Source organism: Delphinus delphis, chromosome 10 (genome assembly GCF_949987515.2).
Source record: "Delphinus delphis chromosome 10, mDelDel1.2, whole genome shotgun sequence".
Classification (NCBI taxonomy): Eukaryota; Metazoa; Chordata; class Mammalia; order Artiodactyla; family Delphinidae; genus Delphinus; species Delphinus delphis.
Window position 1 is genome coordinate 10,752,791 of NC_082692.2, and position 126,215 is coordinate 10,879,005.

The 126,215-nt window shown below is 45.4% G+C and overlaps 1 long non-coding RNA gene across 1 annotated transcript; it reads left to right on the forward strand.

The window, feature by feature from the left end:
- Window positions 1-15,592: 15,592 nt before the first annotated feature.
- LOC132431811 (uncharacterized) lies at window positions 15,593-120,259 on the forward strand. Its single transcript, XR_009520800.1, has 4 exons — window positions 15,593-15,874; window positions 17,930-18,120; window positions 116,802-116,901; window positions 120,127-120,259. It is a non-coding gene; the product is annotated as an uncharacterized lncRNA (long non-coding RNA).
- The last annotated feature ends 5,956 nt before the right edge of the window (window positions 120,260-126,215 follow it).

Below are 126,215 nucleotides of genomic sequence, written 5' to 3' on the forward strand. Positions count from 1 at the left end.
AGGAATGATTATTTAAAGGATGCAAGCATTTCCTCTTAAAGTGAGAGAGAAATGGAGGAACTTAAAATGCCCTCGTTTCTGCTCATGGGAAAGCATTTCGGGAGGGAGTGGCACTGAGCAGAAAGGAGGCTTTAGGGGAGGACCAAAGACTATTAGAGGCTTCATCTTGATTGTTTTGGGAATGCTTGTGAGCTATCGAAAAAGAGATGCTCAAGAAGAAAAAGCAAGAGTGGGAGACATAGACAGGTAAATGAGTCCTTCGATCAGTCTAGTGGTCCTCAAACTCCAACAGCATTAGAATCAGGTGGAGGCAGGAAGGTGACTATTCAGTGCATTTTCCCAGGACCTATTAAGACTGCAATGCGATCGGTCCAGGGCAGGCTTTGGGAATCTTCATTTTAAACATTCACCCTTGTGCTCATGATGTGAGTCCTCGGCAGCTCACACCTTGAGAAACACTACATTAGAGTGAGGGTAGTTTAGGAGGAAAGGGCGGAGAATCAAGAATCTCTGGAAAATTGCTAGTAGGCGCTCAGAATGCCTGGGGTGGGGTGGGGTTGCAAGAGTAGCAGCTGCTGAGAAAGCAGCCCTGTGTCTCACGAGGCCAGGTTGCAGTGCTCACGAGGGTCTGCAGAGCCCAGGGTGGACGTGAGGACAGTGTGGGACGCATGGGAGGGCCGGGAGTGGGATGCATGAGAAGGTAGCTCCGGACATGCGCCCTGTGATGTGCTGGATCATTTAATGGTTTGCAAATAATTTAACATCCCACCAGTCAGGGTTCCCAGGGTAACCTGTCTCCATTCCCATCACAGAGGAGCTGTGCTGTCCAATTGCTTACGGGCGGGGAGCCCACTGTACTTGGATACTCTGGCCAGAGCTTTGCTGGAAGAGACACCGAAGCAATTATGGCTTAAGAACTAACTGTAATTATTAATTATAATCCTAACAACAATTAAGACCGTGCATAATTCTTTCCGTGGACTGCCTTTTGCCTGCGGAGCTCATTTCTCAAACATCTCATTAGTCTTATAATAGTCGTTTTTGCTATATATTTTTCTTCCAAAGTCACTTTTCTGTTAAAAAAAACAAAACAAAACAAAAACTATATAGTAAGAAATATATTTCTTTTCAGCCAAGAGGTGGCAATGCTCAAGTTTTCTTTCTGGATCCAGGCTTATTTCCCTTTTTCTACTTAAATATTCCAAGTTTTTATTGTATTGAACTGAGATTTGGCTTCTCTTTTTTTTTTCAGGTAAAAGTAGCGAAATAAAAACACACTTGGAAACTCATAACATCATATGTTTAAGTGCCAGAATATAAGTTAAAATGGAATTCTTGATTTTTCCCACGGATAAAGTTCAGGAATACTAGCAAAGTTAAAAAAAAAAAAAAGAAAAGAAAGAAAGCCCAACATATTACCTCTGGGAAAAAATGAAACCCTGTGATACAGTAGGTTATACTTATGATTTTATTTAACAGTTTAATCTTTACACACAAACCCAAAACTACCTGAATGGAAGCTGGTTTCTTAAAAACAAAAGACGTGAATATTATAATAAGCGCGCTTAACACATCCCTGCTCATGAGACGGCATCTTTTCCAATGTTTAATTTAGCCTTCCCTAACATCAAGTAGGGGGCTTGAAGTCACTTTGCAGCTCCCAACTGCTGTGTTTCAATTGCTTCTGGAAGCACTGAGAGTCTCCGTTGCTGCTGCACATTCAGCTCTGGGCTGGGGAGAAAGCGGGGAGAAGTCATTTGCATCAGAAAACACTAGCTGTCTCTTCCCATTAGAAGAAACACTTGGTGTTTTAGTGCAAATTATTTTAAAAGGGCAGATAACTTATGGATGCAGAAAGGGTAATCCACAAAGATGTATGCAATTTTGTTCAGTTGGATGTCCTCAGGGCGAAAACATCAAGGATAACAAGTGTTCTAAATACAAACAGACACAATCATGAAATATGACACCTGTGATGAAAATACCCTTTTCAAGGGTCTCCTGCACTTAGGAGAGAAGCTGCCTTGTTAATATCAAGGCCCATCATTTCCTAGACCGAGGCAGGTTAAAGCAATGATATCTTTTCTTTCTTAACTGTATTCTGGGAAGGTTGTGAAATTCTGTGGCTTTAATCAGACAAGCCTAGAATCACCAAGCTGTTTAGTGAGGGTTATAGCTCAGGCTTTGTTTGGAGCAGATCAGGTTTTGAATCCCAGGTCTGATGCTTACACACTATCTTCTTTGAAGTCTAGGAAGCTTCATCTGCAAATGGGAAATTGAGTTGTTGCGAGATTTAAACACAACAAAACCAGAAACCCAGAGGTAAAGTGCTTAGTGTAGTGCCCGGCACAGAAAAAAAAAGTGTATTATGTGTGTTTTCCTTCCCTTAGTGCCTGCTTACGGAAGAGATATAAGAATGGAAAATCACTCGTATGTGATGGGAAGAGATTTTTATGGTTTCAAAGAAACTGCGCCAAAATATGTGGGTAGTTTTAGATAGCAAGGAGGAAATGGAATCTCACAACTGTCTAAGTTTGTGGATGGCACTGATGTAATAATTGTTCATTGCCAAGGCTTAGGCACACGTCCATTTATCTGAGTATAAGAATTAACAGCTATTGAGCACTTACTTGGTGTCAGGTGTCATTCTAAGTGTTTTACAGGCATTGTTTCATTTAATTTTCACAACATCTTCATGAATATGTACTAATGTTACCCCCATGGCACAGGTCAGAAAACACAGGAACAGAGAAGTTAAGTAACTTGTCCAAGGTCACACAGTTAGCAAGGAGTAGACCCAGAATTTTAATTCAGGCACGTATTACAGAGTCTACCCTCTTGGCCACTGTGCTGTGGGTTTTGTTTACTTACTTTTAAATCCCTCACAGCATCATACACAGTGCTTTGCACCTAGTAGGTACTGAATATTTAAATAAATATATTTATAGAAATAAGGTATAAATATTTATATAAATAATATATAGTATTTATATTTAAATATTTAAATAAGAGATTTGCTTGTGTGTGTGTGTGTGTGTGTGTGTGTGTGTGTGGTACGCGGGCCTCTCACTGTTGTGGCCTCTCCCGTTGCGGACCACAGGCTCCAGACGCGCAGGCTCAGCTGCCCTGGCTCATGGGCCCAGCCGCTCCGCGGCATGTGGAATGTTCCCGGTCCGGGGCACGAACCCGTGTCCCCTGCATCGGCAGGCGGACTCTCAACCACTGCGCCACCAAGGAAGCCCCAGAGATTTGCTTTTAAAGTAGGGGAGAATGAAAGGGTTGACTTGTTTTTATTGGCTTTTAGAAAAATAAAGTCCAGGAAACTGCCTAGCCAGATGACAGACGGCATCTTACCAAAGACCAACAGGATAACAATATTTATGCAGCCCTATGGGCAGTGAGCAAGTGACTGCACACTAGGTTTAATTCTTCAATTCAGACCCAGAAAAATAGCAGCAAATGCATGCTGAAAAAGAATCTCTCTCAACACTACCAGCAGAATGACCTAGAAGGTTAAGGTCAACGTAATCACTAAAATCTTGTGAAATTATCAAGTTTTAGTGGAAAGATCACAAGGTCTGGTTCTGACTACACCTTAATCAGACACCTAACTCCATCTCCTAACAGCTTCATGACCTTGGCTACATTATATGGCCTCCTGAGCCTTAGTTTGTCCAATTTGAAAAGGTGGGGGAGGTAACAAAAATAATACTTGCTCCACGCTTTCTCAGTTGAGATAAAATATATGAAGCCGTTGCGTTAATAATAAAACACTGGAGAAATATGCACTATCAAAGTAACACCAGCTACAGAAAAGCCCCACATATCCCTGGTGTAATGCAATGAAAACAAAATTTCCTAATCCTTAGGTAACTCCACTCTGTGTGGAAATTTAGAGACCCAAGCTCCATCTTGCGGCTTCTCCATCTCCATAAGTTTGCTGTGGAAAAAAAAGAGTGTGGGAAACTCCTACAGGAAATTTTTATGGACGAGTCCATGACCACACCCATGTGCAAGGGACCCTGGGAAATGTAGTCTAGCAGTGTGTCCAGGGACCAATGGAAATGGTTCTGGTAATCAGCTAGCAATTCCAGCCCCCAGCTTTTTACAAGGCTGTTGTAAGACTGAATGAGTTAAAGTATAGGAGAGGGCTTTGCCAACCATAGAACACCATAGAAATCGTACTAGAGCTGATGTCTGTACTACAGGTGTCCGAACACAGGAAAATGCCGAAGCATGAAAATTTAGAGCTCTCATCCATTTTTCTCCTGGATATACCAAGAACAGTTTGTTTAGGCACATGGTGTGTGGGGATGGTCCCACGAGGTGAGCAACTTCATGGCGATTCAGTGCCGGCAGGTAGCGTGGGCAGTAACGGGCAGATCATAAATGATTCTACCAGAGGGCATTTAATCTTGTGAGAAGCTCACAAACCTCAGAGAACCATGGTCATTGACTGCTGTGCAGCAGACTCATAGGATAAAGAGGTTGAGAGAGAAATTTGGAAAGAAAAGCATAGCAAGAGTCAACCAATGATACAGACAGTTCTTTGCGAGAGAGCTGTTGCCTCTCCTTTCCCTTCATCTATGATACCATAATACTGTCTGAAGGAATTCGCCATTCCACCATGTGCAGCCAACAAGGATTTCTCACTGCAGAAAAATTTCATATATTTTTCATTGTAACATGATTCTTTTTTGTTTGTTTAGGACATTTTTAAGGTAGCGAGTTTTCATTGAATATCCTAATTTTCCAGGAAAGGATCAGAAAATGACATATATTCATTTTGTTTCCATCCCTAAATATTTTGGTTTTTTAAAAACATAGTATTTTTGTTTCAAGGTAAACCCAGATATATTCAATGGAAGCAGAATGATGACAGATTTTTAATATAGTCTTTGGTAGATTCAACTGATATGTGTATATTATATAAAGTGTTTTCTAGGGCATATTCTTTTTAGCTCCTTTTTTTTTCTTGCCATGGTTTATGTCTCATATTGTGTGCCATTCTTTACCTAGTAAACCATCTTTTTTCAATTATTGTACTCTTTGGAGCTAATGGGTCTAAATTCTGGAAATAAAGTTAATAGAGAAATGGGTTATCAGAAGGACCTTCTGTGACTACTTGATCTAATATGGTACACCATCCTCACTCTGCTTCATTGCTGTATTTGTCTTCTTAGCCGAGTATATATTTATATGTTTACTGCTAGTCTATACAGTAAGTCTCCTACACACAAACGCGTTCTGTTCTGAGAGTGCGTTCGTAAGTCCAACTTGTTCGTAAGTCCAACAAAGTTAGCCTAGGTACCCAACTAACACAATCGGCTATATAGTACTGTCCTGTAATAGGTTTATAATACTTTTCACATAAATAATACATAAAAAACAAACGAACACAAAAAATTAAGAAAACGTTTTTAATCTTACAGTACAGTACCTTGAAAAGTACGGTAGTACAGTACAACAGCTGGCACACAGGGGCTGGCATCGAGTGAACAGGCAAGAAGAGTTACTGACCGGAGGAGGGAGAGGAGGTGGGAGACGGTAGAGCTGAAGGATCGTCAGCAGTAGGAGGCGGAGGGCAAGCTGCCATGTCACTCACGCCTGACACTGACGGCACAGGTTCTGGTTCCCTGCTGGAACCACATGCATGTTCGCATCTTTGAAAGTTCACAACTTGAAGGTTCGTATGTAGGGGACTTACTGTGTGTATGTGTGTGTATATATATATATAGATATATAATCTTCATGAGGGCGGCTTTGGATGTCTTTGCTCCCTTTATCCCTGGACCCTGGTCCCTGGTCCCTAGAATACTGCCTGGTACCTAGTAAATACTCAATAATATTGGCTAAGTATGTACACACGTGAAAATTAGGTCTTGGGCATTCTGGATCAATGATCTGCTGTATATTTTTTTCCTCTTAACACAGACATTTTTGTGGTTGAAATAAACAAAGGTATTCCTCAGAAAGTCTACACCAAGATATTGGTAATGTTAGGTAGTGAGAGGTAAATGGACTTGTACAACTATCTAAGTTTGTGGATGGCACTGATATAATAATTGTTCACAACCAAAGCTTCTGTATACCTGGTTCATTTGTCTACTTGAGTTAACAGCTATTGAGCACCAACGTGGTGACAGGTGCCATTCTAAGTGCTTTATGTGTTGTTTCATTTAATCCTCACAACACCTCCGTGAGAAAGTGTCTGAGAAAAATGACTTGACCCTGCCCAGCCACCTCCGTTTATGTTAGCACTGTTAAAACACAAAATTCAACTGAGTAAATTTGAAGGTCTAATTGTCTTCATGAGGAGATTCATGACAATGTACTGATCGCCTCCCATGTGCCTGACACTATGCTTTCACGTGGCAAGTCATTCACTTTTCACAATAGTCCTTTGAAGTATTGTTCCCACTTCTCAGATGAAGAAACTGGACCTCAGAATGTGTGATGTTTTCAAGGGAAACTGGCAGAGACTGGAGGAGCTCTGTCTGAAGGCCGTTGAGTGGAACTCTCTGTGACGTCCCTGCAGCCTCTTCCTGGGGGAGCACTGACCATGGGGTGTGGGGTTTCGGGGGTGGGTGAGGCAGTAGGAGCACCATTCAGGTTGGAATTTTCAAGCATTTGGAAATATTTCAAAGCTATCCCTCAGCCCAGAGCATTTCTCAGTATTGCTTCTTTGCCCTGTAAGCCCTTACCATCCTGCTCCCCTACTTGCACACATAGACACACACATAGCACTAGACACGCAGAGACACACAGACCCAGACACACACACACAAACGTGCACACACAGACCCAGACACACACACAACAGACCCAGACACACACACAGACACAGACACACATAGACACACACACATACAGACACATAGACACAGACACACACAGAGACAAGAGACACACACACACACAGACACAGACACACACACACATAGACATAGACACACACACATACAGACACGTAGACACAGACACACACAGACCCAGACACACACACAGACACAGACACATAGACATAGACACACACACACACACAGACACAAAGACACAGACACACACACAGACCCAGTCACACACAGATACACACACACAAACACACGCACACACGTGGCTCTTCCTTGCAAGCTCAGGCACTAGCCTCCTGATTCCTTGCTCACTCCCACCTCCGGTTTCTTCCCTGTTTTCTCCTTTGCCACTTGGAGAGAACACCTTCTGCAGCTTGTCCCCTGCTCGCCTGTCCCAGAAGCAAACACTTGTCTTTCTGAACATTTTCCAAGCACTTGGCTGTTAGTAATCACGAGACACGTTCTGAAAAGTTCCTGTTTCATAGGGACGTCATAGAGAAAGCCAGCCCTTCAAAAGGCCCTCCTGGCCTAGTCAGCATCCTCATTTCTTCCCTGCAGGGGAGGGCTGGCCTCTGAGTGACCAGGCTCTCAGAAGGAATGCTTTGTACGCAAGGGGCTAGAATCCCCTGGGAATGGGCTGGTGTAGCCTTCTCTCTCTTCCTTTTTATAGGGTGTCACTCTCAGAATCTTTCCAGGCTCCCACCAGCTCCAGGAGTAAGTGAGGCAGCTCTGACTGATGGAAAGACACCGTGAGTAGAGAAACAGTCACGAGAGGCGACAGAGAAAATGTCTGCAGCTGGGCCTGAAGGGGATTTCTCAGGAACCAGTCCGAACCCCCTCATTTATATTTAAATATAAAGTCTGCTCAGACAGAAAGAACAGTCTCATTTGAGCCTATTTGTCCGTATAGAAAAGCCTTACACACCAATGTGTAACATTCCGATGCTGGTAGAAACCACACCTGGGCTTGCTTCCTGGGTCTCTGGCCCCAGTTTCATGAGACGTGGCCTGTCATGGCCTGTAGGATAAGAGGAGACCACAGGCCCTGGAATCAGAAAAACATGCTGTAGTTTTCAGCTCCCCAGCCTAAGTAAGTAACTTTATCTCCAAAAGCCCCGATTTCCACATTCATAAAATAAGATAATGGTATCTCTCCAGGTTGTTGAAGATTAAAGAGGGTGATATGTACAAAGTACAAAGAGTGTAAATTCTTGACCCGTTTGCAGTGTCATTATTACAAACACACAGGGTAATATTAAAGTAACCAGCAGTCACAGGCAGAGAGGCGGCTAGGAACAATCCTGAAATTCCACATGAACACAAGATTGCTAGTGAACTTTGGGTAATTCCTCTTTTCCACTGAGGGCATGGATTTGTGGCATAGACCACAAATGTAGGAAGACCACAAATCCTGGTACTTTTTATGGAGCAGAAACAAAATTGACTCTAATCATCCTGACTCCAGTATTCAACTGGGGAGAAAAAGCTCGCTCTCTCTCCCCCCTCTTCATGTTCCAATCAGAGGCAAGTCCTAGAAGGTGAAAGAGAGTCACGGCCAGGCTGGACTAGCAACGCTGGGGGGATGACAGAGCCCTGCTGGAGGGTGGCTGCAGGGCACTCTGGCTGTAATGTAAAAATCCCTTCTCTTCCAGGCTAGGAACCCAAGGAAGGGGAGTCACGCACATGAACTGTAGGGAAGATGAGAACCTGCATTGCCTGTGAATCACCCACTGCAGACTCACTGGAACAGCCCTTCCCTCCTCCCAAAGGCTCCCCTTTCCCTGTGCCTGGAATCTGAGGCCTCTGATGTTTCCTTTGAAATAATGAGTATTTTCTCGGGTCAGCCCTTTTTGTTGTGGTTGCTTCCACTGCTACTGCTCTCTTATATCTCAACGTGGGCATTTCCTAGGGGTTTGGCTTTCTTGTGGGTGCACCTCTTGACCCAGAGCTCCTATCACAACAAAGGGAGGCATAAGAGCCCTGTAAGTAGCCTCTGTCGCCACTGGAATGGAAGATGGGTTTCTTCTCACTGAGGTATCATTCCTTATTAAACTCCTCACTTTGGCTGCATTTTTTTTTTAACTGTCCCTTCTCTTCATGAAAATATTCCTGATTCAGAGGACAATAAATAGGTCTACTCAATGTCACATCTCATAGAATCCCACTGCACCGATCTTCAATGTGTGCTCCAGGAATCCACCCAGGGAATTTCCAGGGAATTAGGCAGCAGCCTTTGCCGCGGGCTCTCTTTTATGTGCTTTTGCTTCCAGGGTCCCTGGCTCAGCCTCCAGTCCCCAGAGCCCCCTTTACCTTTCCTCCCCGTCTATCCAATGTTCTCACGCGGAAGAAACTCCCTGCTTTTGTTCGTGAGAATTGAGCAAAGACATAATTTTAGAGCTGGAAGGAATCTTAGAAAGATATCATCTAATTTTACTTCCTCACTGTACACGGAACTAGAGAGGTGAAGTAATTTGTCTGTAAGTTCACATCTAGTTAGGGGCAGAGCTAGAATCAATTCTCGGTCTCCTAACATCGAAATCAAGAGTTCTTTCCGCTGGAATATTCCCTCATTCCTCAAGGGGGATTCCCCAAATGGAAATGACCTCCTCAGGGAGCTGGTAGGGGGTTCATATAATTCACATGTGGTCAGCAAAATGTGGGGCAGTTTTTAAGCAACTAAAAATAGATTGGAAAAGAAGTACATCTTTGTCTGCAAAATTGAATTTATTGGAGGAAGTGTAATTTACATCCTCAATACAGATCAAGATTAATCTAATATAAACAAGTAAAGGAGAATTAGCTCTTCCACCGTTATTCTTGAGAATATGCATAGCTGCTTCCTCTTTCTTGATGATGAATGAGATTATTTTTTATTGTTTCTGACAGCCCCAGTATTTCAAGACAAAATGTGCCGTTTCTTGAGGTTGACATTGCTCAACTGATTATTTTCTACTTAATCCATTAAATACATGTTAATAAGTTGTGTACTTAAAAAATTATGCTTATCTTTTATGCATGATATTTTTCTGGTCTTAGGATAACTGGATTAACCCAAGAGGTCGTAAGGGGAAGGGAGCCCTGGTGGACCCCACTAGACAGTGAGTTTTTAAGAGCAGGGACTGTGTCTCATCCATCTCTGGATCGTGACTGCCCCTCCTTGTATACATTGCTAGTTTTCATTTGCAACATCATGGAAACCCAAACGTTCCCCAAGGCCTGTGGAGGCTCCATGGGATTGTTTTATTCCAGGGAATCTAAGTCTTTGGTCACGAGGCAGGTGGGGCCCTATTTGTCGTCTGACGGAGCACATAGACGTTTTGCAGGGTGTCCATGCAGGAGCAGTGACCCCAGGGGTGGGGGAACCAGAAACCAAATTGGGCAGCCCCGTCCCCCATTCTGGACACCCCAGCTTCCTGAGAAGGAGGGTTCTGCTGCTATTTCTTAGCTGTACTTGGCTACATACATGGCATCATGTTGGTTGCACACCCACCAGGAGATTTAGATGCCAGGCTTTGCCTAAGGGGGTGTGTGAGGGGAAGTGACAGGAAGGTCTTGGTCAGGCATCCCTGGGCTCCCCTTGTCGCTCCTGCCTTGGTCATTTCTGGGCAGTTGTGGCCTCATGGATTCTGAATGCTGGGGCATGCTCACCAGACAAAAGTTTACTCTCCTCTTCAATCCTCAGAGGGCTGGACGTGCTGTCCCCCCAGCACCTCCGGCTCCCCAGGTGATGTTTCCACCCTCTTCTGCCCCAGCAATCACTTATGGGTGCTTCTCTAAAGATGAGAGAGCGGTAACCAACGTAGAGGTGACCTCTCTTGGCAGCAACTCTCTTGAGGAAGTCGAGGTGAAATTCTGACATAAATTAAACATTAGGTGCCCTCCTTCCTGGGTGAACTCTAAGGCAGTTCAGTAATGTGAAACAGTTGATGCAATTTGGCATCTGGGAGAAAAGTAGGTTCAGATGCCGGATTTGTCACTTACTCATAGTGTGACCTTGGACAAGTTTCAAAACCTCTCTCAGCCCAGTTTCCTTATCTGAAAAATGGGGAAAATAATAATACATATATCATAGGGTTGTTACAAGGAATATCTGATAAAGAAGGCAAAGTGCTTGTCTCAGGAAACATTAACAATGATGAGAGCTGAGCTCTGTGATATGGAATATGACCCAGTTCAACCTCCCTCATCTTTTGGATAAACAAACCGGGGCTCAGAGATACGGGCTTATGTTCTGATTGCCGCACAGCTGGAGATAGTGAGAGTTAAGATGAGCTCTTGGCCTTGTGAAACTCGGTTCAGCGCTTTCCTACGTTGTACTTTGAGTCAAATTCGTAGTACGCCTCCCCCAAACTTTGAAAAAAAGATCAAGTGAAAAAAATATGTGTTTTTTGAAATATTTCCGGCAGAATCTTGTTTTATTCGTTGCTTACAACGGGGGATGACACCAGATGACTTGAAATTCTGTGCTTAATTGTTGACCAGCTGGAGGAGGCTAAAGCTGGGTGCCTGGAGATAACACGAGATGCAACGTACTGTTTCCTCCAGAACAAACAGTTAAGTATAGCAAGTCTCTGAGGCTGATGTTTTTATTTATTTTTACCTTAAATGTTTTGCCGTTCCAAGACCAACAAGGAGGTTTTTTTTGTTTGTTTCTTTTTGTTTTTTTTCAAAGCCATTACAGTGAAAGTCAAACTGTACCAATTTGTGTGGACTGTGAGATTAACCTAAAAGAGCTGCCTGTAGACAGGATCATGGGATTAGAGGTCACAAAGAAGGCAGATCACGTGCATCAGTTGGGTACCATATTGTTTACCGCTTGGGACAAAAATCCCCTCTGCTCCCACTTTTAGGCACAGCGTCATACCAATTACTCAGGTCCCAAGTTTACTTCTGATTCCAGCCTTAACAGACCAGTGCTGAGCCCATCAAGTTGTACTGCAGTCAATACACCTCCCTTCTAGAAGCAACTGGTCACAGTCATTTCCAACACAAAGCTGCTTGGGCCACCCTTTCTTCTTTTTATAGTCTGTTTCCAGACACTCGGTGACCCATAAAGTTAACTTATAACCAAGTCACAGCCATGACCAGAGCTGTTGTTCTTGTGTCCACCCCTGAGGTTCCCTGGCTTCCCAGGCAGGGCCTGTTGCCTTTTCCCAGGACGTGCATGCTTGGAGGCAATGAATCAGACTGCTTGCCTCCTGTGGGGTCCTTCCTCTTGGTCCAACCCCAGGTCCTGGATACTTAACCCAGACTGTTTCCTTGAAACATTCCCCAAACCCTGGGATTTTCTGGTTTGCCCTCATGAACGCCAATACTGCATTCAGTGCCTAGCAGGACCCTTATTAATGGAGACGTGGATCCCGCTTGGTGAGTTGAGGTCGAGGCACGTTGTGAGCTCCAGTCACCTGGGCGAACACAGCGGTGGTTCAGTGGATATTTCTAGCTCGATGTCCTGATGGTGTCATTTACAACCTAATTTGTCTTCTTTCCCACCCGCCTCCCCTTCCTCTCCAAATAGGGTGAGTATATATACTGAGGAGAGTGTGATGGAGAGACTTGGCCTGTAGGCAGGGTGGAATGTGAACGTTATTGAATTTAGAGAAACTCATTAGGGCATGGAATCCAGAAATGATCAGGAGCAATCCTATGATTACTAAGTCACCCAGCTTCTTAATTTTATTGATTTGGCTGGGTTAGTAAGTTTCCTAGACTTGACCAAGGGTGGGGAGTTAGTTAAATGCAAGGCCAGGGTTAGCACACACATCTTCTCACTCCCAGTCTGGGGTTCTTCTCATTACAGAATACTATGTCTCATCAAAATCTAATTTTGTTTTGTGACAGAAAGATTGGCTTCACAGATAGGAAGAGAGTAATGAAATGTATTTTGGTTTTAGTAAAGTTGGTGCCTATCTCCCACAACATATTAATTAATGAAGGAAGAAAATGGGGGTTAAATCTTATCATAGAAACACACGATATTGGAACGTTCTGATTTGTAGAATTTTAGGACTGGAAGGTACTTTAAACATAATCATCTAACACAGCAGGTTTCACACTGTGCTCAGTGGAATCCTAGGGTCCCACACAGGTGCCTCAAGGGCCTTCTAAGGATGGAGGAAGAAAGTATGTAGGACTCTGAGCCTTCTCCCTTAGGGCCACTAGAGCAAGCCTGTCTTCATCAGTTTTATATGTTGGGGTTTTAGGTTAGATTTTATCTCAAAAGGGGAATCCACTTCTAAAGAAAGTATGCAAACTTTAAATCTACTTCAAACCCCTCAATTTACAGATGAGAAAACCGAGGCCTCGAATCTTGACCCTGTGGAGTTGCAAAGCAAGAATCATCCCATTCTAGGGATGTGAGAACCAAGATTCAAAGCTTAAGAGATTTGTAGAGACATATGGATTTCATCAAGTGACAGAACCAGGGCTGGAACCAGGTAGAGATTTTTTTTATTCCGAGCCCATGACGTTTCCTATCGTGTCACATTGTTTAATAATATTGAACATGTGGGTGACCTAATTGCTCCATGATTCAAGAAGTCCCCCCAGGGCTTCCCTGGTGGCGCAGTGGTTGAGAGTCTGCCTGCCGATGCAGGGGACACGGGTTCATGCCCCGGTCCGGGAAGATCCCACATGCCGCGGAGCGGCTGGGCCCGTGAGCCATGGCCGCTGAGCCTGCGCGTCCGGAGCCTGTGCTCCGCAACGGGAGAGGCCACAACAGTGAGAGGCCCGTGTACCACACACAAAAAAAAGAAGTCCCCCCAAAGAATGTGGGGCTGAAACACAGGAGTTTGAGGGAGCAGAATAAGAGGAAGCCAACAGTCAGCTCGTGTGGGGGAGGGGACTGACTCCTGGACCATGGAAACGGGTGCATCCATCCTTACTTCCTTTCCTCATGAGTCTATTCCTTTATGCAAGTTCCTTGCTGCAGTGCTGCAGCCCCAGTACCTAAATGAAGGCCTGGCACTTAGAGCTCAATAAATATACGTTGAATCTTCTTGACACCTTCAAAACCCTTTCCTGGCCAAGGACTTGAGAGTATGATACATTAAAAAACCAAATACTGTATCAAATTTGCATAAATATAACCATCAAGTACAGTAGATTTATTTCCACACACAGTAATGCACAAGGCCTGTTCATTGAGTGAATCAATGAACTCACCTGGCAGCGTCGGACTAAAAGACGACCATATGACTCAGAGTGGATCTCCTTCTCAGAGCTGCCCTGGCAAATCCCCACAGGGCCTGGGCACCAGGCAAGGTTCCCAGTGGCAGCTGGCACCACTGATCTCTGTTCCTGACAGAGGGAAGTGCACATCCTGCCCGTAAGCTGCTGGGCAGATGTTCGACTGCCCTCTGGGGTAGCCTGACCCCGAATGAGCTTAAATAGAAACAAAACCTGGGATCAGAAAGTTCTTATTATATCTTACCCAAAGTGGTTAGCATTTGTAGTAGGTTATTAAAGAGTACTGTACAACATCTTTCCTTAAGTTATTTTAAGAATAGGAATGGCTAGATCCTGCAGGTTTTGAGATATTTTTGTCTCTACAATAACACTTTACAACAGTATCACAGTTTAGTCTTTCAACGTGCCTTGAGGCAGGGCAATGGATTAGATGCCCTCCTGAGGCCATCTACGCCCTGTATTCATTTCAGAGGAAGAAAACACGAGGTGAACTCCCAAACAACAAAAATGAAGTAAAAGAGCTTCCAGGAGAACATAATAAGGCAATGAGACAGAGACACACACACAGAGAAAGAGAAATGCCCTTATTGAGATCAAGTGTGTGCTTGACCATGAAACCAGAAGAGCGAGAATCTGATGGAAACCATGCTTGTCTCTGTTGGTCCTGGGCTCGCCCATGCTCTGGAACACACCTCTGACATTTTGTGTTATGGTCTTCTCTGCGTTTAGGGGTGGGCTAGTTTGTCGGCATGGTGGGATTACGGTAAAAGTCATTAGATGTACATTTGGATGTGGCTTTTCCATTTACAATAATTAAAACCAACTACTCAGCTGACATTTTCTTTTGACCCCATTCCCGACTTTCTTCTGCTTCGGCCTCTTGGGGCTAAGTCTTGGGTTCCGTGAGGGCTTCAAGACCGTGCGTGTCTTCCCTACCTGTTACAGGCAGGGCGAAGTTGCCAATAGGGACAGGGCACTGCCAGGAACCTCATTATTCTTTTTGTTTTAATCCCCTTATCTGGATCCAAGTGGCAATTTCAGCCCCAAGGCTTTGGCACGACAAGTGGCTGATGCAGGGGGTGCACCCGGACCCAGGCTCGGGGCGGGGTTTCTGCTGCTCTTCCTCTGCTTCCCACCTCACCGCCGCCCACCGCCCTCCAGGGTCACTGCTTTGAGTCCTACGAGTGGGAAAGTCCTATTTTAAAGATCTCTGCTATTTTCAGTGTCTCGCCTGCCCCTCCACCGCCAAGGGCTCCCCGCCCAAGAGGCGCACCCTTCTAGGAAGCCTTTTCGCGGCCCAAATCAGCCCCGGGGGCACGGAAGCCTCCACACCCGCCTGGCCTCTCCGGCGGCGGCGAACGCACGCACCACCTGACTCGTGCTCCCATTGGCTGCTGCCTGTTGCTAACCCACGTGACCGGCGCCGGCGCGCCCCGCCCCCGCGGGCTCCCGCGGCTCCGGCTCTGCGGCGCGTTCCTGCGGGCGCCGGACGCGCGGGGCTCCCAGCCGTCGCCCGCCCGCCCCGCCGACTGCAGCCTGCGCTCGGCGCTCGGCGCCCGGCGCCCGGGCGGACGGCGCCCACAAGGTGGCAGTGCCGCGCTGCTGGTGTCCTGGCCGGGTTCCGCGCGGGGCGCGCGGGGAGGCCGGAGCCCGCGCGTCCCTCCTGCAAAAGTTTTAATGAACATAGACCCACCCGGGCCTGGGGCGCTCCCAGGCCTGCTGGCCGCGCCGCTTCGATTTCGGAGTTCCTCTGGGAGAGTTGTACGCTTCGATGGCGTCTCTCTTTGTCCTCGACTCAGAGAATCAGGATTCGGAGCCTGTAATTGAAGCAGGTATATTGATGTTTTCAGCACTGTTTTTTTTGTTGTTTTTCGTTTTGTTTTAGAGCCCTTCTACTGGGAATTGATTCTGAAAGAGATATATTAACACAAACCTATCGACAATTATTCTGTCTCTCTTCTTGAGAGCCTCCCCCTCCAGAGAAGCAATCTGCAGCCTCCTTTTGGGGGGTAAAAGACCTATAGCACCACCGTTTCGTAGGATCCTTCCCTGCACCCGAGTCCTGGGATCCTAACCCGTTATGTGGAGGAGGACCCGGGGAACCTCCCGCCCCGCAGCTGTCCTGGGATGCCCTTAATTCCAGGCGCGCAGAGAGCAAATCTCCTCTGACCTCGTTTGACCCCGCTGCACGCCCGGCGTCCTCATTTACTGTGTGAGGGTTGGAGGGCCGACTTTTCTCTCTGCTCACTGGCATTTTTTCTCTGCCTTCACTTTTCTCCTTGGCTCGTGGCTGGTCTCACGTCCCCCACCGCAGTCCAACCCCACTGCACTCACACACAAAAACACACAAGCACGTGCTTGCCATTCCTTTTCGATTTTAAACAAAATGTTCTGAGGGTTCTCTGGGGCCACCCGACTCCGGGAAAGAGAAAGCTCAGAGGATGTGAGGGCAGGATGGTGACTTGGGGCACTTTCCTACAAGGGAGAAGGAGAAACACTCCTAGGCTTCCCATTGCCTACACCACCAAGCCCAAATTCCATTCCCTGGTAGTCAAGCCCTTCCCTTGGGCCCCCTAAGCTGCCCTCCAGGAAATTTCCCACAGTGCTTCTAGTCTGCTCCAACCTAGCATTTCATCCACCTGTGACAGGACGATAGAGGGGGACTCCTATGCACATGTGCTGGAGTTTCTGCTCAGACGCAAACACAGAACAATCTGTGTGCCCACTAACTGCCCCCCACGTTCTCCAGTGAGGTGCAGGCCATCTCTGTGGGATTGCTGGAGGGACAGTGCCACCCCTCAACTCCAGGCTGTGCGATGGGAGGCTAAGGACCCAGGTAAGGCCAGCAGGGAACATTTTATTAGAAAAATGTCGACCTGTTGTGCTTTCGCACCTACCTTAAGATAGGTGAGGAGGGCTCCAGAGAACCACCTGGAGACCTTGCAGGTGTCTCCTGGAGTCTGGGGGACATGGGGACCAAGGTGACCTCAGAGTAGAGAGAACCATTTGCAGTGGCTAGAGAAGGAGGTATTTGGACCAGACTGTCTTCCAAGAGCTGGCAAGGCACACATCACCAGCTAGTCTTCCTGTTGGCAAAGTGGACCTATTTCCCCAGGCAGGGCCGGGGCCACAGTGAGCAGTAGGAAGAAGGACCTGCGGGCAGGGTGGCCTGCCAACCGAGGCTGCCCATGGGAGGGAACATCCCACCATGGAAAAAAACCCACAGAAGGACCCCACGAGACAAAGAGCCAACATCTGAATGTCTGCCACCAACCCCTAATTACAGCTGAGGCTTCCCTGAAGGACTTTGTTCTTTGGGCCCTGAGAGACCTGAACCACCAGCCAGTGATTGGAGGATCCGAGAGGAAGAAACAAACACTGACTACGTTCCCCGACCCCCAACCACAAGTCCCCAAACCTAAGCCAGCTTCCAGCTGTTGGTAGAAGGAGAGAAGGGCTGATTTAAATGAAAGGGTCAGGTTTTTATGTTGATTGGACTAAACTTTTTAATATGGGGGACTAATAATACTGACAACAACACACATTTACATCATATTTAGTGTTTTACCTGTATTAACTCATTTAATCCTCAACAACAGCCTTGAGAGGTAGTCTTATTGTTCCCATTTCATAGATGAAGAGGTTGAGATCCGGAGAGGTTAAGTAAATAGTGCGAGGTCCACAGCTAGTAAATGGCAAAACCAGGATTTAAATGGAGATTTCAGAGTCTAGGTGTAGAATTAAAGTGCTTCTCCATCTCTGAATCTTTATTCGTGTTCTTAATCAAACCTCACCCGAATTCAAGGCCCACCTCTACCTGATATAGTCTGAGAACCCTCTTTGGTTGGGCCAGCTGAAGAGGCCTCCCTGCTCTGTCATGTTTTCAGGAGTCCGGCCATGGCTGCGGAGATGCCATCACCCTAAGGAAAGAGGGAGGCATCTTCTGAGGAATCGCCTTGAGAACCCGAGGCACGTCTGTTCATACCTTCAATCCTGACAAGCTATTTTTGAAGGCGAATATGATGTTTGGAACCATCTAGAAGTCATTTGGAGTCCAGTGAAAAAGCCAGCGATCAAGGTAAGAGAAACTCCTTTTGGTAAAAGGAAATAGGATACACTCTAACTGAAAGAGTCTGGTTTTCTTCTGTGGCTTGAAAACTGGATCTAAATGTTGGTTTTCTTCTGTGGCTTGAAAACTGGATCTAAATGTAATTCCAAATGAGAAAATTCTCCCAGGAGGTGAGTCCTGGCCGCCTTATTGGAGAGCGTGTCCTCCCAGGGATGCAGGCAGGGTAAAACTCATTTGGAAGTACACGTTGTTTTTCTAAATATGTACATTCTAATCATGCTCATCACCTTATCCTCAACTTTCATTTATATTCTTTCTGTATCTTTTACTTCTTTCTATTCCCTTTCACACCAAGTGTGTTACATGCAGAATGAGTACGTTAGGCTGACAAGGAGCCTTGTATGTTGGGGAAACTTTCTATTTGAGTAGAATTAAGAGGGGAGTCCTGGTCTGCACATGAGCTGGGGTGCAAAGTTGAAGGAAAGCGACAAGAGTGGAATAACTTGAGAAATACTTGTCTCCATCTCCTGGGGGCAGAGTTTATTTAATAAAATCATGGGAGATATAATTAGAAAGGGATGTCTTATGGGTAGATAGGTCTTTATCTTTTAGGCCAGTGGTTTTTAATTTTTATATTAGAGATTTTCTCCTGCTGCCTCCTATAAAGGCCCCACAAACAGAAATGCAATACAGGCATAACTCTTCCCCCTCCCCCCCCCGCCCCCGCTCTACACTTTATTACCCTTCTCAGGTGTTGTGTTTTTTACAAATTGAAGGTATGTGGCAATCCTACAAGCAAGGCTATCAGTGCCATTTTTCCAACAGCATTTGTTCACTCCATGTCTCTGTGTCATATTTTGGTAATTTTTGCAGTATTTCAAACGTTTTCATAATGATTGTATTTGTCATGGTGATCTGTGATCGGTGATCTTTGACACTGCTCTTGCAAAGATTACAACTCGCTGAAGGCTCAGATGATGGTTAGTATTTTTTAGCAATATGGTAATTTAAAATTAAGGTACATACGCTGCGTTTTTAGGCATAACGCTTTTGCACACTTAATAGACTACGGTAGTATAAACGTAACTTTTATATGCACTGGAAAACCAAAAAAATCCTGTGACTTGTTTTATTGCAAGATTCGCTTTATTGCAGTGGTTTGGAGCTGAACCCGTAATATCTCTGAGGTGTGCCTGTGTGTAGAACAGATAAAAGAGGTCTCTGGCCAGAGTTGTGGAGGCAGGGGCCTGCAGCTGGCTGCCTCACTGTGGTCTCTTGTGCACACACCCCAGGCACCTCTGAGGAATCCTAGGGCTCTTCCAAAGCAGTTTGAGCCACTGGTGTAGACAACGGGGGCAGAGGGGGGGGCTTGAAAGTTTGCACCAGCCCATCTCTGCGTCAGTGTAACCTCCAGCTTCCTGACAATTCCAGCCCTGCCCCTCACGTCTTCAGATTTGTCCTGTTCCCCAGAGTCTTACAGGACCACTATCCCTGAGGCATAACTTGCCTAACACCCATTCTCCTTTTTTCCTTGCTAATGGAAGCCAACTTTAATCTGGCGGCCATGTACTCAAGTGACACCCACCAATGGATCATGATTGGTCCAAGGGAGGACTTGGCCAAATCCAGCTGCTGACTCTTTTGATAAAATTTTATTGGAACACAGACACTCATTTGTCTACCCCCTGTCTACAGATGCTTTCATGCTTCAACAGCAGAATTGACTACTTGTGGCAGAGACCATATAGTTTGCAAAGACTAAATTATTTACTATCTGACACTTTACGGAAACAGTTTGTACGCAGCCATGGCAATCCCATTCTCCTTTGCCAGACGTATGCAGAAAAGTGGTCACCTTTGACCAAGGATATATAGTGTAAAGTCTGCTGGAAGCAACTGAAAAAGGTTTTCCTTCCTGATAAGAGAGCGGAATATGAGGAGAATGTTGTTTTTGTCCTTTTCCTTTCCATTCTATCACATGAAGATGTGATGTCTGGAGCTGTGGCAGCCATGATGAGCCTGATTCCCCAATGCTATCATTAAGTCACCAAACCTACCTTAGGACCATCTACTTTCAAACTTCTTGTTGAGCAAAGAATAAAAATCTCTGTGGTTGATGTAACTCTTCGTTAGGTTTTTGTTACTTGCTACTTATAGACTACTACTACTACTTATAGTCTACTACTTATAGACTAACTAAGGTATTTTGTTTAAAGCCTAACAGCAAAAGGCTGAGTGTTCTTGTGGAAGTTGTGCACTGGAGTGGTTTATAGCAAATCTAGTGGATACTAATAATGATAGCTTATAATTATTGAAAACTTCCAGCACGCCAGCCACTCTACCAAGTACTTTACCTTCATTTTCTCATTATCACAAAACCCTGTGGAGACACTTTTATCATTATCTCCTGTCTCCATTTTACAGATAAGGAAAGTGAGGCTTAGAGAAATTTAATGATTTGCCAAAAGTGACACAGTTAAGTGGCAAAGTTCAAATTTGCACCCAGCTCTGCTGACTTCAAAAGCCAAGCTCTTAACCATGACTTTACATGGCCACTTCTATCCACAGGCCTGAATTCAAATTCCAGCTCAGCTACTTGGCAGGCAAGTTACTTAATCTTCTTGAGCCTCAGTTTCTCCACAATAAGGGGATAATATGTTCCTTAAAGAGAGTGTTCCTGCCACAGTGCCCGAGACACGGTGTTTCACTGTATTTTCTCGCGTGCTCGTTTCTTTAGGGGTAAGTGGATGGCAGTCGGTGAGCTGGGAGAGTAACCAAGAGGTAGAAAAGAGAATAGCCAGGGAAGGGAAAAGACACACCAGTTCCTGGAAAATTAAAGGAGGCTGGCCTCAGGCCTGGACCGGGTTCTATGAGGAGCGGGAGAGGGGAGGGAGAGAAAGAAAACCAGGATACTCCCACCTCATGGCCACACCTTGTGTCTGACCAAGGACTTGGCGACCTTACAGTCAGCTGTGACCTGAGAGCACGTTCCAGCCCATTGTCCTGTCTCAGGGTGCTTTGAAAAATTGTAAGGAGCTAAACAAAGAAGAAATTCCTTGAGGTGTAGTAGGTATCGTTCCCCTTTGTGGAAAACTGAGCCACGGTGCAGGGCAAGCGTTCCTCAGCGCGGAGGTCATTGGCGGCTCCGGCCATTGGCACGTTGTTATCTTCCTTACTGTCCTGAGCTGCTTGCCCGTGAGGAACGGACCTCTGCAGACACTGAGGAAGGATCAGAGGTTCCCTTCTCGGTTCTCAGCTTTATTTTAGAGGTTTCCGCTCGGAGCATGACTGTACGGGTTTTTAATGGAAAAGAATAATCAAGACCAGTCCACTCAAAGAGCTTATGGAAAATATATGAAATTTAGAGTTTAAAAACCAGATTTAATTGTTAGGCCTATTTTTAAAAAGCGAGCAAAGGAAAGCAAGAAAAACGACCCCAGTGGCTTATTATGTAACACCAGATGTTTGGCAAAGAACAGAGCAGATGAGGGGGTGATGTTTTTGCTCTTCGTTAGGTTGCTTTGGCCTCGCTGTAGAGGCGGTGAGAGAGGCTTATATAAGAAGCTCGCTGGAGCGGCCTCGGCCATGCTCTCCGCTTGCCCTTCAAGAGACCCGTGAGCCTTCAGCTGCATTTTTAAGCTCCAATGGGGCGGATTCTTAATGAACACATTCCTGTGACCCAGCACGGGCTTGAGAAGCTTCTGGGAATCATCTAATGATGACTCCAGGTAGACAAAGCAGTGGGGGGAAGGTATTTTCCCTTCTCATTCAGGTGTCGTAGGCTCGGGGAGACCTAAAGTCGTTTCATCTTAAATGTACGGATCTAACGTAATATTAAAACGTGCCCGTGGGCTTTGAAAAAGTGACAGCTGCTCTTCAGTGTGATAGAGAGATGTCCACACTTCGGCTTGCTTTGTCTGTCAGCGTGGATGTTTGCTCTTGCCAGAAATGCCAGCGAAGGGCAGCAACACCGTCCTGCTAGAATGGGAAAACCAGGACCTGATTAGTAGACGCATTTGTTGAAAAAGCATTTTCGCTGCACACTAATCTCTACATATCCTGTGGGGAAATCCTCTCAATCCCATACCTGATAAATGAATCTGGGAAGTGAATAAACACTCTGGAAGTCTCTTACTGATACATAATTCCACGTGTTATGTGGGTTCCGCCAGCCTCTGAGCTGGGGCAGCCTGGTGTACCTTTCAGACTGACCTGGCACAAAGCTTGTCGAGGAGAAGATGTCTGTGCTTCCTCCCTGCCCAGCACTGAGCACTTGGCTTCAGCCTTTCACAGGAACCAAGGGGGTGTTCAGGGCTAATGCTGACATCCTGGATTACAGTTTTTATTGTCTGGTGCTTTTGTTGAACTTGAATACTCCACCAGGCGCTGTGTAATACTGCAGGTCAGAAACACCACGCTCTGTGTTCTTCTGGTTTTCCACTCAGGGCCAGGGTAGGGGGGTCCTGAAGCTGCTACAAAAATCCTTTTCAAAAGTTAGAACTGAGTCTGCGCCATTGAGTCTGCGGTCTCCCCACCCTCCTCCAGGGGTCTTGGAATGCTACTCCACAGTGGTTGTACATGACTATGTAATAGTGATTTTCCTGAAGGTTCTTGAGGGCACAGGCCATGCCTTTTCATCTTTGTAAAGATTGGTGCCTGGTGCGTCCATTAGTAATTAACTAGTTATCAGTAATTAATTAATGCTGAATGAATGAACTGCAGCCCTTGGTAAGTTTGTGGGCCCATGTATGTGAGACATTGCCAGAGAATGACAGTTAGGTCTTGTTAAATTAGGGATTTATTTAAAAGTGAATGAGGGAGATTTTCTGAAGTCCTTGATAGGACCTTCAAAGATGAAACAGTGTCTGCTGGCCAAATGTAGTAACAGGGCGACTGCACCAGCACCATCCCAAGGCATGTCTGTGTATCAGAAGGAGAACTGTACAAAGAGAGCGTCCTAGATGTACCCCCAGGTCTCTGGGCAGTACACATGCACGTGTCGAAAATACCTTTAGAAACCCCAGAGGACTCAGGTTCACTGCCTGCTATGTATAATCAGTCATACATGCGTGATGTTGAAACACGTTTCAAGATGCTACTGGTGAAAGAAGCAGACTATTTGTTTGATGTCTTATCAACAAAAGAGCTTTACTGTTTTTTACTGCTGCATAACAAATTACCTCTGAACTTAGGGATTTAAGACAGCAAACATTCCTCTTAGTTTCTGAGGGTCAGGATTCTGGGCTCGGCTTAGCTGGGTGGTCTGGCTCAGAGTCTCTCTTGAGGCTGCAGTCAGGATGCTACAGGGGCTGTATTCATCTGAAGGTTTGCTGGGGCTGGAAGATCTGAGTTCAAGATGGTGCTCTCACACGGCTGTGGGCGGGAGGCCTCAGTTCCTCCCTCTGTGGGTCTCTCCATAGGCTGCTTGAGTGTCCTCACGATGTGGCCATTTATTTCCCCCAGAGTGAGTGACCCAAGAGAAGGAACAGGGAGGACCTTGCAGTGCCTTTTATGATGTAGTCTCCAAAGTTACACGCCATCCCTTCTGCTTTATTCTATTCATTAGAAAATCCCTAAATCCAGCCAGTACCCCAGGGGAAGAGCATTAGCCTTCACTTCTTGAAGGGAGGTGCATCAAAGACTTTCTGAACATATTTAAAATCCATCACAGAGCTGTTGCTTTAATTCGACAGGTATATTTTGAGCAGTCGCTGGCCTTTCCATATGTGCATTTTAAATGTGTAAATCCTGCTTGGTCTGGAGGAAGTCCTCATCGAGTTGCCCACTGTGAGAAACAGGTTGTCTGAAAGTGAGGACCTGTGGTTCTGAGTGCTTGACCTCGTAACTTCCCTTTGAAACCATTTTTGTTTTCCCTGTCTGCAGCGTGCAGAGGCTTTTCACTGGAATCCGTTTGCGACCTCTTAAACAAGAGTAACAATGGCACTCACTGTTAGCCATGCTAAGAGTCCCACAAGTACTATTTCATTAAACCCTCTGTGAGCTAGATGTTCTTATCATCATCCCTGTTTTACCGATGGGGCCACAGAGGGCTGGCGTGATTTGTCTGAAGTCACCTAGCCAGTAAATGGTAACACTGGGATTTGAACCCAGGCAGTCTGGCTGCAGAGTCTGGGCTCTTACTTTCTCCACTGTGTTAGAGTGTCACCTCCTTCAGCTGGCCTCTGTCTCTCTCTCCACCCAAGACCCCTAAAGTTAAGTTTATTTGTATGTTGTGTAGCTTCTACTTTAAATGAGCCCATCTCAAAAACACTCCTGCCAAGTAGGAAGGGATCGGGTCTGGTATTTATTACCACCACCGAGTCCCCATTGAGACCTCCCCACCACCATAACTCATTCTGGGTTTGGGAAACCATTCCCTTTTCTTCCCCTTCGGGTCTGGGAGTAATAAGAGCTCCTACATTGCAGCAGGCAGAAAAATGAGTCCCTCACCCCACCCCAAGATGTCTGTCCTAATGCCTGGGACCTGTGCATGTGGCAGAAGGAACTTTGTGGTTGTAATTAAGTTGAGGATCTTGAGATGGGGAGATGATCCCAGATTATCCAGATGTGACCCATATACCAGGATCCGTATGCGTGAGAGTCAGAATTGGATGTGGATTTGAGGAAGCTATGCTGCTGGCTTTGAAGATGGAAAGAGGGGCCATGAGCCAGGGAAAGTGGGCAGCGTCCAGCAGCTGAAAAGGGCCAGGAAACAGATTCTCCCCTAGAGATTCCAGGAGTGCCAACACCTTGATTTTACCCAGTAAGAACCATTTCAGACCTCTGACTTCCAGAACTCTACGGTAATAAATTCGTGTTGTTTTACACTCTCCACTGCCCAGAAAAAAAATTCCATGGAGTTGCTGAAAATCCACCCTGCTGTTTTTACATAATACAATAACAGAGGAAGAAATTACAAAACGACATCTTATTAGAGATTATATAATTATATAAACTGAGCACATGCTTAAGTTCCAGGCTGTGGGATACAAGAAATTCACTGTGGGAACTTAGAAATTCATTCAGAAGAAAAGGCATATACACATCAAGCAAGCAGCAAATCTGTATTTAAGGGAGAGTGTGTTCAGGACCAATAGTGAGCCCTGGAGAAGTACGGAACCAGGTCGGGTCAAGGACGCTGGCGCAGCTGAGCACGTTCTGGAACTCTACAGTTATCATACCATGTCTAAAAGACCACGTAGGGACAAGAAAATAATCTTACTGATGGGCACTCTCAGACACACGGCGTTCTAGAAGGTATAAAACAGTTCTCTGCTTTTCCCATTGGTCACCCTTCAGTTGACTTAGAGCAGCCTCAGCTGAGTCCCCACTTTCTCTGCTCTCCCCGCGTTTCTTTTTTATGCCCCCAGTCTCTCCTCAGGGTCTGTGCCATCCTGCCAGTACCTAGAATGGTCCAGAGGTGGAGACGCTCCAAGCTCTATCTGGATGGACAGCGGGCATTCTTATACTCGCCGGTCCCCCACCGAGTATCTTTGCATTTGACGTAGGCTCGCCAGTCTTCAGAGATGAGCCTCCGTAAGATAACAGAGCTCTCTCTCTTTAATCACAGTCACCTCTCACAACCCAGGAGTGAGAGGGGGTGAGTGGGATGAGGACAGACAGGCAAGCAGATTGCAGGGTCCGATGGATTCTGCAGAAGGGCTGGGGTGTGAGTATGGGGGGAGGGGTTAAGAGCATTCCAGGCCTGGAGAAAGCATTTGCAGAGGCCAGGAGGGAGCAAAACACGGGCAGACGTGTGCTACAGAAGAAGGTGTAGATATATGTTCTTGGGGCAGAGTGTTCCTCTAGGGTAGATGGAAGAAAACTGCATGGGGCGAGAGTGACGAGATTGTGGTGTGCTGGGAAAGCTGTAGAGATGGGTGTATGTTTGGGAAGCCCTTCAAGGGAGTGACTGAATCATTCCATTTTCAGCCCTGTTTTGGACATTATTTACCTGTGGCTAAAGAAATGAGGGGTGGCTGCTGGGGGGAACCCTGGGGCCACACGTGGGAAAATTCCCACAGCTCCCTATGCCTCTTCCTGCAGAGCTCAGAGCGCTGCCCTGGATAGTCTGCTGCGGAAACCCTAAGAGTTATTGCCAGGCCTTGGAAATAATTAATACACGTACTAGTCAGAGTCACATCTCCGTGTACACAGGTATGTCCCAGGGTGGGCAGCCCTGCTATTTGTCGCATTTTCCGGGAGGCTGCCAGCAGCCCCGCGCGGGCTGTGATTCTCGCGGCTGATCGCGCAGGTGTCTGACCGCGTTAGCGTTGATCCCGGGCCTGGCTGTCGCATCGCACTCCCCCCAGGCAACATGTTTCTGTTTCTCTAGTATTTAGCGCTGAGTTCTGTGCTCTCCGCTCTGTGGATATCAAATATAAATGATTTCAAGCCTGGGCTTTGGGTGTGTGGAGACTGCCTTTTTCTAGGCGAGTATTTCATGAGGTCTTTTCTGACGTGCTGTTTCCACGCTGTTCCCCTCCAATACATCACGGCATTTCTTTGGTTCCCGATACTGATAAGGAAGAAGATTCTCTGTCTTGGTGGCAATATCTCATCCAGAATTTCTATCACTTTTGTAAGTGGGAAGAGGGATATTCACACCTACTATAAATATTCTAGGTCCTTACTCAAATGTTTTTTCACTTAGAGTAGAATTTGGTGTTCGAAGTTTCCTTCTTGGATTCCAGCCAGTGAGTTTTAGGGGATTACCCGAAGGATTTCATTATGAGACTGAGCCACTTACAGTTTGCTCCTATGGATAGGGGCTCATGTGACGTAATGTGGCTGCAGTGTAACTGAGAAATGAGAAAAGAACTTTGGGAGCCTGTCCCAGTTTATATTGCAGTGAGAGGGGAGAGCCTGCTAGGTAGGATTGGGTTCATTAGGTAAAATGGTTTACTGCTTAAATGGCGAATTTTCTCCTCTTTTGCTTCCTGTCCTGCCACGTGGTTTCCATAGCGAGACAACACCGGTGTCTATCTGAGAGCTTGGGTCCTGGAGTCAGATGACTGGGATTTGAAACTCAAGCGCAAGTTATTTAAATCGCAAAGCCTTGGTTTCGTAATCTGGAAAATGATCATCATCATAATAATAACAGCAACAATGACAACAATCATATCTAACTCAAAGGACTATTTTAAAAATTAAGTCACAGAATTCACATGAATCGTTTAGTATCTGGCACATAGCATAACAAGCAGTCAGAATGCTGTCTTTTGTTGTCAGTGATAGTAATATTTTTCTATTGTTTGTAATGAATTGGGAGGTTCAGAGTACACAAAATTGAGATAATGCCGATGATGGCAAAATTTTAGAAAAGAGTACAAGACTTCTGAAGTTTTGGATAATAATCAGGAATGAATTATTTGCTTAGTCTCTGACAGGCATTATCACTGTATTTCGCTGTAGAGAGATTTATTGCCAGCTCACAGAAGAAGCCCTTCCATTCTGTGGCTTGCATACACGTGGGCGTGTGTGTGTATATGTGTGTATGTGTGAGTGCATATGCATATTGCTTCATGGGATACCCCCGTGCAAAACGTAGAGACAAGCACTGTGGGCTGTAAAGGAGACCATCACAGACAAAAAGAGATTTCTCTTCTGTCCTTTCAAATGGACCACTGCCCACTGAAGCACCTTTTTCTTTTCTCTAAAGCCAAGTAAAGGCATTGGGGCCGATCGTCTTTCAGCAGCACTCTTTTTTCTTCTTCTGTTTGGATTTCTCTAAGCACGGTTCCCCAGGCGTCTGGAAAATTAAATGAAAGAAATAAAATAATTCATCTTTTTTTTCCCCCTTGGAGTGAGGACCTGCAGAAATAAAGGAAACCAAGATACTTATAATAGGATCCATGTAGGTGTTAGGGAACAAAGAGTGACAACAATCATATGGATGGCTTAAAATAGCTCCACTTCAGGGTGGACCTATTATGCAAGAGAAACTGTGCTGGTGGTAATTCCAGCCACTTAAAGGAAGATACGATCATCTTACAAAGGGAGATACTCACCACCACAAAAAGATTTGCTTTTTGGTGACAGATCTCTCATTTTGGTGACATAGACAGTACTAGACAGCAATATGGGGGAAAATTGAATTGGGAAGGGCCAGAAAAGGTGGAAAACAAAGAGAGGTATTAGTGATATTAATTGGAGCTAGCAACTCTGATTCATGAGGTGGTTTGCATCGGCATTTGGTCAGGCCTTTTCAGAGCAAGCGTGGTGGTAACCTGCGGGCAGGGTTTTGAGAAAACCTGAGCAAGGGTGGAGAGGGCTTCCCCGACCCTCTTCTCTGCTTTACTGTCTATCCTGAGAGCTGATAAGCATGTGAGCTGCTGAGAGCGTGATGTTCAGAATACCCTTCCTCAGGAGAGCCCCAACTATTCAGGCACGGTCTTTTATGCTTTGGAAAATCAAACAAGAGAAGGAGCAGGAAAGTTCTAAGAGGAAGAAACGGCAATTGCATAGTCTGTAACATAGGAAAGATTTATTCCAGAGCGTAGGCTAAAGGAGCAGCCCCCTCTGGGACACGTCAACCTCACGGCAGAGGGAAGGAGCAGTGGTGAGACCCTGTGTTAGCTTTGAAAGCTCCTGGCAGAGATGACACTGGCCACATTCATTCACATTTCATTGGCTAAAGGAAATCAAATGGTCAAGCCCAGCATTAGCAAGAGGAGAAGAATTATTGTTCTGCAGGAACTGGTCTGCGGAGAGGGGCACTGAATATTATAAACAAATAACACAATGGTAACAATGCCATGTTTTGCTCTCTCCATTTTTTTGAAACCGATTTCAAGGTGAAAATTCAGTAGCAGTCTTTTGTTACTAGACATGAAAACTTTCAGATACTGTAATTCAGGATATGATCCAATCCCTAAAACTTAGCATCACAAGCATTCTTTTGAAGGCTAACTTGTGAAAGTCTGAAATGTGCAGTGTGGAAGTGATTAAGCCCAATTCTACTAGAAGAAAAGAACATTTAATAAAACAGAGTTCTCAATTCCTCCTCTCATCTTGTACCATTCCCCAAACATTTGAGACCAACTGCTAGGAGGACTTCTATGCAGAGAAAAGAGAAAAAGAATCTTGTATTTCTTCCGTCAAGTTAGGGTGAAAGGGATGAAAAGAATATATTGGTAACATAATTTTAGTTAATGTTAGGTTCCATTTAAGAAAGTCTGTATCATGTGGTTAGCTGTGGAGTAGGAAGCTTTATTTTCACCAAGGAGGACAAAAATCCCAGTTTACATAAGCCCAGGAGAATATAAGGCAAACATCAAACATGTTACTTCTGGTAGAGGACCCACCCGTTCTTGCCTGGACTATTGCAGTGGCCCCAGCTGACCTCTTGTTTCTGCCCTGGCCCACGCTGACATCTTTTCTCCCCGCAGCAGTCAGAGTGGGTCTTCTAGAACTTAGAGTATATCATGTTCTGCTCAGAACCTGCACATAACCCTCTAAGGAGACTCCCAACTCACTCTGAACCGTATCCAAAGTTCTATCCATGGTCTGTGGGATCCTGCATGATGCAGCCTCCGACGGCCTTTATGACCTCATTTCCCACCACTCACCTCCCCCCTCACTCCACTGCAACCACACTGACCTCCTCGCTCTTCCTCTTCCTCTAACCTGCCAAGCCTCTGCTGTCTTAGAACCTTTGCACTGACTGTTCCTCTACCTGGGATACTCTTGACTTCAAAAATCCACATTCCATGGGGCTTCCCTGGTGGCGCAGTGGTTGAGAGTCCGCTTGCCGATGCAGGGGACACGGGTTCGTGCCCCGGTCCGGGAGGATCCCACATGCCATGGAGCAGCTGGGCCCGTGAGCCATGGCCGCTGAGCCTGCGCTCCGCAACAAGAGAGGCCACAACAGTGAGAGGCCCGCGTACCGCAAAGCAAAACAAAAAAATCCACATTCCAGATATGTTTGCTTTATTAGGAGGCCTTCCCTGACCGCTTTACCTAAAATAGCACCCAGACCTTCTCTGCCTACTTCTCCTGCTTTATTTTTCCTTCTTCGCGTGTGTCACTCCCTGACATCATATCCATGCTCATTCTCCACCTCCTTTTACTACATTATAATCGCCAAGGGAGTGGGGTCTTCATTTCACTCACTGTTTTATCCCTGGTACTAAGAACAGTGACTGGCACTTAGTAGGTGCTTAATAAAATTTGTTGGCTAAATGAAAGAAACTATTGCTATTATTCCTGATTTCATCAGATTAGTGTAAATACCAATGTGCCATTAATACAGAAACTGATAGAAATGTGTTTCCATGCATAGAAGCTTCATTCCCTGAAACGCTGATGAAAAACCCTACACATTCAATGTTTTAAAACAGAAGACCACAATCCCATAATTTTCTCTGCTTTTTGTTAATTTTCTTCAGCAAAGTCTCAGAGTTTAGAGTACTGGGAATCCTGCATAATGGACTAGATGAAAAGGTCATCAGATACATTTCCACATGAACGATGAACTGTCCTTTGTAAACTGAACATGGTGGATTATAGTTACAGCGGCAATGATGAGAGTAAAATGATAGCAAATCTCGGGGTGATGGGAAAACAAAAGCAAACACGGAGCCTCAATGGGCTGATAAGACGAGTATCAGGATGACTAAACAGAAGTATTGGGCTGGCCCAAAAGTTCGTTCGGGCTTTTCCGTAAGATGTTATGGAAAACTCCGAACGGAACGAACTTTTTGGCTAACCCAATACTAAACAAACCACCAGGCTCAGAACAGCCTGGTTTCTAGTCAGCCCACACGCTAGTGATCAGGACTTCTGTAATCTTGGAAAACCACGTCCCAAGTTCCCCTATTCTTCTGTTTCCATGCAGACAGCTGGGACCACCGTGATGACACGTAGTAAGTCCTTATGTACTCTTTGAAAGAATGCGTGATGGAAAGAGTGAGTTGGATTTTCTCTGGAGACTGAATGAACCCTCTGCAATGATGATGAGTGATTAAGATGCTTTAATGGTTGAGAGTGGAGGTGGCGGATTATGACCCCAGAGCCCGAAGCTTAGTGAAGTACCGCCCCAAAAGGGAGGCCTTGCCCAGCAGGACGAGTGTGGATTCTCAAAATTTGGCCTCAAGGAAGAGGAGATCCCAGGTCCCGCAGGCCTTTGTGGCCTTGCTTGCTAAGTTAGAACACACGCCTGCCAGCTTTATCCCTGGCTGGAGATGGTTGCCCAAGTCTGTATCACACCCATGAAGCACCTGCTTCTCCTCTAGCTGTGAGCTGATAAAAACATCTTCTTCAAAGGCCACCCAGGCTGCCAGGTTGGGAAGCTCGGTAGCTCAGGGAACCTGGACCCTGGCGATGGGCTGCAAGTTCATCACGGCCCTCATCCCTTTCAGAAAGCCCAGGGGCAAGGCGTTTGTTGTCAAAGGCAGAGAAAAGGAATTCACACATGTAAAATTTGTAACTAGCTCCAGGCAAGCAGTAGGTGCCCCACAGACATCATATTTTATTGTTGCCTTGGAAGAACCTTGCGCACTTGGGATCATCATCCTCATTTTAGAGGTGAAGGAGTCACCACTCAAGGCAACTGTCCCATCAGTCAGGACCTGCACGGGAAACTCAGACCCACTCAAAAGGCTTTAACAGAAGAGAGTTTGAGGAAGGGTGCCATTTACTGAGGCGCGAGCAGGGCTGCAGCAGGGGGCTAGGAACGGCAGCTCTGGGGATGAATGGCCGTGGGAAGCCATGACTGGTCCTCGGCCTGAAGGGCCAGAGGGGGTTGGTGCTGCCAGAGGCGGTGAGTTTGGGGGCAGTGGATGGGAGCTGGCCCTGTCCAGGTGTGCCATGCGGCCCCTCTGACCATGTCCTCACTGCCGAAGCAGGGAGACAGTGAGGGGAATGAATACTTCTGCTTCTCTGAATTCCTGTCCTGTCACCGCCCTTCATCCTCCCCCCCCTTCTCTCCCCTTCTCTCTCTCTCTCTCCCTCTCTCTTTCCCCTCCACTCTTCTTTCCTTCCATCCTTCCTCCCTCCCTTCCTCTGCCACAGACCCACCAGGCATTAGGACCTCACTAATTAAGACCGGAATCCCTCCCCGAGGTACTTACTGCAGCGTCAGGCTGTTAAGGAGTTTGTTCCATTAAGGACAGTCTGTGTTTTCAAGCCCTAAGCACAATGTACTTTGGAATTTTATTTTTTAAAAAGGCTCCATCTGTGAAGTCCTTGGAGATCCCCCAGGCAGGAGGGCAACCTAAGTTTACAGCCTTTTTCCTAGGGCCCTGCACATCTGAAGCTGCCCCCATTCAGCTGACCAAGCCCCAAGCTTTTGCTGCTGTGTTTGTTCATTTATTTTTAAATATATTTTCCACTATGCCTCAGACCAACAAGGACCTATGTCTTTCTGCTGTCTCGTTTTGAAGGCTCCTACACCTGAGAATTTTCTTGGGAAACTGGGGTGCCTGGGACCAAGCCCTGTGACCAGTGCCCCCTGTTTGGGCCAGGAAGACCCTCCCCACGTGGGAGCTGGGGGGCGTCCCGCCCCCGTCTGGGCTTCCCTGCTTCCTCATGCTGTGGACTGGGGCAAAGCACTGGTGCCTTCTCTGCGCCTCTATTTACAAAGTGGACATAATGACCCCTTTTCCTTTAAATGGGAGTGCCGGGGGAGGCTTTTGTGCAGTTTGAAAGGACTTGCAGCCCCCTGTTTGGCGAGCGGAGAGTGCAGGGCGCGCTGTGGTTCTCATTATTCACAGAGAGGCGCCTTCACTTAAGCTCGCCCTGCGCCCTCGCCGTCTTCCCTGGTGTTATTGACTAAAGTACTCTTCAAGAAGAATTTCTCCGAGGCTCCCATGTTGACATCCTACTAGTGTCTCGAGAGCCAGGCTTGCTAGCTGTTTAGCTGTTTGTCCCTTTGGATGAAGGCTGCCATTGCTCTGTTAAACACTCTCCATTCAACAGGAATAAGGAGGAGAGGGGGGAGCAGAGATCCAATAACTGCTCACAAAAACTAGGTGCTTCTCAGCGTCACCCCTGCTATCTCACCACCCCAGACTTCAGCCCTCGTACGCTTTGAGAAAATAAATCTGGAGCACGTATATCTGCTGCGAGGGGGATTGGGCTTTTCCGCAGGATGCGTTGGTGTGATAAGTGTTCTAGTGCTGGGTGGGGCACGATGCTGGACTAACTCATTGGCCGGGGTGGAGATGCTGGGTTGCAGTGACTCGGTCTCCCTCTCTTTCTCTCATCTTTCCAGCAAAAGCATTTGGTCTTGGGACTTTCCTTCTCTAACTCTCTGCCACTGTTTCCCCACATCAGTTCTTCTTGCCTTGTTGCCAGAGAAACCAGAAAAAGAAGGAAACTTGCTTATATGCTCTGTAGGGAGGAGGGACCACTGTTTGTATGCAGTGGAGCCTAGACTTCTGGGCAAGTATCTTTGCCTAGATATCAGGGCAAAACAAAGCAACAGCACCTTCTTCTGGCAGCTCTGGGGCATCCTTGGCAGGCAGCCCACGGAGGTGGAATGGGCACCCACTCAAGAATCAGAACTCACAGTTTCTTTAATCTGGACTTCATCTTGAGCAGCCTCGTGACTTTGGACAAGTCACTAAACATCTTCAGACCCAAATATCAAAGTCATATGATTTTTGTAAATAATTGGTTTAGCAAGTATGTGTTGAGTGCCTGTGTGCGGGGCACTGTGCAAATGCTAGGGCTGTCAGTCTTTGCTCTCAATATGTTTCTGGTCTATGGGAGAAATGGACCTGAAATAGGCAAAAACAATAGTGTTTGATGAGTGAGTACAGTGTGCTACCGTAGGGGTGAGAAGAAAGACGAGTCACAGGAGGGACACCCAACCCCATCTTGGGTATTTACGGAAGGCTGCCTGGAGGAGGCCACAACCAAAGAGAGAACTGACCAGTGGAATAAGTTGGCAGGGAAAGGGGTACAGAGACCCAAGAGGGCATCACCCATCAATTCAGAATGGCTGCAGAGGAGAGAGAGAGGAAGAGCAATCAGGGTAAGGGGTGTGGGCAGTGGTGGGGTTGATGGGCGCGTGCCTGGAGACTTAGGCAGGAACAATGCGGAGATGGTGTTAAGAGGTTCAAACATCATCCTGGGGTAATGAGGAGCTGTTGAATGCGTTTAAGTGAAGGGATGACAAAATCAGATTTGCGCTATAGGAAAGTCACTTGAGCTGCGGTGTGGAACTGAATCAGAGAGGGTGTGCTCGATATTTTCCATTTGCCTCTCCAGACCCGCTCGCTGCCTTTCTCCATCCTGCTCTGTGTCCCAGTAGGCTGACATTGTTTGGACTACAAGAGCAGGTTTCTCTGCCCTCTGATCTCCAGACAGGTTCAGCCCATAGGAGGCAGGAGCAGGAGATGGGAGGGTGGAAGGAGTTAGAAACTGGAGTGTCTGTTCCCCAGCTCCCTCCCTCCTATGGCCTCAGATTGGCGGGGGGTGTGTTCCCCTCCTGCAGCCCCGGACCCTGCCTGGCGGACCTTTCCCCCTGCGACTCTCTCTCTAGGTTATGTGTAGTAACAGCTGCCATTGGGTCCAGGCACCTAAGGTTCCCCTTGCTGCTAGCCCCAGGGGGCCTCTCCATCCTTTGTTGGTTTCTGTCAACCCTGCCAAGACCCTTTGTAAAAAGGGATTCTTCAAGGACCGCACTGGCAGTGTGCCATCTGCTGGGCCCCGGCCCCAATACAGGGGATTATGGCTGGAGCAGGGCAGTGTGAGGCCCTTGCATCCATCCAGGCCACTGTGACAGTGGGGAATGGCAGGGGGGAGTCAGTGGATCCCAAAGATACCTGCAAGATAAAAACAACAGGGCTTAGATATAGGGGTGAGGGAGGGAAAGCTGCGGTTGACCTCTAGGTCCTGGCTTCTAACTGGGAGGACGGTGGTGGTATTCACTGAGCTACCAGCAGGGTTGGGGTAGATAGGTTTGGGGTAGAAGGAGATACTAAGAGTCTTTGAAATAGAAATTCTCAATAGGCATTTGGGTATAAAAATCTATGGTTCAGAAGAGGAATCTGGGCTGGAGATTCATTAGCAGAGAGATGGTAAATGCTGTAAAAGAAAGTCTAGTGACCCAGGCAGACAGCATAGAGTGAGAAGAGAAGGAAAGGCGCCCTGAGGAAGAGACACTTGGAAGGGCTGGGCTGGTGCACTGCAGGCTGAGAGTCTACTGTCTGGGGCAACAGAAGCGGAGGTAGAAAGCTACAGAGACCCAGAAACCCTTCATCAGAGATTCTTCCAAGTGTCTGAAAGATGATGTGGTCAGCAGGCTCATTGTCCTGCCAAAGGTCTCGTCTCCGGCCAGAGACCTTTTCCTTTATTGAAGCCCCTTTCTTGGAGAGAAGGGGAAGCACAAGATAGTCTTTCGACTCCATATATATCGGTTGACTATTTAGTATACGTGAGTCTCAGAAACTCCTCTAAAACCAAGTGGCCTCTGGGAGCACATGATGTGCAGGGCCCATGTTTCCTATTAAAGTTGTGGTAAAATGAACATAACATAAAATTTACCACCATCATCATTTTTAAGGGTACAGTTTAGTGGTGTTAAGTGTGTTCACATTGTTGTATAACCAATCTCCAGGGCCCCTTTCATCTTGCAAAGCAGAAACTCTGTACCCACTAAACTATAACTCCCTCTCTCCGCAGCCCCTGGAAAGTACCATTCTACCTTCTGTCTCTATGAATTTGACTACAGGCAGACCTCAGAGATATTGTGGGTTTGGTTCTAGACTCCTGCAATAAAGCAAGTCACATGAACTTTTTGCTTTCCCGGTGCATATAAGAGTTATGTTTACACTATACTGTAGTCTGTTATGTATGCAATAGCATTATGTCTAAAAAGCCAACGTATACACCTTACTTTAAAAATACTTTATTGCTAAAAAATGCTAACCATCACTGAACCTTCAGTGATTTATAGTAGCAGCATCAAAGATCACTGATCACCAGAACAAATATAATAATGATAATGAAAAAGTTTGAAATTTTGTGAGAATTACCAAAATGTGACACAGAGAGCAAATGCTGTAGGGAAAATGTCACCAGTAGACTTGCTGGATGCAGGGTTGCCACAAACCTTCAACTTGCAAAGAAATACAATAAAGAGCAATAAAACAAGGTGTGCCTATATTCTAGGTACCTCCTATAAGTGGAATCATACAATACTTGTACTTTGTGACTGTCATATTTCACATAGCATAATGTCCCCAAAGTTCACTCCTGTCGTAGCATGTGGCAAAATTTCCTTCCTTTTTAAAGCTAAACAATGTTCCTTTGGATAGACCACATGTTGGTTTTTTATTCATCTGTCGATGGACACTTGGTTTGCTTCCACGTTTTGGTCATTGTGAATAACGCTGCTATGAACATGGGTGTAAATATCTGTTAGAGTTCCTGTTTTTAATTCTTTGGGGTTTGTCCCCAGAAATGAAGCATCAGAGGATTTTTTGCATTTAACAAAATACTAGGTTATCATAATGAAAGCTTAAATCTCAGTGATTGAAGAATAATAAGGAACGGGGGGAGGTTTATTGTGTTCTTAACTTACGCACCGTGCATCACTTCTTTTCCATCCTGTATTACTTGGCATCTCTGAAACCTCCAAGAGCCTTCCATGAGAGAATTCTGGAATCCTGGGGTATTCCTCTGGAATAATTGTCTCCTCATCCAGCCGTGTACTTCCTTGTTCGTTGCCTGCATCGGTGGCCACAGGGAGCTACTACTTGTGTGACTGTCGTGTTTCGTTAGCATAGTGTCAGGGTTCACGTGCACTGTGATGTGTCAGGATTTCCTTCCTTTTTAAGGTTGCACGTCCGTCTCCTATTGTACATCATAGAGCGTTTCTCAGTTCACGAAGGCCTTTCATACGCATTCTCCCTTTCACCCTCATTTCCCCCACATTGCAGCTGGGGAGCGGTTATTACTCCCGGGTTGCAGCTGAGGAAACAAGCTTTGCGGCATCGGGACCACACAGAAAGCCCAGGCCTGGGACCAGCACACTGGCTTTTGGTGTCTGGTCCATGGTGCTTTCCCTGGAGCACGGCTGCGTGTGCACAGCCCACTGGGCGTGCGCTGGGCAGAGCAGGCTCTGGAGAAGGCAAGGGGGCAGGAGACACCCTGTGAGAGAGAGCAGGTCCAGTGAGAAGTGGAGGCAAGGCCTGGAGTGGCGGAGGACCTGGTAGCAGGCCTCCTCTCTGTGTGGGCGGAGGCTCACTTTCCCTCTGGGACACAGGAAAGGGGATTTTCCAGGCCAGCCCCCGGAGCGGGGTGACCGGCCAGCCCTCACAAGGTGACTCCTCAAACTTAGCATCAGTGATTAGAGCAGGCAGGCAGGAGAGAGGGTGATGAAGTAGGGCTGTGATATATGCAACAGCGGCTGTGGGCGTGCCGCCTCGTGATGTTGTCACTGTTGTTAGAACTCCCTTTGATTTCAATAGCCGGGGCATAGAAGCAACCCAAATGTCCATCAGCAGAAGAATGGATAAAGAAGACGTGGTTCACATGCACAATGGAGTATTACTCAGCCACAAAAAGGAACAAAATGGTGCCATTTGCAGAGAGTGAATGGACCTAGAGACTGTCATACAGAGTGAAGCAAGTCAGAAAGAGAAAAACAAATATCGTATGATATCGCTTATATGTGGAATCTAGAAAAATGATACAGATGAACTTATTTGCAAGGCAGAAGTAGAGACACAGACGTAGAGAACAGATGTATGGATACCGGGGGAGGGGGAAGGGGTGGTGGGACGAACTGGGAGATTGTGATCGACATATATACACTACTATGTACAAAGCAGATAACTAATGAGAACCTGCTGTATAGCACAGGGAACTCTACTCAGTGCTCCGTGATGACCTAAATGGGAAGGAAATCCAGAAAAGAGGGGATATGTGTATATATATATAACTGATATGTATACATATAACTGATTCTGCTGTATAGTAGAAACTAACACAACATTGTAAAGCAACTATACTCTAATAAAAATTAATTTTAAAAAAGCCCCAAAAACAAACAAACAAAAAAACATGGTTCTCTTTGAACTGGAGAAAAAAAAGCTCCCTAAATAAAATGAGTGCACTGCTGTCCTCTGGGGGAGTTCTCATTGGGGTGTCATGCTGGGGTTGGTGGGGAGAATAATCGTCTCTCCCTTAGCGTTCACGTCCAGACCATCAGACCGTCCTGTGTAACTGTGTAAGAACAGACCTTTTGTGCTTGGAGAACACACACATCGTGAGCACTAGCCACTTTTTTGGATGCTCGTGGCCCTCAAGCTTATGAGCGGTAGCTCTTCTATCCCTGAAGCAGCTGAATAAACCCTGTGGCCAACATTTAAATCATAATCTCTGGGACCTGGGCTTAAGCCAGTGGAGGAAATGTGCAAGGGGTTGCTGCCTCTGGGTTCCCACTAGGAAACTGCTTCATATACTATGCTGCTTAATTTCCCATTCAGAGACTGTTCCAGAGCATTTGCTGTTTGTCATGGTTAGGAGGTGGGTTATCCCAGTTAATCATATATTCTAGTTAAAGGTGAGCTATTCTCATTCATGGAGCATGGCTTTTCAAAAGCATCAGAATGCTACAAAATACTCTGAACAGTAAATTACAAGGAACACAATCCAATCTATCTTTTAAAACACTGACGCTACTTCTATTTCCTCAGGAACATAATTATGAACCCCATGCACCAAAGAATTGGTAAAACAGGCAAGAGAATGCTGGGTAAACAGCTTCTAATGAACTTCCCAAGTCTTGATTCTGTCATATGTTAATTTTCTTAAAAGGACCTGAGTATGTTTGAAGGTGATTAAGATTCAATAAGCTAATAGAAGAGAATGACCTTAGAGGCAACTTAAACCATCTCTGCACCTAGCACAGAATGCCCCTCTCTAAACTTTCTGACAATTATTTTTTCCCGTTTGTTTTTAAAAAAACAAAACCCTGGTACCAAGGAGCTCACAACTGCATTCCATTTATGAATTTGCTATTAAAAAATCCCTTTGATTCTCGCCTCTGAAGCCATGGAGGCTAAGTCCCATCTCTCTGTTTTACAACTCTTCAGATGATTAGGACGTTCGTGTACCCCTTTCCCAGTTTCCTTTTAGCTAAGCCTGTCACCTCCATTTACTGCAAACTTCCTCAATGTTTGCAGATCATCCTTTGACTATTCACTTGTCTGGGGGGCTCGAGACAGAACTATGGGAGCAGATGTGGTGAGTCCAGCGCCAAATGCCGTGGGACTGTCCCCTCCCTCCTTCTGAGTTTTATACTTCCATGATCGTGCCCAGGAGCTCTGCCTCTCTCCATGGTCGTTCTCCCTGGGTTCAAATCCTGGCTCTGCCACTTACTACTTTGTGGCCCTGGGCAAGCAGATAACCTCTTTTTTTTTTTTTTTAAATATCGTTGCTTTACAATGTTGTGTTAGCTTCTGCTGTACAGCAACGTGAATCAGCTCTATGTGTACATATATCCCCTCCCTCGTGGACCTCCCTCCCACCCCTCATCCCACCCATCTAGGTCACCACGGAGCACCATATTACTTAGCCATATAAAGGAACAAAATTGGGTCATTTGTAGAGACGTGGATGGACCTAGAGTCTGTCATGCAGCGTGAAGTCAGAAAGAGAAAAACAAATATTGTATATTAACACATATATGTGGAATCTAGAAAAATGGTACAGATGATTCTACTTGCAGGGCAGGAATAGAGACGCGGGCATAGAGAAAGGACATGTGGACATGGGATTCTGGGGGAAGAGGGGGTGGGATGAATTGGGAGATTGGGATTGACATATATACACTACCAGGTGTAAAACAGGTAGCTTGTGGGAACCTGCAGACAACCTCTTTAATGCTATTAAAGGGAACACATTATAGTATCAACCTCATAGCCTCACAGGTTTATGGCAGTTGAGATCATGCATACATCATAAATACCTAGACCTGCAGCATAGTAAATACTCAATAAATGCATCTGCTTGGAGAGCAGTGACGGTGAACACAGATGGTGAAGTCTGAAGGTCGGGTTCACACGCCAGCTCAGGTTCACATTTTGACCCCATCACCTCTGACTGAACAGCCTTGGGAAAGTGGCTAAAACTCTGTGTGCCTCAATTTCCTTATATCCTTATTTCCTTATATCTCCTGCGAAAGGAGATTACATGTAAGGTGTTTATTACATGTAAGGTGCTTGTAACAGAGCCTGGAAAGTAAAACGGGCCATATAAATGAGAGCTATTATTATGATCACAGCTTGAAAAGACATCTTATCTTTAAAAGGAGTCACATCAGAGGCTGGCGCATGTAGGAGCCACGGGTACCAACATGCTGGGTCCCATAGCCCTCACCACCTGATGGTCTGTGTATCCACAGTTCTCACTACTTACATTTCTGTATCTCATACTACTCCCTTAGCAGATCATCTTGAAGACGGCAAGTGCTTCAAGAATTCCTGGTCTTTGCAACCACGTCTACCTTTCCTCTGAACTATCTGAAATCTGCTTTCCTAGTTTCTGGATAGTTTAACTACATAATTTCTCTCCAGACGTGGCTTGAGGATTGCCTATTCTGAAAACTGCTCAGATTCTTCTAGGTGGGATCAACCCCGCACCACACTATACATGCAGTATTCCAGAGGCAGGGCAGTGCTCACATGTGTACAATAGCCTTTACTCCCTGTGAGACTCGAAGGCCTTCAAGACAGGGCTGTGCTAATTGGTTTTTCTATATTTACTGGGTTCAGGCACATTTAGAGTAAAGCCCAACTTCTTCATGCCCTTGTCCTACTGCCAGTTGGCAAGGAAGTCTTCCCTTTTTAGAAGCACTTAGCAGAGGGTAGGTGCTTAAAAATGTTTCTGGAGTAATGATATGCTTAACCTGGTCCGGCAACCCCACCTGTGAGAAAAAGGACAACGTGGAGAAACTTGTTTAAACTGCGAAGTATTTCCAAATGCTTATTACCACTACTTCTAAAGCAGCAAAATTACTTTTCCAAGACCTTTTTTTCTATATCCCAATTGGCCTTTCTCTGAGGAAAAATCAGAATTAAGTCTGGAAGAGAAAACATCCTTCTTTATTTTTTCTATCTTGTTACAATTTAGAGATTCAATTATTTATTAAAATAAAATACAAACGTGTACTTTGTTTTTAATAAAATGAGACTTACACCAGACGTAGAGATCCTTGAGAGATTTCCATTTCTTCTATGTATTGCCTTTAGGCCAGTTTTATCACTAAGGAAAAACACTGAATTATTTCTTCCCATTGTCATACCTTCTGCCAATTCCCAGCTCCAGCTTCTCCACATGATTATTTTAGCCTGATTTTACCTGCAATGGAAATATTAAGCAAAGGCACCACAAACAAAATCAAAAGCAAACAATTGGGAAAAATATCTGCAGGGTGTATTATATAGACAAAATGTTAGTGTTATTAAGTTAGTAAGACAAAGACCAATCCCCAGTATAGAAATGGGCAAAAAATATGAACAGGCAATTCACAGAAGAAGAAATATGAATGTTGAATACGTATTTAAAGACTGCTTTACTTCACTAGTAATCAAAGAGGTTAAAATGTAAGATGTAATATATTTTTCACCTATCAGATTGACAAGATTGAAAAGAATGAAAATAACCAGTATTAGCATGGTGTTATAGTATGTAGTAACAGAACTCTCAAGAAATATTAAAGGGAAGCCTTATGGAGCAATTTAGCCGTGTTCATTGAGAACTTTAAAATACCCATACTGGGCTTCCCTGGTGGCGCAGTGTTTGAGAGTCCGCCTGCCGATGCAGGGGACATGGGTTTGTGCCCCGGTCCGGGAAGATCCCACATGCTGCGGAGCGGCTGGGCCCGTGAGCCATGGCCGCTGAGCCTGCGCGTCCAGAGCCTGTGCTCCGCAACAGGAGAGGCCGCAACAATGAGAGGCCCGTGTACCACAAAAAAACACAAACAATAAAATAAAGTAAAATAAAATACTCATACTGATCACGATAATCACTTTCGAAATGTATTCCAAAGGAATAAAACTGACAGTTGTACAGAGATGTATGTAGAAGGACAGCCATTGTAGTACTTTATAATAGCAAAGAAAAATCTGAAGCAACATAAATTTCCACCAAGAAGAGACTAGATAAATGAATGGTGGAACACCGACACAATAGAGCAGTGTGCACCCATTACAAAGGATGAGGGGGAGGTATGGGTCCCTGATATGCATTTAAGTAAATATGATATGTGTGGTATGGTATGATATAGTGTGATGCATCCTTATTTTATAAGAAGCATAGAAAAGATTAGCTGAAAATACATTTACTTTCTGTTTTATACATTTCTGTACCTTCTGGATATTTTAACATATGTGTATTTAACAAAAAGCGCTCGTACCTGAATCCTTGATGTATGCTGGGAATGATTTGGAGATTGGCAGATAGGGAGTAATATCCCCAAGTACTTTAAGTTTCAAAAGCTTTAGGGGAAGCTTAGGCCCACTACAGATGGGCCTAGGCCTTTATTCTTATTGGCACATGTGTCAAGGGGCTAAATCTCAGTACAGAACAGTGTCTGGGCATTCACGCAACAAGTGTTTTAGAATATAGTAAAAGGGGATTTTTTATTACCTCAAATCTACCTTGACCAATCAATCTTCTCTACCTCCCCCACCCCAACCATCAATCCTGTGTCTTTAATTTCCTTCCAGCCATCTCTTGGGCATCCCGCAAGACATGACATGGCAAAAACTTATCAAATTCCTCTCCAAACAAGGGATCCTTTCCCACTTATCTCTCCTGACATCCTTCTAATCCTCTTGGGCTTTGCTGGGGGCCACCTGCCACGTGTGGTCACAGAACGCTTGGAATGTGTTGCGGTATGCTGTAAGTGGAAAACACACACCAGATATGGAAGGTTTAGTATGAAAAACAAAACCACCCAGTAGGTAAAATATTAACTTTAAACGATGATATTGGGACTTATGGGGTTAAATTTAAAAATTCTCAAAATAGTAATATTATTTATTTCTTTTTTGCTCTTTTAATATAGCTCCTAGAAAATTTATAATTATATACGTAGATTGCATTACATTTCAATTGTATGAAACTACTCTAGGCTTTGCAATCCTGGAGTTATTCTTTATTGCTTGCTCTGTGGTTCCATACCAAATCTGTCAACAAGCCCTGGTACCCGGTCTCTTGGCCCTTCATCCTTCCCCTTCCTTTCCTGAATCCGGAGTCCAGACAAGCCCTCTCCCTGTAACAGCGCCCCCTGCATCCGCCGGCTTCCAGAGACTCTACTCCAGGCCTCATTCAGCTGCCAGTGAACAAACTTGATAACCTGAATAATGGGAGTTAACCTCGTTAAAATCCCCCCAGGGGGATTAAAAAGAAAACAAATAACAGAATAAACTCTGGGCATAACTGCTTGTCTAAGAAGAACTCTGATGTGCTAGAGACGAAATAACCAGCCACTCAATTTTATGTGCTGCCGTCAACATAAGCCAGCGCCTCCTGCCCACAAATGAAAGGCTCCTTGAGAGTGGAGCAGGAGGCCCTTGTCAAGCTCCAGAGGAAGAAGATGGAGTCCCTGACCTTCTAAACCACAAACAGATACACAGTTTCTTTTCAGTTTGGTTTTAGCTCAGTCTTCCCAGACACAGCCTTCGAGGGCCAGGCTTTCTTTTAAGAAGGCATTATGGATAACACACACGCATTTCTGGTCCTGGACTCTGAGCTTTGGGGATCATGAATTGACAAAAAAATTTTCTGGAAAATCCAGCCCCTTGTCCACCCAGAGGAAGAATCAGTGGTGAGAAAGTAAGAATGGAAATGGCCATGCAGTAGATTAGATCTTGGGGATGACTAGGAATGACTGAGATGAGGATTACTCAGTTCTTATTCTCTTCACGCATTTCTTGCCTATCCCAGGGCAGTAGCTGGCAGACGTGAGGGGCGCCTACCAGAAGCAGGCACACCTGGGCTTGGGCAGAGACTGGAGACCCCAGCCCAGGTCAGAGCACCTGCCCCCCAGCCAGCAGTGCTCCTCTCCTTCTGAGGTGCTGTCCAATTCTCCTGAGGCCCTTGGCCTGCCCCTCAGTGAAGGCTGAAAGCCACTCAGGACCTGTGCCAACCCCTGACCTCCAGCCACTTCAGAAAGAAAGGCAAGCCTCCTAACTGCGGCCACTGTTCTCTGTTGTGTCCCCGACTGATGATATAGAGTAACTAGATCTGTTCCACAGGTTATGAACCCAAACTGATATTATTTCCGTTTTGAAGCTCACACCTCATAAACGTGTCCTTCTGGCTGGTCCAACAGGCTAGGCTTGGAGAGCGAGGCTGTCGCCAGGACAGTAGCTCTTCTTTCCGACAGTAAACACCAAATGCAGTAAGGACCTCATGGAGCTCTAGAGGAGAAGGTGAAGGGATTCCCTTCGCTGCGTCACAAGTGTGGATTTCCTTCCACATACACACTGACGGGGACACTGCAGATTTCTTCAGGCGGGAAGTCAAGCAGAAACGGAGGCACACACCACCACCACCCCGGTTCATCTGTCCCATTTTTCTAGGTTCCACATATATGCGTGAATATAGGATATTGGGATTGACATATATACACGAATATGTATAAAATGGATAACTAATAAGAACCTGCTGTATAAAAAAATAAAATTTAAAAATTTAAGAAAAGAAATGGAGGCACAGGTCAGCCCGAGGGGGTGTGTGGTGATGAGGGAAGGATGTCCAGTGCTGGCCTTGGCGTTGCTAGCAGATTTCCAGGAGGCTTATATTTTGTACTTTTTCTCTTAAGCACCAGCTGGCAGTGCCAATTCCTCTCTCAAGGGCTGGCGCTGTGAGTCACTGCCCATCTGCCAGCAGTGAGAAGAAGGAGGGAAGCATCTCACAGAGCCCTGGCTGCCTGCCCCGATTTGCCGTGAAGATGGCATGAGGTTTGCGGTGGCCCCCGGTAGGACAAGCAGTCCCAGGCCTGCCTCACACTTGTCCCCTCCTGCCGCCCCTGACAAAGGACAATTCATCCTCTGTGATGGGTCCCTCTTGAGACTGGCTCGAACTCCTCAGGCTGATGCAAATGTATTTCAGATGACATTGGATTTGCACTGATTGTATCCCACTGACTATGGACCTGGTAGGCTTTTAGACTCTACTAGAATCAATCAGACCTGGAACTCTGGCTACTGAAGAATAAACAAATGCTTCTTCTAACAGAGTGGTTTTAAATCCATTTCCCAGATGAAGGAACGGCAGCTCAGAGAGAACGTTAACCAGAAGCCAAGTTATGCCGTCACAACAACCTCAAAATCTCAGTGGCTCAAGACACCAGCCTGCAGGTCTGAGTGGTTCTCCTGGGCAGTTGTCCTCCACGTGGTGACTCAGAGATCCAGCTGCTTGGATACTGTTGGATCTGTCATCTCAAAATGAGGCTTCAAATGTGCCCCAGCAGGGGCGGTGAGAGCCTGGCGTGTCTCAGAGGGGACTTTCACTGCCTCAGGCTGGGAAGCTACACATGTTACTTCTTGTCAGATGAAGCTGCTTAAGTGCTGGGGCTAGAAAATGTCATCTTCTTGTTGTTGGAACACGAGCAGAGGAGAGACATTGGTGAACACTGTCATGTCCGCCAGAGCGAGATCAGGGAACTCTCCCTATCCTTGTTCCATCTAGTATTTGTGCCCCCTTCTGCCTGCCTGTATAATTCTTCTCTCTCTTGCACACTGGCTTCCTTGAATTTTGTGGTCCATATGTTGAAAATGAGGAGACCAAGAGCACTCAATGTTAGTGGTGTGGATTCAGCCACCTGAAGCATCTGATCTCTCTCTCTCTCTCTCTAACCTCCCAGATTTCCCAGGGAGAGGACGAGTTGGCCCAGTTTGGGTTACTTGTCTTCTCTAGATACCTATGCCTGGGACAGAGGGGAGGAAGGCCATAGATAAGAATGTGGCAGTTCCTACTGCAACCTTGTAGATGGAACATAGGTAAAGGGTCACTAGAGATTGTTAAGTGACAGAATGAGGATTCTCACCCAAGTCTGTCTCCCTCTGAAGTTCTTTTACATTTACTACACACACAGCTTCCTGGATATATTAAAGGTCAAATAATTGGGAGAGCTAGTCCCTGTATATATAAAACCATGCATACTGCTGAAAACTCTGTATCTTCAGGCTTACTATGGCATGCATACATTAGTCTAGAACTAAAGGAAATAGTAATAGGTTTAACAGATTCTACAGTACTCTGAATGTGGTGTAGCCATCCCAATGCAATATGATAAAAATTATTTCTTTTCTCCTCAGGGGTCTAAGTATCCAGATCTACTCTCCAATCCAGTAGCCACTAGCCACGTGTACTTATTTGACTTTAAATTCATTAAAATTTAAATTTCAGTCCCTGAGTCACATGAGCCACATTTCAAGTGCTCAAGAGTCCCATGTGGCCCGTGGCCACCGTAGGACAGTTCAGATGTAGAATATTTCCATCACCGCAGCACATCCTGTGGGACAGCAGTGGTCTAGACCTCAAACTCAGGAGTCTCTATACAGAGGAAGCATATTCTGAGATACGGAAAAAAAAAATTAAAACATACTGGAATGAATCAAGAAGTTTCACACTAAAGCAAATAAGCTGTCTTAATAATAACAACTCGGCAGTGCTCTCGGTGGTCCCCTGGATCTGTCTCTTGCTTCAACAGTGTTTGGACAGAACAGACTCAGGGACGCCCTTTGCTCCAGACTCCAGCGATGAGTGGGGTAAAACCCAGGGTGCTATGGAAGCCGCCATTCTCATGGAGAAGGACCTGAACCAGGCCCTTTTCCATCTGCATGCCCTGGCTTCTGCCTGCACAGACCCCCACCTCTGAGACTTCCTGGAGAGCCACTTCCTAGATGAGGAGGTGAAACTCATCAAGAAGATGGGTCACCACCTGACCAACCTCCGCAGGCTGGCTGGTCCCCAGGCTAAGCTGAGCGAGTAGCTCTTTGAAAGACTCACCCTCAAGCATGACTAGGAGCCTCCAGAGCCCAGCGGCCTTTGAGGAGCCTCTCTGGTGTCAGGGCTTCTACCTGAAGCCCCTCTCTGCAGCTACTAGGCAGCTTCTTAACTACCCTGGAGCCCTCCCCCAAGCCTTGGATCAAATGGAAACAATAAAGCTTTTTGCAGCAAAAAAAATAGATAAATAAATAAATGAAAAATAAAAACTCAACTAAACCAACCTAGGACCCCAAAAGAATAGATGGCAGGAGAAGCAAAAGAAGAAATAGGATCTTACTGCCCATGATAGGAATGATTTGAACATAACAAAGTGAGGGTTAAGCCACATTAATTACCTTCATAAAAACTGGTGGCTTCATCGTAGATAAAGTCCCACCTCATTCCTCAGGAGTGAACCACACATGTAGGCTGCACAGTCTCCTGCAAAGGCAGTGTACCGTCTCTACAGCTCTTACGTGCGTTCACCCTCTTCCCTTTTTGCCTTTCTCCATCAACGCTTTCACCCTGACTGTACTTTCTGCTGCAAAACATTTACCCTCCTTCCACCCTCAACTTCCTTCAGCTTTTAAGCCAAGTCAGAGATCTAAATGTGATCCTTTTCCAAAGGGTGCCCTACCAGCCAAATAGCTGTGAAGGCAAGGCCAGATTGAAGGGTCCTGAAGGAGGAATGAGATAATTCCGCGTTGAATGTTGCCCTGAGAGATGCTTGTTTCCCTTTCATAGGACGCAGAGTTGAGTGTATATAGGGTACCAGTGAACATAGAAGGTAGAGTGTCAAAGTGTGGAATGAGAGTTAAAAGGTGTTAGTCAACCAGATCAAACCAAACCAATAGTTTCCATGTTCAAGCAAATTGAAAGCCATACTAGGTGAAAGAATACGTATCTAGAGCTGTTGATATACAAATGTGTCTTGTGAATTTCCAGGAGGATGTAATAATATGTCACATTCCTAAACTTATTTCACACCGGCTAGCTCCCTTTAGTTTGGCACGGTTTTGTCTCTAGATGCAACCCTCAGGCCTAAAGTAAGAAGGTTGATTTTCATGAGTGACTTAGCCCTGAAGGTGGTTTCAAAGGAATGCTTGTTCCAGAATATTTTGAGATTTGAGAGTATCATTGTAATAAGAATGTTCCCAGGTTGATCATGACGAGAAAGTCTAGTCTGAGCATCTGTTCTTTTGTAGTCAGCAACAAAAGTTGCTTTCTAGATACTTGGTATGTTTGGTTGACAGAAAAGTTTGGAAGTAAAGAAAACAAGGAAAAGAGAAAGAGAGATATAAAGTATGAAGCCACAGAGAGAAAAAACTAACTCTTAATCTGGACCACGCTTGACTTCAAGCATTTAAATTGTCATCTCTAATGATATGATGGATATCTCCTTTAGAGATTGAGTGACAGTTGTTAAGGGAATAGTATAAGAAGTGTTTAGCAATCCTCGGGGATGAGGTACTTATTTTTCCTAGCCAGATCTAGGCTGGCAAGGTTATAACTTTTTTTTCCAAACTGCTCCCTAATGCATGTGGTTTGGTCAGGTTGATCCATAGATAACATGGTAGTTGGCTGCTGGACGGCACATCTCAGTGCTTCATTTCCTTTTCAATCTTTCTTGGCTGCATTGCTTTTGATACAGTGGGAGGGCCTGTAATATTTCTGCATTCCTTTTTGGGATTGTGAATTGATTCTGATCAACAAGCCAAGTTATGCGGTTTTTGGCTCATTTGTCTCAAGAAATGTGGTAGGTGAAGAAAAACTCTGTAGTTACAATTTTTAATAGTTAAATATGTAATTCTAGAATGATATGGCTCAAAATTAAAAACACTCTACAATGAACAGCATTTGAGTGAAAACAGAAGCTACCACACAAAGGTACAACAGTTAGGAAATACCAGGTTTCAGTCATGTTGTATGAAGGCAGCTTCATGCTGTGTTGGAGTTAGCAAAATTGCCTAGAAGACCACACAGATCAGAACACAAGGAGATAAACAGCAAATAGCTGGCAGAAGTATTTGAAACCTAAATTTAAAAATAAAAATAGGTAATGAGATGAAAAAAAGCATTTGAAAAAATTCAACAGCCATTTGTAGATAAAAATCTCTTATCAAAAACAAAACAAAAACAAAACACTTCTTAAACCTGGAAAAGGGCAAAGACAAAAATTCTACTGCTAACTTAATACTTAATGAAGAACAATTGAACACATTCTATTTAAGATAAGAAATAGGACAAAAGCACCTGCTTTCATTGCTTGTATTCAACAGTGTCCTGAAGGTCCTAGCCACTGTAATAAGGCAAGAAAAAGAAACAAAAGGCATAAAGATTGGAAAAGAAGAAATGACTGGTTCTTAGATACAAATGTGACATGATTGTACACATAGAAAATCCTAAAAAATCTACAAAATAATGCTAGAAATAACAACTAAATATCAAATTTGCAACATATAGGTCAATTATATAAAAATCAATTTTATTTTAAATACTCATAGCAAACAAATTAAAATGAAATTTAAAAAATAATTTACAATAGCACCAACACATAAAATACTTGGGAATAGATTAAACAAAATTATAAAATAATGTTAAGGGATATTTAAGAAGACTTAAGTTATGAAGAGATATATCATATTCAAGGACTTTATTTCCTGAATCAGGAATTAAATATTGGGGTGGGATAGGGAGGGTGGGAGGGAGACACAAGAGTGAGGAGATATGGGGATATATGTATATGTATAGCTGATTCACTTTGTTATAAAGCAGAAACTAACACACCATTGTAAAGCAATTATACTCCAATAAAGATGTTAAAAAAAAGGATTAAATATTAAGAGGTCAGTTGTCTACACATAGATTCAGTGCATTCCCAGTCAAAATCCCAGAAGACTTTTTGTCTGATAGAAATTGACAAACTGGTTCTAAAATTTATATGTAAATGCAAATGACCTAGAATAGCCAAAAAACCCCAAAAACTTAAAAAAGAACAAAGTTGGAAGACTAATACCATCTGATTTCAAGATACAGTGCAAAGCTACAGTAATTAGGATATTGGCATTATAATAGAGAAATAGATCAATGGAGTACAGAAAAGAGACCCACACATATACAGCAAACTAATCTATGGTGTTAGAAATTAGAATAGTGGTTGTCTGAAGAGTAGGAAAATGGAAATTTCTTAGGTGATAAAAATATTCTGTATCTTGGTTGGGTGGGGGTTATACAGGTGTATAGTTTTGCCAAAACTCACTAATGCACACTTATGATCTGTACCTTTTACTATGTATAAAATGTACCTTTAAAAAAGAATAGCTGTTGACTCTAAACACATACTTTCTACCTCCTGCTTAAATACTTCATATTGGATTTTTGCTGTTGGTGCTGGTGGTGGTCTTGTGGCTTGAAAAGGAAATTCTGAAGAACAAACACCAAGTTGTATATAAAACTGAACATCCCCTTATGCAGAGGAATCACTTGTGCAAACCAATCTAGGTTTATCATGGGCACATCTCATAGTGCAGAGAGGGAGCACAGTGACCTGATAATTACACTGCCATCAGAGATAGTCAAGAACTAAGGCTTTGGGTTCAGGCAGATTTGGGTTTGAACCCTGGCTCCAGTGTTCCCTGGCCATTTGACTTTGGATAAATTACTGGGCTTCTTGTCCCCTTATTTCCTCACCTGTACATAAGTGGCATAATGCTTACCTCATAGAGTTATTAGGAGCCCGGATAGGAAAATACATGCAGATTGATAGCACATGTACTGTACACTGCTAACAACATTAAGAATAAAATGAGGGTTGCTTCTATATTAGATAATACACCAGAGAATTTTGGAATTTTACTTAGAAATTTGTCTGAAAGTTCCCAGAAACATTTCCTTCGATGCTTTTCCCACTAAATAAATAAGTTAGTTTATGATAAAGAAAAAGAAATGGGTCCCCTGGACTCACATCTCTCACCCTTCCAAAAGATGATTTTCACCTCCCACTCCCATCTTTATCTCCCATTCTCACCTTTATTCTTACCTCCCTAATAGAGGAGAGGTTCTCAGATTCCAATTTCACACAATCGAGATGCAACACTTTATTTATTTTACATATCATTGAGATCTGGGTTACTTCACGGTAGCTTCAGGCCTTCAATGGGAAAGCTTGGAACTTTAGCACCCACTCACCGAGCACGTGAAATGTGCCCATCTCAAGTGGTTTTGGGTGTCAGAGTCTGTGCCAATCTGATGATACTCAAGGTGCACAAATACAGCCAAAGAAGTTCCTACAAAGGAGATACACTTCCAGAACTTGAGTTGTATCCTGAACTATACTGTGTCCTCCTCTGACCCTCTCCCAGAGACAAGAGCTGGACAGCATTGTTTACTTACCACCTTTCACAGCTAAGGGATCTGTGTGACATTGCAAATGTTGCTTACCGTTGCAGATCTCAGTCGGACAGATCTGGGAATGGAGCTGCCTGGACCTTACAGCTCTCCCACATCACCCAGACCAGAGCCCAGCTGCCAGACTTTTCTCTTTACCTTGGTCCCAATTCGGGCCAGGTTCGGTGCATTGCTGGCCCAGTGCGGTGCACCTGTTACCCTGTGGCCTTCTTTAACTGTCTTCTCTGAATGACCACAGCACATCCTCTCTGGTCCTCTCATTGATGCATGTGCAGAACTGGTGCAAGTGTGAGAACTCTGAGGTCAAGCAGACCTGAGTTCAAGTCCTCCCTTTCTGACCGCATGACCTCGGGCCAGTGCAAACCTCTCAATCTCTGTTTCAATCCAATCAGTCTAATAACAGCACGTGTCTGTCTTCCTAAAGATTCAATGAGATAACATATGTAAAATGTTTATCAAAGGGCCTGGGACTTAATGCATGTCAGCTACTATACTTATTGTATTTACTAATTATAAGAATTCTTTGTATCGTTCTCCAATTTCTCCCTATAGGTAAAAACTTGGGTCCCCGTTTATGTGAGGGTGAAGGCAGTTTGCATATTCTTTTTATTTTTATATACCCCACTGTACCTCAGGTGGTAGGGGTTAGAAGCAGCGTCAATAACAGCTGAATGAGTGACTGTAGGTGACTTGGTTGGCTTCCTGATATGATACGACTTACTATGCTTTTCCACATACAGTTTATATGTCCACAATGAACAGGTGATCTGCCCTAATTGCTCTTACATTGCAATGCTCTTCCCCAAAAACCTTACTCTGGAGACACGTTCTCTTCCTGCAGATGAAATATTGATATGTATGGCTGGTTCATACTACACTTTTATTTTCTTTAAAAATGTGGCTTCTCAGTAAGCGCAGGTGAAACCCGGTGGGCTATTAGTTGCTTTTCTCCTTTCTGAAAGAGGACAAGGGATCGAGGCATTACTTAGCAGATTACAAAGATTTAAAAAAAAAAAAATCCTCCTAACTAGTTCACTTACAGTGTATTCGTTACAGTGAAAACGATGGCCATCGTCTCTGGAGGGAACACAGAGAATTGGGTGACACAAAGGTGCAGGCCAGCTGGATCAGTGCAAGAAGCGTCCTCAGGTGACCCGGGCTTTTTCATGAGAAAACAAGAGTGTCCTCACTCTTGAAAACAGCAGAAGGTGACATGATTCATGTCAGGTTATGAAATGACTTCAGCGGGTGCCTCAAGGGAGAGTCCCCTGGGCCTGCTGGTCGATAGTGATGCTTGTCCTGTGCAGGACCTCCTGTGAACCTGCTCAGGCACAAGGAGAAGGGCTCCTGTGAGCAGAGGTTGAGGTGGGCCACTGAGCCTGGGCATTGGCTTCCTGCTTCACCCCTGTCAAGACTAGAACAATGCCAATGACTCGACAGCCTTCAAGCCCAGCCAGCGCTGCTTGTAACCCTGAGGAGAGATGCTTAGAACCATTTTTGCGTGCTTTTCGGATCCTTTTGTAAGAGGCTGGCATGAGGGTGAGAGGACGGAGAGTTATAGCCACTTCTCTGCGGTCTCTTCCACATCTCGGGCCCTGAGGACATGCAAGAGACCAGGACAGAGATTCCCAAGATACAAATGGAACGTCAGGGAATTCCCAGAATCTGTTTTCTTCTGTCTGACCATTGCCCGTGTCTCGAAGACAGAATGGTTCCCGAGGACCTTTGTCTCGGGACAAAGGATTTCAGTTGTTACTTTTCACTTGAGCCTCTTGTTTTAGGTATGAAGCTAAATCAAAAAGTGAGCTATGCAAAAAAATATATAGTTTTTTAATTTCTTTTTTTTTTGTCTTTGGTAACAGTTTAATTTCTATTTTGAGCCCCCATTCAGCCAAGTGGTAAAACCCTGCCCTTAGCCAAACCAGGGTCCTCCTCCTCAAGGCTGCGTCCATTCTCTAAGAGGTGTGCAACGCTGAAGTTAGGGTCTGGGAGCAGAAGGGTCATCTTAGCCTGCGACTTCTCGTTTCTGGCCTCTGCTGAGATGCCCTTCTTCCTCATCCGTGTCTCTGCTGGGACTCCTTCGTATCTGATTACAAAACCTCTTAGTGTTCTCTCTCCCTCTGTCTGTCCCTCCCCCCCGCCCCCCTCCCCTCCCCTCCCCCCCGCCCCCTCCCCCTCCCCTCCCACCTCCCCCTCCCCTCCCTTCTCTCCCCCTCCCCCTCCCTTCTATCCCCCTCCCCCTCCCCTCTTCCCCCTCCCTCTCCCTTCCCACCTCCCTCTCCCTTCCCACCTCCTCCTCCCCCTCCCCTCTCTCCCCCCATCCCCTCCCCCTCTCCTTCTCTGTCTCTGCCACGTCTGCAACCACTCTTGAAAGCACAGAAAACACGTCACTGGCACAGTCCACACTGACGGAGGGCTTCTGAGATCTGTCCACCCACGTAGATACATTTCACAGACATTTCTTCTGCTCCTCACCTTGCCAGGCATGGTGGAATCAGGTGGAGGAAGAGGTGGGAATTGCTACAGCTCGTGGCTGGGGGCACAATCCTCTCTGGAACTCAGGGGTTCTGTCACTCCTTCCCTTTACTTTCTTACTTGACTGAGGGGAACTCAGGACCCAATAGCATCTCAGCTTTCTTTCCCTCCCTTTCAACTTTTCTCTTCCTCACGCCTCCAGCACAGAGAATCTTTATCTAGTGCCAGGGTGGGGAATCCTTGCTTTTCTATCATGTTTTTTTTTTTTTTTTTAAAAGAAGATGTTGGGGGTAGGAGTTTATTAATTTATTTTATTTATTTTTGCTGTGTTGGGTCTTCGTTTCTGTGCGAGGGCCTTCTCTAGTTGTGGCAAGCGGGGGCCACTCTTCATCGCGGTGCGCGGGCCTCTCACTATCGCGGCCTCTCTTGTTGTGGAGCACAGGCTCCAGATGCGCAGGCTCAGTAGCTGTGGCTCACGGGCCTAGTTGCTCCGCGGCATGTGGGATCCTCCCAGACCAGGGCTCGAACCCGCGTCCCCCGGATTCGCAGGCAGATTCTCAACCACTGCGCCACCAGGGAAGCCCCCTCTATCATGTATTTTTAATGCCCCAAGTCTTCAAGCTTGTATTGAGTTCTTCCTCTCTGTGGTCTGGTGCAGTACTGTCCTTGACTTGGATAAATGGGACCCCTGCCCCAGGCCCTGTGCCTCACGGAAACCTGCTCTTTGAAGTGTCTTCTTGAACCTTTCTAAATCCTCCTCTGGCCCCCAAAAGGTATATGGACCTCATTCCCATTTCTCTTCTGTGAAGCACTGTCTGACCCTTTTCTGAATGTGAGGGTCTACCAGATGCTGAGGGGCCCTAGATCTTGAACCTGTAGGATCGTCCAAGGGCACTAGTGCTGGCCTCTTTTCTAGAAGAGTAGTTTGGCGATAAGATCACTTCCACTGGATGGAGCAGTGATTCCTTGTCAGGATTGTAAGAGATTGGGCCACCATTCCAGTGCTACTGACAGGATCATTTGGAGTGACTTCAACTGTTTATACGGACAGTTCCCCACCCCCTGCAAAAATATCTGCCTGGCACCCCGAATACCCTAGGGGTGACTTTGTTTTTATATCTCTTTCCTTCACTCAGGCAGTAAGCATAAAATATCAAGTTAATTCTAGAATAGAGGGAATAGACACAGGGTAATAGAAAACATAGGGAAGAAGCACCTCAGCAAATCTACTGAAATATTATGCTGCCATTCTCATGAAAAGTAGCATAGTAGGTAGTCTGCACTGAGATTCAGGAGATGAGTTCTATTTTTAGTTCTAGTCCTGACTCTGCTACTAACTGTGGGATCTTGGGCAAGGCACTTCGCTTCTCTGGACCTATTTCTTCATCTTTGAAATGAGGTGACTGGGTGGATGGATGAGTGGATGGCTGGGTAGGTGGGTGGATGGGTGTGTGGATGGATAGATGGATGAGTGCATGGATGGATGAATGGGTGGGAGGGGGGGTCCAAGGATGGATGGATACATGGATGGTTGGATGAGTAGGTGAGGATGCCTGCCAGACAGACTGAAGAGACGGAGGAAGGAGAGCTGGTGGATGTCGGCTGTCCAGACACTCTAGCGCTATCTAGCTGCTTCAGATTTACCATTTTCCTGGTCATCTTGCCTGCCCCTGCTTTGTTTCAAGAGCGGTTTGGTGAGGTAGTTGAAAAGATTGCCCCAGAAGTCAGAAAACCTGAATTTTTCTTCTACAGTGTTTGTTGTGCACTGGCTGACCCTTGGGCAATTCAGAAACTCTGTCAATTTCCTAATCAGTAAAATGGAGTTAATGACACCTGTCCTGTCTGTCCTGCGTGGTTGTGTGAGAATCGAATATGATAATGGATGTGGAAGATGCTCTGCAGCCAGGAAGCCCTCATGCAAGGTCATGTTTTGTGAGGTATTTACTGGGACCGCTTTCCCCTCCTTACTCCCCTTCACAGCTGCCCATGGCACTCATACGTGGCTTACAGGAAACTGTTCCAGGGGATTTCACAGCTCCCGGAAGAAACAGAGTGACAGAAATCACAAGCTAAGGTTGTGGTGCCGTGTTGTGCTCATCACATCTCAGGGGAAAGGACTTTTTTGTTGTTTTTTTCTTTTTGTTAAGGCGCTGCAGCCAGAGGCGAGCCGTTATTCCAGGAAGAGTAAAAACCAGGGGTTATTCGCGTATGTGCGGTTATCCACCTGCACTAAACGAGGCAGTGGAGAATGTCCAGCGTTAGGCTGAGCCGACACCTAAGCGTTTGTGGGATAAATCAGCTTATCTACGACAGTGCTGAAAGGTGAAGGCTGAAGCCATCCTCTTGTTAAACATCCATATGCAGTTTGTAAGAGAACCGTCGCATCTCATCCCTTTACCCAGAGCCAGGCGCTCTTGGTCACTTCTTAATAATTCTTACTTTGTAACATCGTAAAATCTTAGCCTCCAAAGAAAGCTTTACGTGACCTAATCTGGCCTTCCGCTTAGTTTGATGGTTCTCAAAGCATCTCCTTGGACATGCAGCTTCAGAGCATCACCTGGGAACTCATTAGAAATGCAATTTCTTGGGCTCCCCCTCAGACTTAATGAATTAGCAGCTCTGGGGGTGGGACCCCAGTGATCTGCGAACAAGCCTTCCAAGTGATTCTGACGGACCTGAAATTTGAGAACCAAGGTCCTAATTCATTACTTCCCTAAACGGCATACCTGAAGGATGAGCCCTGTGGCCTCTACCTGAATATTTCTGGCTACAGGGAGCTCGCTGGTTCACAAAGCATTTGGTGAGAAGCCCTAACAGTTAGATATTTTCTCCTTGTAATGATGAGATAATTCTGACTTTTTGTCCCATCCACCTGCTGGCCTTGTCTCTATCTGCTAAATGCAATGCAGAGTTAGAGCTGACTGGAGATCGCTGGTAACTGGGCTAATTATTCACGTAGTAGGAGCCTGGGAAAGTGAGTACAAGAGGGTAAACTGGGAGGGGGGCCAGTGCTTCGAATTTTCTTTTCAGCCCGATAAAACAAAGATTAAGGGCTGTCCCCTGCATTTGTGAGATTATGATAAATATCGGTATTAATAACAATGGTGACAGTAATAATTACCCTTGGCTCTATTTGGATGCAGGTCAAGAAACCATCCAAATCAAATTACATGTAAAAAAATATGTGTGTTCCGTGCTGGGAACATTTTCAAAGATGAAGAAAAATTGTTGCTATGAAAAACGTTTCACCTTCTAGTGGGGTTAACTTCTCCTTTCCATTCAGAGGAAGCCGTAAAAGAAAAGAATCTCCCAGCAGGACAGAGGTATTTTATGGTGAGGTCCCAGCCCCCTCTGACTAAAGGTGTGTACAGTCATTGAGGCTGGAGGGGGAAATCGAGCCTTTGTGTGGTTGCCCCTAAACCTGGAGTGCTTTGAGTTAAATACACTTGTTTGACCAGATTTTGTTCGTGGTAGTGTTTTCTGTTTGTTTCTGGTGGGCACTTGGCAGAGGGGCCTGGGAGAGAGTGTGATATTCTCATAGTGGAATCCTCCGGAGGCAGGGAGGCTGGGAGGGTGGAGGCTCCTTGCCCGGAGGGTGAGGCCACTCTTGACAGCCTCACCTCCTCTTATCCAGTGTAGGTCTCTTCTTACTCCAGTGCCTCCTGTCTTTGGACTGAAAGCACTGCAGCTCTAAGCCCTTCCAGGACACTCTCACAAATGATTTTTCCTCCCCCCAGTTTGAGCCTGGAGAGTGTTTACTTCCTGTCAACCCCCAGGGACCTGCTGATTTTTCCCATTACTGCAAATTGCTGCTCTCAGTGCTTTGCATTTGTTATTAAGATGCAATCAGGGTTTCCTAACTGATTAACAGCCTCACCCTACAACCCCCCGACCCTCACACCTGACTTGGAGGCAACGACAGTGGAAAACAGGATCCCTTGGCTGCTGGGTGTCTGTTCTGTCGGGGGGCTCATGGGTTTGGGGGCAGGCAGCTGGCGGGAGCTGGCAGGACACCAGGGAGGGATGAAGAGGCTCCTCCGTGAATCCCGGGCGTGCCGGGAAGGAACTTGGTGCCTCTCAAGTCGCTGGGCATTGTGGTGGGTGTCGGGCCATGTGACAGGCCTCTGGGATGATGACGGCTGATGGCTGCTATGGGCTGCCCAATGAGGCGGAGGCGGCCTGAGCTGAGCCTTCCAGACCGGTAAACGCAGAGCGTCTCTTAAGGCTGAGTGGCAGGATGACGAGCACGCGGGTGATGGCCTGCCCAGAATCATATGCCGGTCAGCTGGTTCCGGAACTGCTCCCAGTGCTGCCACCCAGATGCCCCCCACCTCTGCTTCCCCACCCAAGCACCCCTTTTCCTTCCCCACCCACCACGTCAAACCCACTCAGCCCCTTCCTTGGTCCTGTCCGTGCTCAGAGCCAATGAAATGCACATAAACACTTGTCCAAACACATGCAGTGGCTTCTGAGCACATGTACAAAACCAACTCATGGTGCAAAGCTCGCTTTCTTAACAACATCTGTGACCCTTTCTCCACCCTCCTTGTACATGTGTGTTTTTTTTTTTAAGTGTCTCCATTTTCATCAAACAAGTGTCTTTGCCCTTGCCCTCACTGAAGTTTCATCGTTGCCTGATAAAAAAGAAAAGCCCTCGAAGATCAGAAATCTTATCGAATCCCTGAGAAGTGAAAGGGTGAGAGGATTGGGGGAGAAGCCCTGTGTCGCAGCTGTCACGGAGCGAAGCAAAACCTCCAAAACTTAATTACAGGGTGAGCAGAGCTAGAGTTCTTTATGCGCTGCTCGACGCAAGGCAGAGCTGCGTGGGCAATCTTGGGGCCGATGGGACACTGGTCCTGCATCACTTGGTTTTTCATTAGATCTACTGAATGTGTTTTGGGGAGAAACAGAGAGTAGAAGGTTAAGGGAAAAGATAGGGAGGAGGGATTTTTGTCCCACTTCTCGTGCCCAGACTTGAAAAGAGATGGACAACCCCAAGTTCAATCCCTGCTTGTTCCATTTACTGCCTCTGTTATCTGAGCCTGTGTTTCCCGCTCTAAAGTGAAGATAATAAATCTTCATCGGGTTGTCATGAGTCAAACACAAGGGGTTATATACAGAGTACATGGGGTTTACTTTTCTCTTTCTTTTTTCTTTTGTTTGGGGAAGTGGGTAGTTAAGGCAACATTTAAAAACATAAAATTATTATTGGCATCATTTAAAGACTAAGGTGAAATCTTAAGGTTCAGGTATTAAATTCCAGAGTTACATTATCTCATCCTCTCTATTCATTATATTACTTTTTCCTGCATACTGCTTAGACAACCCAAAGCTGACAAAGGCAAAGACTTGACCCAGGATCCTCCCTGACTGTTCAGGAAACCCTCCTGGACACAGCTTTCAAAGCAGGTTGAAGGGCCAAGGAAAGAGAGATCAGAATGGGCACTGTCTCTGGCACGAGGAGGCAGCTCCGAATATGTTTAAGGAGAAGGATAGAGGCTGTGAATCCCTTTCACGAATGTAGATTTAAAATTCTTAATTAAAATATTTGCAAGTCAAATCCAGTGATACATAAAAAGTAAACCTCAAAACCAATTTGGGTTAATTTCAGAAATCTAGGAATGGTTTAATAATCAAAAGACAGCAATTATAATTTAACACATTAATAGAATAAAGGAGGAATATAAATTGAATGTAGAATAAGATACACAATATAGAATGATAAAAATAGAATAAAGGAGATGTGGCCATCTCAATAGATGTAGAGGAAGCATTTGATAAAATTCAATATGCATTCTTGACAAAATTCTTAACTCATCAAAACAAACATAGAAGTCATTTCCTTAATCTGATAAAGGGCATCTACGAAAAAATCTACTGCAAATATCCTACAGGTAAAATAGTGAAAGCCATCCCTTGTGATTAGGAATGAGAAAAGATACCTGAATCACCTTTCTTCAATGTTGTACTAGAATGACTAGCAAGAAAAAAGAAATAAAAGCAACGAGGTTTCAAAAGGAAGATATAATATTACTGATATTTGTGGATGACATGACTATATATTTAGAAAAAGACAAAAGAATTAAAACTATTAGAATTATTAAGTAAATTCAGCAATGCCACTGAATACATCAGTATACAACAATCAATTTATTCCTACATACAGTATTTCCTCCTTATCTGCAGCAGATATGTTCCAAGACCCCCAGTGGATGCCTGAACCTCGGCTAGTACCAAACCGTATATAGACTATATTTTTTCCTGATACAGGTACTAATGAGATGGGTAGCATATACAGTGTGGATACACTGGACAAAGGGATGATTCAAGGTCCTGGGCAGGATGGAGAAGGTCCTGGGCAGGATGGAGAGGCACAGTGAGAGATTGCATCATGCTACGCAGAAGAGCACACAATTTAAAACTTATGAATTGTTTATTTCTGGAATTTACCATTTAATATTTTCAGAACATGGTTGACTGCAGGTTACTGAAACCACAGAAGTTAAACTTTGGTTATAAGGGAAGGACTATTGTACAAGCAACAATTGCAAAGGAAATAAAATCCATACCATTTACAAGAGAATCCCCCAAATGTATTAAACTATCTAGAATAAATACAATGAAAAATGTGCCAGAAAACATCATGAGAGAAATTAAATAAGGTCTAAATAAAGGAGGAATAGACTATATTCATGGATTAGAAGATTCAATATTGTAAAGAAGCCAACTGATCTAAATATTCAGGATTTAGGACGTTTGTGTTGCTTTTTTTCTTTTTGGGGAAAGCGACAGGCTGATGATAAAATTTATATGAAAATGCAAAGGATAATAGCCAAGTACTCCTTGAATGAGAAGAATAAAATTGCAGGGTTTATTAAGAGGTATTATAAAGCTGCAGCCAGTTAAGAGAGCTTATATTCATATAAAATAGAAACATCAAGCAGTGTGTCAGAAGAAAGTATTAAAAACAGACTCATTCATATAAATTCATACTTGATTTATGACAAAGTTAACACAGCAGTGCATTAGTTAAAAGATTTTTTTTTTCATAATGGTCTGAGTCAATTCGATATCTGTATGTCAAAATCTTGATTCCTCTCTTACACCGTATAAAAGACATCAGGAAAATTACAAATCTAAATGAGGAAGCTAAAATAATTCAGCTTCTAAAAGTGCAGACAGATGCCTGCAGGCGATTTGTAACACTAGTTCATCAGACACCCGGGTTCTAGCTCCTGCTTTAGGCCTCTGGGGACCCCTGCTACATGGTGTGTGAGTTAGAGATGCTTTAGGCTGCAAGTAACAGAAACACCTTAAACCCATAGGCCTTTGCTTTTTCACTTAAGAAATCTGGTGGGAGGTGGAGGCTGATGTTGGTTCAGCTGCTCAGGGAACAATGTGGTTTCTCTCTGTTCACTCTGACATCCTGAGTTGTTGACTTTTGTCCCCTCTCCTTGCCATCTTGAGGCTGTAAAATGGCTTTTGCAGCTCATAGCTTCAAAACCATGTACAGGGCAGAAACAAGGGGAAGAGATAGGAGAGCTTACTCTTTTCCCTTCCCTGTCTCCTATCAGAGGAAAGGCTTCCCATAACCTAACCCTCATCCTCAGCAAACTTCCTTGTGTCTCCTTGGCCAAGACCAAGTCACACTGGCACCGCTAGATACAAAGGACCCTGGAAAGTGAGTAGTAGTTGGTTCAGAATAGCTTTTGCATAGCCAACCAACAGTGGCAGAAGACAAGTCATTCAGAATGACAAACAGAAGCAGAGATGTTGTATAATCTACCTACAACTCTGAGTAATCAAGAGTTGGATTTACCTGTTTGTCTTTCTTTGGGGACAGAGGTGTACTTGACTAATCTTCTCCATGCAACCTTTGAAATTACTTGCTTGATTTTTCTGTGTTTGCGGTGAAAATGAGGTTTTTCCTTTGGTAAATATAATGATTTCCTAATAAAAGTGATAAATTATTTCATTGAGTGGTGACTCCAGACACCCCTCCCTGCTACTTGTTTGAACATCAGAGTCAGTTCCCCCAGTGTCATCCTGGACAGTTTGATGGAGGAAAGGAATGGGAAGCCTCTATTCAATCAAGTATCTGATTAACACAGGTGCGGTATGCAAATTGCTGACTTTCTAAAAATTCGAATACGATAAAAACATGCTTACAACCGTCCTTACAGTCTCTGTTCTCTTTCTCTAAATCTCTTAACATCTTCTCCCAACACTACCTGCTATGTGTGGTAGGATTTTCGAGACTGTTTATTTTCCCCTTCTTTTCTTCGCCCTAATTGCTCTCCCCCAGTCTTCTGTGCTTCTCTGCCACTCTTTGCTGACTGTCTAATGTGGGTGAAGCAATTCAGCTGAGAAAATGACAGGTTGCAAAATGTGTACACTAGTATTAAATCTAATCACAATACATGCCCTGATCTGGACATGGTACCTCCCCATGAACAATAGATACTTATTTATATATAAAGTGTTTTTACGACCTAGTTCTTCTGTCACTGCTGGGTATTTTCAGTCCTTTTTCACAATGCCTTTACAGCAAATGCAGCGCGTCAGGAATTCTAGCTTATCCTTCCCAATGTAGTTGGAGGAGATAAATTGACAGGCTGTTTCTGTTTTTGTGTCTACCTGTATTTCATGTGTACAAATATACAGTGTGTATTGTAAATTGTTGCTATTTTAATGATTCCTTCTGTCAAAACAGTCTATGACCCTGCTTGCAGCTCTCGGCATGTTAAAGGTGTGATGTAGTGAAAAGCTAAAGGTTTAAGGGAAAACCAAGCATAACAGAGATGGTTTAGAAAATGCAGGATGTGCTAAGTAAGAGAGGAAAGGCAAAGAGCCTGCACATGGGGTTTTAGGACACAGCGAAGAAAGAAAATTTGACTTTTAAGGTCAGGGTCTGAGAGATGGGCAGCCTGACTGATGAATCAGGTGGCCAGGGAATCAGAACTCCAAAACCATGGGGTTCTGCCTGCAGCCAAGCGCCGTCTCCTGCATGGAACAGTCACGCAAAGCTGAGCTCAAATCTCAAAGGTGCAAACCAAGTGCAGGTAGACCAAGTGCAAAAAGAATCACAGGGCTAAGTGGGAGTCTTTGCTGGTGGTTCATAGGAAAGTGAAAGCAGAGAGAAAGGGCAGGGTGTTTTAGGAGGGAGCATCGAAGGTTCTGAAGGTTCTGATCTCCACTGCTTGGGTGAAGGCTGGTAGAAACCATGAGAGCAGAATAAGGTCTTTGCAACGAAGGGCACATACATCAGGGAAGTCTATGGAATGAACTGTTTTTATTCTTGCTTCTAAATGGATGGGTAGGATTCAGACCTGTACTTAGTACATTTAACCCATAAATGAAGGTCCCTGCCCCGATTGGCTTTCCCGAAGTGTGGGAGTTGGATGAAGGATGTGATAAGAAAACCAACATTTATTGAGCGCCTAATACGAGCCAGGGACTGTGCTAGGGATATGTGTGTGTGTGTGTGTGTGTGTGTGCATGTATCGTCTCGTTGTGTCATCCTCACGGTGAGTGTCTGAAGCAGTTGTTGTCACTCATGAGGAAACTGAGGCTCAGAGAGGTTTAGGGATTTGCCCAAGGCCACACAGCAAAGTCGTGGGCCTAGATTCAAACCTGGCTCTGCTTTGCTCGAGGCTCGTTCATTGAGCATTTTCTGCAGATTGACTCTCAGCCTGAACTGGTTGTCTCCCTCACAGAGGAGGAAGCTGCCCTGCCTTCCTGGGTGTTCTTTTCCTTTCCACTCTCCCCCTGGCTGGGTGTGGCCACGTTGACAGGCACCTGGGTTTTTCCCAGACTGCACACTTGGGAAGATTCCACTCTGGCTTATGGTGACGCCACTGTCTTTCAAGCCTGTCACCTCTTGTGGCTTTGCTTCCTGCCCCTCCCGACAGGCAGCACGCCTCCTTTGATCAAAGCTCCTGAGGGGGGCTTCCCTGGTGGCGCAGTGGTTGAGAGTCCGCCTGCCGATGCAGGGGACACGGGTTCGTGCCCTGGTCCGGGAAGATCCCACATGCCGTGGAGCGGCTGGGCCCGTGAGCCATGGCTGCTGAGCCTGTGCGTCCGGAGCCTGCGCTCCGCAACGGGAGAGCCCACGACAGTGAGAGGCCCGCGTACCGCAAAAAAAAGAAAAAAAAAAGCTCCTGAGGGGATAGCCCTGGGCAGGGTGGTGTATACTGATGCTGCCACGCAGGCCGAGCTGAGCGCTGGCCTCTTTGGAGCTCAGGCGCGCAGTGCATTCTGCCCTCACTCCACTCGGCTCCCAGCAGCTGCCTGCAGATCCGGCTCATCTGGTCCTCAGGGTCTCGTGCAGAGGAAAGGGGAGAAGGAGATCCCCTCTGCAGCCTGGGCTCCCCGTCGCTCTCCTTGCCTAGCAAATTTGGAACAAGTTCTTTTGGGACAGTTTATTGATAATCCTGCCAGCCACCCATTCCTGCGATTGGAGTATGGCGTTAGGTCACAGTGTGACAAAGCAGACACAGTGATTAGAGTAAGGCAGGTACTGGACCAGAGGTGGGGCTAGTAACCGAGTTCTACACGGGATCTGTGGACCTTCTAAACTCTTGGATTTGACATTTATTGAACTGGTTTAAGAGCTTCACTCCTTCCCGTTGGCATAATAGGGTGTTCAGAGTTCAAGGCCCACTGTCTCAGCCACTTTATCACAAGGCGTATTGGAGAATAGGTCAAATTTTCAAATTCTTCCGTGCAACCTCCATCATGAAACTAAAGGGAAGCTAGAAACTGGCAATAAACTGGATGTCTAGTTCTAGACATTGTTTGTCCCCCCCACCCCCTGCTTAGTAGGTTGTAAGGGTCATTCAAAATCTTTGATAGAATTGTCCCCTGTTTAGCCAGAGCACAGTTGCGATAAGGAGGGTGAGGCGGAATAATTGAGAATTTTACCGCTAGTAAGATTTGGGCGCTGAAAGGTCGTGACCGCTCCACGCCTGACCTTGCTCATCTGGACACAGCGGTGACGACACTTCCTTCCCAGGGAGGTGGCGTCAGGCACAGCACCGCCCTCCGGACTCTAACCTCCTTGAGGATGGGGGCTCCCTTGCTCTCACTGCATTCTCACCCAGCGCCACAGGAGCCTGTCCAGTGGATCCTTCTAGACTACCATCCTTCCTCCCCCTCCATTCCTCCTTCACACCACAGGCAGTGCCCCTTATCTACTGAATCAGCACTGGGACTTGATTGGATCCTTGTAATCTCTTCCACATCTCCCCCTGTGGTGGAAATAGCCGTCTCCAAAGAACAATTGACTTTCACGCAAAGCCACACCCATGTGGTAAAAAAGTCAGAAACCCAAATGAAAATGGGAAGAAAACGAAAAGATGAAAAGGGTGGGAGGGGAGAGCGAGGGAGTGCAGGAGCAGGACAGAGGCCCACCCTCAAGGGGATTAGTGCACGTGCAGCCCGATTACTGACCTGCCAAATACCTCTGGCTGTGCCTCTGAATGGAAAATGGGATAGAACAATAGGCACTGGAATTTACAGTCTGTGAAAGCAATGCACTCCACTCTGAATATGCCAAGTTTTGCTTTCTGACCACAGGAGCCTTTTCTGGCCCACGTGGCCCCATGACAGCCGGCAGAAGAGAGCAAACCCTCCATGGCCGTGACCTCTAGCTTGGCCCCTCTGTTCCTTCTGTGTGTATTCTCTGTGCTTAAAAAGGCCGAGCATGTTTCTACAAGGAAGATGAACACGAGGTGTATAGTTAATGAATTATATATCAATAGGGTCTTACATCCGATGGCCTGATTTAGCAAAAATGTATCTGTAGGTCTCCATCCAATCACTCAGCTAGATGACCGAGACATTCCTGACTTTACATCGAGGGAGTCAGGCTCTACCACTGCTGAGACTTGAACGAAACACTAGGTGCACTTTCATCTGTTCTTAACACATTCCTGATTTGGGTTAACAGGGCTGTCCTCCAGTCTCGAGCCAGAGAAACCTGGAACAATCCGTACCTCTGTCCTCTCTCTCACCCCCATCACCAATGTGGCCATGCCAGCCTGTCTTCTTCCCTCTGATTCAGGTCACACCTCTCCATCTTCCTCACTGCTCCCCTCACCTTGACAAAGGAAGTAGCCTCTTCTGTCTTCGAATCTTTCCTTGTTTTTGTTCAACTTCCTGGATTCTCCCAGATTTTGCTTCCTTTCTCCAAATCCAATCACATGGCTCCAATTTCCCCACCTCCCCTGGGTTCTGTTTGACACGGGAGAAAACTGCCAAGACCAGGGGGAGTGTAGGGGGTGGAGCCCGTCCTGGGGGACGCTCACACTGGGGAAGTGCCCCAGGAGCTGGCTGGGCTATTGCTTTGAGACTTGCTGAGTCACTTTATTCCTTTAATTAAACAACAACTTTGATTAAGCCCCTATTATGTGCAGGCAACATTATAGGCCCTGGAGATACCGTGCTGAACACAAAACCCACCCTGGCCCTCCTGAACTTAGCTCGCTGTGGACCAGCTTCCGTGAGAATCAAGCGCATGAGCAGAGGGATCTGGGGCCAGGGTCCTCCTGGGAAAGGCTGACCCCACCAAAGAACCGAGCAGGAACCCCCGACGGGGGAGGCCCACGTGGGCGTCAGCGATCGGGTAAAGAAGGGTTCCCGCTGCTGTGAAACACAGGTGCCTCCTTGTTTGTCGAGGTTGGTTTTAGGGGCTGTCAGAGAACAAGAGTGAGGAATGGGGCGCTAAAAATACCCAAGGATGTTCCCAGAAATCTCTGGGTGCCTTGGCTCCCACTCTGCATAGCTTGCCAGATGGTGTGGCCCAGATTCCACCTCTGAGCTCTGAACCCCACCTGTGTCAGGGTTGGATCAAAGTTGCTGCTGGGGCAACAGCGCAAGGACCAACCGAACAGCTTGGAAGGTATTACCGCTGGTCCCCTCATGAGAAGGCTGCGTAGCCATTAGATATCCAAATGCGATTGACATCAGGACCTGACCGCTAAGGGGCACCTCCTTATTTCTGAGGGTCCCCTTTTGTCCCCTTTGGGCTTCTGCTCCCTGTTCTTTCAGGTGCACATGGAGTTCTCAGCCCAGGGATGCTCTCGGGTCTCTGGGAGCTCTGGAAATCTCCAGACTTGGGCTCTTTCCTTATCCCAGCAGCAGCGAGCTTGGTGAGGCTGAAGTCTGCAGTGAGGCCCAGCAGTGTCTCTGTCAGCGCCCGTGAGCAGCTGGTGTGAAACCGCACGGGCCGCATTGCAATAACAGACAGAGATGAGTGTGAGCCTGGGGGGCGGGGAATGAGGGAAAGATGTCTGCTCCCCCCCATAAGCAGGGAATGCGGCTGTGTGACTGGGTTGGGGAGCTGTCTTAGGAGCCCAGCCTGGACTGGAAGGGCCCCCCACTGTAGGGGTAGAGTCGGGGACCAGGCAGGGAGAAGTTTCTCTTGGGGAGGCACAAGTCAGAGGTTGGACCGGTCGTAGCACCTCATCCTCAGTCTGAGCGGGGTCTTGGTATTGGTCCCTCTGGAAGTGGATGCAGAGGCAAGACTTCAGGAGCTTAGTTAGGAGGTGGTGCCGGGAAGCACGGCTAGGGGAGTGGGAGGGGACAGAAGGGAAGGAAGACGAGGAGGGGGCTTTATTAAGCCATTTGCCACCGTGGGCAGCTGGGGCTTGATCTCACCAGAAAAGAACATGCCTCAGACAGACTGCAGCCGAGGGCGAGGGAGATGGGCATTGCTCGTCACTGATGGACAGATGTCTTCTGGGGCCTTGACCTTCAGGCCCTCTGGGTTTCCCTGCACGTGGCGCAGAGGGCTCCTGTGGTCAGGAAAAAGCAGAGTCACAGGCTTTGCAGGAAGCAGGCTCCGGGCGTAGAGGGGGATGCGGAGGGGACGTGGCTGGAGTGCCAAGGACATCTCGGCAAAGTAAGAGAACCCCAACAGGGTGCCGCTGGCTAAGGGTGCCGAAGAGGGCGTGAATGGAAGGTGGAGAAAGGGGAATCCCTTGAGGTGAGAGAAGACAGTTACTCACCTTTGTAACGGGGCACCTGAGCTGTGGGTGGGGCAGGTGCCTGGAGGCCATGCCCAGTCACTCTGGTCTGAAGGGGAGATGCTGGACTATCGCCCTTCCTCCCTGCTATGGACTGAATTGTGTCCCCCAAATTCATAGATTGAAGCCCTAACCCCCAATGTCACTGTGTTTGGAGACAGGGCCGATGAGGGGGTAATTATGGTTAAATGAGCTCATAAGGGTGAGGCCCTAATCTGATAGGGCTGGTGTCCTTCTAGGGAGAGGACAAGGCACCAGAGCTTGCTCTCCCTCTGCACAAGCACAGAGAAAAGTCCAGGTGAGGATACAATGAGAAGGCTGCCGTCTGCAAGCCAAGGAGAGAGCTCTCACCAGAAACTGAATTTTCTGGCACCTTGATCATAGACTTCCAGCCTCCAGAACCGTGGGAAAATAAATGTCTGCTGTTTAAGTTCTCCCATCTGAGGTGTTTTGTTATGGCAGCCCGAGCAGACTAACACACCCCTTCACTACTCCTCCTAAGCACCCCCGGGAATATCTGGAATATTGAAGACGTCCTCTTATCCATAGAGTTATGGGATCGATTTTAATCAACAAGAAATGCTGTGGTGCATAGGATGTATATCAAATGTTAAATCTGTAATTGATTAGAGACATTTTGAGGTTCTGAATGGTCCACGTCTGCAATTCCGTTCCCCCATCCTTGCAGCCACTCATGGAGTCAGAGGCGAGAGCCGGGAGTGGTCCCAAGGCTCTGGGATCCCCTCTTCTTCCTCCTCTTCTTCCTCCTTCTTCAGGCCGGTTGCCATCTCTAAATTGTAATTTTGTAAATTATAAAATTGTAATTTTCTTAAACCCAACAACAACAAAAACCCATAAATATGTTTAAAAGTAAACTATTTGGGGAATGCAGCTTATTTTGGTTTGCCTTAGGTTCTGGGTACATGAGCCAGTGCTTATTTCCAGATCTGTCCATTCCCCTTAATGTGTCTTGTGATACATACCCTTAACTCACTCTCCTAAACAGATCTCTCCGTGAATAGGGAGGGAGCCAGACTATGAAGGAAGTTAAGAGCTTTAGGGCAGCTAAATGGACACTGTTTTTTTTTTTTTCCAGCTTCAAATCTTTAAAACCTGATGTTAATGTTTTATTTTGTGACTGAAAACATCCAGGAGGTGGGCATTCCACACCTGGCATTTCATGGGCACAGCTTCTCAAGTGTTCTCTTTCAAATGATGGACCATTACTCTCCACCTCTGAGCTGTCCTCCTAGTGTGAGCCACCTTCATCTTTCACCCAGTCCATTGTCACAGCCTCCCTGTTCACTTTCCTTCCTTTGGTTTACTATCAGCCTAGCAGTGGGGGCAGATGGGGAGACCATGCAAGATCAAGTTCCTCCTCTGCTCAAAATCCTCCATGACTTCGTGTCTCACAGGGGCTGCTTGTGGTATGCCCTTACAGCATCTCTCTGGCCTCCTCTCCTACTACTTTCACTCACTTACTCACACCCCTCCTGCTGGCCTGGTCCCTTTGCTATGTATCCCAGGGCCTATGCACACACTGTTTCCTCTCTCTAGAATGCTCTTCCCTAGTTACCTACCTACTAGGGCTCACTCTCCTAGTTCCTCAGGTCCTTCCTAACATGTTGCCTTCTTACTGAAGCTTTCCCCAGCTCCGCTCTTCAAAAGAGGACCCCAAGTCATCCCCCCTGTTGTCCTTATCTTATTTTCTTCTCCTCTACAGCATTTCTAATAGACTATGCATTTTTCTTATTCATTTTGTTTACTGTCTGCCTCTCCTCCGTGAATGTGGCCCACAAAGGGCAGGTATTTGTCTGAGTTCTATCTGTCGTGTGCCCAGCACAGAATGATGCCTGACACATAGTCGATACAAAAATAGGTGTCAGATGAATCCGTGGAAGGTGTCAGGGTGGTAGGCAGGATGGGAACACCCGCTGGGCTTCCCTTAAACCAGAGGTGCAGACTAGATGCTCACAGAGATACTTTCTTTGGTTTGCACAATATATTTCAAAAACTTTATTAGTTATCAATTCATAAGAAATTGGTCACTCATATAAAATACAGATACCTGGCATCATTTGAAAAGTATGGGAAGATCAACTGCGTCCCCCTCCCCATGGCAACGATGAGTGGGGCTGAGTGGTGGCCACACACCAAGCACACGGTTGGGCATCCTCTCCTGCTGTGCTTGCTTCTCCAGGCCAGGCTGACGGCTGGAGAAGAGGGAGGGTGTGGGGTGGGCAAGGTGGGCAGAGGCAGCAGCACACTTCAGTTAAGACCTTGCTTTATCAAGGAGGGAAATGTCCTTGGCGTTTAGCTGCCCAGGTTCCCATTGGTGGCTGCTTCCAGCTTTCTGGTCCCTGTGATCTCCAAGCCACAGAGCCTTTGTCACATCCTGGCTCCCTACATATCCTCAGAGGCACGTGGTCAAGAATAGATGGATGAAGATGCAGCTTAAGAGAGAAAAGAAAATGTACCTGTTGGTCACGTGTATGTGGTTCTCCACGCACATGTTGGAAGGTTAAAGTGGCCATAAAGCACCATTTTTGCTAAATAGAGCAATTCTACTGTGTCATTGGCAAAGTGCGCCTGAGCACATCTTACACGTGTCAACCGGGTGCTCACTGAACAGAACTAATTAAGGAAAGTGAGAAAGAAAGAAAAATAAGACCTCAGGACACAAGCTTTCAGCATCTAAGGAGTTATTGTAATTAACAAGCAATAGAGAAAATGATATTACTTATTCCTCACCCTGTGTTCATTTAGCCTCTTATATCATGTTCCTTCTTTTACTCCTGATTCAGTGCACAGTTTTGTTTTGGTTTTTTTTGCGGTACACGGGCCTCTCATTGTTGTGGCCTCTCCCGTTGCGGAGCACAGGCTCCGGACGCGCGGGCTCAGCAGCCATGGCTCACGGGCCCAGCCGCTCCGCGGCATGTGGGATCTTCCCGGACCGGGGCACGAACCCGTGTCCCCTGCATCGGCAGGCGGACTCTCAACCACTGTGCCACCAGGGAAGCCCCAGTGCACAGTTTTGCCTTTGGAGGAGCTGGGGTAGAAGTACTCAGTCACAGCTTCTCTCAGTAGATTTAGAAATAACAAAAGACCTGTCAGTTAGTTGTATTATTTATAAAATATTTCTTGTTCACCTTTTATGCTTACAACATTAAAAAGATCCAGAAATAGCATAGTAACACATACAAGTTACTATATCCCTTATCCTTTTCTTCAGAATTTAAAAAGCACACATCCCTCCCATCTCCCCACCCCGCATGCCTAACAGTTTTGATTTCAAACTTAAACCTTGAGACACAAAGACTTCAAATTATGAATAACATGAGTTTCTGTAATTGATTTCTTCTCTCAGGTTATTCAATGCCTACACTTGAAATACGATTAATTAGACTTACATGTATAATGACACATACCCATTTGAAAAAATCTAATACTGTGTTATGCTACTTGGACCTTTGGTTCAGTTTTGAAAAGAAGTTATTATTTCCCACTGCTCAGCATATCATGTTTCCCACAGTAGAAGCTGAAAATGGATTTACTGACTAATTATTGGACCACTGTTTATGTGTAGGTGAGAGAGATTTCAGCCAATCAGTCAGCAAGTTTGCTATCACCTCTTATGTAAGAATCATGGCTCCAGGCTCTCTGAGTCAGTTCAGGCTGCTATAATAAATTATCATAGGCTCGACGGCTTAAACAACAAACATTTATTTCTTACCGTTATAGAGGCTGGCAAGTCTAAGATCAGGGTACCAGCTGATTTGGTTCCTGGTGAGAACCTTCTTCCTGGTTATGGTCTCACATGGCCTTTCCTTGGTGAGTGTAGGCACAAAGAGAGGGTGAGACCTCCTGTCTCACCCTCTTTTTATAAAGGCACTAATCCTTATCCTGGGGCACCCACCCGCATAACCCTAGATGACTAACCCTAATTATCTCCCAAAGACCTCACCTCCAAATGCTATCACACTGGGGGATTAGGGCTTCAATATATGAATTTTGCAGGGTTAACACAGGCCATGGGGAAGCAAAGATAAATGAGGCAGTGAGACCCTCTGGGACTCACAGTTCATAGAGAGATAAACATACAAGCAAATGCAGCATTTAGGAAACAAAAAGAACTATAAGCAAAGTGCTGTGGAGAATTGGGGAAGGAATGATGGCTCTTTGTGAGCAAAGGAGCTAGAAGGACATGTCACATTCAGGGAATGGAACCAGCTGGTGATAACAGTGGTGGCCGCTGCTCCTTTGACTACCTTCTCTAAGGCTGCTGGACAGTTGCTGCTCCCATTTTTGCTGTCACACTTGGCCCCACTGGCCAGTCCTCTTGGGGTGTGGTGCCGTCCAGTGAATTCAGCCTCTATAAGCTACACTTTTCCTGTTGCCTTCTTGGAGGAGCCAAAACAAGTTTCCCAGAGACAAGAAAGGAGGCTACATTGAGGTACCCGACCCAGTATGGCAGCCAACTTTGTTCTTCCTGGCTGTATTCCAACTGGTGTCTATGGTGGGTGCTCTCTCTGGCCACCTTCAGGATGCTTGGCAGTCCTTTGGGTGTGCCTGGTAGAGACATGCTGGGGTGAAGGGGGAGCAGTGGGGTATGTCGGGGTATGGGGTGGAAGTGGTACTCCCACCTCTACTGGGTGGAAGCCACAGCTCAGTACAGACAAGCCCTAGGGATTCTGGCACTGCTGCAGCCCAAATTCTAGGCATGCATCAGGGGCCAATCTAAAGAGATAAGTGAGTGAATGGATTTGGGAGCATGGCGGAGCTGGAATGCTCCATTTCAAGTCATCAAATGGGAACTGTGCCTTTATGTAAAATGTGAAAAGGGAAGAGCAGAAATACCCCTCTGAAAATCTATCTTGCTGAAAACTCAAGTTAATGGGATAAAGCAAGTGTGATTACCCATGACTGTCTCTCCTTTTTATACCTGGCAATTCCAGGGCCTGACTATCCATCTCCTTGTCCCCATTTCTTCAGAGAGCCTTGAAATCCTTCATCTAACAGGACACCTGCTGGCGTTTCCTGGTGTCCCAGAGTTCCCTTGGGCTCACATGAAAATTAGGTCCTCACCACCATGCTTTCTTTACTGTGAGACCATCTTGTTTCTGCTGAGTTTTGGGTCACACCAAACCCTGAGCGCTAAGGACCCTCACCATTCTAATTGACCTGATGACCGTTAATGCTTCCAGAAGTTTCCTGCCACCTTCACGTAAAGAAGCTTTGTCAATAACTATGGCCCTTTGAGCAGATCACGGATTCCCAATATCCACTCTATAGGACAAGGGGGTAGAATTAGATAATTTCTAGGAGTCCCAGCAAGTAAAGAGAAGAATACTAGCATCGACTCGGACTCCTCCTACACACATCGGATCCTGTGGAAAGTAAATTGAAAGGAAATGGGAAGGAGAGACAGCACGTATTGGATTTCTCATTAGTGCCACTGCCTGGTTCTCATTAGCGAGCCTTCTGGGTTATGGGCACAAGGGCCAGGACTTATTTTCAAGACTGAATAGCACATGTGAAATGTAGACTATTTCTAATCCATATCATATGAGCTCCACACTTCGCTATCGCATAAAGTAATGGGCAGTGCTCAAGGAAAACCCCACCAGAAGGACAGGCTAATCCTTGAGGGGGAAAATATTGCTGTTCTGCATAAGCTTTTGCTCTCTGCTTAATTAATCCCTAAAACTTTCAGGCCTTAATGAGAATAATTAGACTTGACAGTACCGAGCTTAGTGCACAACCACAGACAACAAAAAGCGCGTTCAGTGTATAAGCTTCCCAGAGCTTTGCTGAAAGACCGGCTAATGTTATTTACAGCGGCCCCAGTTAGGGGCCAGACGAGGGCTCAGACTGGAAATGTGGCTAGAGCTCCCCGGGGACCATTTCTCTGAGGAGCAGGGTACTGGTGCCCCCGCTTTGTGGTTTTCACTCCCTAACAAACCGTGGTCTAGACAGGACCTGGCTGGAAACTCCCTTATTACCACCCTGGTCAGACCACGTTTATCATCACCTCGCGTGTGATGCTAACGCGAACCTCCAGGCCTCTCCTGTTCAGATAATGAACCGAGGGGGCCACACCACTGCACTCCCGTGTCTGCCGGCTTCTGGAAATCCCTCGTTTTCCAGAAAAGTATTCATTTGTCAATGGGGGATAATGTTAAAACCTTAAAGACAAATCAGACGGAAGGCAGGGCGGGGGAGAAGCAGGCAGGGTACGGCCTGGGAAAGATGGCTGCGTCAGTTCAGGGCAGTCTCTTTTATTTGTTAGCCTTGCGCCAGCCTCTCTGGCTTCTTGAAGAAAAGGTTTAGGTCTCCTCTGAAACAGTTTGGGTTCACCCTTCCCAGATGGGGCGTCTATAAGCATTCCTCTGGCCCCATAGGGATGACGGGGTTTATTTGTCTGCGTCTGTGCAGGGGCTGCACAGAGAGGGATGGAACGGCCAGGCAGGTTCTTGGGTTTTTCGGTGGTGAAGCTGTCCGGGCTCGGGGCGCAGACTCGGAGAAGGGATGGCGGGCACTTCCCACCTGGTGCGGTGACATCTGGGTCCCCAGGAGTGGGGGCAGATTTCTGCACATTCAGTCAGTGGTAATTAGCTAGGAGGCAGGAGGGTGGTGAGCGAAGCTTCCTAAACCACTCCCCAGGTTTACACCAGGAGTTATCACGTCCATTTGGAGAAAGATCTTTCTCTGAATCAAAAAACAACAGCTAACCAAAATGCCCGGTGCTCCTCAGTTTTAAAATAATATAAACTTCAGGGTTCTTATAGATCTAAAGAGATTAAAGCAAAGGGATGCAACATGTTATTAGAAGACCAACATGTGACCCTTTTAAAAATAGAAATTAGCACAATACATACACACACACACACACACACACACACACCCCGCAATGTGAGGACAGGACCTTTGACCCCGTAAGTGGCACTAAGCTAGCGACTTTGTTTTTAATTTTCAATCAAGGATCTAAAACAGACTTCAAAGGGCATTTAAGCTGACAGTTTTATATTCTCCTTGAGGTAGAGTAAAGATGAATAAGCGTAAAGCCAGCTCGTTCTCAAAATAATTGCAGCCCTGACATATCTAAATGAGTTTGTAAAAGAAAATACAGTGGTAATTGATCTTATTAATTAGAGATGTACCATGATCGTAATACCCACTTATCCACAGACTGCCTGCAGCTACAAAAATAAAATAAAATAAAATAAAATAAAATAAAATAAAATAAATAAAATAATAAAATTATAAACCACTTTCTCCTGGGGAACACAATTTCTTTCCCTCCCTGCCATAGAAAGTCAGTTGGAAAAAACCCCCTCGTTACCACTTTTTTCCCTCCACAGTGGGTAACAGCCAGAGAGAACAGTTTGGATTGGTTTCCTTTCTGTCTGCAGAGCCCAGGGTTTACACTGGATTGCGGAATGCCTTGCATAGCGCAGTGGCTTGTTACAATTAATTGAACGTGTAATCTGACAAACAAACAAACAAAATGTGCTACAGGAAAATGGGAGAGTTGTTTTTTCTCAGCCTGTGCATGTCATTTACCTGTGAGAGATGGCAGCGGGAGCCCAGGGCAGGCAGGCCCACCTCTATCAATTGCTCCTTCTGTCTCTGCATCCCCCGTGATCCTATTTCTACTAACAATCGCTTTACATATGGAAAGGACTCAATGGAACGGCCCAGTGATAAAACGCTGAGTGACAGTTACCTCCAAGAGTGGCCCAGCCCTGAACTAGTGGAGGTAAATCATCAGGTTGACTGCATGTAAAACTTATATTGATATAAACGTGCACTGTGTTGTTGCAGAAGAGAGAGGATTGGAAAGAGAGGAGGAGAAAGAGGAGAGAAAGGAGAAGAGGGCAGAGAGGAGGAAGGGAAGAGTAGAAGAATAATGAATTGTTTAGCCTTGGGCAGAACACCTGGTGCTACCCCATTGATTTCAGTGAGAGAGAGAGAGAGAGGGGAAGAGAGAGAGAGAGAGAGAGAGTGTGTGTGTGTGTGGGGGGGGGGGGGGCAGATGTAGGCAGGGGACTCAAACCGGGAAGGCAGGCACACTGTGCCTACAGCGGGCTGTAAGGTGAGTGGGAGCTAAGACCTAGCGTTGGTGGCTCACCCAGATGGGCACCCTGCAGGGACTTGAATCTGCCCTTTTTTTTTTTTTGCGGTACGCGGGCCTCTCACTGTTGTGGCCTCTCCCGCTGCGGAGCACAGGCTCTGGACGCGCAGGCTCAGCGGCCATGGCTCACGGGCCCAGCCCCTCCGCGGAAGATGTGGGATCCTCCCGGACCAGGGCACGAACCCGTGTCCCCTGCATTGGCAGGAGGACTCTCAACTACTGCGCCACCAGGGAAGCCCCCGAATCTGCCCTTTTAAGGGCAGCCTCTCTTTAATTTACACAAAGATGCAGTGGGGGCCAGAGGCAGTCCTTCGGGGAGAAGTGTGGTGTCATTTGAAAACAAAGTGGGGCAAGAGTTTTGATACTAAAAGTGACCATGTTACCTTTTATCTTCCCATCCCTCTAGAATAGAAAAATGCGAGGCCCGCAGACTCTGTGCCCATATTGGCATCACCTACACAAAGCTAAACCAACCAACCAAACAAAGACAAAAATCTTTCAAAAGCAAAATACCCTCTAATATAACAATGGCTGTGATTTGACTTTATCGGAGTAAAAAGATTAAACTGATTATGGAATACTGAATAATATAAAGGACGGCCTAGCAGCTTCCACTGGGTCTAGGGATGCCAAAGGCTACTGTACCTTTGTCTTATGTCCTGGAAGCTGGGCTCTTATTGAGGTGTGAAGAACACGTGTGGCCACGTGTCCCCTGGTGTAGGGACTCACCAGCTCTGACCTCCAGATTAACTAGGGTGAATGCAGATGCAAGAGATGCTGTTTGGATGCCAGGGATGGCCATGGAAAAGTACAGGCCCTGAGAGCAAGCCTCCAGCTCTGTCTGGAGTAGTCGACAGGCCCCAGTCAGGGAAAGAAAAAGAATGCTCCCAACAGATCAAAGCCCTCAGTCTCTTAAAATGGAAATGAACATTTTACAAAGGCCTTTCTCAAGGGAGAAATATGCAGTAAATCGGAGCTTTTGAAAGACAACTGGGGCCTGTGCTGGTTTTTGAATAACTTGCCATTTAATACATGTTCTATTTTTGACCCTTTAGGGAAATATACAACCCCATCTGAAATTTATGGGCCAAAATAATTTAACTTTTTTTAAAAACCTCATTTTTATAAGTTTTTGTGATGGAGACAAATGATCTGAAAGCTTTCTTTTTACGGTACGATGATGAGGCGAGGTCATTTAACAAGAAGGAAATGCTTTTCTCTGCATACCAAGTCAGATTTGGTGAGTTTTTGGCAAGTTAAGTCCAGCGCCCTGGGTCTCAGGATCTGTGAAGAGAAGCCAGTGTATGGAGCACTGAGGATCTGTTCTTGGGTTTCCTTTGTAAGACCCTGATGATGTACCGATATACCCATTATATATTGTCTCTTCCAAGACGTGTGTGTGTACATACATAGAGAATTTGAAGCCCAAGACTGTATTTCATGCATCCCCAGTCCTGGTGAAAAGGAAGTACTCAGTGTATGTTTGAATTCAGTTGTTGGGTGTTTTTCTCATCTTTCCTGTAATCCCTATAGTCCTGGGTACACAGTCTGTCCACAATACACTCTTGCTGTCTTGTAAAATCTTACCTGTCCTTGACCATCTTTGGATTGGAGCATAGAGGACCCGGGAAAGTAGCATCTTACTTACCAGAGCCTTGAATTGTTAAAAATCACGCAGGCTTACTTCACCTTTGTTTCAGGGGTAGAGTCTCATTTTCATGAGCGGTGCAGCAGTTGTATTTACTCACATCGCTCCGTCACCATCCCTTTCTGCTGACTCTTGAGAGCAACTGTCCCCACAGCATCCACCTGGGATTCCCACTAACCCGACTCAGATTCAAGGGTTGAGAGAATTCAGGATCTGAGGAATGACTCAAAGACCACATGGAGTTTGGTTTTGCATGTTTTCTTTGAGTGCTGGCCAGCAAAGACCGTGGCCTCACATAATTTTTCTGCCGGGTGTGGAAGAGTGCCACAGAAAGATGATTCATGAGAAGAAATTGTCGAGTTTCTGCCTGGAACGGGGTGGAAAAAACTTGGTTGAAAAAAATCCCAGACATGCACACAAAAGACACATAGAACCAAATTTATATCTTTAGCTTTGGGAATCTACATTCATTATTTCTCTCACTTGACTTGAAAAAGGGTGAAAATTGGGCCACAAAGCTCTTGTTGGGTTATAAATAAGATTTTTGATTATACATAAGTGTCTGGGCCACAATAGTAGCCAATATTTGCTTTGTGTTCCTCAGTTCGTAAAGTGCTTTTCCTATATATTTAACCTTCATATTAGCCCCGGATATGGGTATTGTTCTTTTACCAACATTACCTGATGAGAAAATGGAATCTTTATGAGAGGCTACATGGACAGTAAGAGTACAAGCATTTTAACCCAAGCCCTCTGCATCCTGGGACCTTTTGTTTCAGCCACAAGGGGACTTACTGCAGTCCAATGCCAATTCTGCAACGTCAACCGGGAGTCCACAACTGAATTCAGTTCTTACGTTTAACTAACCAGAGTTTGCATCAGATCCCACAAGTGAAAGGGCAAGGTGTCTAACAAGACTGCCCTTACTTCATACACCAACCACAAGTGGGGTCCCCAGGCTACCCACACTTCTGCCATCTTGGGTATAAATTCAGTGGTTTCCATGATTCCTTCTGACTCAAGAATTCACTAGAATGCCTCACCAAACTCAGGAAAGTGCTATGCTTACAATTACCGTTTGATTACAAGCAGACAAATAAACATCCAGATGAAGAGATACATAGGGCAGAATTGTGGGGTGTGAGAGGGTGTGACTCGGCTTCCATGCCTTCTCCTCCTGGAATCCAGGTGTGTTGCCCTCCCAGCACATCAGTGTGTTCACCAACCAGGACCAACCAGGAAGCTCTCTGAGCCTCCTTGCTTTGTTTCTTCTTCTTCTTATTTTTTAATCAAGCTTTCCTCATGTGGGCATGGTTGATTAAATCATTGACCAGTGACTGAACTCGATCTCCAGTCCCTCTCCCATTCCCAGAGGTCAGAGGATGGGGCTGAAATTCCAACCCTCTAATCACGTGGTTGGTTCTTCTGGCACCAGTCTGGATGCTGAAGTTATCCCCGGGCCCTATCATGAGTCACCTCATTAGCATAAACTCAGGTACGGTAGAGAGGGGCTCATTATGAATTTCAAAAGACACTCCTAACATTCAGGATATTCCAAGGGCTTCTGAAGCTCTGTGCCAGAACCGGGAACAAAGACCACCTACATTCTTTATTATATCACAGTGGTCTATAGTAGGTAGGTTCCAGCTAAGGCCACCAGCAATACCTACCTCCCACCCCCATAGCTGCAAGTGGCCCCCAGCCTTAAAAGGGGGCTATTTTTTCTCTTGTGGAAATTCCCTTTAGAGGTCAGCTGCCATGCTTTTAGAAAGTTCAGTTGTTTGGAAGACCAGAGACTACATTGAAAGGTGCCTGGGAGGATGAGAGGCCCTGAAAGCAGATAAGGTTGGGGATTCCTGGAGAAAGAGAACTAGTCATGGCTTCCTTGACGGAAGAGAAGGCATTTTTTGGCCTAAGCCATTTGGTGATCTAAGCCTGGCCACAATGCTTGCCTTTGAACATATCTCAGTAATTAATGACCTTAAGGGAACAAAAGAATGCAGAAACAAACAACTGTCGTCAGGCAAGAGAAGTAACAATACCAAAGGTAATATATCAGTTGTAAAGACTCCTAGTTCTGTCTCCATGGTAAAGATTGGCCTGAAGCACTCAACCACCAGATCAACTGGAACCTAAGGGAGGATGACACGGACCTTTTCTGACCCTCATGACTTCAGTCAACTAAAGCTTGGACTCTCAACTACCCAAACCCCTTCAATAATATGCATGTACCCTTAGCTTAAAACTTCCCCAATTTTGCCGTTTGGGGAGACACTGCTTTGGGAAAGATCCCCAGTGTCCTCCTTCCTTGCTGCAAGTAATAAATCCTTCCCTCTCCTGATCTTTGGGTTGCTTGTGTCTTTTGGCTCAACATCCAAATAGAGGGGAACCCAGATTGTGGGTAACAGCCCCACTGAATGCAGCCATGTCAGTGACCCCAGCTATTCCACGTGGAGCAGAAGAGCCTCCCAGCTGATCCAAGCCAACTTACGTCATTGGGAGAAATCATACATCTTTGTAGTTTTAAGCCATTAAGTTTAGGGTAGTTTGTTACCCAGCAGCAGATAACTGAAACATGGGTCTATTGAGATCCTTCTGATAGTTTAGTATTTTGACAACAGAACTTCACAAAATGTCTTTCCCAGAAGCATTTCAGTTATACAGAACTCTGCTACACAGAGAAGAGTGTTAAAGGGAGTCTCCATATAAGAAAAAATTAGAGGACCACGTCTTGTATCAAAAAGTACAATATTGAGCGTGGTTAATTTTGATTGTCCTTTCTCCAGTGTTTCTTTTATTGGTCTTCCTGTCATCGCTTCTATGCACTTTTCTGTGTCCTTCTGGTTTACTCCCTTGGTGAGCCTAACGCAAGGACTAACTCGAAACTCATGAAACTTCTTCCTAAATATCCGTGCAAAGACTTACTTATCCAAGTAGGTTTGGTTATTCATTATAGTTACCACTTTCATTGCCTACATTTTGTAGAAGCTATAACCAAAGATCCCAAAATTGGTATTTTGAGAAGAAAAGAAGAAATTTATATTTATCTTAACAAATTCAAGAGGGGAGAACTGGTTGGCAGGGCAGAGCTACACCATGCGGTAATTCAGGGAGCCAGGTTCCTTCCATGATGCTGCCCTGCCATCTCCTAGGGCATGGTCAGGGCTGGATTCCTGTGGTTCCTGGAGGGTGGTTAATGTGATGGAGGAACAATGCACAATACTTTAAACTGAGGTCTGGGAATGACCCACAGCACTTTCATTTTCCACTGAGAACATTGTCATGTGGCCACACCTGGTAGTCACCGGCGGGGTACCCATGTGCCCAGGGGCCATCTTATTATTATGACAGCCACATACTCAGCTTCTGCTTCTACAGGAGAAGAAAGAATGAGTTTTGGTAAATAATTAGAAATACGTACCATAGATGTCTTATGGTCTTTAAAAGCAATCTCAAAAAAAAAAGAAAAAAAATCGGCATTTCGAAAAAAACATTAAACAGTAGCAGCATCATTTTAATAATTAGACTGGCTACAAATCTAGAAGTATGGCAGCTGACTTCCAAAGGGAGTGTTCCGCAGAGAAAAAGTGGAAGCTACCAGTTCTTTTAAGACCTGGGCTCAGAAGTTTTGGAATGTCATTTTCTTTGCATTCTGTTAGTCAAAGCAAGTCACATGGTCAGCCCACATTCAAGGGAGGGGAAACAGATACACCTCTTAAGGTTGGGGGCCATTTGCAACTATGGGGGTGGGAGGTAGGTATTGCTGGTGGCCTTAGCTGGAACCTACCTACTATAGACCACTGTGATATAATAAAGAATGTAGGTGGTCTTTGTTCCCGGTTCTGGCACAGAGCTTCAGAAGCCCTTGGAATATCCTGAATGTTAGGAGTGTCTTTTGAAATTCATAATGAGCCCCTCTCTACCGTACCTGAGTTTATGCTAATGAGGTGACTCATGATAGGGCCCGGGGATAACTTCAGCATCCAGACTGGTGCCAGAAGAACCAACCACGTGATTAGAGGGTTGGAATTTCAGCCCCATCCTCTGACCTCTGGGAATGGGAGAGGGACTGGAGATCGAGTTCAGTCACTGATCAGTACTTCAAAGGCAACAATCTTTTTTTTGTACGTACAGTGTCTGAACTGTTTGTTTACAAAGCCCATGAAATTATTTTTGGTCCTACTTGATATTCTCCCCTTTTCAGTACCTCTCTCTTTTCCTGAGAGCCAAACCAACAGTGGCAACAACTTAACAGCATCAGGTCCCAAGGAGCTGTGGAATAATTGGCAGCCAGCAGCTCACATTCTGCCTGCTAGGTACCTCAAATGACTCCGCAAATAAGTATGCAGAGCCATTTCCTCATTCTCTTGACTTCTAACAGCCCTTTCTCAACGTTGTATTTTCACCAGTGTTAACTTGTGAGGGAACGCTTGCACCTCATCTTCTCATTTTGTGTTACTTACGAATTGCCACACATCAAATGGACATATTTGATTCAGTAGCATACATTTAAATGTTTAATATATGAGGAGTGTGCGAGGGATGCCATTTCACTTAGCAGTCAGTGCTAACATCATTTTTTGAAATGCTCTCCATTTCCGTGATGTAGCCAAAGCTTTATTTATCATCAGATTTGCATTTTGTGATGTATTCTTGAGCCAGCCAAACTCATCTAAAAGCGAGCTCATTTAATGCAAAGTAGATTTAAATGTGACTGCTTTAAAATGGACCACCCTGTTTAAATGCTCCTCCGGATGTAATTAGAACAAACTTGAGTTCCATAGGCAGGAAAAAAAGGCAAGCTAAATGATCTCCTGCCCCCTGAGTAATTTTTGACCACACACCAATAAAACTGCTTATCAAGAAATGGTTTATTTTTAATGTAACTTTCCCACAAACAGTTTAACAGGAGGTAGTTTAGGAATGACACACCACATTCAAACAGACATCCAAAATGAACAAATCATGATGTTTCCAGCCTTCAGTATCCCTTGTCTCTTCAGACATGAGGGAAAAAGAGAAGAGATAGAAGGAGATAAAGAGGGAAAGAGAGAAAGAAACAGACAACAAACAAAAAAATAAAAAGGAAAAGGAAAAAATAGTAGCGCTATGAGACAGTCTAAACTCCAATAGTGACTTATATTCAGAAGCATCTTATTATCTCCTGAGTGAACTAAGATTCTGTCACTTAACTCCACTTGCATCCCAGCCGCAATGACTGATGGAAATGTTATTTGGGAGCTATTCACATAAAACGACACCATCCAAATAGGATCTGGTAGTATGAGCATGCTTGTCAAATCTCCCATCCCCTACACAATGAACCTCAGAACAGAGCTGCTGCTTCCCGAGTCCTGGCGGATCCAAGCTTGGTGCCAGCCATTAAAAATAAAAGCCCGTTAAACTTTCAGGACATACTTGCACATTTTTGGGAGCCGCCAAGTTTTCGAGAGTTGAGCCAGTTCAGTGGTGATATCACCAGACCAGCGTCGCCTAGGCAATGAAAGTAGTTGCCATGGAAACCCCAGTGCTGCACCCATCAACAGCTTTACAATTTTGACAGTTCAGAAAGTGACTATTTAGGAATTTCAATTAGAGCAGAAATATACACATTTAAGTGAATAAAATGCTTTAAAAGTCAGAAGAAAATAATTTCGATTTTTTTTTTTTTCAAATCAGAAGGCAGACCTCGAAATATATTCTATGTGTGGAAATGAATTTCGGGAATAATGTAAAAAGCGCTCTGTAAAGAAAAATAGATGTTAAAGTTCTTTTATGCCCTTTCCTTCCTTGGAAAGGAAATAGGCACCAAGAATAAATAAGTTGTGAAAAATGATCAGTGGATTTTTTTTTAACAGGGTAGCCACAATATGCCATGCTTGTTAAGTCAGAACTCGTGCATATTATTAAGAAATATTTTAGAATTTTATATCTGCCAATTCCTCATATTTGTACAGTTCTGGCAGGGTATTCTTTTTCACAACTCTGCTGTGAGAGTTAGAACTCTTCTTTCCCTTTTATGTTAAGGGAAATTGAGGTTCACCAGGGTGGGAGGTGGGCAGCGAGTAGGGGAGCACTTGAGATTCCAAATCAGGATGAGGCTCCAATTGCTTTGGGCTGCGGTTGCTCTTTAATTCATGGGCAATGAAAGCTGCCCAAATGAACACAGTGACGTTGAAACATCCTTCAGACAGAAAGCCATTTAAGAATAAAGCTCAAATCTATAACAAAAGAAACAGGTCCTGTTATTAGAGATACCCAATGTTAATAACAATAATATTAATTTGCGCTGGTTAATACTAATACCAAGGTCATTACTAAGAGCAGCTGTGCTAGTTATTCTTGGTTCGTCTCCTCCATCAGATGTGCCCCCAGAGGCTGACCCCATGGACAGCATCACCTGGACCTGCCCTCTGCTTCCGGTTGGTTTGGGCGATGGAGACATAGGCAGGAGATCAGAGGTGGGAGGAGCGAAAGGCTGGTGTGTTCAGTCCTCCAATCCCTGCCACTCTGACAGCTCCGGCCTTAGACTGTTGCTATCCTTAGCCATGTCCCCATCCCTCATTGACTCCTGTAGCCTGCCGCCACCTCTGTAAATAGTACCGACATTCAATAACTCTTAGTTAAACTCTCTGTACCAACTGTGTCCTGCCCAGACCTGACTTTTAAAACAGCAAACATTTATCTAAACGCTTACTCTGTCTTTGCTGCTATTCTCAATGCTTTATGTACATCGACTCTAATCTTTGCAATAACCCTATAAGGTAGGTGCTATTACTATACCCATTTTACAGATGAAAGGTTAAGGGAGGAGCTGTTGAAATGCTTTTCAAATCTGTTATTTCCTTGGTCCCTATGAGTCCCCTGTGGGGTGGGAGTGGGGAACCGTGATACGAGAGAGTGAAGTTAGGAGAGAGCTCAAGGGCACTCAGCTACTCAAGGGCACTCATGCCTCCTTGTCCAGTGGATTTTCTCTCTTCTCTCCGTTCTGTCATTTATCTCTGGCTTTCTCCAATGGGAGGTGTAGGATTCGGTGATATTATTTTATTCCTCGGCTCTGGTTTTCTGCCAGATGTCCTCACTTCGAGAACAGGGCTTCTGATGACAGAGAGAGGAAGGGCCTCCTGGCCTCCTTTGGCTCCTGGGTCCTCCCTCAGGGTTGTACTTAGAGTACAGTATGTGAGTACAGGGGTGCTCAGTCCTGGTGTAGTGATTGTCAAGTGCCCTGTGATGTTTTTAATCAGGCAGCTAGAACTACTTTGGGGTGAGGGGAATGGGGAAAGGGGAGGGGAGGTTCTGCTTGAAAACCTGTTCAAAGGTTTGAAAAAGTTCCCATACTGAGCACGTTCCCTGCCAGCCCACCAATAACATCCCCTCACCTCACCTGCACCCCATGTTCCCTCTACCTGCACCTCAGGTTGCAAGTTGCCCTTCTGGGACATTTCCTTCTGTTTCTCTCCCAAAATTTTCTTGCTATTCATTTAAATCAGATGTTACCTTTTGGAAGAAGTGAAGGGGGCAGAAATTTGTCCTGGGTCCATTGCTCCATGTGGGTGGCCCTGGCCACCTTCATTAGTAAGAAGAGGGACACACTGCACAACCACTCAGGGTCAGGTACCATCCTGGGCACTGAAACAGATAAGCAAAATTCCTGGCCTGGAAAGATCTTGAGGGTCAAGAGGCATCCTGTGCACTGTTGTTCTCCCAGAGTGTGGCCAGATACCTGTCTTGTAGAACATGCTTAATAGATATTCGATATATAAATGAGTGAATAAATGGACAAATCTTCTATTTATAAATACATGCCTGTGGACAGATATGAGCCATAAAATATTGAAGAGGAAGAAGTTGAGACGGGGTCAACTGCCTGCTCTGGAGCAGGTATTCCTGGCTGCCGAGGAAGGGCTGGGACTGGGCTAGGGCTTCCTTCTGTGTCTGCAGGGCTTCCTGGGGCTCAGAGGTGGGGACTTGCCGGTCTGGCTGGGAGGTTGTAAAGGTGGGAAAAGGTCATTCACAACCCTCTGCTTCTCTCTCCAAATGACTTGGAGCTGCCAGCCTGGGTGAGGATTCCAGAATCAAGGATATGGGACAGAAAGGGGGATAGGCCACCTCCAAAACAGAGGGATACAGTCTAGGGCATGTGGCAGCTTTGGGCTATAGTCATCAAGATATGTCCAAGGTCAAGCCACAAGTTACACCTCTGAGCTCAGCCCTCCACTTCTTTTCACACCCTCATTTCTCCAGTGAAGCGGTCACATTAGCAACCTTACTTCTTGGCCAGCATCACCCCAGATCTGCCTCATTCATTTCGAAGATGGTAACAGGAAGCTAGAGGCTCAGTCTCTCCGGGGCTTGTCTTGCACGGTGATGACTTCAGCAGAACGCTATAGGCCACCTCCAGGCTCACCCATGGCTGATTAATGCCCAGGATGTCTTAGAGCCTCGGGGTGGACACAGACCAGGGCAATGGCTTCAAAGCGCAGGCCGATCTGAAGGGTTGGAGGGCCTCTTCCTGCCATGGAGAGGGGTTATGTTGACCCAAGGGAATCCTGGTTAGGGAACGGGGTAGGGGATCAACCCTGACTTATTTTTCTTTCTTCAGCAAGGGCTTTCCCTTAGAATCAGAGAGAAAGTTGGAAAACATATATGTAGTCAGAAAAAGGAGAGAAGAAAGATAGCGTTACCTTTGTAATTCTTGCTGGTCACAGACCTCGAGACTGCCCATATCTCTGTCATTAGACTCTCCGTGCAATCGGAGAGTCTAATTCTCCAATGCAACTTTTGGAGTCTAATTTCTCCAATGCAGCTTTCCAATATAGATTCTAACCTTTCTGTTTTAAACCGAGGTGGGAAGAAGTTACCAATTAATCTTGACTTTTAAGCAGTTTTGAGGCTTTTGGACTTAAACAGCTGTAGGACTTTTGGTTTAAAAAAATACCTTAGGACATTTGCTGCTTTTAAACAAATTGCTTACATTATGTAAAGCGTCTGCACCATTCTTATGTTTATCCTCTCCAATGTTTACAATTCCATAATGCATTTAAATGGACCTTTATTCCCAAAGCACATTCAGATTCTGGTTCACGGTCACACCAGAGCCCCTGGGATGTAGCTCAGCAGAGGTACCAACCCCATCACTGAGATGCAGAGACCAGATCATAGACCTAGTGCCACCAGCCTCCCTAGTGGTAGAGCAGGATTTGAACATCAGCCTGTATGACTCCAGAGTGTATGCTCTTTAATTCACATTGATGCCTTGAGAATTTAGTTTCCTTTTGGAACATCTGGTAAAGTCTCATTCATTAGTGTCATTGTAACCTAAATCGACCAGCATTCCTTCTGCCACTGCCAGGGAGCAGCTCTTCGTTAGGTCAGGGGATCTGGAGATGGATAGCTCGAGTCTACTCAAGGACACAGACACTCAGAGAAGTAGTGAGCAATGAGTCGTCTTCGTTCTTCACCCAATTTAGTTTTGCTGAGAACCTTCAGAGTGCATATTAGAAACATCCATGGGAAAACCCACAACACACACACACACACACACACACACACACACACACACATATGCACAAAAATTGTTGCCCAGTGGGAGAAGGTGAGGTCAAGCAAACTTATATGAAGCAGAAGCAAAGAATTTCCTGGGCCTTGTCTAGTTAATTCCATCAAGGTTTATAGTCTACCTTCAGATATGATGCAACGATGCTTACAGATCTCTAAGGAGGAGCTGTGACGTTAGTAAGATCATTATGGGAATTCCAATCTTTGGAATTCCCAAAGCAGTTAATGGCCAAAGGATGGACCCTCAGCATCCTCTTTCATGGGTGTCTTCACGGACTGAATCAGATGGAATTCCAGAGCCTTCCACCCTTCTTTCTGCAACCTCTATCTTAGTTCTAGAGTAAGACCTGCCTCAGGGCTGAAATATTTTTTTAACGTTTTTATACTGGAAAAGTTTTTAATATACACATAAGTAAACAAAGAGAATAATGACCCCATGTACTCATCATTCATTACCCAGTTTCAATTTGGTACCACTCCTATTTCACTTCTCTCCCCCCTCCACTTTGGTGTTTTTGTTTGTTTGTCTGTTTAACATGATATCATTTTTCTCCTAAATACTTGGAGGAGGTTAACGTTTCAGGCAGCGGTTAGACTCGGGGACAGAGGCCCGACCCTGCCTGCACTAGGTTCCCTGAGCCCCTCACCCTCCTTCTGCGTGAGCTTTAGGGGCCCTGGTTTCTAGGGAATTCTCATAATGGCCCTGCTCGTTTAGTTAAATGACGTCTATTAATCTGAGTGTTGACTTTCACAATTCCTTCTCAATAGTCCTTATTATGTTTGCTTTGAGGATCTAGTTTTTGCACCTCCGCTTAAGGACAAGCCTGAATAGCTTCATTTGCTTTGAGAGAAAAGCAAAAGAAGCCAGTCAACGTCATGAATGAATGGAAGGAAAAAGCAGTCAGAAACGCGTAACTAAAAGTCATTGAGTAAAGATGGGCACAATCTGAAAAACAGAGGGAACGTTCCCAAACATTGAGATAAACAGATCCTGTTCACTGAACAGCGTGTACAGAGGTGCCTGCCAACCATTGTTAGCGTTGAATCACCGGTTTTTAGTACCAGAAATAACTGCAGAGACTGAACTAACACTCTCACCATTTTGTGCATCCAGAGACATGAAGTAATTTTCTTAAGGTCACACAGCTTGCTTTCAGATGCTAAAAACCTGAGCACCTAACCACTGTCCCACACTGCCTCCAAATACCGATGACAATGGCAAGAGATGAAGACCGTTCAGAGAACTCGGCAAGGGGAGAGGCGGACCCCAGCACCTTTAACTGCTGAAGTTTTCTTCAAGGAAAACTGTTGCTTTGTTTGTAACCCATGCATACCAGCTCGGTACTAGATCATAGCACAGAACTCCCTGTAATATAAGGAAATCACTATTTTCAGGGAAAAGGCCTTCTCCGCGGCATGGTTAGCTCAGATGTGAGAGTAAGGCCCAGATGACACTGAAAATCTCTCTCTGCCCCGAAAAGAAGGCAGGCCTGGCAAACTGGCAACTCCCCTCCCATTGGTGGAGAAATAATTCCAGGCATGTATCTACCTGATGGTAGGTAAATTGTAGCACCTGTAAAGGTGGGGGAAAAAATGAACTCAGTATAAACAACCTCAAAGATATGGGTGTGTGAAAGCCCTCAGATGTAAGAAATCATCTCTGCAAGCTATGCAGCCCTGACTCGTTTCTTGTGCTTCCATGTTTGAACAGTGCCTGCATTAATGATGGGAGCTAGTGGTGTCGTCAAGACTTAACTTTTATTTATCCGTAAAGGTGTGGGAGGACCTGGATGGCCCCTGAAGCAAATGCAAGAAAGGGAACCACCCTCTGCCCCTCCATGCATGGGGTCCTGGATGCCACGATTGGAAAAGAGAGATAAATAGCTCCCTGTAATATGGGCTGTTGAACATTATGGGCTACCTCGGAATGAGTTAAATTCTCTTCTGTGGCTGACCATAATTCACTACTGCAACTCTTCTCCGAGGTCTCTATTTTTGAAATGACTAGAAGTACAGAGGTGAGTCTGTCATGGAGTTCCTCCCTGAATTAGCTCAGGTCCCAAAGGGCCAAGGAGCTGTTTGTGACCTGTTCCAGGGAATACTGTTTACCCTAAAAAACAAGCCTCAAATATTCTTGGCTTGCTATCTCCTGGGTGATTAAAGGGAGAGAGCAAATCACACACTGGAAACCAGGCCTGAGAGCTTAAGTTCGCGTCAGTCACCGAGACTGGCATCTGCACAGTGGAAGGGACCTGGGGTTTGCATTACACACAGCACCCCATGAGATCATTAGAACCACTTCAAGTCCTTGGCTTTCTGGGTAGCCACAGCCCCTCCCGTTTGCCCAAGTAAATGCAATCAGATTCGACTGGGAGCAAATTAGGGAGGCAAAATAAAGCGCGTTACTGAAAACCAGCAAGAAACTCGACTGTCTACTATTAGAAAAATTAGAGACCATTTAACAACACGAGACCATTTTGTGTTGGAAATAAAAGAGGCCCTGAATGGAGAAGGCCAGGCCAGAGCTGAGGGCCGGCGTCCAGGTGAGATCAAATGCGGATCAAGGGGCTGGCTCCGGACTAAGCTGGGTTCACGTACGTCCTTATTAGCTTATGAGCGGAGGGAGACTGCCCGGCAAAACAGCTGTGTGAAAATTGGCCAAGCACCAACTTTCCAAATCCATGACATATTTTCTTGGTACACGTACTTGTATAATTTCCCACGTAAGAGGAAAAATAGCCCTGGCAGCATTTTCCAAAAGACCGGCACTATGTTGATTTCAGTCCTTTAAAACTGGGACTTCTAACAGGGCATCCACAACTGCAGTGGTGGCCAGCCTCTTTTTTTTTTTTTTTTTTTTTTGGTATGTTTTTCTTCCCTACTTCCTTTTAGACCTCATAGTCACACCTCATATGTTAAGATTCTAATTTGTTTAACATCTAGGTGCTGAGCATAAAGGGAGTGGTAAATGGGGCTGGGGGACCGCGCAAAGGGAGACAAGAGAACACAGATGATTTTCATGTCCTAATAGGCATTCTGCCTGGAAACCTGTACAAAGACCTGAAATAGTATTGCTGTAAAGACTGTGAATGTTTAAAATGTCATCTTCAATTAGTAAGTGTCTTTAAATCTTCACTCTTTTGTCACGTTTTAGTAATGTTTATTACACACCATAAATCTTATTCATATCCACATAAATTGAGTCCTCCAGCCACAAGGGAGACAAGCACTTCTACTGGCTGATCTGAAATTCTAGAGCAGTGGATGACATCAAATATTATGACTGAAAAAAAGGAGTTCTCCAGAGCAAACGGGGTTGGGGAGAAGGAATAACCTTCTACCTCCATTGGTGAGGAAAATTGTAATATCTCTAAAATTCTGTTTAGTGATTTTAGGAGTTCAAATAAATGCTCATGTCTCTAATACAAGTTTAAATAAGTTGTTTTAAATAAACCTGCATACAGGTTGATTTCAGGAAGGACAATATAGTGAATTAAATAAGTAGAATAGGAATAAAAATTTGTTAAGATATTACAGACACCCCCCAAAAGGAGTAAATTTAAAAGGTTCAGGTTTATCTGCGGTGTAATTTGAGTGTATGTAAGGAGAAAGGTTGGAGGGGGAAAAAAAGACCTCTGTTTAGAAGAGGAAGAGTGACTGTTCCCAGATTCCTGGGTTTCAGAGACCAATAAAAAAACCTTTTGTAAATTTCAGGAACTGACATGTGATTGACAACTTTTTATTTTTCCAAATAAGGAAATTTAAAATGTTATTATTATGTTGCATACCCTAGCTAGTAGAGATCTTCCTACTCAGAGTTTTAAAACTTGAGTTAGGTTTAGCTTTAGGGAAAATGCACCTTTCTTTTCTCATTTTACCATGAATTAGCAATGAAATGCAAACAATTATTTTGGAATTGCTGCAGGTTCCAGGGAGACCTGTGTCTAATCCCAGTGAGATCTCTAATATTTTAGGGAGCTATTGCCTACCCCTGCACCTTGGTCTCCTGAGCTCTGCCCCAAAAGGCTATAGTCTGCTGACTGCTCCATTTCCTAATCAAAGGAATGTGCAGCTTGAAGGCTTAGGTGTGGGGTACACTGACCCACCAGCTTTCGTTTCACCAAGGAGGTCAGAGATGGCCTGGTGGAGATTTTATGGTGGGCTGAGGAACTCTGGCCTAGGCTAAGTCCTCCCTGACTGCCTGGCAAGTCCTTCTTCAGCTTGCCAGTTTCAGTGTAAGAGGCAAGGCCTCTTCTAAATCAATGCTGACCAGCTCTCTTACCCCTGGGTAGAGTAGAACAATGGTTGGCAAACTCAGCTGATCAGCAGAACAATGTAGAAAGCATTTTAAAAATGCAACTTTGGGTCTCTGGAAATTCCAATTCAGTGGCTCTGGGGTGTGCTCTGGAAGCTGTACTTTTTAAAAATAAGACTCCCTGCATGATTCTGAAGCCCAGGTTGCAGACCACAGGTGGAGTGGAGTGCTAACACCTGCCTGTGCTCCCTCCTACCCCAGGAGAGACTTGGTATCATATCCCTGATAACACAGTGCAAGTACGAGACGGCTTTTCTCCCCTGGTAACTGTCCCTCCCAACCCCCATGCCCACCCCGGCACCAGCCCCAGCACGCGCGCGCGCACACACACACACACACACACACACACACACACACGTACGTATACCGTTCCGTGCCCCACAAATTATGAAAACTTTAGGCAGGGAAAAGACTTATGTTAGCTTCCAGAACATCTCATGTAATGCCTGGCACATAATAGGGGATAGCTAAATAAATATTTATGTGATGTCTATCAGTAAATAAGTCCCTTCGAACTCTAAAATTCTGCATTTCTCTCTTCCCCATTGATAAGCAGTAAGATGAGGTAATAGAAAGTTTAGACTCACAAAGAATGATAAGCGGGGAGCTAGAGGTCCTGGTGTAATGGAAATATCTGGGTGTGTGTACAGGCTGTACCACTGCAGTTACGGGACCATGAACCACGCAGTTAATTCCTGAGTCCTCAGAGGCTCAGCTGTCAAGCGTTCTGTCAAGGCCAAGTGATTTCTGTGATCCTTTTTCAGCCCTAAAATTCGATGATAAATAGATGAACATAATTTTCTTTTGAAAATTAGAAACTGGCTTACATGTTTCTTAACACTTTTAAGTATTAAAGACACTTCTTAAGTATCTTATGTATTAAAATACTTCTTAATACGGAAATTATACAGTGTCAAAGCAATACAAAGCACGATTCCAGCCTGAAGGGCTGGCGCCTTATTTATCTCTTTATGATTACTGTTTTAAAACAAAAAGCTTTGGGGTTTTTTTCCCTCTCTTCCCACTAGCACAGTCCAGTCCCCCACTGATGAAATGGTTAATGGCGAAATCCTACGTAAGACTTTACCTGAGTTCTTATTAAAGTTCTTTCTTTCTTTTTAAAAAATTATTATTATTTTAACATTTTTGGCAGCGTCGAGCAGCATGTGGGATCTTAGTTCCCTGACCAGGGATCGAACCCCGTGTCCTCTGCAGTGGAAGCGCAGTCTTAACCACTGGACCGCCAAGGAAGTCCCAGTCTTTCTTTAAAAAGTTTATGTTGTCACCGGTGTTACCAGCTGTCACTAAATCAACTGACAATCTAAAAAAAAGACAAAGAAAATAGTAAAAACATTAAGTCAAAAAATTAAAAGCCAAAATGCTCCTCATTTTAACATGAGGAGACATTTTAAGACTCTCCCTAGCATGCAACATACACCCAGACCATCATCTGAACACTGCCTTCGCTTAGTGGTATATTTCCAGCATAAACTGAAGTTAATGTAGATTGGTGTCAACTACTACCTGTCAGAAGATGCTGGAAAGCCATGTCACCATGAGAAACGGACCAGGAGAAATAAATAACCTCCAATGTGGTAGTCTACAAATATTGACATACATGGCCAGGATTCTACAGAAATGAGAGCAAACACGGCACAGATATAAACGTCAGGGCCCGCACATTTATGTATCCTGGTTGATCTGCTTTTCATAAATCTGCTTAGCACTAATGACGAGAATGCATTTTTAATAAATTAATTTTGAATCGATGGTGCTCTAGAGGGAAGCTGGGACTTTCCTGCATGTTATTAATAGTTAAAGTGGAAACATCCATTTAGGAGCACATCTGCAGCTGTAGAAATAGAGTCCCACCAAAATGACCCCCCCTGACAGATGACCCGATCGCACTGCAGATCTCTGTAGCCTTCAAACCCGGTGGGTTTTCACAGAAGTTGTCCTTTTGGACAAATGACCCGTTGTGTTTAGAGTACATGTTTGGAGCTGTACTATAGTCGTGACAACCACAACGGTCTTACAAACGCGCCTTCTTCATGTGTTTACTATTGCGGGTGTGCAAGGCAGCCAGTGGGGCGGGGGCCCAGCATGTCTGTGAGGACGTCATAGGAGGCTTTAACGGGCACAAAGAGGATCGGGTCCACGTGCCTGCTTTATCCAACTGACCCAAATAGAACCAAGTCTGCCTCAGTGCCGGTAGGTTAATCCCTACAATCCCCAACGCTCAAATCTAATGTTTACATGGAAGTTGACACTTTGCTAGGTCACCAGTGCCTAAAATTGGGTGACCCAAGAGCCAGAAGTAGTAAAAGACTTGGTGGGTGCCTGCAAGGGCTCCATGACAGCAGGCGCTGCATGGAAGACCTCACGGGGTCTCCTGAGACCTAATTCCCTGCGGCCAAAAGAATGTAAGCTCCCAGTGGGCAGGGAAGTTTCTGGGCTACTGAACACGCAGTGCCCATCAGAGTGGCTGGTACACGTTGTGTTCAAGGAATGATCGAACGAATGGATTCTAGGGTTTCCACAATGAGCAAAATAGCTTCATTCTCTGCATTTTCTTGATCACCCAGCGTCTAACTGTCCGTCCCCTTCTTTGCAGTGACCTATCTTTGCAGTGACTTGGGCTGGTGAGGTAATTATCATTTGCCTTCCATAAATGAGAGAGAATTGTTTCCCCTACATTCACCAAACTCTTAGGGATATCCAGGGAACGTTTTCTGCATAAACATGCGAGCCTCGTAATATCACCGTCAGCCTTGGATTGAAAATTAATGACTATTTCATAAAATATTGAGACCTAAGACTGGCACTTAAAACAAGACCATCCTTTTCTTTTCCCTGAAAACCGCTCCCACTTAGATAATTGCCAGACCTCAGCAATGTTGTGAAATAAACCTGCAAACACACTGCGATCAGAGTGACACTGCATGCCTGGCTCTCAGGCTGGCAGGCCGGTGGCTGGGTGGTTACAGCACCCATTAGCATGAGTTAATGAGTAAGCCTTCCCTTCACTGTCACATTCCTCTCCTGTTATTAGCCAAAACCTGAACTTTAGCTTAATTGCAGAAGCCAGCCCGCCCCAGCAGATGAGGGCACGCTCTCCAATGTTGTGATTGTGTTCAAAGTGCTAATTGGGGGGGACCCTGACAGATAACATGCCCGGCACCGGCACAGCAGAGAGCAGTAGGTGGGGTGCTGGCAATACGGATTCTGAGATGAAAAACTACATCTTCAAAAGCCTGGAGGATTTGTTTTTCCTCACACTGGCTCGGCCTTGCACACGGAACCAGATTTCCCAAGTACAAGAGGACCTCACATATCTAGCTTCTTGAATTTTACTTTAGTCTCTCATCAACTTCTCCGATTTTGGAATTGATCATTTCACAGACTCTGAATCACATCCCTTCCCTCTTGAATTCCAAACATCTCTCCTGAAGCTTCTGTTTGTCTCTCCAGAGATTTTACTTTCTTTAGCACCTAAACAACTGGATTTTACTTTCTTTAGCATCTTTAGCTATGTGAAAAGGAAGAGACATAGGTTTTTATACCTGCGACTCTAGCTTCTGATTTTTGGATTTTGTTAAAACTCTTTTGTATTTGCAAGGTGCTTGGTTCTGGCATATTTAGGATCTGCTCATCCTTCTGTAGTTAATTTATACAGCTTCATTACTGACTGGGCGTTGGTTTTTTACGTGCGCATGTCTTCATCTTAGAAATGTATATAATCCTACCTGATGTCTACCTGCTGCCTGCATCAATTAGGATTACTTTGGCTGCAAGTGATAGTAAACAGCCAACTGGGTTAAGCTGAAAACAAATTCTTGACTTGTATAATTGAAAAGTCCAGGGAAAGGGCTGGTTTCAGACATACGACGATTCAAGAGCTTAAATGTCATGGGCACTTGTTTCTCTCCTACTCTCGGTTTTCAGCTGTGTTCTCCTCAGTAGGCTGTTTCATTCTCAGTCAGCATGTTCCTTGGGGTCAGCAGATTGAGACTGTAACCCCACAGTGCATTTCTCTGTCCCTCATACCCAACGGAGAGAAGAGAAATTGTGCTTCCTACACTTGAGTCTCATTGACCTTCACTGGCCAGAAGCGGGTCACGTGCTCCCCCCTGAACCAATCACCATGGACAGGGTGTGGCCAGAATATGCCGATTGGATGATCCTAGATCATCACGTGCTTCACTCCTGGAGTTCACATCATGAGAACAATGTGAACTAAGCGTCTTGGGGGTCAGGGATTCCCCAAGCAAAATCAGGGTACTGTGGCCTCAAGGTGGGAAAGTAAATACTGGGTGGCATAAACAAACATCCACTGAACTGTCACCGAAAAAGGACCACTAGTTGACATTAGTAAAGCGCTTTGAATCACTTGAATTCAAAAAGCAGTATGAATTCACAAGATGCAACAAATTTTCCTTTTTATATCCTGACATAGGGAGATAGCAGTAGCACAGTGTATGAAGTAAGTGCTACCTGGCATTTGTCTGAGTGAGAGTAGCATGACTCAGTTGATATAATGTGACCTAAACTAAGTTCAAAACTGAGAATATGGTCCTGGCAGCTTGAGGTCTTCCTTTGCAATCTCATACTTACCAGCACGGGCTATTGTAAGAAACAAGTTTGCGGTGATCAACTGATCCACCTTTTCTAGCCTTCTGTTGTTCTTACCTACTGTGGACTTCGGGAAGGAGTCAATTAGAGGAGTCCTTCAGCCAGTATCCTATGAGTAATGGGAGCATTTACATGATTGCTAATGGCAGAGTTTACACGATGCCTCAAAGCATCAGTGGTGATGCTTGGCAGCAGCACATCATGACTGTGATTATCACTATAAATTAAGTTTATGTTGATATAATTAGCAGTTAAAAGCTAAAGTAATATTTATACTGATACAAGTTCTATCAGAGCCATACTAGTGCAAACAGACGGCGAATGTTGATACAGTGGGAATAAGTTGATCTTGGAAGGCGGGGTATTTTTGAAACTGAGATGTCCTGCTGGTATATAGTTGACCAAACCTCTTTGCAGACTTAGGGTCCATGACTCAGTCAGGCGATCCCCGCTGAGGGGTGTCCTTTGGTAGCTTTGGCCTTGAACCACCCGAGAGAGAGGAGTGCTGAGATGGACGGTGACATCCAGGTACAAGGTCAGCAGTGACGAGGACACGGTCTTGCCAGTGTGGATCCTTTGTCCCAAGGGGCACCAGAGAGGAGGACGACCTGTTTCATTACAAGAACATGACCTTCCTTGAGACAGTCTGCTTGGGGCCGAGAGTCATGGATGTGTAGGCTTAGGGGATGTGCAGTATCTCAAGGTCAGCAGCACCAAGGTGACATTCTTCCCCTCCAGAGCGGGGGCCAGATGCTCCTGCCAGGTCCTCAGGCCCACTACCTAAGGCTGCCAGGCCACTCTGGTTTCTTCTCTGCATGTGACGTGTCCCTAATCCATAAGACTCTCCCCAAAGTCGATGGGATTTGCTTTACTTTAGAAATAAGGCAACAGAATGGAGAAGGGTAAGTGACTTTCAAGATGCTCAGTGCTGGGCTTCCCTGGTCGCGCAGTGGTTGAGAGTCCGCCTGCCGATGCAGGGGACACGGGTTTGTGCCCCGGTCCGGGAAGATCCCACGTGCCACGGAGCGGCTAGGCCCGTGAGCCATGGCCGCTGAGCCTGCGCGTCCGGAGCCTGTGCTCCGCAACGGGAGAGGCCGCAACAGTGAGAGGCCCGCGTACCGCAAAAAAAAAAAAGAAAAAAAAAGATGCTCAGTGCTAGTAAGTGGTGAGATGGAAAGCAGGTCTGAGGCTGGCTGCCTTGGAAGCCATTCTGCCCCTGAAGTATTCATTCGCTCAGAAACTCTGTGTTCATTCAACACACATTTTTGAGGACTTGCATCTGCCAGGCACTTTTCTGGGAGCTGTATATACATCAGTGACCTGTCCCGTGGAAGCCTGTATTTCAGGTCTCTCCTGGGAAGTATGTGATCTAGTGAGGAATAATCCTGGAAAGGCCAGCATATGCTTGTTCAGAGCCCTCGCCCGTCGGTCTGCTGGGGGCAACCTACTCTCTCGAGGTGTACCTGGTGGTCTTGCATCTCTCTTTGCCTGAAAAAATTGGATGGAAGGGCTGATTACTTAGCGCTTTGAATACTAAAAGGGAGGCAGTTGTGGCTCTTGCAAGTTGAGGGAAGCAAGAAATGGCGGTGGCAACTGGCTTTCGGTCTCTTCTTGAGACGAGAAAAATTGTTTGTTGTGCCTCTGGTGGAAAGAGGGAGAGAGAGAAAGAGAGATGAGTGGCCTCCTCAACCCTGAATCTGGTCGTGTCTCCTCCGCCTGCTCTAGTGACCACTAGAACCAGCATCTCCTGACAACCTATTAGGTACCAGGCGAGGTTTATAGGTCATCTTATTTAGTCCTCACAGCAGCCCCTGTGCAGTGGACATTATGCTTCTACTTTTATCAGTGAGTAAGCTGCGGAGCAGCTAGCTAACCTGTCCACATGGATTCTAGCTGCTGGGCTGGAATCCAGACCCCGGCCTGTCTCACACCCAGCCGGGGTGCCTTCCGACCCTCATCACTCCGGCAGAGGGCCCCCAGAGGAAGAAGGGTGAGCCACTGCCTGGCCTCCTTCTTATCTGTGCTCCCTCCCCCCCGAGCTCCTCCCCCCACACACAGCCAACATGCTCCCTCAGGATGCAAGAGGGAACTCCTGTGCCATGCGGCTGCTTCCCACTAGCTAGCTATTTTACATTTGGTAGTGTATATATGTCCATGCCACTCTCTCACTTCATCCCAGCTTACCCTTCCCCCTCCCTGTGTCCTCAAGTCCATTCTCTACATCTGCGTCTTTATTCCTGTCCTGCCCCTAGATTCTTCAGAAACTTTTAATCTTTTTTTAGATTTCATATATGTGTGTTAGCATACAGTATTTATTTTTCTCTTTCTGACTTATGTCACTCTGTATGACAGGCTCTAAGTCCATCCACCTCATTACAAATAGCTCAATTTCATTTCTTTTTATGGCTAAGTAATATTCTATTGTATATATGTGCCACATCTTTTTTTAAAATAAATTTATTTTATTTATTTACTTTTGGCTGCATTGGGTCTTTGTTGCTGCACGCAGGCTTTCTCTAGTTGTGGCGGGCTACTCTTCGTTGTGGTGCGCGGGCTTCTTCATTGTGGTGGCTTCTCTTGTTGCAGAGTGCAGGCTCTAGGCACATGGGCTTCAGTAGTTGTGGCACGTGGGCTCAGTAGTTGTGGCTCACGGGCTCTAGAGTGCAGACTCAGTAGCTGTGGCGCACGGGCTTAGTTGCTCCACGGCATATGGGATCCTCCCAGACCAGGGATGGAACCCGTGTCCCCTGCATTGGCAGGCAGATTCTTAACCACTGAACCACCAGGGAAGTCCCTGTACCACATCTTCTTTATCCACTCATCTGTCGATGGACACTTAGGTTGCTTCCATGTCCTGGCTATTGTAGATAGAGCTGCAATCATAGGGAGGGTGGGAGGGAGACGCAACAGGGAGGGGATATGGGGATATATGTATACATATAGCTGATTCACTTTGTTATACAGCAGAAACTAACACACCATTGTAAAGCAATTATATTCCAATAAAGATGTTAAAAAAACAAAAAAAACAAAGAGGGAACTCCTGCCAGAGAAGCAGTTCCTCTCAAAGGGACACTGGTGACAGACTTTCCATAGGAAACAGAGAATGGAGAGGCAAAACCTGCAAGAAGGATGTTTCCCTTTTCTACTTTTAAAAAGCTGTGTGAGGACTAGTGGTCTCTCAAAGGATATGGAAAAGGTCCCCCCACCAAGACAGAGGGGGTTAAAAAGAGGAGTCACGGCTGTTCAAGAATAACTAAGAAAATTAACTGGGGGAAGATGTTTACTCTTGATGTTTTGAGGTTTTATCCAAACCAGCAATATTTGAGGGAGGGCTTCGATGTTGGAGATTCATGTGCTGAGGCTGAGAAGCGTCTCTGCCCCCTCTCCAGGGCAATCCCTGGGGTGAGGTGGCAGAGGGCAGGTCTGTTCCTTCTTGGGCTCCAAGGAACTGGGAAGGAGGGCGTCTTTCAGGCACCATTGGAGCACTGCCCAGGCAATGTTTGTTGACATCATTTCCCCCTAATTAGACGTTTTTTAAAGACAAGAATGTTTGTAAGTGGAAAACAAGGACCTCTCCGGAAAGGTGGGTGGTCCATCCTAGGGAATGATGGGGGGCTCAAGTCAAGTGAGGCATGACGCCCCTTTTATGTTCCTGCAACTGCCGAAAGTAACAAGTGTGTTTCCTACACGAGGGTTAGAATTTGCTGGAAGATTCTGGACACTCCCAACTCCCGAGACTGGCAGCTAATGCTAATTCCCTCCTGGGCTGGTCTCATCTTGCCCTCCTGAACATGTCAGCAAACTCTGTCTTCGTCGTTCTTCTGTCAAAGCACACCTGTGCTTCTCCTCTGTGGTCAGAAGAGCTTGGGCGGAGGTGGCGAGGTGCATACCAGGTCCTGCTGTGCCGCCAGTAGGCGCGGTGAGGTAGGCTGTGGACAGGCCACCTTGTGCTTCTGGACCGGATGCGTTCTCCCCAAAGTCCTTTCTCTGCAGTTCTGAAAGCCGCAATGTTAAGTATGAGGTAGAGGCAGGCAGATGGGTCCCCACACACTCACACACACCAACACGTATACACTTCCTTCTAGTGCCCAAGTAGTGACCGTTTTATTTTCAAGGTAAAAAGCAAAGGGTCAGACAATCCCTTCCTTCAAATCTGCTCGGGCTGCCCTTTGGGGCATCTCTGCGGCAATGAAGGGGAGCAGGCCGGGCTTGCTGGCTGGGAGTGTGGTGCTGGGGCCCATCCCATGCTCTCTGCGTCTTCGGGGCCCAGCCACTCCACGTCTCAGGGCCTCAGGCTCCTTTTCAGTGAAAGTGGGGTGGTGACGCCTCCCGACTCACGAAGCTTTCGTTGGGAGTCACTGCGTTAATACGCGTGAAGTCACTGGAACAGGGCTTGGCACCTGCCGGTAGAAAGAGCTACTGTTAGCTGTTAACACCTCACCAAGCCAGGTAAACCTCTGGCTTCATTTCTGTTGGGATTTCTTCCCTTCTCATCTCAGCACTCGGTCCTGCCAACCTAGGCTAAGAAACGTACTGACAACCATCTTTGGAAGTTCCCAGCGAAAGCCTCTTTCCAGTTCCGCCTTAGTAGAGTCATATTTTTCAGTTTCAACAACAAACAAAACCCAGCCAGTCCAAACCTCCTGCCACTGAAATCACTTGGAAACACAGTCATTAAAAAGCATGTTGTCTGGTGCTGGGTCTGGGCCCTCTTCCCCAGTAATAATACAGAAGGAAAGGGATTATGGCTGGCAGGAGTTTCTGAAGAACTTTCTGCTAGCGATGGTCTTGCTATTAGGGTGCTGCCCTGTCAGCAGAGCTGGGGGACATTAGGCCACCCCAGGAAACCTCCCAGAGAAAGTGCCTGGGACGTGCACCATGTGCCTGCAGATTTGTCATTTAGATAATCAATTGGTCAATTCATTAGAGCTGAGCCACAGAGAGAGCTTGGCTTTGATATTTGCGAAGAGGAAGGGTGCCCAGCAATGTCTTTCCAGGTTAGATTTGCCCTGCCTGACTGTCATTTGCTATTGTTTCTAGGGGGAAAAATGTATACTGACTGTGAAATCTTCCTTTGACGGTGTTTTCTGTTAGCTTACAAATAAATCAGGATAAATTTCAACCTCGATTTACATTATACACACCACCCCCTCCAAAATAAAACCCCTCCAACAAATTGCTTACATGCTAAGGTCCTGTATTCCAGTAAGGCTTTAATTTATTTTAATGGACAAATAATAAATCCCTCCAAAGGCGGTGATTGGAATGGAAATGCTGACGGATCCTTTCACAGTGACATGCTGCCTGGTGCCACTTTGACACGGGGAGATGGGGGTGCCTGGGGGAGCGGGTGCCCCGAGTCAGGATGACGGAGGGGGAAGAGGCTGCGGAGCTCAGATGCGGTGCCTGGGCCCACGGGTCTCGCATTAGTGCCGGAATCAGCGGCACGAAGCCATGTGCCCCGAGCTCATCAGAAACAACATGTGAACCATTGTCATGGTGTTTGTGGCGTGATTTCCTGCCTCCCAGTTGGGGTCTTACTCTGTGTTACTCTGCAGAGCACAGTTAATATCACTTAGAGTCATAGAGGGTTAGATGTGGGTTAGATGTTAAAGGTCATCTCATTTCTAAGAGCCTGACCACAGCAGGGACCCACGGTCCAAGGGAACCGTGCAAGAGCCCCCATTGCTCTGGCTCTTGTCCCACACACTCACACTCACCAAGGGGCACTAACAGTCCCGCCCCCGTCAGATCCGGAGGCCTCCATCTGTCAGCTGCTCCTCAACTAGCACCTGCCGTTTTCTTCCTCGCTGGTGACCCCCATTGGTGACAGCCCCCAAAGTCGCCTGATGATCCCTCCCCACTGCCATTGCTGAGGCTCCCGGGAAATCACCCCCATCGCCCGAAGCTCTCAGGGAGCCGGGGCCTGCGCTGGGGAAGTAGAGCCTCCTTCCCCTCCCCCTCTCCTGTCCTCTGGGAACGTGTGTGCAGGGCCTGTGCCTTGTGCCTCTTTTGGAGGATGGCCCCCTCCGTTTAGCTCACGGCCACATGGACACAGTGGGCGGGGCCAGCCAGGGCAGCAGCCACTCTCACTCTGCTTCTCTAGCCTTTGGGCACCTCCTAACCTCCTTCCTCCTCCTTAGTTCAAAATAAAACCTATGCAAGTCAGATTCTGCAAACCAGATCATTTTGGCCGCGCCCACAAGTAGTTAGACATGTTACACTTTCCGTTTAGGTTAAAAAGAGTCTTCCTTGAAATACTTTATCAGTATGGAGTCCAAGGTCCAGAGACATTGGACTGTAATCTTAGATATCAGGAAAGGCAGGTTTTTTGGATGGGTCTCTGTATCCTTTTCCCCAAGGGCGTGCGGTGCAGAGGATGAGAATTAGGTACCTATGCTGCCTCCTGGGTCTGCTTTCTCCCCTCTGGATCTCAGGTTGACTGACACGTGGCTTTGAGAATGGAACTTCTCAATCCCCTGCCCAGATGCCTCTTGGCGCACCAGCACGCACAGGAGCCATCTCCTAAATTCTCCGACTGCTCCATTCCTCCCTGCATGCGGAGGAGTGGGCATCCAACATCTCTGAACTCCCTGAGTATCTATTGCTGGATTCTCACCAGATTCCGATCAACCCATTAATAGGAAAGCATGTCACAAGTGATGATGAAGAAGAGAGATTGTCCTAAAGGACACCTGCTGTCTAACAGAAGTTCTGATGCTGGGTGGACACAACACATGGGTTGAACTGAACCAGGGGATGGAGGTGGGGAGGATGGCAGATATGGCTTCACATCTCTGCATCACCACTCACTAGGAGAAGAGTCCTAGGCAGGTCACTTCTCTGAGCATCAGTTTTACCACCTGTAAAATGGGGACGATACCTCTGCTCCAGCATCATCATAGGCATCAGAAGTGAGATAGATGGCGCACACTTGTACATCCATGTTCACAGCAGCGTTATTTGCAACAGTCAAAAGGTGGAGGAACCCAGATGTCCATCACTGGATGAATGGATAAGAAAACGTGGTATATATCCATACAACGGAATATTATTCAGCCTTAGAAAAGAATGTCATTCTGACACACAATACATCATGGATGAACCTTGAGGACATCATGCCGAGTGAGATAAGCCGGTTGCCCAAAGACACATGATGTGTGATTCCACTTACTTGAGGTTCTTAGAGTTGTCAAGTTGATAGAGACAGAAAGTAGAATGGTGGTTGCCAGGGGCTGGGGGAGGAAGACGGGGAGTTATTTCATGAGGATGAAGTTTCAGTTTTGCAAGATGAAAAGAATTCTGGAGATGGATGGTGAGGGATGCAGTGTGAATATAGTAAATGCCACTGACTTGCACACTGCAAAATGTACACAAAAATGAACAATTTACAGGATGTATATTTGACCACAATAAAAAAAAAATAGGTAGCACTGTTAGCAAGGTGCTTGGCACGCGGGCAGATGCTCAGCAGATGGTTGCTAAGATCGTCATCTTCAGGGGAGTGGACTCACGTCTGGCTCCACTGGGAAGCAGCTGGGACAATTTATGTCCCTCTTTGTGTGGCATTTGCTCCATTTGTAAAAGTAGACTCAACGTCTCCCTTCTTTCCTATGTGAGACCCAAAGGCAATTGATGGATATTTAGGGGATATTCAGGAAATATTTAGTGTAAGAGGAACGGGAATGGGAATGGAGCTAAGATACATTAAGCACTTCCTCAACGTGCTCTTTGGAAAGAGAGCTTTGTGTCCCCTCCGGCCCGCCCCCAGCTGGAGATCTTTGCTTTATCCAGACACCAAAAGCAAAAGGTCAAGTTTGGATCACCTGTTCATCCTTGGCTTGGAATCTGCGGATGCCCCTCTGCTCTTTGAGGCCTTTTTCTTACAGAAAGTCCCCTAAAAACAAGAAAACATTTTCTTCTGTCCAAAAAAATGTAGCCCCAGCCTGATCCTCCCTCCAAATGGTCACTAAGAAAGCAAAATGCCTCGAACGCTAACAGAGCCTCAATTCATTGCTTCCAGAGCCTGTAGCGTTTTATACTCACTCCTCGAGCATAATCAGGGGAGTGATTCTGAACCTTGTTAATCAGAAAGGGCCCTTTAAAAATGTCATGCTGTCAATATAAAACTTGGCTAAATTACATTATAAATGCCAGATTCAGTGAACTAACACATTTAACACTGTTTCTTAAGTACAGTTTAGATTTTATCCGTGCCAGGGAGAATGAGAAAAATACCTCAGGAGAGCCAACGCCCGCGGATGCCTTGTGCTAAGCTCACTGCCCCCAGAGAGGGATTATAAATATTTCATTCCAAATCCAAGCCATTCTTCTCCGAACGCTATTGTCAATAAGGTGTCCCCACCAAAGTCGCTAGCTTTACGATTGGATGAGGCACGTAGCTAAGAAGGTTACAAGGGGTGGGTGTCTTAGACCTGTTTTTCAGTCAGGAGAGAGTTCCCATAGCTGTTGTTTTATACCAGGGAGGAAAGGTTTCTTGTGAGTCCCGGGCTGAGCATAGCATGCACACCTGCCATGGGAGGAAAAGGCTCCCTTATTGATATCTGTAGAGTCCAAGATAGCCCTCCAACCAGAAACCACCTTGTTTTGGGGAAGATTCCTTGTCACGTAGAAATGAACAGAGAACTAACCCCTGCATTCTCCTCCCCTCCCACCAAATAAAACTATTTCTACACCCTTTCGACTAATTTGATGGTATCTTTTTCCTGTGATCCTGTTCAGACTTGGCCTGGTTTAACGGGAAACTTTGAGCTCTCAGTTTGACTAAACAGCACAAGAGAAAGCAGGTTAAGGATCTGAAAAATGGTCATCAAACATTGTGACTTCTGATTTAAAAAAAAAAAAAAAAAAGGTTTGTCTCAGGATAACTAGATGAGTTTTTCCATGGTCAATGCATTGGCTTATTCCAAGATGAAAGGTTCTAAGTATACACGGCAGGATAATACTTTGAAATATTAACCAATTTTCATTTCTCCCCACCTCCTTCCTTTTCCCCATTTCCTTCTTTCAAGGCAGACTGTTCTACACTCATTATCTCAAGAAGCAATGACATAGGTGAAGCTTGGAGTGTTTTTCAGGCTTCTGAATTTCAAAAGTCTTGTCCTCCTCAGAAAAAAATTTGAAGACCTTGTATACATTATAAAATAGCTAGCATTTACTGGAAACTTTCTATGTGCTGGGCATGATTTAAAGCATGTTTTTATGTATGTTAATTTTCATTACAACCCAGTAAGATAGGTATTATTATCATCTCTATTTTACAGATGAGAAAACTGAGGTAACAAGAAATGGAGTACTTTGCCCAGAATGGCAACTCTGATGCTATAGGCTGAATGTTTGTGTCCCCCTCAAATTCATATGTTGAAATCCTAACCCCCAAGGTGATGGTATTAGGAGGTGGGCCTTTGGGAGGTCATGAGGGTGGGACCTTCATGAATGGGATTAGTGCCCTTATAAGAAACATCCAAGAGAGAGCTCTCACCCCTTCTGCCATGTGAGGTTACAGCCAAAAGATGACCGTCTGGGAAGCAGGCCCTCACCAGACACTGAAATGTGCATGCACCATGAATTGGGCTTCCCAGCCTCCAGAACTATGAGAGGGAAGCGTTTGTTGTTTGTGAGCCACCCAGTCTATTTTGTTAATAGCAGCCCGAACAAACTGAGGCATCTGGCAAGTAGCAGAGCCAACTCCCTAACACGGTAGTGTGTCTCCAGAGCGTACGTTCTGGAGCCCTGCACCCACCCGCTCCTCCCTGTGCAGGAGGGTCACTGGAGAACGCGTCCAGCATTACCACCTGGGAAAAGGAAGGGGCGTCAGCAGGACTGGGTAAAAGAGGAAGTTGGGCTGGGAGGCAGATTGTGAAGGCCTCAGCTGACCCCAGGAAGGGCTCTGGAGGTGGAGGGGCCCTTCAGCATTGTCCCACATTGTGGTAAGGCATTTGTGTGTATACGCCGGCATCAGCCAGCCAATGGATGAGGGCTGCCCCAAGAAGGCTTTGGGTTGAGCTCCCACGAGGGCTCCCAGCCAGGGCTGTCGGTGGCAGCACTCCCGGTCACTGGGGGATAAGACCTTCCGTCCTGGAGGGGGTCTGGGCGGCACACCACGGCGTCCACTACAGAAAGGAGGACGGCCAGAAAGAGTGTGACTGCCAGCCTCGGCCTGATCCTGCAGCATAAATTATGCCTCAGAGTTTGTGTCAACTCGAGATAAGAGAGCTGAGCTTTTCTATTTCCTCACCCATCAGGCTTTGGCTAAAGACCACCCTGGGAGGGGGAGGTTTGGCTATAAACTCCTAGACCCTTCCGGCTCTCTGCATGTGTGTGAGCTTTGGCTCACGGAAAGCAGTTCCAGCAGCCCCACGGGGGACTCAGAAGAGAGTCACAGGTGCAGGACGTTAAAAGCAAATGCGCACAAAGGCGGGACGTGGGCGTCAAAGGACAGTTGAGGATCCCCGTGATCTGGCTGAGGCGCCCACGGTGTCTGCTCCAGCTTCTGGAGATCTGAAAGGATTTCCCAGTTTGGAGGAAAGCGATGAGCCAGAGGCGAGAGATGGGGTCACTAGGAAAACGCCCTGCGTCTGCTAGGAGAGCCCTGGGCCTCTGGGGTGTCCGTGGGTCGGGAGATGGAATCTATGTTCCACTCTCAGGGGGAGTCTTGCAAGGAAGGCAGACTCTGGAGTAGAGAGGGCTGTGTGGGGCGATTGAGACGGCGTGGTCTGCAGCCTCTGGAGTGGCAGCAGCCAGAGAACTCCACGGACCTGGGAGAGGCAGGGAGGCAGCTGGAGTTTTCTAGAGTTTTCAGCGTCTCTGCATGAGTAGGAGTAGAACAGCCTGTGAATGAGAGAAGACAGAATAATGGAGTAACATGGAGGCTGCAGCCAACTGTGTGGATGGGTATCTGGGGACCAGGCCAGCAATGGGCATCTCAGTGGACGCCAGTGTGAATACAGAGCAACAGGAACCTATACCCTGCGTGGCATCTTGGTAGAACATTGTCACCCTAGAGTTTACATGGAGAAAGCGGGGGACCATGAACTAACCAAGAATATGTCCCAAGTACCTGGACAGATGGAGACTCAGAATAGATACAGATTTGAAGAAAATGAAAGGAAATTAAATTTCTTATCTGTATGCGTTTATGGGCTATTTGTTGCTGCCACATGTAGTAACTATGAACAAGGTCTCTTAGGAACCTCTGAACGATATAGTACATGGATGCTTCGGACGACAGGTGTTTGTAATGCCTGTTTTAGCTCAGCATAATTACTGTTTCGTGGAAAGTTTCCTTTCCTTACGTGAAGAAGGAATTATGCTGTGATGCAAGGACTGAACCAGCTGACTGAGGGACAGAAGATTACACAAGTAAAACCCGGGCCCCTAAGGCAGAGAACATACCATATGTATCACTTTGATTATTTGTCTGCAGTTGTGACGTCATAACCCATGTGTCCAGCACAGCACCGCGTGGGCACACACACACGTGCATACACCTCTTCTGAGGCTATTTCTTTTTCTTTCTTCCTTCTTCATGCTACAGTGAATTGGAAGAACAAAAAAGCTAAATACATGCCAGCTTAGAGCCGCGAGGGGGTGTGTGTGTGTGTGTGTGTGTGTGTGCACGCGCGCGCGCATGCGGGTGTGTATGTGCGCTGCTTTTTTCACCCAAGGTCTCGGAGCTGGTTTCCTGCTTGGAGCTTTTCTTGTCTGTTTCAAAGCCCCCTTCACAAGCTTAACACTGACAAGGAGAACAATGGAAAGTGAGCTGGAGCTTGGAAATGAACAGAAAGAAGTGACTGACTTTGGGCTACTCCGGTGGGGTAAATGGACTATAAAATGCAATTTTAAATTAAATAGGTGCTTTATGTGCAACACAATATTGATTTTGTTTCCACAGGCAGAGGCTGAAGAATTGCGTGCAGTCCATTTGTGTGTGTGTGTGTGTGTGTGTGTGTGTGTGTGTGAGAGACAATTTAGGAAGTATATAAGGGTGAGTTTTAATTTAACTTAACTGCCCAGGAAGGACTTAATGATGAATATCTTTGGTTTTCAACTCTTCTTGGTCTTGAAATAATGACTCTTCCCCCTTCTGACCTGTATGCTTGTAAAGCCTTTGTCAACTCCTTTAAAAAAGTCCCTCCTCTCTCCCCATGCTTGTGACGGCGACATCACCCACCAGCCGTACACGTCTACTGTTTCGCTGTCATGCTTTCACTCTTTTCCTCACAAGGGAGTGGCAAGACAGGCCACACCCGACATTCAGAAGCAGAAAGCTATTGGTACCCTTACATCATATTACCACCCTTTCACATCTCCAGAAAACAAAAATAAGATGTACAAGGTCACATATAGGGGACCCTGGGATTCCTTCTCCAAAATGCTGTTTGAAAAGTAGCTTCAGTAACATATAAAAGGAGAGTTTGTACTCTGACATCCTGAGCAAAGCTGGGAGAGGGAGGATGTTTGTCTTCACTGCCCTCGGTATTACCACCTGTGAAGACCTGTCTACACCTTTTAAACCCTTTTAGCAAGACTTGCATAGCTCCAAACCCAGGGTCTAATATTTCCTAGAATGTTCTATGGAGCAGAAGAGTGATCAAATTAACGCATTTTCACTAAGAATTCAATGCATTTGAAGTTCAAAGAAAAGAATAATCCTTGGAAGACACCTTTTAATCATTGGCAGGGAGGGGAGGGGAGAAGAGGCATCCTCTTATACCACCTGTGCGCAAGAATTTTGTGTATTAATCTCTACACCCAGTGATTTAGTCATTCCTTTTTCTAGGACTTTATCTTAATGAACTAATTGAGGATATGCACAAAAATGTATGCATCTGGATTCACTGTAGTGTAATTTACAACAGAATGGCCACAAACTGAAAGTAACCTAAATTTGAAAAAAAAAATAGAGTGCACTAAGATTCTGTAGAGGCGAGAGGCAGAAGCCAAGACCAGCCAGCCTAAGCAAAGGAGGGGGGTTGGTGATACAAAGACAAACATGTCTCATGGGACTGAGGTTAGGAATACAACTGGGCAGCCCTGACTTTGACATCCGTAACTTTCGGCAAGAGGACAAATGAAGGTCCCCATTCCAGTTGTCTCAGTATTTAAGGGTTATAATCAAGCTATAAATATAATATTTGAACAGTTAAATATAATGATCTGATTCCCTACCTTGACAAATATACCTTCACAACAATCCGGAGAACTAGACTTCTCAGAGTTTTGTGTCAGAAAATGCAGCACGTGGAAAGCCACAATCTCATCCCAGGCCCCCTGGTCCCCCGGCGCTGACTGGCCCTTTTTCTCTGTTCGCCTCCTGGTGAGCTCTACATCTTGAGGGGCCTTGCTGACCATCACATGTGTGGACTCACCAGCCCACCCATTCAAGTCCATTCTCACCCCCTGCAAATTACCACGCTAACCAGTCTTTGGATCTAGGGGTACGTGTACTAGCAAGGTGAAAGGGTCCCCAAATGGGCTTGGGCCATTTGGGCTGGGGATTCAGGGATCCTGGTCTTTTGGAGTATGGTTCAAAGAAGAAAGTTTGGGTTTCAGTTGGGCACATCCCTTAGCCCCCATGGGGAGGGCTTGGCTAGAGGGAGGGTGCAGCAGGGATCCTAAGATGGGGGCTCCAAGGCAAGGGGCTCAAGACAGGGGCCCCCTCTTGCCTGAGTCAAAGACTGCGATGCAGCTGGTCCTTGGGAAGTGACTGCTATCTCTTTCCTCTGGCTCCTTTAACAAAGTACCACAAACCAGATGGCTTAAAACAACAGAGATTTATTCTCTCACAGTTCTGGAAGCCAGAAGTCTGAAACCAAGGTGTCAGTAGGGCCTTGCTCCCTTCAGAGGCTCCAGTGGAGAATCATTCTTGCCCTTCCCCCTTCTAGTGGCCCCAAGGCGTAGGTGTCCCTTGGCTTGTGACAGCATAAGTCTAATCTTTGCCTCTGTCCTCACATGGCTTTTTCCTCTGTCCCTGTGCCCCACCTCTTCTTATAAGGACACCACTCATTGGATTGAGGGCCCACCTTAAATCGAAAATAATTTCATCTTGAGATCCTTAATTAATTACATTTGCAAAGACTTTCTTGTAAAGCTATATTCCGAGGTTCCAAGTGGATAGGAATTTTAAAGAGACAACATTATTCAACCTACTCTAAGGACTAAAACCTGAACATGAAAAATCACTGACAATCCATGGAGTTACTTTCCTTCCATCTCTTGTCCCTGATGTTTTCATCTGTATCTTAGTCAGCTGTTTATTTCTGCTTCTCCTTCCCCATGGGAAGTTATGGCCGCCTCCCAGCTACCAAAAAATGTGCATAACGACACAAAAAAACTGAGAATCTCTAGGCCCCAATTCCACATTCCTGGGAGAGAGAATCTTCCTGGCTGAGGTTGGAAGCCTGGTCCACTCCATGCTGAGAAATGTTGGCCAGAGGAAGAGAGTCAAAGCTATATGACAGCCTTGGAGCAAAGGCAGCTCATTGCCTGGGTTGGCTTATGGACTGCAGGGACACCAACTGTCTGATACATAGAGAATTGGTTAAATTACGGCACAACCATAGGAAGGAAGACCGTGTGACTATTAAAAATTATGTTTTAGAATAAATGTTAATGGCAAGGTAACATGCTGATAATTAAGTGAGAAAAGCAAGTGCTGAAACAATGTATGTATAATATTGTACCCATGTGGTTAATAAACACACACACACACACATACACACACACACACACAAAGAACTGAGGACAGAAGAATGGACATCAAATATTTACAACACCGTCACTAGACAATAGATTATACACGGGGGGGGGGGTGTGTTTCCTTTGTTTCGTTTTTTTTCCAACAATTTACTGTTAAATTGTTTAACATTTTATTAAATATGCCTGAAGAAGGATTTCTAACAAAAAAATAAAGACTTAATAATAGTGGAATTTAAGACATAAATAAGAGAAAATTTGGGGTAATAAACCTAAGGGATATCTATTGGGATATTTGCCTAATACACAAAGATTCCTCTTTTTTTGGACTTTCACTGGCACCATCAACTATAAACTCTGTCTCCAAAGGGGCAGACATATTCTCCCGCTTGGACCGGAGATGCAGAACAAGTCAGTCTGCAGAGAGGAGAGAAGAGAATGGGACTGATGTCAGAATAGGGGCACAGATGACAGAGCACCTGGGCGCACTTCAGTCCGATTTAAACCCTCCCCAAGATCTGTTGACATTTCTGCTCTTGGGTTTTTTTCTGATGCTTCTTTATATTTATAGTAAATGTCTTTTTGTTTTTAAACTAGCTTGAGTTGGTTTGTTGCTCGCAAAGAGTTTTGTTTTGTTTTTTTTTTTTGCGGTACTTGGGCCTCTCACTGTCGTGGCCTCTCCCATTGCGGGGCACAGGCTCCGGACACACAGGCTCAGCGGCCATGGCTCACGGGCCCAGCCGCTCCATGGCATGTGGGATCTTCCCGGACCGGGGCACGAACCTGTGTCCCCTGCATTGGCAGGTGGACTCGCAACCACTGTGCCACCAGGGAAGCCCTCACAAAGAGTTTTGACCAATACAAGATCCTTCCCAGTTCCTCCAAAACATAACCCACAAGTGACCATGGCCTGGTACACTCAGTTCTAAGAAGAGTTCAGTAAGTAAAAGCTTCAGATCTGAGACCTGATCTTTTGGATAAAGTTAGGCCCTCGGGTGCTTAAGGCACAAGCAGATGAATCAGAAAAAAGTAATAAAAGTAAGAAGTTGATGAGAAACAAGGGACTGAGCAGGGGGCAGATCAAAGAGAAAGGCAGGGGAGGGCGAAAAGGAAGCCATACGATGAGAGTTCTAGAGTCTAGGATGCGGAAGTCACCCCCATCACTGACGTTCATCGATCTTCAGTTCACAATCCCATGTGCAATCTGCTTGCCTTTTACGAAGGGCGGATGAATTCCAGAATTAGTTGAGTTGATCTTCATTGCCTTCAAGTTGGCCAGCATACCATCCAACTCCTGTGTGTCCAAGTTCCTTCCACTGGTCACAGCAACCCTGCAAAGGCCCCAAATACTGGCCCTCTGGGAAGGAGATTATTTCTTAACACCGCCCACAATGAATAACTGCGGACTGGGCAGTTGTGTTGGCCCCAGGTCAGTTTTCTTTACTGACCACAATCCAAACCAACAACTCATGAACAGCAAGTTCCATTTCCCAGGACTCTAGAAGAAAATGTATCCCAGGGACCACTGAAAAAGTCAAGCAACACTTCTGTGTGGCCCATCAGATCCCAGTGTATCACTGTCACTATTTAAAAATAAATTTCACACTAATAGATGATTATCCATTAAATAAAATAAGAATCCATGAGGCCAAACTGATATAAATAAATTTTATTTAAAAATAAGGGGGAAAGGGAGGTGGAATGCCAACTAATAAATGTAGAAGGAATGGCGAAATCAGAAAATTATCATTTGGCAAACATCACAATGACAATTGATTCGGGTAAGGAACATCAATGGTTGCTACTAAACCTGGCCAGTGAAAGCTTGATGACAAACAGGCTATTGACTTAATTGTAAAGTATCTCCCCACAAGATTATTTTTAATTACAAAGAGGAAAACAGTAACTTTTTAGTGGAGAAACCGAGAAGACTGAACTTTAGCCAAGTGATCAAAGTCAGCCTCACTGCTAATGGAACCAACCAAGTTCACTTGCCTCCTGATACAGTGGGTGAGGGGGACACATCTCTTCTGTGACATTCCTGCCAAAAGTACATAATCTGAATCTAAACCTGGGAAACGTGAGACAAATCCAAATGGAGGAACATTCTGCAAAAATTTCAAGTTCGTAAAAGACAAAGAAAGACTCTAGAGTGATTCTAGTTTAAAGGAGACTAAAGAGGTGAGACAGTTAAATGCAGCACATGATCCCTGAACCAGAAAAAAAATTATTTTGCTCTGAAGGACATTATTAGGATAAGGTCTATCAACTAGGTAACATTATCTGAATGATTTGGGGGCAAAAGGACATCATAACTGCAACTTAGTTCAGAAAGGAAATTATATCAGTATATCCATGTCTATATCTATACATCTGCATATCCGTCCATCTAGAGAGAATGACAAAGGAAATGTGGTAAAGGCAAATGTTAACATTTGGGGAATCTGGGTGAAGCTATCATGGGAATTTTTTGTTCTATTTCAACTTTTCTCTAAGTCTGGAATTATTTTAAAATAAAAATAAATACCACTCAAATCCCTTAGGACCAAGCACTTGTGGCCCATTTTCCCAATAGCTGATAAAATGTCATTTTGTGCCAGCAAAGTGTCAGCTTCGACTTTCTTCTGAAGCTTTACTCCATCCCTTTCCCAAGTCCCACTTGTTCCTCTTCCAGCTGCTTGGCGTTCGTCAGCCCTGGCCTTGTCCCAGGCTGTGAAGGCCCCCGCAACCAGGCCTTCCCATGGTGCCCATGTGGACAGCCCCCGGGACGCAGCCTCTGCTGGTCTGTGTGGGGCTGGGGCATCTGCAGTCTAGCTCAGGAAGCCAGGTGTTGTCCTGGCATCTTCTGCCACCATGGCGACAGGGGGCTGCCCTGGGCTGCTGGATGGGAGGAGGAACTCTGCTCCAGTAAGGATCTAAATATAACACTGAGGGAAGGAGGTGAGAGGGAAGTGGGGGGAACATCTTAGCTTTTCCTTCCTTTCCAGGAACAACCTTTAGAAGTGTTTTAAAGAGCTTTTCTTCCTCATCATTACTATCAGATGTATGTTCTCTTGGGTTTCTTGGTACTTCAAAAGAATTAATCTTTCCCTACTAGACTTCACAATATCCCCTGTCCCCTACACACACACACACACACACACACACTGAGAATGGCTCCCTACACAAGACTTCCCTGGGAGTCCATCTCAGCCTTATTACTCAGCACCCAAATTTGCTCCCCTGGGGATTTGGTCCCAGCAAATCCTTCACCTCCAGAAAGAGAGAAGGAAACTAAACAGCAACGGTTCAGTGTACATCTGGGTCCAGTCACTGGTCAGCAGCACTTAGTAGGGCACCAGGTGTGGGCAGAACAATGCGGGTTTTCCGGGAAATTATAAGTGCCCAGGGTAAAGTATCTGTGTCTGATTCTGTCAGACACATCGTAAAACCTTGGAACTTATGTGCTGATGGTAAATGTCCTTCACAGTTAGCTGTCTCTCCTTAGGGTTTTCAATAGGGCATTCATTGAAGGTAGGAAAAAATATACATTGATGTCCCTGAAGGGAAATAAATGGAACACTTCGGACGTGATGCCAGACGGTGTGGTCATCATGCCACTGTTCTACATGGATTGATTTGGGCAGTGATGCAGAACTGCCAGGAGCCAGCCCTCGGATACCCATGATGAGAGCTTCAGCGGGTCACCGTCTGGACGAGATTTGGCTTGAGATGGCATTGGGTGGCACTGAAGGGAGTTGGAGGGATGGTCGAGTCTGGGAACCTGCTAAGTCATGAGGTGAAGCCTATGGCTGGGGGCTGCTTGGTCTATAGCAGAGACGAGGGGCTCACACACCATGCACGTGACATGCCATCTACTTTGGAAAGTAGAAGGAAGACACCAAGGGGCCAGAGATGTCACAGGGAATTTATGAGGGCCGTTGTTTTGAAGGGACCTTTCAAGAAAATGCTTTTCCTTGAAATGCTGAGCTCACTTAGAGCTGTGAGTGAGGGCTAGCAGGGTTCTCTGCCCCAGAGGATGGCTGGGGATGGGGACGGACACCCCACTGGAGGTAGCCAACTGCAGTGGACTTGGGTGAAGAAATGCTGGGAAAGAACTGGGTTCCTCCTAAGGAGCAACAGGGTGGGGCTGATGGATGATTAATGCTACATGACTTACTGTGCTGCGTTCTCAGGATGTTGCCCAAATCTTTTCTTGATCTGGGTTCATGGGGATCTCTATCCTGACCATTCATTACAGCAAGATGGCTTGTTTCAAAGCCTGACTCAGAGCGCTGCTGGGGTGTGCATCTGAACCGCTGGACATCATGACATCCTATCTTGGTGCCAATAGAAGAAGATGCTTTCAGAGACTGTGACGAAGTTTCACTTTGAAACCTTGTTTTGAAAGCCCTGGGGGAGGATAGATCATCTCAGGGCAAAATGGAAAAACTGCTAGTGTAGCTAGCTAGTAAGCTAGATTTTGTTCTCAAAGTTTGGGACCAAGGTTTTCCTGGTAAGCAACTTGGTTATCCCCAGAGAGAGGTCAAGCATTTATCCAAACTGCAAAAATATCAAGAAAGCAGGAAACAAAGTGAGTTTAACTTAAAAATATTTCACAGTGTTCAAATAATCTGTCATATGTTTTCTCATGTCACCCTCACAACAGTCTTTAACAAATGTTACTGTCTTTCAACAAATATTTCTGAATGCCTCATAGGCTGCGTAACTTGGGATAACGTGGGGGAACAGACAGACATGGTCTCTGCTCTCACAAATTTAGCCTGTCCTAAAGAAGAATACAATAATTATAAATGCTACTTAATTCCAAGGTGGAATAGCAATCTCCTTCTACAATTTTACTGAGGGAAAAACTGAGGCTTACTGAGGTTCAGGGATAATTCTTCATGTCCAGAACTAAAAGAAAAAGCTATTGCCTTTTCTATTCTGTCATTCTGTTTCTTAGGGCATATAGCTTCAATTTGACTATTTTATTAGATAACATTTCTTTGTCACACAAAAGTAAGTTCAGGAGAAAATTTGCAGTGTAAAAATAACTAATATTATAGGAATTTATTAAATCTAGACAATTTTCTCCACTTATTCTATTTCTGGCCTATTTTTGTTGTATCAGTAATTTCTGATAAAATATCAAGGGTTCTTGTTTCCATTACATACAATTGCAGTGGCACTAAAACCTGCAGACGGCACGGCTAAATACAACTTTGCAAATCTATCCTTTTCTACCACACGTTGCCAGTCCCCAGAGTATCCTTACAGAGAAGATTCACAAAAGTAGATTGTTTTACTCCTTTCTGGCTACTCAGTGCCTAGAATGATGCCTGACACACAGTCACTAGATAAATGTTGAATAAATGAATGATTGGTCTCTCTGTTGTTTTAAGAAAAGAAAGCCCTATGTTTTCCTTCTTTCTTCAGACAGAACATGATATTGAATTTCATGAACTGCCCTGATTATTCGCTTGAACCTATACAACCTATAAAAACCAATGTCAAGGTGAAATTGTCTTAATCCTATACATAAAATTTCAATTAGCCAAGCTAATTAAGGAGGAATGATTTCCAAATAATTCCAGAAGCTAATAGTAACAGAACTGTTATAATAGGATATCCCAGAAGATCTTTCCCAAAAGGGATGGTCTAGTTGAGAATGAGTCCAACTGTATATGAACATACTTGGAATCATCTCGAAGCATGTTTCAACATGCCTGTTGACTATGTGTTTTTAATATGGATTTTGTTTTCATTCAGAATATAGAGTCAATATTTTCTGTGATGACAAAATTACAATTTTGAACATTTTGTTTCCACTAGGGGAGAATAAAGGTCTGAGTGAAAAGGTAGCAGCCAAACAAAGGAGCGTGGAAGGGGAAGAGTTCCAACAGGAGTCGGACAAGATCACTTCAGGCAGAAGGTAAGTGAGTATGTTTTGTGGCCTTTCCAAGGAGTCTGTGCTTCAAAGTTGTTTTGCGTCATCGTGTCATGAATGTTTGAGCATGTACACGGAGCCCTAAATTATCACCACCTGGCTTCGGTCCACCCAGTGGCACATTCCTCTTGTCCAATGATGCCTTAGCTCATGGTATACGGTCGAGTCACTTGGAAACCCAGAAAAAGGATTGGATCAAGTCCCGTGCATGCAGTGATTGGCCAGCCCTTGTAGCATCAGACTGTGGTTAGTTCCACTCCTAGATCCCTTTACTACATGGATGGTGAGTTCAGACGTTTGATGATGTTGAAGCCTCATGTTGTCTGTTCCTTCTAAATCCAAGAATTTGTTCCACCATCGGAAGGGTATGCTTGATGAAAGACGGGTCAGGGGCATCCGAAATGACAGGCTGTATTTAGCACAATAATCTTGTTTTCTTTTATTTATTGCCCAAAGAACTGAATGTTCATGGGAAAGAATTTTTAGGCATCCTAGTATTTGTTTCTGGAATGTATTTTTCTACATATGGTAGCATGCAGCATCTGCATGAAGGATGGTAGACAGAAATTTTTTACTGCAATTCTTCATTACAAACAGGAGAAAACTGGAGGACAGAGAACCTCAGTAACTTATTCAAGGTAATCAGATTTGTTCGTAGCCAAAGCTAAAACCCAGGACTCAAGATTCCCCGTATTTCACAGATGATTTCATAAGAACATGCAGACATTCCAAATCAGATTCCTCCCTCTCTCCCAAGCTCATTCTTCATTTGAGTATCATTTGTTTTTCTGGAACTAATTACAAATTTACAGTTTAGGCACCAAGCCAAGCCCAACTATTATGGCTTCAGGCTCTGTTAGGGTAAATATAAGCAGAGATGTTCTGACTACGCTCTGTGAAGCCTCTTCAAGGGTCACAATGCAGATGTGTGCTCGTGTGAGTGTGCACGTATGTTGCTCATGTGTGCATGTGTGGTTGTACGGATAGAGACGGGGCATCCTCTAACTTTGACAAGATTACTTCCTTCTTTACCTACGTACCTATTGGTAAGATTTTGTTTAAAAAACAACAAAAATGTCTGTGGTGTCAGACATTCCTGTCACACACATCAGCATGTCCCATAGATACTTTCTCCTGAATCCAAGAAAAAAACATTATATTTTAATTGTAAATTATTCTTTATGGTATAGGGTCTATATTACTGAGACTTTGGTAACTTTGGGCTTTTTAGTCCACAGGCTGCATTACATTACGCAGTGGTGGGTTTTTATTTGTTCACTTACTTGCTTGTGCATTGAATGATCAACAAGGCTAACAGACATTTTATATACAGATTCATTTTATCTTTTATGTGTTACTGAAAATCCAAACTTTACAACAGAGCGATATGTTAATGCAGAGAATTTATTAGTTGAGGCCACAGCCTGGATCCTTCCGAAAGAACACATCAGATAAAGCCACATCAGGATATTACTTTTGATAATAAATGTGCAGACCGGACCGTCCCTACGCCCATCTGTAAAGCTGGGTGGGATATTGTGGGCATCCCCCCTCCATCCTTCCACACCCCCAACACACTTTTTATCCTGAAAGCACATCCTCACTTGGTGGAATAGAAAATGTGGAAAGTGTTAGGACTGAAGCTGCAAATTCAGATAAAAATGCCTTGGTGTGTGTAGCTTATTCTTAAGTAAAAAATATACCTGAAGGTATCTGAAAATTATCTTTTTTTCATAAACATATGGTTTTGTTGGCTCTGCCTCAAGGCAAACAACCATGAGACAGATAGTACAGAGTTCTTATTAGATGATTTGCCGTAACAAGATAGACTAATTAGCTCTTTCCTAAGAGTTCGGTTTGATATTGGAGAGCCCGTGACAGCCGTGGAAGCTGAGGGGAGAGAGGGATGTTACTGAGGAGGGGTGCCAAACAGAACTGGGTGGGTCACGAAGGGAGACATGCTGAAGACAAACTAAGCAAGAGGCATAAAGGGCTTCCCTGGTGGTGCAGTGGTTGAGAGTCCGCCTGCCGATGCAGGGGACACGGGATCGTGCCCCGGTCCAGGAAGATCCCACATGCCGCGGAGTGGCTGGGCCCGTGAGCCATGGCCGCTGAACCTGTGCATCCAGACCCTGTGCTCCGCAGCGGGAGAGGCCACAGCTGTGAGAGGCCCGCGTACCGAGGGAAAAAAAAAAAAAAGAGGCATAAAGACAGATGGCCAAGAGGCGCATGAAGAGCTGTTCAACATCACGAATTATTAGAGAAATGCAAGTCAAAACTACAATGAGGTACCACCTCACACTGGTCAGAATGGCCATCATCAAAAAATCTACAAACAATAAATGCTGGAGAGGGTGTGGAGCAAAGGGAACACTCTTGCACTGTTGGTGGGAATGTAAATTGATACAGCCACTATGGAGAACAGTATGGAGGTTCCTTAAGAAATTAAAAATAGAACTACCATACGACCCAGCAATCCCACTACTGGGCACATACCCTGAGAAAACCGTAATTCAAAGAGTCATGCACCACAATGTTCACTGCAGCTCTATTTACAATAGCCAGGACATGGAAGCAACCTAAATGTCCAATGACAGATGAATGGATAAAGAAGACATGGTGCATATATACAATGGAATATTAGCCATAAAAAGGAACGAAATTGAGTCATTTGTAGAGACTGGATGGACCTAGAGACTGTCATACAGAGTGATGTAAGTCAGAAAGAGAAAAACAAGTATCGTATATTAACGCATGTATGTGGAATCTGGAAAAATGATACAGATGAACCAGTTTGCAAGGCAGAAATAGAAACACAGATGTAGGGAACAAGTGTATGGACACCAAGGGGGGAAAGCGGGGGCGGGGAGTGAGGTGAATTGGGAGATTGGGATTGACATATATACACTACTATGTATAAAATGGATAACTAATAAGAAAAAAAAAGAGGCGTAAAGAGCTAACATTTGGAATCTGAAACCATTTCATTCTTGACTTGCTCACTTGCAAATAACCCAATAAAAACGTATAGGCTTCTTAAAGGCAAAGATTGTGTCTTACCAATTTCCGCATGTCTAGTGCTTAATATAGAACCAAGCACATTGTTATCACTCCTTAAATGTTTATTGTTTTTAAGTAAATGAACGAATGCTTAATGCATGCATATATATGTTTCTCTACCAGAGAAAAAGATTTCCTTTTTTTCTTTAGGTTGATGCATTCCATGGTATTATATATGAAATGAGATGCCCTTTTAATCTGCTCTGCATGAAACTGACCATTCTGAACAAAGACATTGGCCTTCTCTGAATTCTGATGCTCTTAGAAATTGAGATAAATATTTAACCATCCCTCCCTGTGCCCTTGTGGATCTGTGTGGAATCCTTGAGCTGGCTAATTGAACATTAAATGTATAAGTTAAACTACTCATCTCTCAGTAACAGAGGAGGATAAACTTAGTACAAAAAGAACATTCTTCTTCCTCACCTGTGAACATAAAGCAAAACAAAAATCTGCAAGTGTATTTTGAGATAGGTTTATGAGGAGCTTTGACATATGCATATGAATTTGATGATGAAGTTTTGACATTTGTACAACTACACACTCATAAAGTTGTATCAGAAACTCTTTAAAAAACAACCACCACCATACATACATTTTGCTGTTTTTCTGGAAAAAAAAAATAGGTACTCCTAATCCATGGAGTTTCCATTCACAGAAAAAGCTGTCAGGAAAGAAAACGTCAGCCATAGAAAGGCATTCTATTAGGGAAATGAACCAAATCAGAAAAGGAGAACACTATTCGCAATTTAACCAGCCAAGTTAAACATGACACGATTAGAGCCAATCTTTGGGGACCAAGTTAGTGGTAATTGTGCCTTATTTAACTTGGCCAATTAAAGGCTGAACTCTTTTCTAAATTGGCTATTTTCAAAGCAATCACACCTTTGCACTCAGAATTTTTTTCAGCTTGCCATTTTTAATTTAGTATTTGACTGCTTAATAGATGTATGTGTACATGGACCCGTGACTAAATATTTGCACATAATACAAAATTAATATGCATTTGTATTGGGCAGAATGAAGGATTTCTTATTATATTAGGCTTTTAAACCAGATCAGGGTCATATATGTTTTTACATGTCCAATAATTTCCAACATCTGAAGAAAGTAAGCTGTGAAATATATTGCCTAAGGGTAGATTCCTAGAAAATAACTATTATAACTTGGAAAAAAGAATAACCTAAGGAATGAGGGTTTCAATATGTAGAAAAAGTAGAGAAGAGGACAAAGTGTTGGTTTTTCTACCAACCATAAGTGCATCTTCATTTACTTTGTACCATGAGCCAGTTAATATTTATTGAAGGCTCTGTGCAGAGAACTGCTCTTGACTAGATGATTCCAACCAAAGCCCCAGAAATTATCCCTGACTCAAGAAGCATCTACTCTTAAAAAAAAAAAAAAAAAGGAAGAAAAGACCCAAATTGTGTGGGAGCATAAATACAAAGACTGAAAGCTCGAATCAGCTTCTCAGCTTTCTACACTGGGATAAAAAGTATTCATATACGTTAGTGTTAAGACTCAAGACTCAGAAAAGGAGAAAAGAAAACAGTTGAGGGAGGCTTCCCTGGTGGCGCAGTGGTTGAGAGTCCGCCTGCCGATGCAGCGGACACAGGATCGTGCCCCGGTCCGGGAAGATCCCACGTGCCGCAGAGCGGCTGGGCCATGTGAGCCATGGCCGCTGAGCCTGCGCGTCCGGAGCCTGTGCTCCGCAACGGGAGAGGCCACAACAGTGAGAGGCCCGCGTACCGCAAAAAAAAAAAAAAAAAGAAAACAGTTGAGGGGAGGAGGTCCTCATAGCTCTATGAGTTGAGACTGACGGAATTAGTCAAAAAAAGTTTTTCTGGGGAAATCTAGTGGAATAAGCACTGGAAGAAGAGTAAGAGGCTCTGAAATGAAAGTAAATGACTGAAAGTCAGCTTTGTAGAACAAAACACGGTAGGTGCTCTACACTAAAACAAATCTATCTTCCCAATGCCTTTAGGAATTAAGGACATATGTATTTTTACATAAAGTGTGGATCCAAATACGTAGACTAGAGTAGACTTGACTTTTCAAGATCTAAAACCATTTTCTGCCTAACAGAATGAGTAGTTGCTTAAGAATTTCAATACCATGTTGTATGCATTCTGGTTAATTTTACAGCCAGCTTTTCTACACACACTTTCCATTCTTTGTGGAGATGGAAACCTTAACGCTGTCACCTATTTTGATCAACAGGAGGAACTGATGACAAAGAGAGATAATCGGAGTGCAGGGTAAAGTTAGGGCAGAAGTAAAATGAAAACTCGTACCCCGAGGCCACATGGTGGGGCTTGGTGAGGTGAGCTGGAAGGAACACTGGATCCTTGGCTTCTAGAAAAAACGAGCACAAGGCTCTTTCCTTGCTTCCCTCGGGTTGGGGGTGGGGTGGAGAGAACTTCACCCCCCCAAAGGAGGTGTCGTTGTCTTTGGTCACATTTTGTGACACTTGATTGGCTGACATGGTGGTGGGTGTAGTGGCTGGAGGCGTCGCGTGTTAAAAGATGCGTCTGTCCCCTGTTCGGCTCCTCTGACGTCATCCCTCTCTTACTATCGATTTTAGATGCTCTTTCTTTCCCCACGGAGTAGACTCCTGGCTGGCTTAAGAAAGCCTGGGGCCGAAGACCTAGGCCAGCATGGTTCAAGTGTTGGCCGGGGTTCCTGCTTACTCTCTGGCTCTCTCTGGACATTTGAACTGGCCTTTCTTCTCTTTATAGTGATACAGTCTGAAGGCTTATGTTTGGGGAAAAGAACAAAGGACAGCAGGCCTCTGTCTGCTATGATCCTAGGTAGAGCTCACTGAGACAGGATCTGGTCCAGCCCTTAGAGGTGCATTGTAGTTTAGAGGCTGAAATCCCAGCTAAAAACAAAGTGTTGTTTAACTTTGCATATCATTTCTCTATGCACGTGTTTATTTTGGGGACCTTGTGTAGAGGTGAGTCTACTTGAGGACATAATTTGCATATTCTAAAACACAAACACTATCAACATACCCCGGTAAACTAGCATGATGATCATTCTTTAATGTCGCTTCCATCTATAGTCTCTAACAGGCATGGGCTCTACAAGTGTCTCCTACACCCTGCTCTGCAATCTTGAGTGAGGTGTTTTTCCAAAAGATTTTATTTTCAAAGTTAAAGCTCAATGGTTGGTTAAAAAGAACCTTGGCCTCTTACCATATGACATAGCACTTAACATTTGTTTTTTGGAGACACAGATTGAGCCCTGACTGCACGTAAGGTATTGTGAAGAGTGTTGAGTTACCCAAATCAACAAGTCATGGCTTCAGCCCTCAATCTGGGGAGAGGCAGATCTGTTTAAAAATGGTCCCTGGGACTTCCCTGATAACCCAGTGGTTAAGACTTTGCCTTCCAGTGCAGGGGGTGCGGGTTCGATCCCCGGTCGGGGAGCTAAGGTCCCACATGCCTCACGGCCAAAAACCCAAAACATAAAACAGAAACAATATTGCAACAAATTCAATAAAGACTTTAAAAATGGTCCAAAACAAAAAATTGTCCCTAAAAACAATCGTAAACAGATATACATGAGATAGTCAATACAAGAGACAGCACAGAGACGGAGATCATGAGTTGGTTGAAAAGAGATTCTCCGTAAGAGAATGAACTTTGTGACAGTAAAGGGAAACATTGAAGAAAGGAAAAAACAGTGGAGAAAAGAAAAGATAATGGCATATAAAGGGAAATGATGTCAAATAAACAAAAGTATTGCCCTTTAAATCTTTCCATTCTGTTAAGAATTGGAGTGGAGTAATCATAAGAAGAGTACAGTAATTTTGTCTTTTTATTCTGATGCATTGACATCTTGGGGCCATGCTGATCCTGGAGAGCCTGCCCCTCCCAGGACTAGCTAATTCCTAGAGATAGTAAAGGACTTTCCAGCCAGCTCACCTGTCATATGCAAACCAGCCACACCCCACACCCCCAGCCATCTCCTTTATGGGCCGCTATCACACTCTGGGCCGCTATCCCCTGCCTTAATCACCCCATGGCCAGTGCAGTGGATGAAATGTTTGTGTCCCCCCAAAATTTATATCTTAAAATTCGAATCCCAATGTGATGGTATTTGGAGGGGCTTTTGCGAGGTAGTTAGGTCATGTGTGTAGAGCTCTCATGAATGGCATGAGTGCCCTCATAAAAAGAGGCCACAGAGCTAGCTTCTTCTCTTCCTGTCAGGTGAGGACACAGTGAGAACTTGCAGTCTGCTCTCACCAGCGCCTGGCTGCGATGGCATCCCTCATCTCAGACCTCCAGCGTCCAGAGCTGTGAGAAAGAAATGTTTGTTGTTTAAGCCACCCAGTCTATGGAATTCTTTTATAGCAGCCTGAACTAAGACAGCCAGGTACTAGGCAACTAGGGACAGCCCCTATGCCTCAGAGCCCGCTGAAATCATGCAAACTAGACAATCTAAAGCTTGTTTACCCTTCCTCATGCATTCCTTCCCACAAAAACCACCATAAAGCCTTTGCCCACATTTCCCCTTGCTCTCTCTGCCTCCTGAGAGAGCTCCCCCCCACCCCGTGTGCCCCCTCCTGCCCCACCCTGTTTCTTGGGAACTGTGAATAACAAGCTGTCTTTTCAATGGCAGTTACCTCCTGATCTGTTGCCCTCAGCTTACCTCAATAATAATAAAACCTACTTTTTAAAGCAGTGAGTTATATGTCAATGGAAGATTGTAAAAGGCCACCAGGAAAAGAAAACGCAAAAAACTAAAATCTCAGCAGAGAAGGAAGAGTTTAAAAGTGCAGCTGGAGAAAGTGTGGGACAGAGGCCAGGTGGGAGATGCCTGAACAACACGGCCCCCTGTGTCAGCCACCGTGAGTGGAGGGAAAGACATTTGAAAAGTGCATCTTACGCTGCAGAGGCAAATTCAGCTTGTATACTTCGTTTCTTGCCTTTGTTGTATGTGGTTTCATGTTAAGCACATTTCTATCCCTAACCTTGCAGTCAGGATGCTGGCAAGAGAGCTGGCAGGCATATTTGCACTGTATTTCAGATATCCCTGAAATTGCTAGGATAAAGAGAGGGTGGTAGTGGGCTAGAGAAGAGGACCCCAGCGGAGGGGAGAAGAATCCGCTGACAATGGAAGCTTCCTGCTACCTGTCACTCCACTCCACTAATGCTGTCTTCATCTACTGAAAAATTAAATCTAAGCATGCTACTCTCCTATTTTAAACACTCAGATGTCCACCGCTACAGTGTTCGGCATAGAAATATGTCCACGATTGAGTTGGATCCTACCTTTCCAGTACTTTCACCCAGTGAACCTTATTGAATGTTCAGTGTCATGGAATTTCTCACCACTTCTTGAACAGACCATGCTTTTGTAACCAGTGGAGCACTAACTCAAGACCAACAGAGAAATGGGGAAGTAATCCGTTATTAAGAGATGGACAAACCCCTGCTTACGGAAAAGGCAGGGCTGTCTGATAACAGCATGATTGGAAAACATGGTTTCCTTTCAGGGCTGAATCTGCCCTCCCTTTCATCACAAATAGCTGACTTATGGCTTAAATCCTCAGGGGCACTTGAGAGAGAGAAGGATGTGGCCAGACCTGCAGAGCAGATGACAGATCCCCTTAAGTAGCTGCCTGGGCACAGCTAGTGGCCTTCTTTACCTACTCACTGGCCGAAAGGGGAAGAGAGAGCTAGCAAGACGGCCAGGCTGCCTAAACTGTTGATATTTGCAACAAGGAGGCTGGACATGCAGGAGTCAGGACTTGCCTACATGGCTCTTCTAGCGCAGTCAGCCTGCCCAGGGCTAGGGCACGGCTCAGGGAATGTCAAGTTCTGATTCATCGCGATGCAGAAGGCATTTGTATGTATAGTTCTCTTCCTCCAGTCCAAGTCTGGGAAGGATGAAAATACTTCCTTTGAAACATGAGAAGAAAGAATCCAGAGTTTTTCCATTATCTTTAGTAAGTGGACTCTTCATTTTTTTAAATCTACTTTCCCCCTTGGTCTCCTTCAGGACGGGAACCACATTATCCATCAATGCTTAACACAGTAGGTGGTTGGCAATAATAAATTTCCCTTTAGTGAGCAATAAACAAATGAGTAAATGAGGGATGAACAAATCCCAGGCAGTGAATGTACCTATATAAACCTTTATTTTTTTAATTTAATTTAATTTTATTTTTATTTATTTATTTATTTTGCAGTACGCGGGCCTCTCACTGTTGTGGCCTCTCCCGCCATGGA